Source organism: Salmo salar, chromosome 15, assembly GCF_965601325.2.
Source record: "Salmo salar chromosome 15, fSalSal1, whole genome shotgun sequence".
NCBI lineage: Eukaryota > Metazoa > Chordata > Actinopteri > Salmoniformes > Salmonidae > Salmo > Salmo salar.
Window position 1 is genome coordinate 37,658,184 of NC_138305.1, and position 144,179 is coordinate 37,802,362.

A 144,179-nucleotide genomic window follows, 5' to 3' on the forward strand; every position below is an offset into this window, starting at 1 on the left:
GCCATTAGTGGTGTTAGAACAGTGGCCTTACTGCAGAGGTTTCCAACCTCTGGTCCACAGACCAGGCTGAACCACTGTCTGGTACTGTGACTACAGATGCTGGACTGGACTTTTTAACAAGACATGCAGTTTATTTTGGGATAACTGTCACCACAATAATTCCTGATGCTTTTTAAGTAAATCCAAAATCTATTTCCAGTAGTGGGAGGAGCACAATATCATGCTCTGTTGACTTCAATAGAAGACAGGAGAAGAGAAAGTTATTGTCCATCTCACAAAGGAAATGTGTATTTTGGTCTCCTCCCAATCACCCTAGAAACAAACACAAGACACATTTTGGGAGAAGGACAGGGTCAGTCACAGTACAGCACCTCATGAGCAGTTTAGGGTTTATGTGCCTTGCTCAAGGTCACAATGTTGGTAGATGGTATACATGATCTGAAACCAGCAGCCTTCCGGTTGTCAGTTCAGTTCCCACTTTTCATTGCCCAGCTCAGGACTTGAACCAGCAACCTTCCAGCTTCTAGATTGCCTCTGGACAACGTTCCTGTTTATTCTTGATATAAGACCGACTTAGATGTTTTGTAAGACCTGACAGCACTAGCGATGCCTTGACAAATCAAGTAGTACATTTCTTAATGCCTACCATTGAGATGTTTATAGCCTACTATATATTCCCTATTGTTCCTGTACTCATTCTATCATTTGAGCTCATTTTAGTAGCGTGTTCTGTGTAATCTGTTGGCCTGTGTGTCTGTGGGGGCCATTGGGCTTGGCTAGCTTTGTGTTGTTGTCAGTTGTGCTTCTACTCCAGGCTAGGAGATTTACCCTCAACTGCTTCCCACGAGGGCTAGCCTTTCGTGATTGTATTCTCGCCTGCGAACAACCGATTATTAATGATATATTATGTTTAGGTGAAGGACATAGAAGAGTACATTAAATGTGTGACAAAGGATGACAATGAAGGTACCTGTGAGAGACAGCTGGTTAGTCAAGCAGCAATCATAGTGTTTGTGTGCAATGTAACTGTGTTGTAATTCTCTTTACTGATCCATGTATACTTTTCCCTTCTTGGTGATAAACTGATCAAACATTAATGCTGATAAGCTTAAACAAACCCTTCAACAATTTCATGTCTCCTTCAGATATGAGAGGAAAACTTCCTGAAGAGTTATTTCCAAAACTCTATATCCACACATTTTTCACATTTGTGTTCATTCACTAGAAATTGTTGCATGTAACATTACTGTTCTCATACTTTTAATTCATAGATTTTTATATGTGTAATAAAATGTTGTTGTTTTTTTACACTGAGTTTACAAAACATTAGGAACACCTTCCTAATAATATTGAGTTGCACACCCTTTTACACTCAGAACAGCCTCAATTCGTCAGGGCATGGAGTCTACAAGGTGTTGAAAGTGTTCCACAGGAATGCTGGCTTTGTTGATTCCAATGCTTCCTACAGTTGTGTAAAGTTGGCTGATTGTCCTTTGGGCTAATAAGAAAATGTATATATAGTGTCTTCAACTCCTTGTTCCAGTGATATTCTTAAGGAAAGTTGTGCTTCTACATCTGCATTGCTTGCTGTTTGTGGTTTTAGGCTGGGTTTCTGTATAAGGACTTTGTGACATCTGCGGATGTAAAAAGGGCTTTATAAATACATTTGATTTGATGATGGAGGAGTATCAGTATAATCCAGTACTCCTGATGGAAGAGTATCAGTATAATCCAGTACTCCTGATGGAGGAGTATCAGTATAATCCTGTATTCCTGATGGAGGAGTATCAGTATACTCTAGTACTCCTGATGGAAGAGTATCAGTATACACCAGTACTCCTGATGGAGGAGTATCAGTATAATCCAGTACTCATGATGGAAGAGTATCAGTATAATCCAGTATTCCTGATGGAAGAGTATCAGTATAATCCAGTACTCCTGATGGAGGAGTATCAGTATAATCCAGTACTCCTGATGGAGGAGTATCACTATAATCCAGTACTCCTGAGTGGAGGAGTATCAGTATAATCCAGTACTCCTGATGGAAGAGTATCAGTATACACCAGTACTCCTGATGGAGGAGTATCAGTATAATCCAGTACTCATGATGGAAGAGTATCAGTATACTCCAGTACTCCTAATAGAGCAGTATCAGTATACTACAGTAATGTTATTCCTGATGGAGGAGTATCAGTATACTCCAATACTCCTTATGGAGGAGTATCAGTATAATCCAGTAATCCTGATGAAGGAGTATCAGTACACTACAGTACTCCTGATGGAGGAGTATCAGTACATTACAGTACTCCTGATGGAGGAACAGTATACTAGAGTACTCCTGATGGAGGATTATCAGTATATTCCAGTACAATTATGGAGGAGTATCAGTATAGTCCAGTACTCTTTATGGAGGAGTATCAGTATAGTACAGTACTCCTGATGGGGCAATATCAGTATTCTACAGTACTCCTGTACTGCCTATGAAGTCTTAGTATTCTCCTGATACTACTGTATCATTAGTTGATCCCTACCTGCAAACAGGATCAGGCGAGAACCCTGTAAGTCTCTGAATAGGCCAAAACACAGGGAGGAGCATAGTACTATTCTGTGCCAGACTGAAATCGGATTTACAGATAAAAGAAGCACCAACCACTAAAACACAGCATCTGGTCAGACCAGGCAGAGCCATGAGGGCACGTGAACGCATCTTAGGGATTGACTGTCAGCACCACAAATAGTAAAAGGGATGTAGCCACGTGGTGTTATGGACTAGGGTAGCACCACAGGGCAGTTAGGATTGTTCTGCAGCAATGATTTGAAAGGTATTAATTTCATGTTCTCTGACGCATATATACAGTACAAGTGTCATGATATTGATTTTTCTGTTATGTGGCGTTCATTATCTGCTTCAGATTATGTTATGTGAGATGTTTGTAAACATGAAGCTAGGGTTAGGGTTGTGGTTAAGGCAAAGGTTAGAGTTGAACTTTGCTGGGTTTCTCAGCTCGCGACGACTGTGGGCAGAGTGTACCTCCGACTACATCGAGTTGCTGTCAGTCGATACGAGGAAACAGTCAGTGGTTGTATTTGACTAATGTTTTATTAAAAAGTGTGGATTTCAGCAAACAAAGAAAGGAACACAGCTACAGAGGACAAACATAGGTACATGGTAAGGGTTTAAGAATTGAAAACATTTCAAGTAGGGGAGAGTGGGGTAAATTCAGACATTTTTTACATTCAGAATCACTCCGTCAATGGAAATATAGTATTCTTTCTAACAAAGATATTTACATATATGGGGCTCCTGAGTGGTGCAGCGGTCTAAGGCACTGCATCTCAGTGCTAGAGGTGTCATTACAGACCCTGGTTCGATTCCAGGCTGTATCACAACCGGCTGTGATTGGGAGTCCCATAGGGTGGCGCACAATTGGCCTAGCATCGTTAGGGTTTGGCCAGGGTAGGCAGTCATTTTAAATAAGAACAGACTTGCTTAGTTAAATAAAATAAAAAATATTGATATTTCAGGATGTTGTGTATCCCTGGAAATATTCAGAATTAATGTAAACATTACAGTTTTGAAAACAGCTTGTCCCAGAAAAGTGATCTCTTGGCACAATTTAGCACAGGGTAAGTTAAGCCACCTACACGTTTGTGTACTGAATGAAATATTACCACTACCTTTTTAAAACCATGTTTATCTCTATTTCCCAAACACTTCCTCTTGCATTACCCCTTGGTAGAACACCCTTACATTTTCTCAACTTACCATTGGCTCAATTTACCCCATTACCATTGGCTCTACTAACCCCAAACATTTTTACTATATTAACCCACACAGCTACAAGGATGCACTTTCATGCTAGGTTTAGGACATCATATTGTAGCTTATAGAGACCCCAACTGATGTATAGAACACTCTTTAAATGATCTAATTTGGTTCACTTTAGAAAGAAGCCTCATGAAACCACTAACACAAATGAATTTGACTTGGTGAAAATCTGGTTTTTGGACCTAACATGCTGACCACTTTTCTTCCTTCACAGACATCATGAGATTATGACCTCCCACTGGGCACACACTGGTTGAATCAATGTTGTTTCCACATCATTTCAATTAAATTACTTTGAACGAACTTGGAATAGACGTTGAATTGACATCTGTGCCCCATGTGCTCTTCCTAAATATTTGGTCAAATTATAAATTTTGGCACAAACTGGTTGAATCAACGTTGTTTCAATGTTATTTGTCAATGTATTGTGATGTGGAATTTACGTGGAAAATACATTGGATTTCAAAAAAGTCATCAACTGTTGTTTTGAGGGGAACATTTCAACCACAGGATTGTCATCATGGTAACCATATTTCAACATAATAAATTTTTTTTACCTTTAGAACAATCTTCAATGTTATATCCACTAGCAGACAAAAAAAACTGTAGGCTGGGCAGCACCTCCTAGTGAAGAATTGATCTATCTAGAGCTACCCTTTGGTCTCCCATCAAGGGTTCTAACCAATCCCAGCCATGCTTAGCTATGATATTGTCTCTGACTAATACCAATGTGCTATCTTTAGAATGATTGTTAAGCAGTCTCCACTTAAAAACTAGATAGATTCACTGTTGCTATCAAAGTCATTCCATAGGGTAGGTTTAACAGAGCAAATGAAATGTGACCATTCTTTATTACTCATATACTGTGTCATCAATGCTGCTATTTAGGCCTATATAGCATTTGTAAAGTCATCAACAGCTATTGTTTCAATTCAACCCAGAATTAAAAAAATTATAGACAAAACAAAAGATGTAAGGATATTTAGTGATACTGAATTGTGTTTGGTTGTCAACACAACCAAATGTCAATTTTTTTAGGGGATATATCTTTTGCTTGTATTGTTCCATCTGTGCCATGGACTTAGTCTGGCTTTAATTCCAGTTTGTCTACAAATGAATAATTGTTTTGTTGGATTCACGTCTCCATCTCAACCAACAATCTAATTATATGAACAGGACCAAATCAAATCAAACTTTATTTAAAGTGCATGTAAAGTTTGATTTGATTTGGTCCTCTTCTTTAACTAAGATTGTTGGTTGAGATGGAGACCTGAATCCAACAAAACAATTATTCATTTGTAGACAAACTGGAATTAAAGTCAGTGGCACAGATGGAACTATCCAAGCAGAAGATACATCTCTGAAATACAACAAATAGCCTATTACTTTTTCGACAAGTTAACTAATTCTAAAAGTTAAAGAATGGTATTAAGCCAGTGGCTCAGATGAAACTATCCAAGCAGTAGATAAAGCTAATTTCAATGTTGATATTCGGTTGCTTTGTCAACCAAACACAATTCAATATGACTTTCGTTATAAAGTAAAGTTAAGGCTTTCTTACAAATTAATGTAACATTCAACCCTAAAATGAGAAACACAACCATGGCCACAATTTGAGGTTAATGTAACTATACATTTCTTCTTCTGTAATCATATAGTGTGCATGTTCAAGATACTGAAGCATGCATAGGTCATCACAGGTCTGTGGAGATCTTCACAATTGCTGTAATAATCTGTGCAGAATCTCGAACGGCATTGATCACTTGCACCATGTACTTTTAATGTAATCTCAACTGCAATTCATGATAACACATTAATCTGTTGTATAAATAAACAAATGATCTTATTCCCAGTTGAAGTTTTAAATGGTTGAAAGTGCAGTGATAGGCATTTAGTTAACAACTAAACCAAAAACCAGACATTGTTTTTCCATTGGAATTTGGTTGTGCTTTTAGATGGTTGAAAGCATAATGATAACAGATTGGAAATTCAACTAACTTTTATCTGTCTTCTTGAGTGGGTCAATATAGGTTGTAATCTCATTGACCAATGCCTCAACCAAATATTACCCAATTATCTACATTGAAATGACATTGTGTGCCCAGTGAGAAGGGTGGCTCAACTTACGCCACTCTCATATCGACTGACAGTGACTCAATGTAGTCGGAGGTACATTCCACCCACAGTCGTCTCCGCTCAACTCCATTGATGTGATGTGGAGTTGAGAAAAACTTAGGTAGTGTTGAAATGAGATGTGGATATGAAGTTAGGGTTAGGGTTGTGGTAGAGGGTTAGAGTTGAACTGGCATGTGGACATGAAGTTAGGGTTAGGGTTGTGGCTGAGGGTTAGAGTTGAACTGGCATGTGAACATTAAATTAGGGTTGTGGTTGAGGGTTAGAGTTGAACTTTATTTATTTGATTTATTTCACCTTTATTTAACCAGGTAGGCTAGTTGAGAAGTTCTCATTTACAACTGCGACCTGGCCAAGATAAAGCAAAGCAGTTTGACACATACAACAACACAGAGTTACACATGGAATAAACAAACATACAGTCAATAATACAGTAGGGGGAAAAAGTATATATACAGTGTGTGCAAATGAGGTAAGATAAGGGAGGTAAGGCAATAAAATAGGCCATAGTGGCAAGGTAATTATGATATAGCAATTAAACACTGGAGTGATAGATGTGCAGAAGATGAATGTGCAAGTAGAGATACTGGGGTGCAAAGGAGCAAAATAAATAAATAAATACAGTATGGGGATGAGGTAGTTGGATGGGCTATTTACAGATGGGCTATGTACAGGTGCAGTGATCTGTGAGCTGCTCTGACAGCTGGTGCTTGAAGTTAGTGAGGGAGATATCAGTCTCCAGCTTCAGAGATTTTTGCAGTTCGTTCCAGTCATTGGCAACAGAGAACTGGAAGGAAAGGCGGCCAAAGGAGGAATTGGCTTTGGGGGTGACCAGTGAAATATTCCTGCTGGAGCGCGTGCTGCGGGTGGGTGCTGCTATGGTGACCAGTGAACTGAGATAAGGCGGGGCTTTACCTAGCAGAGACTTGTAGATGACCTGGAGCCAGTGGGTTTGGCGACGAGTATGAAGCGAGGGCCAGCCAACGAGAGCATACAGGTCGCAGTGGTGGGTAGTATATGGGGCTTTGGTGACAAAACGGATGGCAATGTGATAGACTGCATCCAATTTGTTGAGTATTTGTTGAGAGTGTTAGAGGCATGTGGACATGAAGTTAGGGTTGTGGTTGAGAGTTAGAGTTGAACTGGCACGTGGACATGAATTTAGGGTTGTGGCTGAGGGTTAGATTTGAACTGGCATGTGGACATGAAGTTAGGGTTGTGGCTGAGGTTTAGAGTCCACATCCCAGTGCAACCCTAACTCTAACTTCAACCCTAACTCTAACTTCAACCCTAACTCTAACTTCAACCCTAACTCTAACTTCAACTCTAACTTCACTCCTAACTCTAACTTCAACCCTAACTTCAACTCTAACTCTAACTTCAACTCTAACCCTAACTTCAACCCTAACTCTAACTTCAACTCTAACTCTAACTTTAACTCTAACTTCAACCCTAACCCTTGCTTCATGTCCAGATCTCGGTTCAAGCCTAACCTTAGCCTCAACCAACCCTAACCCAGTATTGAAGTTATCAGGAAGTAAGATATAGTCTTTCTCAATGACATCAGTGTTTGCTACAGTTTCTATGCAAGATGCAGTATGTAGTATTATAGCACCACCACCTGCTGTTTGAGAGCAATGGCGCATACAAGATTACAGAGAACACATCGAGTTGGATTTCATTTGAAAGAACCTTCTATTGCATACTTCCTTTCAACCAATAGAGGGCAGCATGGTCTAAAACATCACTGAATTGTATCTCGTGGCTCACGCTGGTGAGGCAGTGATTTATGTATACACGTCCATGTGGCGAAGTTTAACCAAAAATGTTGTATTGTGCAAGAATTGTTAGTGGAGATTTGTTTAGCAGAAATGCCTACCTGATAAATTACCTGATGGCAAGGTCTTCTTTTTTTATTTCCAATTTGATCATTTTAATAATTTAAATGTAAAAAATTAGCAATACACAATTGATTGGATTCATATAGCTCTTTTAGAGATGCTTAAAGTGATTTACGCATGGGGGAAACTCACCTTATCTACTGCCACTGCCAAAAAAGTAGCACATAACTGGGTGACGCCACGGCAGCCATTTTGTTTCAGAAAGCTCACCAACACATCAGCTATCACAGAGGTAAGGAAAGCCACATCTTCACACATGACATAAAGAACTTAGAATGCTGTTGCAGTTATGTCATAGCATGTGTGGCAGTTTTATTTTAGAACTGACAGATTTTGCCCCACCTCACCAATCGCTTCTCCACACACAGAATTAATCTGGATTTGGTTGGTGGAAGATTGCAGCACTTGATGCAAAGCCAACCGCATGACATTACATAAAGGTTTTTTCTATCTCTCTTCATTAGAAGTTAATCTGCACTAACCAACTGTCAACTGATGATGATGGTTCAGTTAAATATGACAGTGTGAGTATGGCATAATACAGTCCCATACAATACACTGAGTGTACAAAACATTAAGAACACCTTCCTATTATTGAGGTGTACCCCCTTTTGCCCTCAGAACAGCTTCAATTCATTGGGGCATGGACTCTACAAGGTGTCTAAAGCGTTCCACAGGGATGCTGACCCATGTTGACTCCAATGCTTCCCACAGTTGTGTCAAGTTGGCTGGATGTCCTTTGGGTGGTGGGCCATTCTTGATAAACACGGGAAATTGTTGAGCGTGAAAAACCCAGCAGCATTGCAGTTCTTGGCACCAACCGGTGCGCCTGGCACATACTACCATACCCCTTTTAAAGGCACTTAAATATTTTGTCTTGCCCATTCAACCTCTGAATGGCACACATACACAATCCATGTCTCAAGGCTTAAAAATCCTTCTTTAACCGGTCTCCTCCCCTTCATCTACACTGATTTGAAGTGGATTTAACAAGTGACATCAATAAGGGATAATAGCTTTCACCCGGACTCACCGGTCATTCCCTGTGGCTCAGTTGGTAGAGCACGGTGTTTGCAACGCCAGCATAGTGTGTGCAACGCCAGGGTTGTGGGTTCGGTTCCCACGGGGGGCAAGTACAAAAAAAATAAAAAAATAATCCGAAATAATTAATCAGAAAGATTTCTGGCTCCCAGGTGTCTTTTATACAGGTAACGAGCTGAGATTAGGAGCACACTCTTAAAGGGAGTGCTCCTAATCTCAGCTTGTTACCTGTATAAAAGACACCTGTCCACAGAATCAAATCAAATCAAATTTATATAGCCCTTCTTACATCAGCTGATATCTCAAAGTGCTGTACAGAAACTCAGCCTAAAACCCCAAACAGCAAGCAATGCAGGTGTAGAAGCACGGTGGCTAGGAAAAACTCCCTAGAAAGGCCAAAACCTAGGAAGAAACCTAGAGAGGATCCAGGCTATGAGGGGTGGCCAGTCCTCTTCTGGCTGTGCCGGGTGGAGATTATAACAGCACATGGCCTAGATGTTCAAATGTTCATAAATGACCAGCATGGTCAAATAATAATAATCATAGTAGTTGTCGAGGGTGCAACAAGTCAGTAACACAAGAATAAGTGTCAGTTGGCTTTTCATAGCCGATCTTTGAGAGTATCTCTACCGCTCCTGCTGTCTCTAGAGAGTTGAAAACAGCAGGTCTGGGACAGGTAGCACATCCCCTGAATAGGTCAGGGTTCCAGCAGGTCTGGGACAGCAGGTCTGGGACAGGTAGCACGTCCGGTGAACAGGTCAGGGTTCCATAGCTGCAGGCAGAACAGTTGGAACTGGAGCAGCAGCACGGCCAGGTGAACTGGGGACAGCAAGGAGTCATCAAGCCAGGTAGTCCTGAGGCATGGTCCTAGGGCTCAGGTCCTCCGAGAGAGAGAAAGAAAGAAAGAGAGAAAGAGAGAATTAGAGAGAGCATATTTAAATTCACACAGGACACCGGAAAAGACAAGAGAAATACTCCAGATGTGACAGACTGACCCTAGCCCCCCAACACATAAACTACTGCAGCATAAATACTGGAGGCTGAGACAGGAGGGGTCAGGAGACACTGTGGCCCTATCCGATGAAACCCCCGGACAGGGCCAAACAGGTAGGATATAACCCCACCCACTTTGCCGAAGCACAGCCTCCACACCACTGGAGGGATATCTCCAACCACCAACACACCGGGACAAGGCCGAGTATAGCCCAAGCAAGCAATCAATCAGATTCCAAACTCTCCACCATGGCCAAGACCAAAGAGCTCACCAAGGATGTCAGGGACAAGATTGTAGATCTACACAAGGCTGGAATGGGCTACAAGACCATCGCCAAGCAGCTTGGTGAGAAGGTGACAACAGTTGGTGCGATTATTCGCAAATGGAAGAAACACAAAATAACTGTCAATCTCCCTCGGCCTGGGGCTCCATGCAAGATCTCACCTCGTGGAGTTGCAATGATCATGAGAACGGTGAGGAATCAGCCCAGAACGACACGGGAGGATCTTGTCAATGATCTCAAGGCAGCTGGGACCATAGTCACCAAGAAAACAATTGGTAACACATTACGCCGTGAAGGACTGAAATCCTGCAGCGCCCGCAAGGTCCCCCTGCTCAAGAAAGCACATATACATGCCAGTCTGAAGTTTGCCAATGAACATCTGAATGATTCAGAGGACAACTGGGTGAAATTGTTGTGGTCAGATGAGACCAAAATGGAGCTCTTTGGCATCAACTCAACTCGCCGTGTTTGGAGGAGGAGGAATGCTGCCTATGACCCCAAGAACGCCATCCCCACTGTCAAACATGGAGATGGAAACATTATGCTTTGGGGATGTTTTTCTGCTAAGGGGACAGGACAACTTCACCGCATCAAAGGGACGATGGGCGGGGCCATGTACCATCAAATCTTGGGTGAGAACCTCCTTCCCTCAACCAGGGCATTGAAAATGGGTCGTGGATGGGTATTCCAGCATGACAATGACTCAAAACACATGGCCAAGGCAACAAAGTAGTGGCTCAAGAAGAAGCACATTAAGGTTCTGGAGTGGCCTAGCCAGTCTCCAGACCTTAATCCCATAGAAAATCTGTGGAGGGACCTGAAGGTTCGAGTTGCCAAACGTCAGCCTCGAAACCTTAATGACTTGGAGAAGATCTGCAAAGAGGAGTGGGACAAAATCCCTCCTGAGATGTGTGCAAACCTGGAGGCCAACTACAAGAAACATCTGACCTCTGTGATTGCCAACAAGGGTTTTGTCACCAAGTACTAAGTCATGTTTTGCAGAGGGGTCAAATACTTATTTCCCTCATTAAAATGCAAATCAATTTATAACATTTTTGACATGCGTTTTTCTGGATTCTTTTGTTGTTATTCTGTCTCTCACTGTTCAAATAAACCTACCATTAAAATGATAGACTGATCATTTCTTTGTCAGTGGGCAAACGTACAAAATCAGCAGGGGATCAAATACTTTTTCCCTCACTGTATATCCTGCTGAAAGGGATACTATTGACTTTTTCCACATTTTGTTGTGTTACAGCCTGAATTAAAAATTGATTCAATTGAGATTTTGTGTTACTGGCCTCTACACAATGCCATATAATTTTGCAATGGAATTATTTATACATTTATAAAAAATTCTAAGCTGAAATGTCTAGACTCAATAAGTATTCAACTCCTTTGTTATGGCAAGCCTAAATAAGTTCAGGAGTAAAAATGTGCTTAACAAGGAAACATAATACATTGCATGGACTCACTCTGTGTGCAATAATAGTGTTAAACATGATTTTTAAATGACTACCCCATCTCTGTACCCCACACATACAATTATCAATTGAGCAGTGAATTTCAAGCCAGTCACTACAAAGATACAGGCGTCCTTCCTAACTCAGTTGCCGGAGAGGAAGTAAACCGCTCAGGGATTTCACCATGAGGCCAATGGTGATTTTAAAACAGTTACAGAGTTTAATGGCAGTGATAGGAGATAACTGAGGATGGAACAACATTGTAGTTACTCCACAATACTAACATACTGTACTGTACATGACATTGTGAAAAGAAGGAAGCCTGTAGAGAATACACATTTTACAAAACATGTATCCTGTTTGCAATAAGGCAGTAAAGTAATACTGCAAAAAATATGTACAGCTTTTTTCTTCCACCTTGACATTACATAGTATTTTGTGGTATTCGTTGACAAAAAAATATAAATAAAATCCCTTTTAATCCCACTTCGTAACACAACAAAATGTGGAAAAAGTAATGGGCTGTGAATACTGTCTGAAGGCAATGTATAAGCAATTGTACTGTAGCTCCACCACAGGAGGTTGGTGGCACCGTAATTGGGGAGAACAGGCTCGTGGTAATGACTGGAGCGGCATTGGGGAATGGTGTCAAATACATCAAACACATGGCTTCCAGGTGTTTGAAGCCATTCGCTCCATTCCGGCTATTATTATGAGCCATTCTCCCCTCAGCAGCCTTCTGTGAGCGCCACTATGTTGTAATGATATGCTGTAATATATAGGCACATATGGCAGCAGTGCGCTGTGTAGGTGGTGGCAGCTTAGACGTTCTCACTGAGGCTAATTTAATTTGATTTGTTTGGGGATTTAAATGATCTCTGAATGCGCTCCAAAATATTTTACGGATAGACGGATGTATGTCACATGGGAAAATTGTCTCCGATATAAATTATTCTTAGAAGTTAAGATTTCCAGTAATATTATCTCATAGTCCTTAGTCCTGAGTAATGCTGTCTCATCCATAAGGAAACAATGTCATTATCCAGCCAGGGTTGCAAAATTCCAGTAACTTTCCCCAAATTTCCAGGGTTTCCAGAAATCCTGGTTGGAGAATTCCTGATTTCCTGCATATCACCTCCTGATTCAGGGAATCTTCTAACTGGGATTTTTGGAAAACCTGGGAATTTGGGGGAAATTACCATAACTACCTCCAGCATTTAAAAGAAAATGTTTCTTAGACTGACAACAGGCAAACATAACATCTGTATGGTCATGAATTATTTTCAAACACTTCTACTGCAAACTTTCTTTTAGTTTAAAGCCTTTATTTATAAAATATGCTCCAAAAAGGATACATTCTTAATATTTGATGCAACAATAATCAGCCGTAGTTGTGCAGATTGTGGACAAGCATCTGCATGAGGTGGTTTGCATTGGTTAAGCATTTGTCCAACATGCTGACATATCTACAGCGGCAATATGGATGCAAGAGCTTCGTGCGTTCTGATGAGTGACATCACAGCCTAGTAAATCCAGCTCATGCTTGTGGCTACCTACTTACTACATACAGTACCATGTTTACTAATATATTGGCTGGCTAGAATACTGGATAGAAAACTTGCACAAAGCGATATGTAGTCACTCGTAATCCAAACAGTCAAACAAACAAACAGTTCACTTAAGGCTGTTCAAGTTCATTACATCACTGATAATGCTTCATGATAGTTCACATAAGCATTCATAAATGGTATCCATCCTCACATAATTTCTGTGACCACTGACCTCATAAGAAATTCGGAACTGCAGCCACTCTGAAAAATCTATCCAGCCTCATTGTTTTTAACATCTTAAGGTATAATGGAATATGAGTCTATCAGTGCACTAAAAAGTAATTATGTAAGTAAAGTGAAAGGCCAAAAATGAATGAATAAATAAACATAAATAAATAGGTTAATAATGAATAAATAATGAAATAAACAATGAAATACTGTATCTATGTGAATCTTTTTCATGATAATTCCATCTTGTATTATGTCGGTTTACATTTTTGTGTGGTTTTCTCAATCATTATCAACTGTTAAAAATAATAACACTTGGTGCATTCCTAGAAGACATAAGTCTGAGGCTGTGTTTCAATGTGCTCATTAGCAATTGGTGCTTGCACTCACTCTGATCTGTCAAATAAACATGGTTAAGAGGTCAAACCCTCGCATTATAGAGCAAGCTTTCTGTTTTCTGGTTAAAGAGGCAAGCTTGGGCAACACTTAGCCCTTAGTCCATTCCAGATGTACGTATACTGTCAGTATTACAGATATTGTTTCCCTGCTTTGACAGTACCATGAAGATAAAACAGCATTGATTCCAGAGATCAAATTGAAATAAATAGGAGAAGAGCAGGTAGGTAGTCCATTGTAGTTTGTTGCTTGGACCTGCATGGTTGTGTAAATAGTTTATATAGAGAAAGTAGGAAAGCTGTACAGTTGAGTCAAGTAGTAAGATGGTTGTAGCTAATGGTGAGGATAGTATGGTGTTATCCATTCAGAGATCTGGGAAATCCTTTGTGAGATCTGCCGTTATGCACCCAGGTGTTAAGATATCCTTCACAATGTGAATCATTATCAGAGTCCAATAGCTGTCCTGTTTTATCTGTACAGTAAACACCAGTAGATTGTCTCTCTGCTGACTGTACCAGGGCCATCTGGGAGAGCCTCAGCAGTATGCAGACCAGTATATGAGGTTAAAGATAATGTAGGATCCTGGAAAGATCATGCGGGAGTAGGTGTCTATGGCGTGGGTGTTCTGCATGAGGCTGAAGCTGCGGAAGCGCGCTTTCTTCTTGGTTCCCGTGGACTCATTGTCCAGGGACAGGTGCACCACCATGTGCTCTTGCTTCTCTGGGGTGTCCTCGGGAGCGTCAGCCCTGGTGTATCCGGCCAGACTGTTGGTGTCGGCCTCGCTGTAGGTCCCGTCGCCATCCACCATCACGGTCCCGGTGTGGGACATGCCACAGGTGCAAGGGAGTGACTGTAGGGCAGAGCGAAAGAGAGAAATAGAGAGAGGTGGGGTTGAGGGAGAGAGAGCAAGAAAAATAGAGAGATCAGAGTAGGACAAATGCTGAAAGGACTCAAAGTTCAGTGTGGTATGATGAGGATCCTTACCTGTTCTCTGGCTAGGCTCAGGGACTGTCGGGCAGAGGAGAGAAAGTGAGATTACATTTAAACAAATGTATGCACACATGACTAAATCGCTTTGGATAAAAGCATCTGCTGAAAGGCATATTTATTTATTAGAGAAAGAGAGATCAGAGTAGGAAAAATGCGAAAGGACGTAAAAAACAGCAGTACAGTGTGGTATGATAGGATGGGGGTCCTTACCTGCTCTCTGGCCTTTTCCCTAAGCTTCCGATCTTTTCCGTCCCTCACCGTCGTCAAGTAGTTGACGGCGGCATATTCCAACACCGATAGGAACACAAACACAAAACTGACCCAGAGGTAAATGTCCACAGCTTTGATGTAGGAAACCCTGGGCATGGAGGCGTTGACTCCAGTGATGATGGTGGACATGGTGAGCACCGTGGTGATACCTGGAGCACAGTACCACACACAACATCTGTGTGAGCACAAGACTGAAGGAAGTATCCTCATATAGATATGAACCAACGAATCCACACTCTTAGAGAAAAGGATCTTCAAATGGTTCTCAAGAGGGACAGCTGAAGAATGTTTTATGTTTTAGGTTGAATGGTTTTTTCTAAGAGTGTAACTTACCTAGTGAGACCCTGGCCGGTACGGCCCGGCGGTCGATCCAGAAAGACACCCAGGACAACATGACCATCAGAGTGGCAGGGAAGTAGGTCTGCAGCAGGAAGAAGAAGATGTGGCGTCGCAGGGTGAAGTTGATGTACAGACGGTTGTACCAGCCTGGAGAGAAGAGGACAAAGACACGTGAGGAATCACCATAAATATGAAAATGGGTTATGTTTCTCTGAAGAACCTAAGAGCAGATGTATTTGTACAACAATGTACTGTATAGGGATGCAGTGAAATTGTCACATCCAAAAATCTATACAAACTGTTGTGCTACAATATATTCAAATGTTGACTATCAATATCCTGCAACATGGAGTACATTTTTGTACAGTATGTGTGATTCGTATACAATACATGTTATCATCAGACCCTAAAACCTGATTTGTGGATCTACCTGTGCTGCTGTAAAAAGCCAGTCTAGAGGTAGTGTGAAACTTCTGGATGAGGAACTGAGACAGAGAGATCCTGTCGTCTGTGCTCAGGGACTCATCCCCACTCTTCCAGTACAGCATGAGGTCCTCATCCGTGTAAGCATCTGGAGATAACAGACATGGATTTCAAATTCAAATCTGCCAGATGTTTTGTACCACCACACCAAATCCCTTTTTAAACACAGTGTGAGGCAGTAAGAGTCCCACTACTCACAGCTCTCTAGCTCTAATGTGCAGGTCTGTGAATCCAGAGGGAAACGACTGAAGTCCATGTTACAGGCAGCAGTAACCGTCACCCTGGGGATTTAAACACAACATACCCACGATGACGCAAACATAACACATCAACATGCTACATCCTCTATAAGATTGGGTAAATGTCTGCTGGGAAGATTTGGATCAACTGAGTTCTGCGCTGCCATCATAGAAATGTCACTGTTGCACTTCTGAAGAACGTGGAGATTGACACAAAAGGAGTCTAGGAACAGCAGCAGCTTCCATCCTCACCTAAGGCTGTAGAGCACGTGTCCATCTGGGAACACCCTGAGCATGATGTTCTCTGTGGTGGTGTCGTGGATGAACGACCTCTTGGAGTGGACGAAGAACACATCAGGCACCCAGATCTTCTTGACCAGGCGCCCGTCGAACGTCATACTCTTATTGGTTGTGCTGGGAAAGGACAGCCTCTCGTCTTTCCAATAGTGCCTCAGATACAGTGTCATAGTGAAGTCCTGCAGGTCACCAAAACAAAAAGAGATGGCTTTTGGATTAACTTGTTGGTTGGTTGCAGCCTTGTATAAATCCTCTGAACCCTTTTCTGAGAGTTCTAGATTGAACCATTGTATATATTGGCATAGCCGCGGAAAGTAGGGGTGCTGAGGGTGCCCCATGAAAAATCGGAATATAGTTTTACTAGCCCTGTATTAACGGACTGATATAGCAGTCTGTAGCCGTCACAAAAAAAATAGCAGCACCCCCACCCCCCAAACGTCTTCCTGTGGCTATGTACAGTACATTCGGAAAGCATTCAGACCCATTTACTTTTTCCACATTTTCTTATGTTACAGACTTATTCTAAAATTGATTCAATTGTTTGAGTTTTCTCAATCTACAAACAATACTCAATAATGACAAAGCAAAAACAGGTTTGTAAACATATATATATATATATATATATTTTTTAAACGGAATATATAAGTATTCAGACCGTTCACTCAGTACTTTGTTGGAGCACCTTTGGCAGCGATTACAGCCTCTTCTTGGGCTTGACACTACAAGCTTGGCACACCTGTATTTGGGGAGTTTCTGCCAATCTTCTCTGCAGATCCTTTAAAATTCTGTCAGGTTGAATGGGAAGCGTTGCTGCACAGCTATTTTCAGGTCTCCAGAGATGTTCGATCGGGTTTAAGTCTGGGCTCTGGCTGGGCCATTGAAGGACATTCAGAGACTTGTCCCGAAGCCACTCCTGCGTTGTCTTGGCTGTGTACTTAGGGTCGTTGTCCTGTTGGAAGGTGAACCTTCGCCCCCAGTCTTAGGTCCGGAGCGCTCTGGAGCAGATTTTCATCAAGGATCTCTCTGTACTTTGCTCTGTTCATCTTTCCCTCAATCCTGACTAGTCTCCCAGTCCCTGCCGCTGAAAAACATCCCCACAGCATGATGCTCCCACCACCACGCTTCACCGTAGGGATGGTGCCAGGTTTCCTCCAGACGTGATGCTTGGCATTCAGGCCAGAGTTCAATCTTGGTTTTATCAGACCAGAGAATCTTGTTTCTCATGGTCTGAGAGTCCTTTAGGTGCCTTTTGGCAAACTCCAAGCGGGCTGTCATATGCCTTTTACTGAGGAGTGACTTCTGTCTGGCCACTCTACCATAAAGGCCTGATTGGTGGAGTGCTGCAGAGCTGGTTGTCCTTCTGGAAGGTTCTCCCATCTCTACAGTGGAACTCTGGAGCTCTGTCAGAGTGACCATCGGGGTCTTGGTCACCTCCCTGACCAAGGCCCTTCGCCCCCTGTTGCTCAGTTTGGCTGTGCAGCCAGCTAGAAGAGTCTTAGTGGTGACTCTAGAAGAGACTCTAGAAGTCTTAGTGGTTCCAAACTTCTTCCATTTAAGAATGATTGAGGCCACTGTGTTATTGGAGACCTTCAATGCTGCAGAAATGGTTTTGTACCCTTCCCAAGATCTGTGTCTTGACACAATCCTGTCTCGGAGCTCTACGGACAATTCCTTCGACCTCATGGCTTGGTTTTTGCTCTGACATGCCTGGTCAACTGTGAGCCCTTATATACACAGGTGTGTGCCTTTCCAAATCATGTCAAATCAGTTGAATTTACAACAGGTGGACTCCAATCAAGTTGTAGAAACATCTCAAGGATGACCAATGGAAACTGGTTGCACCTGAGCTCAATTTTGAGTCTCATAGCAAAGGGTCTGAACACTTATGTAAATAAGGTATTTCAGTTTTTTTTGTTTTTAATATATTTGCACACATATCTAAAAACCTGTTTTTGCTTTTTCATTATAGGGTATGGTGTGTAGATCGATGAGGGGGAAAATAATTTGATCAAATTTAGAATAAGGCTACAACAAAATGTGATAAAGTCAAGGGGTCTGAATACTTTCCAAATGCACTGTATATTGGGATTACCAGGGTCTCACCCTGTCCCTGGATTACAGCGTAGGTTTATGATCAGACATATGTTCTCAGTATAAGTAGGGAACATATTATGTAATATGTCCAGAGAGGGCCGTCAGAGTTGACAGTAGTGATGATGAGACGCATACAGTAATGACAGCTTTGGGTTAGAGGTTGCATTGGTCATACATATCCCTTTCCTCCCTATCTGCTCATTGATCTGTATCTGTTAATATGCAAAACGGATCTATTTTATGCCCGAGTACACCACTTTATCTACCACAGCAGATCATCCTCTTTTCAATTCACCTCGCAGCATTACATAATCAAATCATTGGTGTTGTTCCATTTTTTTCCCAAGGAAGAAGAAGAAAAACATGTTTTCCAAGAGGTGTTCTTGCGTTTGTTATTGTATCTCTATTTCCTTCTATGTAGTACAAACTATGTCCCACCCATACATACTGAGGTCTGATAAAACAACGATGACCCCACCCATGCTGTCTGTCTCATTGATAAATCCTCTTGGTGTGTCCTGTCTTCATGCATCCGCACTCATCACACCTGTTTTAAGAGACTCAAACTCATATAGATCTGAAATAATGAATTAATATAATAATGACAACAACGAAAAACCAGTGCCCACTTCAGTACCTTTGTCATTACATAGAATGCGTGTATAACAGCAAATGTAGACACATTTAACAAATATAGACCACTGTAACATTGCATAATGATAATGGCATGGATGATAAGTCTGACTGACCACACTTGTCCTCCATCATTCTTACATTATATCATTAAGGAAAGTCATTGTTTGAAAGCAATAATTTGCCCTGTCTATTTTCGTACAATTATATACAAATACTGAGATCTGAATGAAATGTAATCCTTGGTTATCCTCCCACACAGAGGTTTACAGAACATCAGGACTGCTGTTTGGACTCCAATTTGCAGCTTAGAAAAGAAGTTCCATTTAATTATATTACTGTGGTGGAGCATGCACACGGTCTTTCGTTTGAACATAAAACATCATTTCTAGCACTGTGCTTCTATTATCCATTTTCATTATCCGCCTGTGAATAAGAGATTAATGAGCATGACAAATATAGTGGATTATAGCGTATCAGCTGCAAAACACCTGTTGGCAGATTGTGAATGACCCATTCATTTTCAGGGGTTCAATTTGTTGTAGGAGTGGCTAGCATCTCTACCCATTGCATCCAATAGTTGATTAATTTAAACATTATCACAATGACCACCTCAAATGTTCCACTGACCTGTGATAACATTGACTTAACTGAAATGTTAAAATGTTCAATGTTTGTTTATCAATTCACTTACCATGTCCACTTCTGATATACTGTCCAAACTCTCCACCTGAACATCCACTCCCACAGGGACAGCAGGGCCTGCAAAACAACAGTCACAAGAATGAGATTATTTTTGTTCTGATTATATTCCTGATAATCAGTGTCCTCATATTCAGCAGACAAGGTTTCAGGTGAAAACACAGGTTCCCTTTGTGAGTTGACATAAATGGTTTAAGGTGAGTTAGTGTGAAAGCGTATCACAGAGACATCATATATCAAACATAAAAATGCAACTTTCTCTTGATATACACTGAGTATACCAAACATTAGGAACCACCTTCCTAATATTGAGTTGCACACCTCCCCCTTTGGGTCCTTTGGGTGGTAGACCATTCTTGATACACACAGGAAACTGTTGAGCGTGAAAAACCCAGCAGCATTGCAGTTCTTGTGCGCCTGCCACCTACTACCATACCCTGTTCATAGGCACTTCAATATTTTGATTTGCCCATTCACCCTCTGAATGGCACACATACACAATCCATGTCTCAATTGTCTCAAGTCTTAAAAATGCTTCTTTAACCTGTCTCCTCCTCTTCATCTACACTAATTGAAGTGGATTTAACAAGTGACATCAATAAGGGATCATAGCTTTCACCTGGATTCACCTGGTCAGTCTCTGTCATGGAAAGAGCAGGTGTTCTTAATGTTTGTACACTCAGGTGGTATGCGTGATGCAGTGACCCCGGCAGCACAGGGTGGTCTGAAATGGTCACACTTTCAATTGTAACCCTGGGAAGTAAGTTGTGTAGATCAGTAGAAAAATGTAAATACATTAAGTGTCAACATTTCAGACTCTAACACCACAAAATGTGTAAACTTTTTTACTGCATTGTATTAGTGTAGGAGAAAAAAGCCTTTGAGTTTAGGTCTTAACTTGGAGCTCATGGGATTTCCATATCTTCTACATACAGTACTTCTTCCTCTTTATCGCTGGTATCCTTTTCCTTTGATCAGCACCACAATCCCAGCAAGACTCCAATTATTACTACACGATATTACAGCTACAGATAATCTACAGCTAATATCAAAAACCGTTTGAGGGCAAACCCACACACTCATATTTTCAAAGATTAATTTGATTGCAGGGGATGAGTCATGAGTGATAGATTGTGGTTTTACATTTACATTTAAGTCATTTAGCAGACACTCTTATCCAGAGCGACTTACAGTAGTGAATGCATACATTTCATTAAAAAAAATTCCGTACTGGTCCCCGTGGGAATCGAACCCACAACCCTGGCGTTGCAAACACCATGCTCTACCAACTGAGCTACACGGGACTTTGCGAGTATATGGACTCAAAATGGTGCAAGAGGGGATGGCCGCCGTTTTCAGCGCTCCTGACCAATTGTGCTATTTTGTGTGTTTTTGTTGCGTTGTTTTGAACTTTTTTTGTACATAATGTTACTGCCATCGTTTCCTATGACCGAAAAGAGCTTCTGGACATCAGCACAGTGATTACTCACCTCGATCTGGACGAAGATTTTTTCTTTAATGAGTAGGACGCAAAGGATTTACTGCTCTTCCCAGACTAGGCCCAAATCCCCGTCATTCGTAAGAAGAGGAGATGCCATTACAGAGGTTGGCGAGTCGGATGCCTGGCGAGACTGTGGATAATCCGCATTTACCCCCTCAGTTCTACTGACGAACTTGCAATCACTGGAGAATAAACTTGATGAGCTCTGTTCGAGACTATCCTATTAACAGGACATTAAAAACAGTAATATCCTATGTTTCACGAGTCGTGGCTGAATAAGGACATGGATAATATACAGTTAGCTCAGTTTTCCATGCATCGGCAAGACTGAACATCAGCCTCCAGTAAGATTGGGGGTGGGGTGTGTCTCTTTGTCAACAACAGCTGGTGTGTGATCTGTAATATTAAGGAAGTCTAAAGGTTTTGCTCACCTGAGTTAGAGTACCTCATTATAAGCTGTAGATCACACTATTTACCAAGAGAGTTTTCATCTATATTCTTCGTACAGTATTAGAAAAAAGGGTTACAAATGGGTTATTCGGCTGTGCCCATAGGATAAACCTTTTTGGTTCCAGGGAAAACGCATTTTGGTTCCAGGTAGAACCCATTGGGGTTCCATTTAGAACTCTCTGTGGAAATGGTTCTACCTGGAACCCAAAAGGGTTCTACCTGGAACCAAAAGGGTTCTTCAAAGGGTTTTCCTATGGGGACAGCCAAATAACCATTTAAGGTTCCAGATGGCAATTTGTTTTTAAGAGTGTAGCTGTCTATTTACCACCACAAACCGATGGTGGCATTAAGACCACACTTAACAAGCTGTATAAGGCCATAAGCAAACAAGAATGTGCTCATCCAGAGGCGACGCTCCTAGTGGCCTGGGACTTTAATGCAGGAAAACTAGGGGGGAAAAAAATAGACCACCTTTACTCCATACACAGAGACACGTACAAAGCTCTCCCTCGCCCTCCATTTGGCAAATCTGACCATAACTCTATCCTCCTGATTCCTGCTTACAAGCAAAAATCCATTTGCCCTCCATTTGGCAAATCTGTCCATATCTCTATCCTCCTGATTCCTGCTTACAAGCAAAAAAGTACCAGTGATGCACTCAATACGGAAGTTGTCCGATGAACTGATGCTAAGCTACAGGACTGTTTCGCTAGCACAGACTGGAATATGTTCCGGGATTCATCCGATGCCATTGAGGAGTATACCACCGGCTTCAATAATAAGTGATCACAGTGACCGTACGTGCATATTCCAAACAGAAGCCATGGATTACAGGCAACATCCGCACTGAGCAAAAGGCTAGAGCTGCCGCTTCAAGGAGCGGGACACTAATCCGGACACGCTATGTCGAAATCCCGCAACGCTCTACGACGAACCATCAAACAGAAAACGCGTCAATATAGGACTAAGATTGAGTCCTGCTACACCGGTTCTGACGCTCATCGGATGTGTCATGGCTTGCAAACTATCACGGATTACAAAGGGAATCCCAGCTTCGAGCTGCCAAGTGACATGAGTCTACCAGGGGAGCTAAATGCCTTCTATGCTCGCTTTGAGGGAAGCAACACTGAACCATGCATGAGAACACCAGCTGTTCTGGACAACTGTGTGATCACACTCTTCGTAGCCAATGTGAGTAAGACCTTTATATAGGGTAACATTCACAAGGCTACAGTGCCAGACGGATTATCAGGATGTGTACTCGGAGCATGCGCTGACCAGCTGGAAAGTGTCTTCACTGATATGTTCAACCTCTCCCTGACCCAGTCTCTAATACCTACATGTTTCAAGAAGACCACCATAGTCCCTGTGCCCAAGAACGCCAAATACCTACATGAGAATGCTGTTCATCGACTACAGCTCAGTGTTCAACCCCATATTCAAATCAAATCAAATTTATTTATATAGCCCTTCTTACATCAGCTGATATCTCAAAGTGCTGTACAGAAACCCAGCCTAAAACCCCAAACAGCAAGCAACGCAGGTGTAGAAGCACGGTGGCTAGGAAAAACTCCCTAGAAAGGCCAAAACCTAGGAAGAAACCTAGAGAGGAACCAGGCTATGAGGGGTGGCCAGTCCTCTTCTGGCTGTGCCGGGTGGAGATTATAACAGCACATGGCCTAGATGTTCAAATGTTCATAAATGACCAGCATTGTCAAATAATAATAATCATAGTAGTTGTCGAGGGTGCAACAAGTCAGTAACACAAGAGTAAGTGTCATATTGCCCTCTATACAGCTGCACCATCGAGAGCATCCTGACTGGTTGCATCACCGCTTGGTATGGCAACTGCTCAGCATATGACCGCAAGGTGCTACAAAGGGTATTGCATATGGCCCAATACATCACTAGAAATATTCAAAGACTCCAGCCACCCAAGTCATAGACTGTTTTCTCTGCTACCACACGACAAGCGGTACTGGAGCGCCAAGTCTGGAACCAAAAGGGTCCTTAACAGCTTCTACTCCCAAGCCATAGAACAGTTATTTACATTGACCCCCTTATTTTATTTTATTCTTATCTATTCCTATTTCCTATTCTCTTGCACAGGCTCGATGTACACTCACTAGACTCTAACCACACACTCACACATACTACACTGACACTCCAACACACACACAAAACACACATGCATATTGACGCAACACACACACACACACACACATATTTCACATTCTTTCACACTCTTCACATACGCTGCTGCTACTCTCTGTTTATTATCTATGCATAGTCACTTTACCACTACCTACATGTACATATTACCTCAATTACCTGGACTAGCCTGTACCCCTGCACATTGACGCGGTACCGGTACCCCTTGTATATAGCCTTGTTATTGTTATTTGTATTGTTACTATTTTTTCTATTTTTTCTGTATTGTTGGTTAAGAGCTCGTGAGCATTTCACGGTAAGGTCTACTTACACCTGTTGTATTCGGCGCATGTGACAAATAAAATTTGATTTGAGAATTTCTCCAAATTAAGTCATATTTATTTAAACAGCACATAGATCCTATAAATCAGTTCTCTATGCAATTATATAGCACACCATTTCATCTAACCCATGTTAAAGGTTCACATAAGAAGCACAAGTAACGCATAATACATACAGTTGAAGTTGGAAGTTTACATACACTTAGGTTGGAAACTTCTTAGGGATAGGGGGCAGTATTCGGAAGTTTGGATGACTGAGGTGCCCAAAGTAAACTGCCTATTACTCAGGCCCAGAAGCTAGATATGCATATAATTGGTAGTATTGGATAGATAACACTCTGAAGTTTCTTTCTAAAACTGTTAAAAAATAATGTCTGTGAGTATAACAGAACTGATATGGCAGGTGAAAACCCGTGGAGAATCCATCCGGAATTTTTTTTTGAGGTGACCACCCATTGAAATGCCTGTCTATGGGAAAATAAAAGGAAATCCTCCCAGATTGCAGTTCCTATGGCTTCCACTAGATGCCAACAGTCTTTAGAAAGGGTTTCAGGCTTGTTTTTTGAAAAATGAGCTACAATTTGTAGTTTTTCAAGGTGGCTCTCATTTTAACTGTAGTCTTGTGGCGCGCGTGGATGAGGGTGCACACTTCGTTATTTATCTCCGGTATTGAACACACTATTCTCCATCTTAAATTTTATTGTTTATTTACATATTAGGGTACCTGAGGATTGATTAGAAACGTTGTTTGACTTGTTTGGACGAAGTTTATTGGTAACTTTTGGGATTCATTTGTATGCATTTTGACCGATGGGAACAGGTGGATTACTGAATCAAGCACGCCAACTAAACAGACTTTTTTGGGATATAAAGAAGGACTTTATCGAACAAAACAACCATTTGTTATGTAGCTGGGACCCTTGGGATTGCAAACAGAGGAAGATCTTCAAAGGTAAGTGATTTATTTTATTGCTATTTCTGACTTTTGTGACGCCTCTGCTGGTTTGGAAAATGTTTTTAATGCTTTTGTACGCGGGGTGCTGTCCTCAGATAATCGCATAGTATGCTTTCGCCGTAAAGCCTTTTTGAAATCTGACAAAGCGGCTGGATTAACAAGAAGTTAAGCTTTTAAATTATGTATGACACTTGTATTTTCATGAATGTTTAATATTACAATTTTTGTATTTTGAATTTCGTGCTCTGCAATTTCACTGGATGTTGTCGAGGTGGGTTGCTAGCGGCACGTCTAGCACAAAGAGGTTAAAACTAGTTTTTCAACCACTCCACAAATTTCTTGTTAACAAACTATAGTTTTGGCAAGTCGGTTAGGACATACTTTGTGCATGACACAAGTAATCTTTCCAATAATTGTTTACAGACAGATTATTTCACTTATAACTCACTGTATCCCAATTCCAGTGGGTCAGAAGTTTACATACGCTAAGTTGACTGTGCCTTTAAACAGCTTGTAAAATTCCAGAAAATTATGTCATGGATTTAGAAGCTTCTGATAGGCTAACTGACATCATTTGAGTCAATTAGAGGTGTACCTGTGGATGTATTTAAAGGCCTACCTTCAAACTCAGTGCCTCTTTGCTTGACATGGGAAAATCTAAAGAAATCAGCCAAGACCTCAGAAAAAGAATTGTAGACCTCCACAAGTCTGGTTCATCCTTGGGAGCAATTTTCAAACACCTGAAGGTACCACGTTCATCTGTACAAACAAGTATAAACAGCATGGGACCACGCTTCCGTCATACCGCTCAGGAAGGAGATGTGTTCTGTCTCCTAGAGATGAACATACTTTGGTGCGAAAAGTGCAAATCAATCCCAGAACAAAAGCAAAGGACCTTGTGAAGATGCTGGAGGAAACGGGTACAAAAGTATCTATATACACAGTAAAATGAGTCCTATATTGACAAAACCTGAAAGGCTGCTCAGCAAGGAAGAAGCCACTGCTCCAAAACCGCCATAAAAAAGCCAGACTACGGTTTGCAACTGCACATGGGAACAAAGATCGTACTTTTTGGAGAAATGTCCTCTGGTCTGATAAAACAAAAATAGCACTGTTTGGCTCTAATGACCATCGTTATGTTTGGAGGAAAAAGGGGAGGCTTGCTAGCCGAAGAACACCATCCCAACCGTGAAGCACGGGGGTGGCAGCATCATGTTGTGGGGGTGCTTTGCTGCAGGAGGGACTGGTGTACTTCACAAAATAGATGGCATCATGAGGGAGGAAAATTATGTGGATATACTGAAGCAACATCTCAAGACATGTATTTGGCTAAGGTGTATGTAAACTTCCGACTTCAACTGTATGTGTGTTATGCATTTTGGTAGTGTCCTGATCGCCTGCCATTGTCTAATCTGCTTGCGCTGCCGTAGTGCAAGCCTCTTATGTAATCGCTAGTAACTAAAGCCTCTTGTCACTCAGCCTCCCCTAGCCTGTTACCTGGAAGAGAGGATATTCATTCATCGCCCTGTGCCAGCTGGGTGCCCTGTCATTCCTCACTCACACCATATGCCATCTATCAGATCCTTAACTGGGCAGAGACCCAGGGACCCAGGCACCAGCTTCCCAGGCAGTAGCTCCCCCGGGACCACCTCCCCTCCCAGGACCTGTGTGGATGATGCTGCTCGCCACACCTGCCAACTGCTGGGAGAACAGCCTGACCTCCCGCGGCCTCTTCCCCTGGATTAGACGGAACTAGCGAGGGATTGGGGTGGTTATTTAAGAAACATATCTCTAATTCATAGTGATTACATGTGCTCCCTCCATCTGGAGCCACAGGAGGGCATGGTTATGATGTGGAGGCTGTGGGAGGTGTGGAGGCTGTGGGAGATGTGGAGGCTGTGGGAGGTGTGGAGGCTGTGGGAGCTGTGGGAGATGTGTGGAGGCTGTGGGAGATGTGGAGGCTGTGGGAGGTGTGGAGGCTGTGGGAGATGTGGGAGATGTGGAGGCTGTGGCTGTGGGAGGTGTGGGAGATGTGGAGGCTGTGGGAGATGTGGAGGCTGTGGGAGGTGTTGAAGCTGTGGCTGTGGGAGATGTGGAGGCTGTGGGAGGTGTGGAGGCTGTGGGAGATGTGGAGGCTGTGGCTGTGGGAGATGTGGAGGCTGTGGGAGGTGTTGAAGCTGTGGCTAAGGGAGATGTGGAGGCTGTGGCTGAGGGAGTTGTGGAGGCAGTGGCTGAGGGAGGTGTGGGGGCTGTGGCTGAGGGACTTGTGGAGGCTGTGGCTGAGGGAGGTGTGGAGGCTGTGGCTGAGGTAGGTGTAGAGAGTGTGGCTGAGGGAGGTATGGAGGCTGTGGCTGAGGGAGGTGTGGAGGCTGTGGCTGAGGGAGATGTGGAGGCTGTGGCTGTGGAGGCTGTGGCTGTGGGAGGTGTGCTCTTCTTAGAAGACCACTCCTTTGAACAATCATTATGGGTCATTATAGGCTTCTGTCCAGAGAATGGAGAACTATGTGTTTGACCTTTTCACTGTGCGTTTAACCTCAAGTTGACTCCGTATCAGTTTTCCTGTTCCCCTGGAAAATAGTTGTTTGTTAAAGCTCACGTATAAGATATTCCGATGAGACCACAGCAAAGCCCTGTGTGACTGACTTATATTGTTCTCTTCAGTCTCTTCATAGAGTGGGACGTTGGTAGGTTTGCAAAATTCCAGTAACTTTCCCAGAATTCCCTGGTTTTCTATGAATCCCGTTTGTAAGATTCCCAGAATCAGGAGGGAATAAACAGGGATCCGGATAACCTGGACATTTTGGGAAAGTTACCAGAATTTTGCAACCCTAGACGTTACTATGATCTGGTAAACAGTTGTCAACGGGGGCACACAACTCCAGACACTATGGCCTGTGCTGATGAATTCAATCATCAAGAGTGTCTCTGTTGTGGAAGTCAAGATGACAGAGGAAGCAATTCCCCAGTCAGCTGACTGCTACAAAGACTTCAAAGATAACACTGAAATTACGAAACTACACTACAAAAAACAAAATGAACACATACACAACACCTCATGGCTGTTCCTAGGCCGTCATTGAAAATAAGAATTTGTTCTTAACTGACTTGCCTAGTTAAATACAGATAAAATAAAATAACAAACAGGTTGATCAGCATAATTTAGTCAGTTTTCTCATACACAGAAGTCAGGACAACCGCTAGCTATCCGGATCTCTGTACAGCACAATGAGTATGGTTACATGCACACGGTAATGCGATTATTGTTGTGGACAGTCAGATTAATTTAATAGTTTGATTAAAACGTTTACATGCTTTGCAAGAAGAACGAATTCCCTAATAATCCTGTTTACATGGACACATCTGAGATCAGGTTACCTGATGGCACTCTGATAAATGCAGAAAATCACCAATCAAAATAAACGCTCTACCACACCGACCATGTTATTTTTGGGAAGCATATTTGATTCTGAGTTGGGACATATAATGTTTGTATATGAAAACTACTAAGATGCATACATTCAGTTCTTCTGAACTCACTTCAATCGAGCTAATGAGGGAGGCTCACTCGGCTGGTGCTAGCAAATGCGCAGATGAAATACACTGGTGGAACGAAAGGTTATGGTGTTTACGTGTCCTAATAATTTGAACGATTGCTCAGAAAACCAGGTGTTTAAACGGTGTTTGCTTACTTCGATTTTGACCTCACGCCGATTAAGATAAGCAGAGTAAGGTGTTTACATGACTATTGCATAATCTGCCTACTGCCATAATCAGTTTAATATTGAATTATTACTGTGCATGTAAACGTACTCAATTATGTAATGTTGCTGTAAAATACCAGCAGATCAGGAAAGATCACAAAATCTGTAAGTCCCCTAGGCCTAGAGCATAATAAAAAAATCCCCATAAAAATCTGTCCATTTAAACTAGGGATCTCAATCCACTGCATCCGCTGATGTCGGCCTTCCGCATCTGTGGTGGAAGGTGGCAGTGCTACAGTGTTGTTTGTCAGACCAGGAGACATCCTGAAAATCAGCCTTCTCACAAAAACGTCTGTAGCGTCCGAACTGTTTGGGCTACACACTATCGGAAGGTGAGACTCCCACGAACACGTACATATCGGTTGTTTTGCTCTAGGATGCCCACAGGCCTCACAAGACTCGTCTGAAGGTAGCCCGGTACCAGGTAAAAAATAATATGGAAGTATACACTGAGTATACCAAACATTGGGAAGACTTTCCTAATATTGAGTTACACCTAGGGCTGTTACGGTGACCGTATTACTGCCATTTGGTCACAAGTCATTAGGGCAGTCAAATTCCAAGTGACTGTTTAGTCACGGTAATTAGGCTTCTCCAAGCTCCGATGCTGCTCATGGTCATTTGTAGCCTACCAAACTTGCTAACTGCCTGGCACTCTATTGTTCCTCTAATAACTCTGACATCAATGCAAATGTAATCGAAAATCTAATCAAACACTTCATGAGAGCCCATGAGCTCGTTGCGCAACAACAATTGCTCGATTAAACAGAGTGACGGCCTCTATTAAAAAGAGGAGGATCCCATCAGCTTTCTATAGGCTAGGACTACTATATTTATTTTTCCTAATATTAAGCACATTGCTTCTCTTTACAGCAGCAGTATAGCCTACCTGGCTGGCATGAAAATTAGCCACGGGAAAAGTGTCCTCCATTCAATATTTAAGTGCATAGATGAACTGTATTTTTTCCGCTGCCCCTGTTTCGAGACAGCTGCATGACAATGGTCCATTCTAAATCAAAACAATTTTCCCACATATATTATTTAGTATATGTAAAGACAAGATGAAATCAAGAGTAGTCTGATGGGTGACAATATTAGCCTATCACTTGTGAATGCTGCTTCCATTTGTTGAGGCTGTATTCTGTAACGTAGATGCTGGGAGTCAGGAAGCAAGTGCAAGTGGTGAGTTTAATAATACAATAAACATGGAACAATACAAGAAACAATAGTAGCGTACAGACCTGAAACAACATCAATACTGCCTGGGGAATAAACCTAAGAGAGTGCTAGATATAGGGGAGGTAATGAGTGAGGAAATGGAGTCCAGGTGTGTGTTATCATGAGGAGCAGGTATGCGTAATGATTGATGCCAGGTGCGCATAATGATGGTTGCCAGGACTGGTGGTTTAGTAAACCGGCGATGTCGAATGCCGGAGAGGGGGAGCAGGAGTAGACGTGACAAATATAAAAAAATATTTTGATTTGTTTAACACTTTTCTGGTTACTACATGGTTCCATATGTGTTATTACATAGTTGATGTCTTCACTATAATTCTACAATGTTGAAAATAGTAACAATAAAGAAAAACCCTTGAATGAGTAGATGTGTCCAAACTTTTGACTGGTATAAAATATATACCCCTTTTTTTTGGCAAAAAAACTACTTCCATATAAAGTAGTTTTTTTGCCAAAAAAAAGGGGTATATATTTTTTGACTGTTATTCCATGTGTGAATCTGTCATTCAATGTGTTTTCTATGGGCTAATGGGACCCCCTAACAGGGTCTAAAATTGAAATTTAAATAGCACGTTAGTTTGCAATTTTGTCATGAAAAAACTGCCGCACTGGCATTTTCCAGGCCTAACGTCAGGTTCTGCAATTTACTGGTCTTATATCAACTTGCTTGCGCTCAGATGGGTGGGGTGGAAATATTTGAGGTGTGTACTTAAAAACATGATCCAAAGTGCTAATTTCAGGCAGCGCTAATAGGGATATTTAAGACCAACAAAAAGATGGATTTAACGTAATGGTTATGGTTATGGCATGAATTTTGACAGCGGAAACGCAGCATATCCACCCATGATGCACACTGCCCATATGCAGATCGAACAAGAGTAGACTACCCTGCTTTTGGTGCCTGTGTACTTTGTATTTAGAAACCTAAAAAAATAATTTTTTACCATTTTGTTTTATTTGATTAAAAACCAAGCATAGCCTCCCCTCCTCTCAATGAAGGCTTTTTGTCCTGCCCAATGCAATTGCGAAGTAGTCAAGACTGTCGATTTGTATTCAATCTTTGTCTAACTACTGTGAACAGTTTGGATGTGCGCTGTTCAAATATTATATGCCCATGGGAAGCAATTATGGTGTCTGTAAGGGTTTTTAGACATTGCCTATTTAAAACAAGTTGTTTCGTTTAGAATTTGATTTGAATTATTCGCTCTCGTTTTAGTGAATTTAATCTTGCTTGTTGACAACATTTGGCATGTCCATGCTCAGCCATAATGCAGTTTACAGTAGGCCTAGGTCCTATATCAGTGCGAATTCTATGTACAGTGCATTCGGAAAGTATTCAGACCCCTTGACTTTTTCCACATTTTGTTACGTTACAGCCTTGTTCTAAAATGGATTAAATTGTTCTACAATCTACACACAATACCCCATAATGACAAAGCAGAAACGGGTTTTTAGAAATTTTAGCAAATGTATTTTAAAAAACTACTGAAATATCCAGTGGCGACCTGTCATTCCCCACCTGTTTTGAGCTTACCTGTTTTGTATGTTATTTTGACATTAATAAGTGTCACATATCAGTTTTCAAACAATGTAAAAATAAATAAAATCATTGTGTTAATAAAGCCGCATACAAACATGGTCTCTTTTTTGCTTTCTTGATTAAGGCAGCTCCAAAATGCAGGTGTTTCAGCCTAGGTCAGTGCTTTCTGTGGTGGTGGGGCAGCTAGCGGAAAATACGGAGCGTAGGTGTTGGTAATGTGCTCTAGTTGCGCCATGATTAGCTCAGTGTTCTGTCACTCGTCGGGACAGTACGTCACCGCCATGTCTAAGGGTAGACCTTGAAAATTCAAGCCCCTTGGGTGCTGCCATAGAGTTACATTAGAAGTGCCCATCCAAGAAGGCTTCAGGTCACTGGCCACAGATAAAATTATGTAAAATCACATTATATCTACAGTAGCTTTGATTGGACTGTCAACATCATACTTTCAAAATATTAGCTAGTAGTCATCATCATGAATCAAGTCAACAATCTACTGGCAAATCCTTTTTAATCCTTGTCATATAAAGAGAAATAAGGAAGAGAAAATGTAGATGAAACGTATCGGTGCTCATCGGCCATTGGACATAAACATTACACAACAAGCTGGAAATCGCAAATTCAACAATGAGTGGTTTGGAAGGAATCAGTGACAGTGGCTAACTGCAAGCACTGCAAAGCAATCACTAGCCTGCTATTCAGTGGAGTGGCTGTATGGTCCCAAATCTGGGAGTGTCTCTTTTCCAAGTTTAAAATGATAAACATTCAACATTGGCCATGCTGTCAATGAAGCAAGATTTGTGCCATGCTCAAAACAACTGTTAACTTGACTTCAGTGAGTTCAAGACAACTAGGAATTCCGGAACTGTCATCCAAATAGGAATTGTAAGTCGGGAACTCGGGCCTCTTTCTAGAGCTACGACCTGAAGATCAATGACGTCATCATGATTCAACCTTGTTTTTTTCAGTTCCCAGTTGTCTTGAGGCACCATAAATCCAGAGAATGCCAGACTGATGGCCAAATTTGCCCACGAAGGCAAATTCCTGTTCAAGTGAGCACAGCCATCAAGGTGAGTCCAAAAATGTCTTGAATGTTGCTGCATAAATTATGTAATATGCCAGGGAGATATGTATACTGTAGCTAAGAAAGTAATACTAAGTGTATGTTGTGTAGTAAGCTGTTAGTAGCCCATGTGCCTCACCCTAACAATTTGGTCTATTTACCCCTCTTAATTTCACCTACTGCTCTGACTTGGTGGTGCACATGTAGCCTATAACCTGTTTTAGAGAAATGTAATCATAAAATGTTGTAAGAGCTTTCATTGCCTGCTTATATACACCTTTTATTTATCCTACGGTTCTGACTTGGTGTACAGGGAGAACACTGTAAGAACGGCCCATGTTCTGAATTATATTGTATTCTACATTTCAAAAGTGCTGAACAAATAGTTATATTGACTACGTCCTTCCTAGCTCGCTCATTAATGTCTTAATCGAAATTACAGATTGCCTCTTAACAGTTTGTCGTCCCCTTATGCCATAGTTTGCACATATCAATTGTCATTAGAAACCACATTTGTTTAAGCAAGTCAGCCATATCAGCTATGTTTTTTAAAAAGGCAGTAAATGAGGCTGAATGAACTGTTTCGCTGCCAGACAAGGCTCTGCTGATAGCCAGGTGTAGCAGTGGTAAGATGTTGGGACTGATATTGGGACAGCTTTATGTAGGCCCTAACAGTTTGTGGGCACCGTTTGTCACCGTTATAGTGCAATTAATGTATTGTTTAGTGTTGTGTTGTGTAGTGGCTTTGCTGGCATGCATCCCACTTTCTTTTATTTTTTTTGCCCCATCAAGATTTACATGCTAACATCGCCACTGGAAATATCACATTTACGTAAGCATTCAGACCATACAGTACTTTGTTGAAGCACCTTTGGCAGCGATTACAGCTTCAAGTCTTCTTGGGTATGATGCTGAAAGCTTGGCACACGTGTATTTGGGGAGTTTCTCCCATTCTTCTATGCAGATCCTCTCAAGCTGTCAGGTTGGATAGGGAGCGTCGCTGCACAGCTATTTTCAGGTCTCTCCAGAGATGTTCGATCAGGTTTAAGTCCAGGCTCTGGCTGGGCCACTGAAGGACATTCAGATGTATACACCATTCTGTATACATCTGGCCATTCTTTGGACACTGTGCTAACAAACCTCCAAACGAGCTTCAACGCCATACAACACTCCTTCCGTGGCCTCCAACTACTTTTAAATGCTAGTAAAACTGTGCATGCTCTTCAACCGATTGCTGCCCGCAACCTCCCGCCCAACTAGCATCACTACTCTGGACGGTTCTGACCTAGAATATGTGGACAACTACTAATACCTAGGTGTCTGGTTAGACTGTAAACTATCCTTCCAGACTCAAATTAAGCATCTCCAATCTATAATTAAATCTAGAATCGGCTTCCTATTTCGCAAAACAAAGCCTCCTTCACTCATGCTGCCAAACATACCCTCGTAAAACTGACTATCCTATCGGACCTTGACTTCGGCGATGTCATTTACAAAATAGCCCCAAACACTCTACTCTGCAAACTGGATGTAGTCTATCACAGTGCCATCCATTTTGTCACCAAAGCTCCATATACTACCCACCACTGCGACCTGTATGCTCTCGTTGGCTGGCCCTCACTACATATCCGTCGCCAAACCCACTGGCTCCAGGTCATCTATAAGTCTTTGCTAGGTAAAGCCCCGCCTTATCTCAGCTCACCGGTCACCATAGCAACACCCACCCATAGCACGCGCTCCAGCAGGTATATTGCACTGGTCATCCCCAAAGCCAACACTTCCTTTGGCCGCCTTTCCTTCCAGTTCTCTGCTGCCAATGACTGGAACGAATTGCAAAAATCACTGAAGCTGGAGTCTTATATCTCCCTCTCAAACTTTAAGAATAAGCTGTCAGAGCAGTTTACCGAACACTGTACCTGTACACAGCCAATCTGTAAATAGCACACCCAACTACCTCATCCCCATATTATTACTTACCCTCTTGCTCTTTTGCAACCCAGTATCTCTACTTGCACATCATCATCTGCACATCTATCACTCCAGTATTAAATCAAATCAAAGTTTATTTGTCACGTGCGCCGAATACAATAACCTTACAGTGAAATGCTTACTTACAGGCTCTAGCCAATAGTGCAAAAAAGGTGTTAGGTGAATAATAGGTAAGTAAAGAAATAAAACAGTAAAAAGACAGGCTATTTACAGTAGTGAGGCTATAAAAGTACCGAGGCTACATACAGACACCGGTTAGTCAGGCTGATTGAGGTAGTATGTACATGTAGATATGGTTAAAGTGACTAGGCATATATGATGAACAGAGAGTAGCAGTAGCGTAAAAGAGGGGTTGGCGGGTGGTGGGACACAATGCAGATAGCCCGGTTAGCCAATGTGCGGGAGCACTGGTTGGTCGGCCCAATTGAGGTAGTATGTACATGAATGTATAGTTAAAGTGACTATGCAATTATCTCTACTTGCACATCATCATCTGCACATCCAGGTTGCAGCTGTAAATGAGAACTTGTTCTCAACTGGCTTACCTGGTTAAATAAAGGTGAAATAAAAAATATTATGAGACTTTTCCCGAAGCCACTCCTATGTTGTCTTGGCTGTGTGCTTATGGTCATTGTCCTGTTGGAAGGTGAAACTTCGCCCCCAGTCTGAGGTCTCGAACGCTCTGGAGCAGGTTTTCATCAAGGATCTCTCTGTACTTTGCTCTGTTAATCTTTTCCTCAATCCTGACTAGTCTCCCAGTCCCTGCCGCTGAAAAACATCCCCACAGCATGATTCTGACACCACCATGCTTCACCGTAGGGATGGGCCAGGTTTCCTCCAGATGTGACGCTTGGCATTCAGGCAAAAGAGTTCAATCTTGGTTACATCAGACCATAGAATCTTGTTTCTCATGGTCTGAGTCCTTTAGGTGCCTTTTGGCAAACTCCAAGCGGGCTGTCATGTGCATTTTAGTGAACTCTGGAGCTCTGTCAGAGTGATCATCGGGTTCTTGGTCACCTCCTGACCAAGGCCTTTATCCCCTGATTGCTCAGCCAGCTCTAAAAGAGTCTTGGTGGTTCCAAACTTCTTCCATTTAAGAATGATGGAGGCCACTGTGTTCTTGGGGACCTTCAATGCTGCAGAAGTGTTTTGGTACCCTTCGCCAGATCTGCGCTTCAACACAATCCCGTCTCGGATCTCTACGGACAATAACTCTACCTACATGTACATATTACCTCAATACCGGTGCCCCCGCACATTGACTCTAACGTTACCCCCTGTATATAGCCCCGCTATTGTTATTTACTGCTGCTGTTTAATTATTTGTTATTCTTATCTCTTACTTTTTTTGTTGTTGTATTTTCTTAAAACTGTGTTGTTGGTTAAGGGCTTGTAAGTAAGCATTTCAGTGAAAGGTCTACTACACCTGTTGTATTCGGCGCATGTGACAAATACAATTTGATTTGATTTGAATTCCTTCGACCTCATGGCTTGGTTTTTGCTCTGACATGCACTGTCAACTGTGGGACCTTATATAGACAGGTGTGTGCCTTTCCAAATCATGTCCAATCAATTTAATTTACCACAGGTCGACTCCAAGTTGTAGAAACATGTCAAGGATGATCAATGGAAACAGGATACACCTGAGCTCATTTTCGAGTCTCATAGCAAAGGGTCTGAATACTTAAGTAAATAAGGTATCTGTTTTTTATTTGTAATACAGTTGCAAAAAAAAAAATCTATTGTTTTCGCTTTGTCATTATGGGGTATTGTGTGTAGATTGCAAAATAAATCTATATTTTTAAATAAAGCTCTAACTTAACAAAATGTGGAAAAAGTCAAGGGGTCAGAATACTTTCCTTAAGGCACTGTATTTCAAGCTACAAGTATCACAGATCAGATCACAGGAGGTTGATGGCACCTTATTTGGGGAGAGCAGTCTTGTGGTAAGGACTGGAGTGGAATTTGTGGAATGGTATCAAATGCATTAAAACACATGGTTTCCAGGTGTTTGATGCCATTCCATTTACTCCGTTCCGGACATTATTATGAGCCGTTCTCCCCTCAGCAGCCTCCACTGGATTAGATGTCTGATTTAAATAGATAGAAATTCAAGTGTTGCACGTGGCGGTCATATAATGTCTAGAAGAGACATATACAGTATGCTGAATGAAAAATAGCCCATATCTATTTCACCTAATAACACTGGAGTGCTCCCCTTTGCATGGATTAGCAACTGTAAATCTACCATTGGTTATCCCTGGCCAGATCACTAACCTAAGCCCATGCATTAGACACCGCTGCTCACTCCTGAAAGAAATCCCATTGATGGGATGGCTTTGGCGGATGTTCTTCGAAATCATAGGAATGAAATGGGGGGGGGGATGCAAAAACCATAATGAACATTTGATTCATCTGTGTAACGCAAATGTGATTAAGCCATGAAAGGTCTATATACTTCTCAGGTGGGTTTTATACATTTTTGAAAAACTTCCGTTTATAGGTGAACACAGCAAAGTGGAACTTGATGTACTGTATGACAAATATGAGATTCACTACAACAGAAAAATCTTTGATTCAGTATCCTAATATTGTTTAGATGGTGGATTCTAAACCAGAAACCAACCAGAAACTTCCAACGATCTGCAAAATTGAATATTCCTGGTGATTTCATGCAGACAACTTGCATGGATATAAAAGTGAATCTTCTTTTGTCTGCTATTTATAAAAGTTGAAATGGTTATTGAGCAGCAGGGGTGCTTCCCTACAGTCTTAACCTGAAACACATGGGAACAGCTCTAACCTTTATGCTGGGGATATTTGAAGGCTTATCGCCATAAAGGCCTTCCCACCTGCAGAGCACTGTATGCATAATGTAAAATCTCACACACTCGTTGTCTCTGAAATAACATCCACAGAAACTACATTTGCACAGTCCTAATTCTAACCAAACAATTAACTTTTCTCTCTCTGTGAAAATGCCTGTTCTTTGTGATAACAATGTCACACAAAGCTGTTTATTATGAGCAATGGGACAATGCAGTTGCTCCTTCACAGTGGGATTTCTCCACCCCAGTGTGGAGAGAAACCCCCTGCTGGCATGTCACAGCGTCACACAGTCAGATAACATTCCTCCAGCAAGTGGGCAGCAGTAGTGTAAGAGGCTTTCATTAGCAACACTGTACGGCCGCTTCCTTTTGAAGCTAGGGAAGAAAACACAGCTACCACTACACATCACCCACCCAAATTAATACAGTTTTTACAGACGTCACGATGCTTACACAAGTCAGCTTTTCAAAATGTTTGTATGAGACATACTTTTAGAATCTCCCAAAGCGCTCTCTTCCAGGACACAAGGCTGTGTGTCCCACTCACAGATATAAAAAACATTATGCACACCATATTGCTGAATGGGGCTGAATGGCACCAAAAGAAATCGCTAAAGATCATGGTGAAAGCAATACATTTTTTAAACTAACCTACTGTTCTATCTGTGGTGAAAATGGCTGTAACTAGCATAGGATCATGGTCGATGTAGCCGTTTTCATCCTGCCTGAAAGAGTCAACCAGAGTCTCCTCGTAGCCTGCCGGCCCGGGATTGGTCTGTGTCAGCACGTGGTCCGGTGTGAGGATAAATGTAGTAGTCAGAATGGGTCACTATTTAATTAAATATCTCGACTCATAGAAAACTTGAAAAATAATTCACAGTGGGGATCGAACTTGATCATAATGAACAAATTTTAAAGCCCAAAACAGGCGACTACATTCTTTTGGTTTGGCCGTTCTAGCTATTGCAATTTACATAGGCTTTCTAGGGCAGACCAGGGCTTTTAGCACAGCTAGGTTGCTACGCAGTAGTCACCCAGCAGAGCTTGTGACTGACTTCACGCTCCAGACCAATCACCGGGGTCCTGTTATTGATATGAAAAGACTACTATTGAACATCGATGTCCTTTTCTTTGTTTGACATCCTTCAGAACTAAACTGGTGCATTGTAAACTGAAACTTCTGTACTTTTTCGATACTAGAACATGAAAAATGGTTCAATACTAGAATTTTTGTTACTTTCGGTACTTCTATCAAATGTGTCTCACGGATCAATCCTGTGCCTACTCCACCCTCCACTTATTCATTGCTAGCCTGCACATGGAGTCTGGGCTGCTCCCCACTCCTGCTGAACAGAAGTTAACACACTTGAATAATGCGACACGGCATGCAGAAATGTTGAAACTGTTAATTACTGTTCGCAAAACAATGTCCATACAGGCTAGAACACCTTTACAATGCAATAATATACTGGTAGCTTCCAGCTTTGGGCACATCGGTTCAAAGTCTAGTTTTGATTTACATTTGGTGTGAGTTGTCAACTAACGTGACTTCAATGTGAAATCAACAATAAATGTTACCATGTCTTTGGATTTATGTTAAAAGTTGAAAAAGTGAAAAAAAGACAATGTCCTGTTGATGACTTTCTGCTAATCCAATCACTTTCCCACGTTTATTCCACGTCAAGTAAGTAGATGTTTTGTGGTTGAAATTATGTGGACACAATTTTGATTCAATCAGTTTTTGCCCAGTAGGAACATTCCTTGCTAGCTGATCCTGGCAGTTAATTGATCCATTAATGCCACTAATTGATTGTTCAGAGAGACTAGAAACATCGGATTTCCCAAGGAGAACAAACATGGAAACAAACACACACTGCTGTGGCCCTGGAGGAACAGTTTTGCAGCCCTGATTTGAACAGTGATATCAGTGCCCCTTCGCCAGGCCTAATACCTCTAGAGCTGGGATGGGCAACTTTGTTGGGGTCACAAAAATCTGAACTCATCATGAGGGGCCGGAGTGGCTCGCGGGTCTGTGTACCCACATCTCTAACCACACATGCTGTCAGAGCCTGCCCTAGCCTTTTGGAGGCCTTAAGCGAAATTGTATTGCCCCCCCAGTCCCACCTTGCGAGGTTGATCCTACAAAAGGGGGGGCACAGACGGGCCGCCAGTTGCCCAAACCTGCTCTAGAGGGCACTGAAGTCTACTTTAGTAACATCAGCCAATTAGTTTAGACCTATGTCCTTACCTGCAAAGGCTGGTCTCATGGTAAAATCATGGTCATCAACTCGCAGCAGGTGGTCTGTCTTCACCTTGTGAGATTTGGTGTTATCAACTATCTTTTTTCCAGTCAGTGGACTACAAAAGAAAACAGCAATCAATACTTCTGAAAAGATTGGCAGATAACAGTGTAAAGTTTCCATTTACTCCTTACAGAGAACCATACAACCACCTTTAAAATGACTCTGAAACCACAACAGTGAGATTATGAAAGGCACAGAACGATTAGGAGTAAGAACACAGACTTTACAACATAAGTGTCTGTGTGTGTGTGTGTAGTGCATGCCCTCAAATAATCAAGAGAAACCTACTATGCTTTGCTCTCAAGGTGGTCTTATCTAACCCATTTGTGATATGTTTGTTAGTTGAGGATAACATGGGTCGAAGTAAGTTCCCATACTCTGTATTTATTATGTTCCTTGGAAATAAAGCTCAGTGAAGACAGGGCAAACTCTGTTCCAAATAGACCCCCATCAGACTCAATTTACGCGCGCCTATGCCAGTTTCAACGACGTCCTAAAATAGAGGGGGTGACAATTATTGAACGCGTGGAGGCTGGCTAATTAAACCACCAGACAACCACTTTTACCGGGATAGCGTTTGCAAAGTGTATCCAGGCACCGGCAGGCACGCTTGGTGTGATTGTGATTTCGCTCAATTAATAGTGAAACGTACGGTTCATGTTAGGGGTCGATTTGGAATTGTAATCCTATACTTTGTAATGGACAAAAATGTATCATGTTATAACTCAATATGCAAGAATAACAGACATTGGTGGGCTACTTGTAATACAGCAAGGGAGCCTGAGAACCGGCTGGAGAACCCAGTTCATCCTTTGTCACCATGGGACTGTTAAATCTGGCAGATTACATTAACATGTTCTGCCCTTACTGTATTTCAAGTGCATTTGACAGAGTTGTGTCATTGAACAACCTCACATGTGGATCGCCTCTCATTTCACAGATAAGATTATTAATAAAGACGGAACACATCAAGGGTCATCTGAAGCAGAGCATAGCACAACCGACAGTGAAGTATGATGCAGAATAATGATGCAAGGTTCAAATGAATTGTATGGATGATGAAACTTGCAGATAGGGATGATTCATGACATCTCTGCGTAGACAGGGTCCACCCATTACATCCTTCCCATCAATGCGCACTGCGCTGTGGATCATCTTTACGCACCGGCATGGTTTACCCGTTGCGCAATCCCCATCAAGTCCAGACCACCCCTAGGCTAATATTTACATAGTGTCAACGACTATAACTGGTTTTACATTACTGACACGAGCCATCAATGATTGGAACGTGACAAATTTAATCGAATAAATATTAAAATCAAACGGAACGCAAGGGTCCGTTTACAAGTGCAGAATTTAACCAAAGAGGGTCATGTCATGATGACCCCCAGTTGCTTTAAATTGCAAATTAAAGAGTGAACGTGCAAATGAAACAAGAAAATCATGGGGAGATGGGAAGAAAGTAACATGTGGCGAATGTAACACGCCCATTTTCTCCTATTTGGATGAACTGTCAAAAAGGGTAAGGATCCAGGTACTTACGCGCCATGCTTGTGAGATTCTACCGCCCCGGACCACCTCCTTTTCCTACTTTTGTGCTTTCGGCATTCCCCGATAAGTATCAAGCAAAAAATTAAAAACAGGAACTTAATATAATAAGGCATTATGTGTGAAAACTCAAAAGTCGTCGAGTGAGTGAAGAAATCCCTTTAATCGACGTCCGCAATGGTTTGAGCATTGTAGCGTATTCTGATCTAAAGCAGAACATGTGTGGTAACATGCATTGTAGTGAGGCAGTGTGTCGGTTGATTAAGTAACAACGACAGATATGTTTACGACGCCAAGCGGCTTGTCCCGGTTATTGCTCCCTGATTGGTCCACAGCGGTTAGTTTCAACGCACTCCAAACCAAGGCACCGCGCGCAGCTTCAGCAGCAGCAGCAGCTCTGTTTTAGCTACAGTATAATGACATGACCACATTCCAGGGCATCCTCGATCAAGTGACGTAACATACTTAGAATTCGCACAGCTTTCTGGGCACTTTCGAAAAGCCAAAAAGTGTGTGGCTCAGTTAGTAGAGCATGGCGTTTGCAACGCCAGGGTTGTGGGTTCGATTTCCACGGGGGACCAGTACGAAAAAATAAAAGAAAAAAGAAGTGTATGAAATGTATGCATTCACAACTGTAAGTCGCTCTGGATAAGAGCGTCTGCTAAATGACTAAAATGTAAAATGATATATATGGATCCTGTGCTTAATAAACCTCTCTGCAATAACTGGGGAATCGCTTTGCATATACTGATAATGTAAAAGGCCTTGGAATCAAGACTCATATCAACAGCAAGTGCATATCCTAAGAATACAGATTTGAGAGAACACATACTGGAAGGTGTAAGCTGACCTTTCTGTCTGCACATTTCAAATGTGTTCTAAAATCTTCAGATGGTGTGTGTGGTGATGGATAACTAAGTGTTACTTTGTCATCCATCAAGACCTAGAAAATAAATAACATTACATGAACATTTATTTTCTGATACAATGTTCATATGTAGCATTCTGAAACGATGGAAAGATGTGTGAATGCCATCTTAAAACATGAAGTTGTCTGCAATGGATTCAGTGTTCACGTGAACAAAGCTGTTATACATGGCTCAAATATCATGAGAACACAACTGACAGAGAGGACTTACTCTGGACATTATATTTTCCTTGAAGTACAATGTAACCACAATATTTAAATTGCTTTGCATTAGTCTCCAATCCATTTCTTGCGAGGACTTAAAAAAGGTAGGCCTAAAGTCATATAGCCTCTTTCTTGTATAATCTCCCTTTCTGAAGCGCTTGTGTTGACAATGGTTTATTGCCTCATCCCCATCTCAGTATCTTTGGACCCAATCAGTGATAATGCCAGGTTCCTACAGTATGAACAGCATGAAATTGGCAAGAGAGCAGAAACAAACTGACACTCAGGCTAAGATTGACAGACGTATGTGTATAGAAGGCTGCACTGTATCTGCTGCCGCTAAAGTAGAAACCACCGGAGAATTGGCTAACCAATAAAAAATGTCAATGGCGTAACATTTGAGCAGAAATAATTAGCATCTTATCTGTATACAATTTATTATGCATATTGATTCCCTGTGCACAATTCATTATTTGAGACAATCAAATCAATGTGGTAGTCTTCATTGTTTACAAGTCATATGATACAGCATTAACTTGTTTAAATGAGAACAAGCAGCAGTCCATGATAAACAGTTGCCTGACAAAATAAAAAGTAGAGATACAGGCCGTATTCATAAAGCACCTCAGGAGTGCGGATCTATTTTTATTTGAGATCATAATGAATTAGATTATATGGACATGGGGGACCTGATCCTAGTTGGGCACTCCTACTCAGACATTTTGTGAATACAACCCACAGTGTCTGTGTTCTATAAAGGTTTGGACCTTTCTTTAAAATGTGGTACAGTTTAGAGTCATTTCAAAGTAATAAAAGACACCTCGGAGGTGGACCCCATCCTACACAGGAATGCAGGCTACCCTCATTGTAAAGCAAGCCCTCTTTACTTAGTGGGAGAAACAGTCCCCAAAGCTATGTCTAACCCTCTATGAATGGGGGGGCTGTCCATAGTTTTCCAGGGCTCTAGGCTGACAATGTGAAGAGATAAAGTCAATTTGTTGCCAGCTAGGGTATCATGGTCAGGTGGTCTGGGGAAGTTCAGGTCAGTGTCATCACAGCTCGTAGTCAAACTTGTACTCGTTGGTCAGGTAGATCCTGCGGAAGATGAGGGCAGACAGGAGCAGGGCGAGCACCATGATGAGCACCACAGAGCCTGTGTGGCTGGCGCCCTGAGGGGGGTGGGGGGAGGCAGGGAAGGTGGGCCTGCTGGGGGGCTCTCTCTGGTGCTGCTGGGCCCGGCGCTGGCGGGGGCTGAGAGAACGGCTGCTTGGGGCTGTGGGACATGGCTCGTCCTCACTGGCAGCCGGAGCTGCCTCGGCCTGCTGGGAGCACAGCATAGCATACACAGGATCAGACTGTGGTCCAACACACCACACACACACACACACACACACACACACACACACACACACACACACACACACACACACACACACACACACACACACACACACACATTCCGTTCGACATGGTGCACACGTGCATGCAGACACACACCCACAATACAAGAACCCACGCACGTGCATACAACAGTTACACACACACTTTACGAATACACAGACACTACACACACAACCATGCTTAGGGCTTTAGTGCATTCAGAAAGTATTTGTACCCCTTGACTTTTTCCACATATTCAAAAATTGATGAAATTGTTTTTCCCCCTCATCAATCTATGTTTTTCAGCGGCAGGGACTGGGAGACTAGTCAGGATCGAGGGAAAGATGAACAGAGCAAAGTACAGAGAGATCTTTAATGAAAAACTGCTCCAGAGTGCTCACCTTCCAACAGGACAACGACCCTAAGCACACAGCCAAGACAACTCGGGAGTGGTTTCGTGACAAGTCTGTGAATGTCCTTGAGTGGCCCAGCCAGAGCCTGGACTTGTACCTGATCGAGCATCTCTGGAGAGGCCTGAAAATTGCTGTGCAGCGACACTCCCCATCCAACCTGACAGAGCTTGAGAGGATCTGCAGAGAAGAATTGGAGAAACTCCCCAAATACAGGTGTGCCAAGCTTGTAGTGTTATACCCAAGATGACTCGAGGCTGTAATCACTGCCAAAGGTGCTTCAACAAAGTACTAGGTAAAGGGTATTAATACTTATGTAAATGTGATATTTCCATTTTTTATTTTTAATACATTTGTTAACGATAAAGCAAAAATAAGTTTCGATTTTTTTATGTGGTAATGTGTGTGGACTGAGGGGGGAAAACTATTTAATCCATTTTAGAATAAGGCTGTAACGTAACAAAACGTGGAAAAAGTCAAGGAGTCTGAATACTTTCCGAAGGCACTGTATACATTATGAATCTGCTTTGGACTAACTGTCCTTGTAGTGCAGTCAAACCAACGCAGTTGAATTTAACAAAAATGCTACAGTCGGTTGTTTTAAGGGGTAACTCTTCAAAGCAGCTTTAAGCATGATGACTAAACAGTGAGCAATAGGGTACAGCTCAGGTTTTACACCGAGAGAGAAAGCTGAATGTTACTCCTAATTAGGGGATGGCTGCAGGACAGGGAGGGCTGTCATGCAGAGAGAGACATTGGGACAGAGCAGGGCGCTGTAATCCTGTCTACATCACTCTGTTCAGTTTGATATAGGAAGAGCAAGACAGGCAGTGACGATGCAGTTAATGGGTGGGATAATCACAGAACCAGAATGATCTATTCTATTTCTATAGGGGTGAAGTCAGTCGGTCCCTCTCCCGGTCAGAGGTTATATCGGTCGTTTTTTACTGCATCCTGCAGCAGATGGCAAGTACATGTTTTTGACTGTCCCTCTCTCTCTCTCAGGTCAGTTCAGAGGGATTTAATCCCGATCTACATAGACCCTTTCTAGTATGAATAGACATACTCACACTCATCTTTACCATGACTGGAAATGGCCATGTTTTCCTGTCATATTTTCAACCCAAAAAATTATAATACATTATAAAAATTAAGTTGCACACTAATTATGCTCCCAAACATTGAATGGGTCTAGCAACCAATGGTCCGGCACGCAGAAGAAGGCACTGCATGCTGAAACGTTGGTTGCTAGACCCATTCAATATCTTGGAGCAAAATTAGTGACCTTTTTTTGTCTTTTTACAGTTTACTCTCTGTTAGTCAGCACCTAAATCAAAATGTTATTATCTCGAATACAACAGGTGTAGGTAGATCTTACTGTGAAATGCTTACAAGCTCTTAACCAACAATGTTGTCAAATTTATATATATTTATATATATATATATATATATATATATATATATATATATATATATATATATATATATACATACATATATATATATATATATAAATAAAAAGAAGAAATATAACAAATAATTAAGGAGCAACAATAAAATAACAGTAACGAGGCTACATATATACAGGGGGTTACAGTACAGAGTCAATGTGCGCGTGCACCGGTTAGTCAAGGTAATTGAGGTAATATGTACATGTAGGTAGAGGTAAAGTAACTATGCATGGATAATAAACAGAGAGTAGTAGCAGTGTAAAAATGGGGGGGGGGGGGGGACAATGCAAACAGTCTGGGTAGCCATTTGATTAACTGTTCAGGAGTCTTATGGCTTGGGGGTAGAAGCTGTTAAGAAGCTTTTTTTGACCTAGACTTGGCGCTCCGATATCGCTTGCCGTTCGGTAGCCCTCTTCATGACTGTCTTGGTGTGTTTGGACCATGATAGTTTGTTGGTGATGTGGACACCAAGGAACTTGAAGCTCTCAACCTGCTCCACTGCAGCCCCGTTGATGAGAATGGGGGTGTGCTCGGTCCTCCTTTTTTCTGTCGTCCACAATCATCTCCTTTGTCTTGATTACGTTGAGGGAGAAGTTGTTATCCTGGCACCACACGGCCAGGTCTCTGACCTCCTCCCTATGGCTGTTTCATCATTGTCAATGATCAGACCTACCACTGTTGTGTTGCCGGCAAACTTAATGATGGTGTTGGAGTCGTGCTTGGTCATATAGTTATGGGTGAACAGGGAGTAAAGCTCTACACAACATTTTTGGGCGTGAGTCAGCTTATGCCTTTTACTAAAATAATACATTATAACGATGATATCCAGCTATAATCGGTTTATAAGAAAACACCTATCACAGTTATCTTTAATGTTGTCATAGGTGACTGCTAGACAGTGGCATCATGCCTCATTGACACGGAGTTGGAGAACCCTGGAGAAGCTGTAGGGCCAGAGAGTGTCGCCTGCACCGTCATCATACAATATTACCCACCGAGCCATTAAACACAGTGATTTAAAAAGGGATGTTCACTGAGTGAGTGACAGTGGCTGATGTAGCACAGTGGAGCCACAACATTACATAAAGCACTATGAGAGATGAGGGATGATTTACGGGATAACAACATTGCCATATTCTCCCTTTAATCCTCTGTTCTGGAGCCCAGGGACCCCCGGCCGCTCCTTTCTATACCTTTCATAATTAACTTTTTTTATTTAATGGTTCAAGAATAATACAGATGAAGTTGCCGGAGAAAATAGACTTTGGCACGTCTTCTGCGACAAGGCACAATAATCGTGTGCAACCATGCCAACCTCATCTATGGCAAATAAATGAATAATCCCCCAACATAGCAAATATCTTCGGTATATTGTTATTTCTCTGTCCATGAACACTACCTTAAAGTTTATTTTTTGTCCAGTAAAATAACATAAAAATGATCAGAAATACAGTGTAGACATTATGACTATTGTAGCTGGAAACAGCAGATTTTCTATGGAATATCTACATAGGCCCATTATCAGCAACCATCACTCCTGTGTTCCAATGGCACGTTGTGTTAGCTAATCCAAGTTTATCATTTTAAAAGGCTAATTGATCATTAGAAATCCCTTTTGCAATTATGTTAGCACAGCTGAAAACTATTGCTATGATTAAAGAAGCAATAAAACTGTCCTCCTTTAGACTAGTTGAGTATTTGGAGCAGCAGCATTTGTGGGTTTGATTACAGGCTCAAAATGGCCAGAAACAAAGAACTTTCTTCTAAAACTCATCAATCTATTCTTGTTCTGAGAAATTAAGGCTATTCCATGCGAGAAATTGCCAAGAAACTGAAGATATCGTACAACGCTCTGTACTACTCCCCTCACAGAACAGCGCAAACTGTCTCTAACTAGAATAGAAAGAGGAGTGGGAGGCCCCGGTGCACAATTGAGCAAGAGGACAAGTATATTAGAGTGTCTAGTTTGAGAAACAGATGCCTCACAAGTCCTCAACTGGCAGCTTCATTAAATAGTACCTGCAAAACACTAGTCTCAATGTCAACAGTGAAGAGGCTACTCCGGGATGCTGGCCTTCTACTCCAGCTGGATCTCTCAGTCCATCACAATCTAGCTAGCATAACCCTGGTGGTGTTTGTCTCACCTGCTCAGCGTGGGCCTCTTCCTCCTCCTGTCCCCACGAGGTGGACGTATCTCCCCAGGGGTCTGGGGGGGGCCCGCTCTCTGCCCCTGTGCTCTCACTAGCCTGCCTGGCTTCTGCCTGCAGGAAGCAACACACAGGAAATGGCTGCTGTCACCCACAATGTATTCAAATCAAATTGTATTGGTCACATACACATGTTACGGGTGTAGCGAAATACTTGTGTTTCTAGCTCCAACAGTTCAGTAATATCTAACAAGTAATATTTAACAAATTCACAACAATACACACATCTAAAGTGAAGGAATGGAATTAAGAATATGTAAATATTTGGATGAGCAATGTCGGAGAATACAGTATATACTCTAGCTCTGGCCACAGGCCCGAGACAATATTCCTCGGGTGAAAAGCCCATTGTCTTTTCTGCCTGTGACTGCTTGAAGCACGAATGGGTAAAGACATGGAAACACAATTCATCCAATTCTGACAACTGGTAACACTTCTGAAGTCACTGGACTAGAATGAAAATAAACAACAATACGTGGATGGGGTAGGACTGTGGCTGGCAGCGGCAAGCACACCTTGAAGTTAATCTGCTGGGCGAGCTCTTGGTCCTCTTGGTCATCTGGACTGGGGTTAGTGGGGGAGGGACCTAGGAGGGCAGAGCGCAAGGAGCAGCCACACGTCTCACAGCAGAAGTCCTGGGATCTGTCAGTGGGTCGGCAGGGAGGGAGCGTTAGGCAAGTTAGGGGCAGAAAGGGTTTCAATTGACTTTTCCAGGAGCCCAATGGATTCATCTGACGAGAAGGGTAAAGAATAGATTAGATGACTCAATAAAACCAGTATACAAACGAGGGGAAATCATTCACCCCTAGCAGCCCCCTAAGGAAAAGAGGGCCTGGATTAGTGTACGTTTTGGAGGCATTAAGTGATAAAAGTCAAAGCCGTTTCCTAGTCCTATACAGCTGTATTAAAGTTGATCCAGGTAGGAGATCTGAGGGGTTTCCAGAGTCTGGGTGTCCACTGCAAATGGCACCCTATATAGTGCACTACTTTTGACCTGTAGTGCACTTTATAGGGCATAGGGTATAATTTGGGACACAGCCCTAGGCTTACTGAGCCAATCTGGGCCTATATCCTCTATGACAGAAACCCTGTTGAGATATGTTGGCTGATGCTCTCTGATCACAAGGCTGTTTACTTTGAGTCAGACAGGAGCTCCCATCACAACACACAAAAAACGTAGAGAAACGTACAAACTTCTTAGAGATTTGGTTTGTCAAAGATGAGTCATGTGGGTGGGTAGATGGCAATTTGACGGATGGATTGAAACTCATTATGTGAAGACAACATTCAACTGTGAATATTGACAGCTACACCAATATAAATATAAAATACAATTCCATCAATTAAGTCAAGCATCACCTCCCAAGAGTTGCTATTTTTCCAATGTGCTTTCCCACTCAACCAATATCATTATTTTTATAGGCAGAAAAGACAACCATCTGAAAATTTTCCTCCGCTAACTTCTGCATTATTAACGCTCGTCATTACAGCAGCCTGCCAGCCAGCAAAACTTCTCCAGCAGTCTACTTTTATGTCAGGAAACAGAGCCAACTCTGAAAACTCTGAATTCTTCTTCTGTGCTGCTGTTTATCTGATTCCTGCTAGGGGCCCCTGGCCCTGGTGTTGACTGACAGCTCTCACAATTACCATAGGGTACGGCGACAACCAAGAAGGAATTTTTGAATCAAAGCAAAGTTGCTGTCTCAACCGCAGCCACGACAGCCCTTTGTGAAACATGGGCCTTTCTTTCATCAGGAAGATAAACAGGCAGGCAGTGTACTGTATGTATTTATAGACAAGGATATGTTCCCGTGTCACATCTCATCTTCATGTGTTAATGAAACAGCCAGTCGCTAAAGACCCCTGTCTGTATGTGTTAATAGAACAGACAGTCATCTGGGATGCGTCACAAATGGCACCCTATTCCCTTTATTGTATATTTTCGAACCAGAGCCCTGGTCAAAAGGAATACACTATAAAGGCAATAGGGTGCCATTTGGGACACAGCTCTTGGACCCCCCACACATTTTTTTATCCTTCTCCAACAGAGCTTTTGCATGTTTCTTCAGAGGGAGAGACCCATAACAATAAGAGGAGAAGAATGAGCAACAACATGCCCAGACATGCCTTTGTTTCCCTGGCAATGACCATAGCTATTTGTAGAGGGCACATCCACTGTGGCCCAGGGATTAATTACATGACATGCTTGCATAAGCATCACTTTATTCTCAACTTTGTTAAATAAACACCTGTCTATCACTATATGTTCTCCCTTTACCCCTCCCTACATGTACAAATTACTTTGACTAACCTGTATCCACACACATTGACTTGGTACCGGTACCCCCTGTATATAGCCTCATTATTGTTATGTTATTGTATTACTTTTATTTACATGTTTTTACTTTTGTTTATTTAGTAAATATTTTCTTAACTATTTTTCTTAAAACTGCATTGTTGTTTAAGGGCTTGTAAGTAAGCATTTCACACCTGTTGTATTCTGCACAGGTGATAAATACAATATGATTTGATGTATATCCAGTTAGTCCATCTAATTGTATGTAAAGCTAGTGCTTGATACAAGTATCCACCATACATGTAATGATGCGTTTAAGGATTACACATTGAAACAAACAGCAAACAGACATTTCACCCCAGACTGTTGTGTTGTTGTGTTGCTCCCCTCCCAGTCATTGTTATCCCCACCATTCATCCATCCATCCATCCCTCCCTCAGTGCAGACACTCAACTGATTTAATGAGCCATTCGCAGTTTCACTGTACCTACCAGCCGTGTGAACTTAGACTTGCATGGCTTAATCTTTGCATTGGAAAGAGAGTAAAGTGGAAACAGTGGAGGGTTTAATCTGTGTAATCTTACTTTTTGGCCAGGCCTCTCCTCTCCTCTGGATTATAATCAAGGGATCCGATTGCACCCTCCCCTTTGGTTGGCATGAATCCGATTATAGCTATTAGTGCAGTTCTGACTGAAAGGGAGAAACAGAAAAATTATGAAAGACAAAACCCCCCAAAACTGTCTGTCGACTCGTAACAGCAGTGGATAAAGGGAGTCGCTAAATCACATGAAATACCACGGCACATTCTGTCAAGTTCGCCACCCATGTTATGTAATGCGTTGCGGGAGTAATGCTTTGTTTTCTACTGCGTAAGCCTGGATTTAGAAAGCATCTCTGAGGACATTCGCCACTGCAACTCCTCAAATAGCATTCTCCAGCTGACATGATGGGACACTTTTCACAAAATGTTGGGAGAGCTTCTGTCAGCTTCAGGGGTTTCTAACAACTCAAAACCAATGGATGATTTGAATAAAAACATTTGTAAAAAGGCTAGAATGTACATTATAAACACCTATGAAATCAAGTAGCAGGCTGACTGGAGGCAAAGAATGGACAGCTGGTGAGAAAACAGCTACAGGGAAAAGAGAAGAGAGGTTAAGGAGGCCTGATACAGAGTGAAAGCCCGTTTCAACAGATAATGATTTGGTTGAAGAATGCTCTCAAGGTGATATCAGTCTGAATTCTCTCTCCACAAATTATTACAACTGTGGGCTCATGGTACTGCACATGGTACTGCAGAACAAACATAAGCTAAGAATCAATGCAGCTGCCCCCCCCTGGAGTGAACCTGTAGTGGAGAGCTGAGACACCAAAATCCCAGTGGGGGATGTCCAATCTCTGGGCCATGGACTCATTGGCTTTTAAAAAAAAAATATATATATTTCACCTTTATTTAACTAGGTAGGCTAGTTGAGAACAAGTTCTCATTTACAACTGCGACCTGGCCAAGATAAAGCAAAGCAGTGCGACACAAACAACAACACAGAGTTACACATAAACAAACGTACAGTCAATAACACAATAGAAAAAAAGTCTATATACAGTGTGTGGAAATGAGGTAAGATAAGGGAGATAAGGCAATACACTGCGTCCACAATTATTAGGCAAGTGAGTATTCTGATGTTATCATTGTTTCTATTCACATTTTTGAACTCCAAACCATATAAACTTGAATGCTTATTGGATTTAATCATTTTCAGGTGATATGTATTTGTGTAATGAAGGGAGGGTGTGGCGAAAGTGAATAACACCTTATATCAAGGTGTGGATAATTATTAGGCAGCCTCATTACCTCAGGTAAAATGGGCCAAAAAAGAAATTTAACTGACACTGAAAAGCCAAAAATGTAAAATGCCTTTCAGACGGATGCGACACTCTTTAAATAGCTAAACTATTGAGGTGTGACCACCGGACATTCAAACGTTTTGTTGCGAAAAGTCAACTGGGGCGCAAAAAACGCATGGGGAAGAAAAGGCGCAAATTAACTGCAAAAGACTTGAGAAGAATTAAACTTCAAACTACCAGGAACCCATTATCCTCCAGTGCCACCGTATTCCAGAACTGCAACCTACCTGGAGTGTTCAGAAGTACAAGGTGTCAAGTGCTCAGAGACATGGCCAAGGTCAAGAAGACTGAAACAAGACCACCACTGAATAAGATTCACAAGTTGAAGCGTCAAGATTGGGCAAAAGAAACACCTGAAGACAGATTTTTCAAAGGTTTTATGGACAGATGAAATGAAAGTGACTCTTGATGGACCAAATGGATGGGCCCGTGGCTGGATCAGTAATGGACACAGGGCACCACTTTGAGTCAGGTGCCAGCAAGGTGAAGGAGGGGTACTGGTATGGGCTGCTATCATTGAGGATGAGGTAGTTGGACCTTTTCGGGTTGAAGATGGACTGAAACTCAACTCCCAAACCTACTGCCAGTTTCTGGAAGATTATTTCGTCAAACAGTGGTACAGGAAGAAGTCCTCAGCATTCTAGAAGGCATGATCTTTATGCAGGACAATGCTCCATCACATGCATCCAAGTACGCCACTGCTTGGCTAGCCAGCAAGGGCCTCAAAGATGCCTGAATAATGACCTGGCCCCCTTCCTCACCTGACCTAAATCCTATTGAGAACTTGTGGGCCATTCTCAAACGTGAGATTTACAGTGATGGAAGACAATACACCTTTTTGAACAGCATTTGTGGTTGCTGCTTCAGCGAAAATTGATCGTGAACAGATCAAGAAACTGACAGACTCCATGGATGGAAGGCTCATGGCAGTTATTGAAAATAAGGGTGGCTATATTGGTCACTGAATATTTTTGAAAGGCCAGCATTTTTATATAATTGTCATTTTGTGTTACTTATCTGTTACTTACTCTAAAAATTGAGAATAAACAAGTGAGTTGAGAGAAATTATTTTTGTAATTTAGTTGCCTAATAATTGTGCACACTTATATATTTCCCTGAGAAAGACAAAACTCACTTTTCCTTTGTTAAACATTCAGGTTTGAGGTTCAATAACATTTTGGATTGACTGAGAGCATTGTGTTTGTTCAACAATAAAATTAATCCCGAGGAATACAATTTGCCTAATAATTGTGCACGCAGTGTAAATCGGCCATAGTGGAGAAATAATTACAATTTAGCAATTAAACACTGGAGTGATAGATTTGCAGAAGATGAATGTGCAAGTAGAGATACTGGGGTGCAAAGGAGCAAAATAAATAAATAACAGTATGGGGATGAGGTAGTTGGATGGGCTATTTACAGATGGGCTATGTACAGGCGCAGTGATCTGTGAGCTGCTCTGACAGCTGGTGCTTGAAGTTAGCGAGGGAGATATGAGTCTCCAGCTTCAGTGATTTTTGCAATTCGTTCCAGTCATTGGCAGCAGAGAACTGGAAGGAAAGGCAGCCAAAGGAGGAATTGGCTTTGGGGGTGACCAGTGAAATATACCTGCTGGAGCGTGTGCTACGGGTGGGTGCTGCTATGGTGACCAGTGAACTGAGATAAGGCAGGGCTTTACCTAGCAAAGACCTATAGATGGCCTGGAGCCAGTGGGTTTGGCGACGAATATGAAGCGAGGGCCAGCCAACGAGAGCATACAGGTCGCAGTGGTCGCATATGGGGCTTTGGTGATAAAACGGATGGCACTGTGATAGACTGCATCCAATATGCTGAGTAGAGTGTTGGAAGCTATTTTGTAAATGACATCGCCGAAGTCAAGGATCGGTAGGATAGTCAGTTTTACGAGGGTATGTTTGGCAGCATGAGTGAAGGATGCTTTGTTGCGAAATAGGTTTAATTTTAGATTGGAGATGCTTAATGTGAGATTTGTAGATGCCCACGTATTCTAAGTCAGAACCGTCCAGAGTAGTGATGCTGGACGGGCGGGCAGGTGCTGGAAGCGATCGGTTGAAGAGCATGTATTTAGTCTTACTTGCATTTAAGAGCAGTTGGAGGCCACAGAAGGAGAGTTGTATGGCGCTGAAGCTCGTCTGCAGGTTAGTTAACACAGTGTCCAAAGAAGGGCCAGATGTATACAGAATGGTATCGTCCGCGTAGAGGTGGATCAGAGAATCACCAGCGGAAGAGCGACATCATTGATGTATACAGAGAAGAGAGTCAGCCCGAGATTTGAACCCTGTGGCACCCCCATAGAGACTGCCAGAGACAACAGGCCCTCCGATTTGACACACTGAACTCTGTCTGAGAAGTAGTTGGTGAACCAGGTGAGGCAGTCATTTGAGAAACCAAGGCTGTTGAGTCTGCCGATAAGAATGTGGTGATTGACAGAGTCGAAAGCCTTGGCCAGGTCTAAGAATACAGCTGCACAGTACTGTCTCTTATCGATGGCGGTTATGATATCGTTCAGGACCTTGAGCGTGGCTTGCCATGTGACCCCAGAGGACAAAAGCGGGAGTTATTTTAGATTAGCTTTTTTATGCTCATTAAAATTCCCAGAAAGTAATATAAAGAAAAGCAGTGCGGGATTCTCCCATTGAATCTGATTACATTTCCATGCTTTTGGTACGGAGAATAACGTGAGAGGAATACTCAGAAATAGGATGGCTTAACGGTGGTAAATTAAATCATGCCAGAAAATAATGGAAATATTAGACTTAATGTAGGAAATAGTGTGCTGCCTGCTGCCAATACGGGGCTTTGTGAGCGAATAAGATGTGTGTGCCAAATATGCATTTCCAGTGACACACTTTCTTCTTATTTACTTTGTTCTGTTATGAAGTCTTCTTTTCAGCCCCTTCCAGTTTCCACTCTTTAAATTGCGGGGAAAAAGCTCAATGATAGAACAAAAATGCCTGAGCAAAAAAACATTTGCATATCTGCCTTCATTTAAATTCAAATTAAAAGTCTTAATCCGTCGTTTGTTCCTGTTGGTCCCTGGCAGGCAGAGAACGAGTGAGTGGGGATGCTAGGCTAAGTTTAGTGCAGCAGCTGGATGAGTAGGACTGGAAGAGGGAACAAGGACTGTGTTGTGAGCCGTGTGCGTGTGTCTGTGTCTGTCTCCAGGCTGGAGGAGACAAGCCATTTACTTGATTTTGCTTACACAGAAAATGTATCAAGATAATTAGCCTTTTCTAACTTGCTTCAAGACCTTTTTTTGGTTAAAGTAAGCAAAACTATCTGCCAGGCTGCTATCTTTTCAATAGCGGTGGTGGTCACGTGTTCGCGAGGCAGAGGATCTGAGATCGAGTACCAGTGCGGGCTCATGAAGAAGGTATCTGTACTGTTAAGCAAGCACAGTGACACCAGTTACCAAGGGATACCTACTGCTCCAAGATGGCTGCCATGTCTCCGGGTGATGGCCAGAGATGCTCAGACAGATCTTCTTTCCCACCTCAAATCTTCCATTGGGCTGAAAGAGAAACATATCCATAGAATTACATATAGAATACATGTATAATAAAGATAAGTGATTTATAGGATTTCGATGATAGGATCTCTATTACCATATCACGGTCTATGACAACCAGGTTGAACAAGCAACAGGGAGACAGTGAGACAGGCCGAGGTGAGGTGGAGGCTGGGGGGTGGTTGAAGGGAGGGATATTAAGAGAAAGAAAGAGAGTGAGCCTTCAAAGACCAAGTAAAACCTGCCAGCCTGAGCTAAGAGAGAGAGAAAAAAAGAGACTCTGGACATAAAAAAGACTGTCACAACCTGTCTGATCCACTGGCTTTTATCAGCCTGTCATTGATTCTTCAGGTTATTATTGGAGCATGAAAAAAACACATTACCGCTTCTTTCCCACAGAACCATTGAAGTCCTCTGTGACAGTGTAGTGACAGGCATGGCTTTGTTCTGACAATAGTGTCTTGGTGTGTCATCAGATGTGGCTCCGGGTTAAGAAAAGATGTTATAGCTGTCTATCATCCAGCCTTTGATAATTTGATTGGTTGCTTTTCATTGTTACTTCAATTTACACATAATTGGCTGTGATTGATCGAAAGAGAGGAATATCTTCATAAGTGTGTGTGTGCATGTGTGTGTTGGGCGTCTTACTGTGAGTAGGATGATGCTGGGGGGCTTCATGGGGTACTCAGGGGGCAGCACGATCCTGCCGTGGTAAACCCCACCGTCAAAATCTGAGTCCGGGGGCCCGCGGACAGAGAAGTGCCACTCAAACAGATTATCCTGCAGGTACACAACAAGCCAGTCACAAACACATATGTGACTCGTTTCAGGAAACTAGGCATATGTTGCACGTCACTACTACACAGCAGAGGCATTTGAACGTACATTTTTTTAAATTATCAAAATGCCTTCTGGAACATTTGAACTTTCATGTGCCTTAATAACAAACTTGTATTCCATCCATAAATACGAATAAAATTGTTAAATTACAAGCCTAGCTGGTTTAGCCACGGAAAAAGGGAGTAACCTTCCCACTAACCATGATTGGCTGAGATAATGGAAGGGCTGGACATGCTGGGAGATGAGTTTGGATTGGTCTGCCATGTAGCCAGTGATGCCAACTTAGCAATTTTGTTGCTAGATTTAGCAACTTTTCAGAGTACCCTAGCAACAAAAAAATTCAAACAGCACCTAGCAACAAATTTAGCTACTTTTAAAAATGTATTTGGAACTTTTAGCAACTTTTGAAAAGTGACTCAAACGCTAAAATGCATTTTCACTCAAAATGACACAACCGATTTTCTCTGTCACACACTCAGTCACAACACGTGTCCCTGGCTGCAAAAGTGCATTGTGAGTGAAGTCAGCAGCAGGCGCTCAGCTCGTGCACAGGCAGCAGCAGGCCAGCAGCAATTTCAGCAAATTGCAAATCATTGTTGGCTGACTGCAGCAGCAGTAGTATGCGTTCGATGAGACAAACCCAATGAATATAGTTGGTCACAAATGTTTGATCTTGAACAGAACTTACAACATCAATCAGCATGTCTCAATCAAAATTGTACAGCCAGAAGTACAGAAAAGAGTGATTGACGGGCATACTCTGCGTACTGCAAATCAGATATGCTTGCAAAAATGTATGACATCAAAAAACATTGTGGTACAGCAAAGCATATAAATAAATCAAAACCGTACAACCCCACAACGCAGTCTACATTACCACAGTTGGTTAAGAAAGTGGATAACTGCAAAAGCGCAGAAGCTACTATGGCAATGGCCATTGTGGAGCATTGTTCGCTGCTAGCATGCAACCATTTAGGTATTGCTTGCAAAGCTGCCTTTTCAGATTCTGTGGCAGCAACAAACTTCCAAATGCACCGCACCAAGTCGCACAGAAAAGATTAGGGGTGTACTGGCTCCTTATTTTCTCAAAAGGGTAACATCAGATGTGGGGGATGAGAAGTTCAGTCTCCTTTTGGATGAGTCCACTGATGTCAGTGTCTCGAAATACCTGGGTGTGGTGATTCGGTATTTCAGTGTAGAGGTCGACCGATTAATCGGAATGGCCAATTAATAAGGGCCGATTTCAAGTTTAAGTAACAATCGGTAATCGTTTTTTTTTTTTTACACCTTTATTTAAACTAGGCAAGTCAGATTTAAGAACACATTCTTATTTACAATGCCGGCCTAGAAACGGGGGTTAACTGCCTTGTTCAGGGGGGATTCGTTTTTGCAACCTTCGGTTACCAGTCCAACGCTCTAACCACCTGCCTTACATTGCACTCCACAAGGATTAACAGGCTGACTACCTGTTACGCGAGGGCAGCAAGAAGCAAAGGTAAGTTGCTAGCTAGCATTAGACTTATAAAAAAACGATCAATCTTAACATAATCACTAGTTAACTACATATGGTTGATGATATTACTAGTTTATCTAACGTGTCCTGCGTTGCATATAATCGATGCGGTGCCTGTTAATTTTCATTGAATCACAGCCTACTTCGACAAACGGGTGTTGATTTAACAAGCGCATTTGTGAAAAAAGTACTGTCGTTGCACCAATGTACCTAACCATAAACATCAATGCCTAACAGGAATATTTAGACTTAGCCACCCGTTAGATAAAATACGGAACGGTTCCGTATGTCACTGAAAGAAAAAAACTTTTGTTTTCGAGATGATAGTTTCCGGATTCGACCATATTAATGACCTAAGGCTCGTATTTCTGTGTGTTTATTATACTATAATTAAGTCTATGATTTGATAGAGCAGTCTGACTGAGCGGTGGTAGGCAGCAGCAGGCTCGTAAGCATTCATTCAAACAGCCCTTCGCTGTGCTTCAAGCATTGCGCTGTTTATGACTTCAACCTGGGTGGGTATAATTTGTGGAACGTTCCAACAGGAATCTATTCCAAAAACTTCGTAAATAACAAGGTTTCCAAAAAAACAACGCATACAAAGTTGTATAGCGGCAGAATAAGATACCGGGTAGGGAGTGGTCTATTTCATTGCGTTTTTCACTCATCACGTTTATTCCGAAAAATGTCTGTCCTCACATGTCTGTTTGCCTATGGACAAACATTAAGAATAAGCAACGTGGTGAGTTGATGCCTATTCGGCAGCTAGTTAGCTAGGTTTGTATGCGTTGCTACTTTGTATGCGTTGTTGGTTGGCAACCTTTTACTTTACGTTTTTTGGAACAAATTCCTGTTGGAACGTTCCACAAATTATACCCACCCCTTCAAGCCTATCAACTCCCAAGATTAGGCATCTGTAACCGATGTGAAATGGCTAGCTAGTTAGCCGGGTGCACGCTAATAGCGTTTCAAACGTCACTCGCTCTGAGACTTGGAGTAGTTGTTTCCCTTCCTCTGCATGGGTAACGCTGCTTCGAGGGTGGCTGTTGTCGATGTGTTCCTGGTTTGAGCCCAGGTAGGAGCGAGGAGAGGGACGGAAGCTATACTGTTACACTGGCAATACTAAAGTGCTTATAAGAACATCCAATAGTCAAAGGTATATGAAATACAAATCGTATAGAGAGAAATAGTCCTATACAGTGCCTTGCGAAAGTATTCGGCCCCCTTGAACTTTTCGACCTTTTGCCACATTTCAGGCTTCAAACATAAAGATATAAAACTGTAATTTTTTGTGAAGAATCAACAACAAGTGGGACACAATCATGAAGTGGAACGAAATTTATTGGATATTTCAAACTTTTTTAACAAATAAAAAACTGAAAAATTGGGCGTGCAAAATTATTCAGCCCCCTTAAGTTAATACTTTGTAGCGCCACCTTTTGCTGCGATTACAGCTGTAAGTCGCTTGGGGTATGTCTCTATCAGTTTTGCACATCGAGAGACTGAAATTTTTGCCCATTCCTCCTTGCAAAACAGCTCGAGCTCAGTGAGGTTGGATGGAGAGCGTTTGAACAGCAGTTTTCAGTTTTTTCCACAGATTCTCGATTGGATTCAGGTCTGGACTTTGACTTGGCCATTCTAACACCTGGATATGTTTATTTGTTAACCATTCCATTGTAGATTTTGCTTTATGTTTTGGATCATTGTCTTGTTGGAAGACAAATCTCCGTCCCAGTCTCAGGTCTTTTGCAGACTCCATCAGGTTTTCTTCCAGAATGGTCCTGTATTTGGCTCCATCCATCTTCCCATCAATTTTAAACATCTTCCCTGCCCCTGCTGAAGAAAAGCAGGCCCAAACCATGATGCTGCCACCACCATGTTTGACAGTGGGGATGGTGTGTTCAGGGTGATGAGCTGTGTTGCTTTTACGCCAAACATAACGTTTTGCATTGTTGCCAAAAAGTTCGATTTTGGTTTCATCTGACCAGAGCACCTTCTTCCACATGTTTGGTGTGTCTTCCAGGTGGCTAGTGGCAAACTTTAAACAACACTTTTTATGGATATCTTTAAGAAATGGCTTTCTTCTTGCCACTCTTCCATAAAGGCCAGATTTGTGCAGTATACGACTGATTGTTGTCCTATGGACAGAGTCTCCCACCTCAGCTGTAGATCTCTGCAGTTCATCCAGAGTGATCATGGGCCTCTTGGCTGCATCTCTGATCAGTCTTCTCCTTGTATGAGCTGAAAGTTTAGAGGGACGGCCGGGTCTTCGTAGATTTGCAGTGGTCTGATACTCCTTCCATTTCAATATTATCGCTTGCACAGTGCTCCTTGGGATGTTTAAAGCTTGGGAAATCTTTTTGTATCCAAATCCGGCTTTAAACTTCTCCACAACAGTATCTCGGACCTGCCTGGTGTGTTCCTTGTTCTTCATGATGCTCTCTGCGCTTTAAACAGACCTCTGAGACTATCACAGAGCTGGTGCATTTATACGGAGACTTGATTACACACAGGTGGATTCTATTTATCATCATTAGTCATTTAGGTCAACATTGGATCATTCAGAGATCCTCACTGAACTTCTGGAGAGAGTTTGCTGCACTGAAAGTAAAGGGGCTGAATAATTTTGCACGGCCAATTTTTCAGTTTTTTATTTGTTAATTTTTTTTGAAATATCCAATAAATTTCGTTCCACTTCATAATTGTGTCCCACTTGTTGTTGATTCTTCACAAAAAATTACAGTTTTATATCTTTATGTTTGAAGCCTGAAATGTGGCAAAAGGTCGAAAAGTTCAAGGGGGCCGAATACTTTCGCAAGGCACTGTAATTCCTATAATAACTACAACCTAAAACTTCTTACCTGGGAATATTGAAGACTCATGTTAAAAGGAACCACTAGCTTTCATATGTTCCCATGTTCTGAGCAAGGCACTTAAACATTAGCTTTCTTACATGGCACATATTGCACTTTTACTTTCTTCACCAACACTTTGTTTTGCATTATTTAAACCAAATTGAACATGTTTCATTATTTATTTGAGGCTAAATTGATTTTATTGATGTATTATATTAATTTAAAATAAGTGTTCATTCAGTATTGTTGTAATTGTCATTATTACAAAAAAACAATAAATCGGCCGATTAATCGGTATCGGCCCTTTCCGGCCCTCCAATAATCGGTATCGGCGTTGAAAAATCATAATCGGTCGACCTCTATTTCAGTGCAAAAAAAACCACCATTGTGTCCACATTTCTCGGGCTGGTTGAATTGGAGGGGGCGATGCCAGATCAATAGTAAAGGCGGTAGTTGAATTTCTTGAGAAGTGTAACCTTAAAGAGAATCTTCAGGGTATTGGCACTGATAATGCGTCCGTGATGACTGGGGTGCACAAGACTTTAAAGGAAGAATGTGCATTGCCCAATTTGGTACTCATCCGCTGTGTGTGCCATTCTTTACAATTGGCTGACAGCGCAGCATCCAAAGAAACCATCCCTAGGAGTGTTGAGCACTTAATCAGGGAAACCTACAACTGGTTTTCCATTTCCCCAAAACGGCACGAGGCGTACAAAGCAGTGTATGACACCATCAATTGTGGCCAGAAACCCCTGCAGATCACCAAAGTGTGTGCCACACATTGGCTATTGATTGAGCCTGCGGTAACTCGTATATTTAGCCAGTGGGAAGAACTGAAACTCCACTTTGAGGTGACCAAGGCCAGTGAGCATTGCTACATGGTGGATGTGCTCCACGCCATGTACATGGACAAGACCAACTATGTCTACTTGATATTCTTCATTCTTGAAATCAATCCTGTCTGACGTACAAGTTGCAGTGAAGTCATTTGAGGGAGAGCAAACAGATCCTGTCAAGCTTTTGGATAATCTGGTACCCCTCTTAACATCAATCTGCAGCAGAATAGTCAACCCTATGGCAAAAATTGATGTCCTGAAGGATGCCATTGATGGACATCTCAGTCCAACACCATACCTTGGGTACCTTTTAGAGAGCACGGTGCACCAACTCAGTCTTGCGCCAGAGGACAAAAAGGTCATTCGGAGACAGTGCATCAACTACATTGTTGCTTTAAGCAAGGAGCTGCAAGCCAGGCTCCCAGACAACCTTGAAGCCTTGCGACACATGGCCTTGTTCAATGTTAAGGAAATGCTAAAGCACAATAAAGGCACCATTGAAATTGTTCAAGTAGCTGAGCTACTGGGATACCAGCCCCAAACAATTGATAAAATAGTTTCCCAATGGAGAAACATCCATCTGTTTAGGTGGGACTCAACTGAAAATACAGTCGAGTTTTGGAGTGAAGTCAATAACTACACGGACTCTTCCGGGTCAAATCCATTTGAAGAACTGTGCAAAGCTGCACTCGCTGCCCTCTCCTTGCCACAATCAAATGCGGAGGTTGAACCCCCGAGGTTCAGCCAAATGAGTGTGGTCAAGTCAAAGTTAAGAAATAGTGTCACTGCACACTCTCAACTCCATACTCCTGGTGCGGTATGGACTGAAGCTGGCTGGTGATACCTGTTACCAGCATAAACTACCAAGTGAAGTTCTGCAGCAGTTTGGCACCACAGCAGCATACAGCTTTAAGGACACTCCATCCTCTACTGCTGGTTCCAGCTCCGTGACAATGCAGTTGGACAGTGAAGATGAAGAGGATTTCTTTGCCAATCTATAATTCATCATATTTACAGTACATATGCAAGGAGGGGACTTTCTGGAACTGGCGGAGACACACAGCTGATGGTGGCAGTGTGTACTGCAGTGTGTGCGAGAACAGTGGCAATATCTGGAGGAAACCATTGAGCAGCTAGCCAGCCAAGCAGCACAACAACCTGGAGAGAGATGCCTACACAATCATTATTTGAGATAAGTTGCTTGTTCAATAAGATAGCATTTTTACATTGTTATTAGCTTGTACCTATAATTGTTGATCAGTTAGGTAGCATGTTAACTAATTACCAATACCCTGCTTAAAACTATAATTGTTAAGAATGTGGAGGTTTACTAGTTAAAAAGAAAATAAATAAAATGTAATTGTTCAATAATGTGTAATTGTTAAATAATTCAATGTGTTGTGTTTAAAAATAAAAATATGTGATCGAATAAAATGTGTTGTTTATATTACTTTTAAAAATAAAAATATATGATAATAAACAAACAAATCTAAACTAACAAATGTAAAATCATATTTTTCGCCGAGATGGCCGGTCAATTTGAGTAATGTTATTGTGTATTCTAAGTAATGACGCAGTTTTACATTATTACGTAATGACGGCATCACGCAATGACATCAGAACGTTTTAGCAACTTTTAGCAACAAATCGGCCTGCCTCTAGCAACTTCCCCTGAAAATTAGTTGGCAACACTGCATGTAGCATGCTTCAGTTTGTAATGTGAGCTTTTCAGTTTGTGTTGATAGTCCATTCTAACGCGCCGTTTTTTGAAAGATATAACGTTAGCCATCAAGAACAACAAAAGTTTTCATACTTTTCTCAACAACATTGATGCCTTGAATTTAGCAGGCGCTACCGACAGATCAGTTGAAAAAAGTGATGGGCTACTTTCTGCACATGCCACGGTCAATGTGAACCGGAGTGACTTGACACAACGCTGGCCAAACAAGATGTAGCTACAAACAAAACAGAGTTAAATGGTTCCAGCCTGCTATGAAGCATTCATCCACGTATACGGGTAAGAGTCTAGCTACATTTTCTGATAAAGTTTTTAATTTAGTCAGAAAGTCATTTTATTGCAAGTTCAATCGTACTGTTAGTTAGGGAACATTAGCTTGCTGGCTCGCTAGCTAAAGTTACGTGTATGATCTGTGTAGTACCGTAATTTCCGGACTATAAGCCGCTACTTTTTTCCCACGCTTTGAACCTCGCGGCTTAAACAATGACGCGGCTAATATATGGATTTTTCCCGCTTTCAAATTATTATATATTTTTTTTAAACACACATTCTGTGACGTGCTCAGTTTTTTGGCGGCATGAAGCTTTCATTAGACCAATGAAATTGCCGAACGGGTTAAGGTCAAACAACTTTTTTGTTTACTGTTTAGATTAAATCGAGCGCTCTCAAACTTCCCATCATTCTGATTACGGTAGTCATTTTGTCACCCTCATCATGGCAAAGACACAGAGAAATGCATATGATGCAGCTTTCAAGTTGAAGGCGATTGATCTGGCTGTTGGAAAAGGAAATAGAGCTCCTGCACGGGAGCTTGGTCTGGAGCAATGACTTTCTTGGTAGGCTACTGTTTACTGCTAATTTTTTCTTTTTTGTTACAAGCCGTGTTTCATTAAAGCCTATTTATTTTTGTTACAAGCCGTGTTTCGTTAAAGCCTATTTATTTTTGTTACAAGCCGTGTTTCGTTAAAGCCTGTGTAAAGTTCATTTGTTTCAATGTACCGGTAGGCACCTGCGGCTTATAGGCATGTGCGGCTTATTTATGTTCAAAATATATATATTTTTGAAATTCAGTGGGTGCGGCTTATATTCAGGTGCGCTTAATATTCCGAAAATTACGGTAATATTATTAGAATCAGAAATCCATTTGCATTGCTAGTTATAGCCTAATGTTAGCTAGCTAACATTGAACCTAGTTTGTTAGTTTTAGCTACCTGCAAATTTATACTACAGCTATGACAATCTTTTCATTGGTTAGTCGTATGAGTTGGGATTATGCAGTTTCACTGTTTAGCTAGCTAGCTAGCTACCTACTAGCTAGCTACATGTCTGAACAAAAGACTCCACTTCGGCAGAATTATTACATGACCCATCAAATTAGCCAGGTATGTCTGGGGGTGATTACGGCCATCTATTGTATTTCATGAACGTGTACATGTCTAGACAATAGTGACCCATCCACTGAGCTAGATGTGACTGGTGGTGGTTATAGCATTTCCTTCACATGAACCATCAATTTAGACAAGTGTGTTGGGTAAGCATCATCTGATGATGAGCCTGAGTGAGTTTGGGTGGCCCAAGGTATGACTGACCTCCAGTGGCTGGGCGTGGTAGTGCTCTGTGGGGTCCCTCAGTTCAGCTGCCTCCTTCATCAGCCTCTTCACAGCTAGCACCCACCCGGTGAAGAGAACAAACAAAACATCACGGTTAACGCCAGGTAAAGCTGACACCAAGCTTGCAGTTTACTTCCACTAGCATGTGGTGTTCCAGGCATCTTCTCCACCGGTAGGTCTACATCCCCATATCCACAGACAGATATAGGGTCCTATAAAATCTGCGTTGTGGAAAATGCGGACAGAATCACAGGATTCAGACATTAAAACGGAATTCAACAATATTCAAAAATGTATTGAACTTAGTAGGAAATCAACAAAATGTATTAAACTTACTAGAAAATGCATTAAATGATTTGGGGAAAAACTAAATGAAAGGCAAAAAATAATAGATTTTATAGAGCCCTACAGACATAACAGTTGACTAGACTCCTGATTTAAAATACACAGCGCTCATAGCTGCGGGAATTATGGGTGCTGAGGGTGCTGCAGCAGCCCCTGATATATCGAAAACAAATTTTAAATGTAAAAAAATTGTCAGTGCGCAAGGTCATGGAGTTCTCTATGATTGTTCAGTTATTGAGTTGTTACGCATACCCACCGACCCGTTGAAAAGGAGGCGAAATGGAACCGAAATTGGAAAATAATTGGAAAAGGAAAGTGGAACTAAGGGTTATTCAGATGAACGGAATTGGTTTGGAATCCTTTAGAAGAAGTGAGCCTGTGAAATTAGCTCAGGAGTGGGAGTGGGGACCATCAGTTGGAAAGAAACCCTGGCTGGCCTGGCTATGTTTGAAAACATTACCAGCCATCAAATCCTTGCTTCCTGCATCCTAGTTTCCTAAATTTCTCTCAAAGCACATTGGAGGAGAGGATCCAAGGTCCCTCCCTTGAACCTGCTTTGAGAAAAACAAGGACAGAAGAAACAAGGATTTGACAGCTAGTAAGGTTTTCAGACACATCCCCTGTATGACTATAGGGCGAAGAGGAGGGGAGGAAGGCAGTTCAAGGCAGTGGAACAGAGAGGCTCCGACACCACACGCCTCCCGGGGCACATGTTCCAGGTCTAATCTCGCCTCGGGCCAGACCCTCTAAAGATCTATCTGTACTATTCTGTAATCCTACACTGAAAAGAGAAGGAAAAGAAAAGGAAGTCGGTGTGTGAAACTAGAATGCGCTGAGTAAACTCTTCCCCCTCCACCCCCGTTTACTCACAGATGGTAAGATCAAGTTTATCTTTCTGGGGAAAAAAAATGTTTGCATAAACTAAAGATGAGGTTATGGCTAGGGCTGTTGCGGTGACTGTATTACCGCCACACACTGGCGGTTACGAGTCATGAAGGCAGTCAAATACCACATGGCCGTTTAGTCACGGTAATTAGGCTTCTCAAAGCTCTGATGCTGCTGATGGTAATTAGTAGCCTACCCAACTTGTTAACTGCCTGGTACTCAGTACTCTATTGTCCCTCTAAAATCACTCTGACATAAATGCAAATCTAAAAAAATCAGACACTTCATAAGAGCCCATGAGCTCATGTTGTGCACCATTTCTATAGGCTATACAATTGTGAGATAAAACAATGATGGCCTCTATTAAAAAGAGGAGGGTCCCATCAGCTTTCTATAGGATATATATATATATATATATATATACTGCTCAAAAAAATAAAGGGAACACTTAAACAACACATCCTAGATCTGAATGAAAGAAATGATCTTATTAAATACTTTTTTCTTTACATAGTTGAATGTGCTGACAACAAAATCACAAAAAGAATCAATGGAAATCCAATTTATCAACCCATGGAGGTCTGGATTTGGAGTCACACTCAAAATTAAAGTGGAAAACCACACTACAGGCTGATCCAACTTTGATGTAATGTCCTTAAAACAAGTCAAAATGAGGCTCAGTAGTGTGTGTGGCCTCCACGTGCCTGTATGACCTCCCTACAACGCCTGGGCATGCTCATGATGAGGTGGCGGATGGTCTCCTGAGGGATCTCCTCCCAGACCTGGACTAAAGCATCCGCCAACTCCTGGACAGTCTGTGGTGCAACGTGGCGTTGGTGGATGGAGCGAGACATGAATATCCCAGATGTGCTCAATTGGATTCAGGTCTGGGGAACGGGCGGGCCAGTCCATAGCATCAATGCCTTCCTCTTGCAGGAACTGCTGACACACTCCAGCCACATGAGGTCTAGCATTGTCTTGCATTAGGAGGAACCCAGGGCCAACCGCACCAGCATATGGTCTCACAAGGGGTCTGAGGATCTCATCTCGGTACCTAATTGCAGTCAGGCTACCTCTGTGCGAGCACATGGAGGGCTGTGCGGCCCCCCAAAGAAATGCCACCCCACACCATGACTGACCCACCGCCAAACCGGTCATGCTGGAGGATGTTGCAGGCAGCAGAACGTTCTCTACGGCGTCTCCAGACTCTGTCACGTCTGTCACATGTGCTCAGTGTGAACCTGCTTTCATCTGTGAAGAGCACAAGGCGCCAGTGGCGAATTTGCCAATCTTGGTGTTCTCTGGCAAATGCCAAATGTCCTGCACAGTGTTGGGCTGTAAGCACAACCCCCACCTGTGGAGGTCGGGCCCTCATACCACCCTCATGGAGTCTGTTTCTGACCGTTTGAGCAGACACATGCACATTTGTGGCCTGCTGGAGGTCATTTTACAGGGCTCTGGCAGTGCTCCTCCTGCTCCTCCTTGCACAAAGGCGGAGGTAGCGGTCCTGCTGCTGGGTTGTTGCCCTCCTACGGCCTCCTCCACGTCTCCTGATGTACTGGGCTGTCTCCTGGTAGCGCCTCCATGCTCTGGACACTACGCTGACAGACACAGCAAACCTTCTTGCCACAGCTCGCATTGATGTGCCATCCTGGATGAGCTGCACTACCTAAGCCACTTGTGTGGGTTGTAGACTCCATCTCATGCTACCACTAGAATGAAAGCACCGCCAGCATTCAAAAGTGACCAAAACATCAGCCAGGAAGCATAGGAACTGAGAAGTGGTCTGTGGTCCCCACCTGCAGAACCACTCCTTTATTGGGGGTGTCTTGCTAATTGCCTATAATTTCCACCTGTTGTCTATTCCATTTACACAACAGCATGTGAAATTTATTGTCAATCAGTGTTGCTTCCTAAGTGGACAGTTTGATTTCACAGTAGTGTGATTGACTTGGAGTTACATTGTGTTGTTTAAGTGTTCCCTTTATTTTTTTGAGCAGTATATATATATATATATTTCTCAACTTTCCTAATATTAAGCACATTGCTTAACTTTACAACAGGAGTATAGCCTACCTGGCCGGCATGAAAATGAACCCCGGGAAAAGCGTCCTCCATTCGCTATGTATTTTTTCCGCTGCCCCTGTTTCGAGACAGGTGCATGATAATGGTCCATTCTAAATCAAAACAAATTTCACACATCATTTAGTATATGTAAAGACAAGATTAAATCAAGAATAGTCTGATGGGTGACAATATTAGCCTATCACTTGTGAATGATGCCCAGCTTAAGGCAAGAAACAAAGCCTTTTTTTGCAACTTCTTCGAATAATATTTGCACACCTCATGTAGCCTAGCCCATAGGCCTATATGTTTTATTTAAATGTAGTTTTTGTGTACTTTTTAGCCCTTATTCTCCCCAATTTCGTGATATCCAATCGTTACAGTCTTGTCCCATCGCTGCAACTCCCGTACGGACTCGGGAGAGGCGAAGGTCGAGAACCATGCGTCCTCCAAAACAGGAAAGTGTCCAAATAACTTCTTAAAATTAAGCACATTAATCCACTTTACAAGCGGTGTAGAGCCTAGCAGTGCGTGAGTTTCCGATTTGGGGAAGATAATTTACCATAAAAATGCACCTTTATAATAAAAGCATCACATGCATAATCGCATTTCCGGTCACTTTTGATAATGGCGTTTTCCCGCTAATGGAACATTGGCCCTTATAGCCTACTCCTGTGTGCGCACTGCTGCACTTATAATGTGAAGAAATTGCCTAATAGTTTATCAACATTTTAAGCTAAATGTTCTGATCTGTTGCGTCAGCTACATAGCGTAAAAAAGTGGTTTTGATGCTAGTGGTTGTATTCATTTGAGATCTATCGCATCCCACAACTGTCCCAGACTATGTTTGGAATATTTGTTTCTCACACAGAACAGGTCAACTTTTGTACTATGGGGGATAGTAGATTGACATAGGCTAGTGCTTTGCTGTTCATTAGAATTACTCATCTTGTTGGCTGACGAAAAGTGAATGTGGACAGTTATACCAGTTATAAATATGCACCTCGGAATTGGATAAGGACGCAGTTGCGTCCTCAGTGTGTCTGTCTTCACTTGTAGCCTGTGAGAAAGACCCGATCACGTGATGGAGAGCCATGTGAGTGAGAGATGCTTTGGAGCCCGCAGCACTCAGGGAGAAGGGCACAACGCAGCACTCCAGGCCAAGAGTACAACGGCCACTGGCCGCAAAAGGCATGGATTTTTTTTAGGGTGCATTACGACCACACAAAGGGGATGCCACTGTGAAATTTGGGGCATTATCAAGTGCTTGTCAAATTGTGAATGAGAGTGATGAAGTGTGTACAGCCTGCGCAAAAAACAAAGCAGAGCTCATGCCTTTCAAGACACTTTTTTCAAATCATCATTACAGTCGCATCATGCAGCCTTACAATGTATTAAAAATCAAAACATATAGCCCAATGTTTGTAGAACAACTAAAGATACATTAATAACTCTAAATTAAGCATATAGGAGTACCTATTTCTTTATCCACACTCCCTCAAATCGTTTGGAGATATCCTTTCTATTTTATTCAGCTCTGTTTAATTGTATTCATACTATGAAATAATATATAAATAATGCCACGGATTTCTAAGCAAATCTTGTCTGCTAAATGAACTAGTGTAACCCACAGCAATATGGCATAGCCAGATCAGGGCCTAACATGAGGAAAACTCAGAGTATGCTATTCTGTTCTTCTGAAGTAGACTACATTTTCTTCATATCATGTTTCTTTAGACCTGTCTAAAATAAATAATGGATTTATTGTGAAGGTGTAGGCTATATTACATGGATTTATTCGACTTTTTAAAATGTAGATGTTCCAAAAGGTATCAGTGACTTGTAGGCTGTGTGTGGAAGACAGGAGATGCTAAATGTGTTTGTTACTTAACGGTCAATTACCATGAGACGATATATTATGGACATTTGCTGATGCAAAAAAAAAATCCTGTGTAGGACCTTTAAATCAAGCTTAGACATCATGTTGTAGGAGTCAGACAGACATCGACAGATTCATTTCTGTTTATAATCAACAGCAGAGAAACAATCCCGATTCCCAAATATTGAAGTACAGCTTGGAAATCCGTTACAAATAGATGCTAAGCTTCAACAGGAAGTGGCACAATACAACAAAGCTCAAATGTATGTAAGCACTCAAGCTAGTCACAACTTCAACCACTTTACAAAGGAAATATTAATCATTTTCTGTGGAATTGTGCAATAGGTTGTTTTAGGTTGTACCCTCTTCTTTGTTGACACCGACCAGGGCATCAATTCAAATGTGTTGCATTCTAATACAATTTGATTAATTGACAGAGTGCTTAATATTATATATATTCATTTGCAGTGCTTAACATTTGCACAGTGCTTAAAATAATATTCTTCCAGAAAAAAATAAGGAATATAACTGCCTAGTTTTGTATGAAGAAAGAACAGTGGATAGAGCTTAAGGACCTTGTACAGTATGAATGAATAGTACAGTAAATATTGAACAAAGACTGTAGAGAGCCAAGAGGTCATGGCAGAAGATATACAGTGCATTCGGAAAGTTCAGACTCCTTGACTTTTTCCATATTTTGTTACATTACAGCTCTATTCTAAAATTGATTAAATAAAACTATTATCATCAATCTACACACAATACCCCACAATGACAAAGCGAAAACAGGTTTTTAGAAATGTTTGCAAATTTATAAAAAATAAAAAACATACCTTATTTACATAAGTATTTAGACCCTTTGCTATGAGACTTAAAATTGAGCCTAGGTGCATCCTGTTTCCATTGATCATCCTTGATCATCCTTTCTACAACTTGATTGGAGTCCACCTGTGGTAGATTCAATTGATTGGACATGATTTGGAAAGGCACACACGTCTATATAAGGTCCCACAGTTGACAGTGCATGTCAGCGCAAAAAAGGAATTGTCCGCAGAGCTCCAAGACAGGATTATGTCGACGCACAGATCTGGGGAAGGATACCAAAACATGTCTGCAGTATTGAAGGTCCCCAATAACACAGTGGCCTCAATCATTCTTAAATGGAAGAAGTTTGGAACCACCAAGACTCTTCCTAGAGCTGGCCGCCCGGCCAAACTGACCAATCGGGGGAGAAGGGCCTTGGTCAGGGAAGAACCTGATGGTCACTCTGACAGAGCTCCAGAGTTCCACTGTGGAGATGGGAGAACCTTCCAGAAGGACAACCATCTCTGCAGCACTCCACCAATCAGGCCTATATGGTAGAGTGGCCAGACGGAAGCCACTCCCCAGTAAAAGGCACATGACAGCCCGCTTGGAATTTGCCAAATGTCACCTAAAAGACTCCCAGACCATGAGAAATAAGACACTTTGGCCTTAATGCCAAGCGTCACATCTGGAGGAAACTTGCCACCATCCCTAAGGTAACGCATGGTGATGGCAGCATCATGCTGTGAGGATGTTTTTCAGCAGCAGGGTCTGGGAGAGTATTCAGGATTGAGGGAAAGATGAACGGAGCAAAGTACAGAGAGATCCTTGATGAAAACCTGCTCCAGAACGCTAAGACTGGGCTGAAGGTTCACCTTCCAACAGGGCAACGACCCTAAGCACACAGCCAAGACAACACAGGAGTGGCTTTGGGACAAGTCTCTGAATGTCCTTGAGTGGCCCGGCCAGAGCCCGGACTTGAAACCGATTGGATATCTCTGGAAAGACCTGAAAATAGCTGTGCAGCGACGCTCCCCATCCAACCTGACAGAGCTTGAGAGGAACTGCAGAGAAGAATGGGAGAAACTCCCCGGATACAAGTGTGCCAAGCTTGTAGCATCATACCCAAGATTTTATTCTGTAATCACTGCCAAAGGTGCTTCAACAAAGTACTGAGTAAAGGGTCTGAATTCTTATGTAAATGTATAGTTTTTTATTTTGTAGAAATTTGCAAAAAATTCTAAAAACCAGTTTTTGCTTTGTCATTATGGGTTATTGTGTGTAGATTGATGTGGGGGGAAACAATTTAACCCATTTTAGAATCAGTCTGGAAAAAGTCAAGGGAACTGAATAATTTCCGAATGCAGTGTATGGTTTGCATGTGTGCTATAACCTCTGCCCTAATGCATTGGGCCCACAGAAACCCTGGACCGGAGGAGACAGCAAGGGCAATAAATTACAATGACAGCCACTGTGAGTTAGCACTGTCCAAACTAGGGCACAACTCTCCAGCAGGTCTTCACACAACAAGCCTGCAAAGCAGAGCGAGTAATCTTCTCTCTCGCACTCCCCAGCAGCAACAGATGATGCATTCACACAAATGAGGAGCTATTGTGGAGGACCATGTGTGATTATGAGCAGAAAACTCTGTTTTCTGGTCTAAAAAAAAAAAAGTGAGGGAGTCTACAGTATATAGTGCCCTCCGTAATTATTGGGACCGTGAAGCATTTTTTCTTCTTTTGGCTCTGTACTCCAGCACTTTGGATCTGAAATGATACAATGACTACGAGGTTAAAGTGCAGAAGGTCAGCTTTTATTTGAGGGTAGTTTCATCTATATGAAATTACAGCACTTTTTGTACATAGTCCACCGCCCCCATTTTAGGGGACCAAAAGTATTGGGACAAATTCACTTGTGTATTAAAGTAGTCAAATGTTTAGTATTTGGTCCTGTATTCCTAGCACACAATGATTACATCAAGCTTGTGACTCTACAAACTTGCTGGATGCATTTGCTATTTGTTTTGGTTGTGTTCCATTTTATTTTGCGCCCAATAGAAATGAATGGTAAATAATGTATTGTAGCATTTTGGAGTTACTTTTATTGTAAATAAGAATATAATATATTTCTAAACACTTCTACATTAATGTAGATGCTACCATGATTATGGATAGTACTGAATGAGTCGTGAATAATGATGAATTAAGTTAGACGCACAAATATCATTCACCCACAAAAATGATAACCTTCCACTTGGGACTTCTTTACGGTTCAGCGATGGGGAAATGATTGTGACGGTGAGATACGGTATCAGCGGGCATGCCAGGCTTGCTATGTTGAGGGCCACTTGGAGTGTCTCAGCTCCATGTCTCATTCAGCCTGATTACGGTGATGACTGGGTGTCTGTCAGCACCAGGCTTTGATGGCAGGGCCAATGGCGACTCAGACACTGCCTGTGCCACTAAGCTCTCCAGTCATGGGCCTGATCCCCGGGCCATGGCAGCTGTCAACAGTTTGTCCGGAATCTCATTGGGTAATATGTGGGTCCCCCTCCAACTTCGGCATGGTGGTTGTCTCAGCAGCTGGCCGACTAATATTCTGAGATTTCACAGAAAACACACACTATTGGACTAACCAGGTTTAATACAGTAGGCTGGTGGGATGAAGAACAAAATATTGTATACTGAGTGGTTTCAATTGGGATTTGATTTGACAGGTTTTTGAAGGGTTGATTTCCAGATAACACTAGCACAGTGTGGTCAGCTTGTGTGCACACCTCCCCCTCTGTGATGATTATTCGGAAGAGACAGCTGCCATGACAGTGAACATACAGTATAGGGCTACATAGCTTACACTTCCTATTCCTATTGTGCATTTAGCCTACCTACCTTGTCATAAAGTTGCAAATGCCCATTTGTTACAAGGCAAATAAGCTATATGTAAACTTCTAACTTTGAATCTGGGGAGTTCGATGCATAGCCTAATTGTTCAAGGGCTATATTATAATGAGTGTAAGGTTAAGTAAAAATGTGTGTAATGGCCATGTGAGCACTCCGTTCTTCTGAGCTGAATCTATCCTGGAGCGCCACTAAGCATTCTAAGAACCACCCGGCCTCAAGTCCAATTCATTTGGTTTGGGGATTAAGCACTGGCTCCCACTACTGAAAAAGATGCAGCTGCCTTAAAAAAAACACTTGGCACTCTGGTTGTGGCGGGGAGAGAGAAAAAAAGCCTGAAGAGAATAAAAAGCAGTTTTTTTCCCCCGCATGTGGGTGGTCAAATCGGCATGGTCTTGGAGCAGTCTGATATAGCTTAGTCTGCACTCGTGTTTCCCGGGGGATAGAAAGGTGAGATGCAGTTTTCAGACCCCTCCTCCGACAGCGAACATGCCCCCTCGTTTAGGCTAAACTACTCAGCCGTCCCTCATTAAAGCCACTGTGGGGTCAAGGGCTTTTGAAAGTTAGAGTCAGGCTATCGGTTAAGCATGGTGACTTATCGTAAAAATTCACAAGTTAGGACACAGAGCTAAAATAATAAGAAAAAAATCCTTGACAACAGTATTGCATCATTTTGTCAGTAAGAATCCAGCTGTTCAAAATCATATAATAAACCAGATCAGGACAACAGTAACGTCAAGCTTTACACGACAGTGCTTTTACCACGGCTCAGACTTTTCATCAATACTGATACTCACTGCTGATACACAGGGACCAGATGTTGCAGACAGACAGTGATGTTTTTTTCTTCACTGGATCAGTTGATTGCTCTGCTGAATACAATCAAAGTTCCTCATGCCTCATTACTTGGAGACTTGGTGAGCATCGGAGTGGAACTCTTGTTCTCAACTAGCCTACCTGGTTAAATAAAGACTCTACACATGTGAAGCACTTGTCTCCCTATGGAAGTTGTCAATGCTGTGACTGTCCCTAAAAAGGAAGACAGACAGACTAGGGCTGGATCTCTGCCCGTTGGTCCTCCTCAAACACCTGGATGCACTTTGACAGGAGCCCAAAACCCTCATTGGGTTTTCTATGGCTGCATCCCAAATGGCACTGTATTCCCTTTATAGTGCACTGAGTGTACAAAACATTAGGAACACCTTCCTAATATTGAGTTGCACCCCCTTTTACTCTCAGAATAGCCTCAATTCGTTCAGTGTGGAAAACCCCAGCAGCGTGGCAGTTCTTGACACTCAAACCAGTGCGCCTGAGACCTACTATCATACCTCTTTTAAAAGGCACTTAAAAGTGGGCAGACGACGTGGATGTCGATCAAGGCAGCCCCCCGCACCTTAACCTGTCTATTCCCCTTCATCTACACTGATTGAAGTGGATTTAATAAGTGACATCAATAAGGGATCATAGCTTCCACCTGGATTCACCTGTTCAGTCTGTCATGGAAAGAGCAGGTGTTCCTAATGTTTTGTACACTCAGCGCACTACTTTTGACCAGAGCCCTGGGAATAGGGTGCCATTTGGGACACAATTTATGTGGAGTCCTTTTTTAGCCATGTCTCATAATAACAATGAGTGGGAGTGAAAGAAGAAAAGCCTCTGCTGCCACATGGGCCTCCTGACTCCAGTGGTGAGAAGGGTTTCGGTCAATGGCCCTGGGAGATAGGATTATAATCCTGTAAACAAAATCGTTTTACGTAACGCATTTTAGTGTTTGCAGCTGGGGGCGATTCAGGCAGGGTTTGTCCTGCGAGCAGGGAGACACCGTTATGTAACTACTTTTAACCAAACTCTTAAGAAGACACGATAGGGTTTAGAGACATAGGTGATGATGGAAAACTTGGAGCTCACTACTGACCACTCCCCTTTCCAAACGTAGAGAAGGCCTACGTCCCAAATGGCACAAATTTTTATTTCTCGTGTATTTTTCTTCTACCATATGTCATTTTTTTTAGTACTACATTGATATTGATCACTGAATTGTTGGGTTTAGAGCTTGCAAGAACGACATTTCACAGCACTTGTGCACAAGACATTAAAACTATTACCTATATAGTGCACTACTTTTGACCAGAGCCCTATGAGTTGTGGACTATATAGGGAATAGGGTGCCATTTGGGACGGGAACAACATTTTGGTTGTGGGTTTCTAATGCTGTTTGTTCACAACTGTCTGCTCTCCAAACTGGGAGGTAATGCCAGGTCTCAGAGACAAAAGGCGGAAGGTGATACTCTAAACATAGGATCTTCATTTGATTTTCCACACAGAGGGCAAACTGTAATTGCATTATTTTACAATGTGAATAATTCCTCTAGTTTCCCATAATATAATTGAACTACTACAAAGTGTTGCAGCCTTATCCTTCTTTTGACCCCATTTCAAAACTGGAAACAAGTTTTTTTATTTGATCGTTTCTCTAACTCAACTATTGCCTCAGACTTATTTCTCAAAATCCAAACTCTAGCAAACCCAAGCCTTATTGTAAGCCCTTCCTTTAAGTCCTTACCTTAAATCCAGCTCACTTGCCAACCAACACCAAGTGTGCAAGGACAAGACAGCTTTGATCAATATTCTGATCAGAGAGAATTCTACCTCTATACCTGATCTAGTGTGACAGAAGCGACAGGCAAAAAAAATGCTTCATGCTAAAATAAGGTTTTGGTACATTTCGATTATCTTGACACAGCCCAAGGCAAATGCCACAGAAGGCAGAAAATGAAATCTAGAAACCATCTCTAATTTGATCGAGTGTGAAACCACAGAACCTGCGAACACATGGAGCTTAGTGCAACTGGTTGGAACTGGTCAAAAGTGGCATGTTCTTCCTGCCCACTCAGTAACAAGTTAACTACTGACTTTCAGCATGCATATAGAGAAGGGCACTCAACTTGTACTACACTGGCTCTGATGACTGATGATTGTTAAAGGAAATTGATAATAAGATTAAGGCTGTCCCTGACAAAACATTTTTGGAGTGGACTGAAAGTCGTCTGTTCTTTTGACCAATCTATTAGTCCAAATTTTGAAACGTGTATTTTTCCAAGACACACCCTATGTGTTTTTATAAAATCAACTAAACTCAGCAAAAATAGAAACGACCTCTCACTGTCAACTGCATTTATTTTCAGCAAACTTAACATGTGTAAATATTTGTATGAACATAACAAGACTCAACAACAGACATAAACTGAACAAGTTCCATAGACATGTGACTAACAGAAATGGAATAATGTGTCCCTGAACAAAGGGGGGGTCAAAATCAAAAGGAACAGTCAGTATCTGGTGTGGCCACCAGCTGCATTAAGTACTGCAGTGCATCTCCTCCTCATGGACTGCATCAGATTTGCCAGTTCTTGCTGTGAGATGTTACCCCACTCTTCCACCAACGCACCTGCAAGTTCCCGGACATTTCTGGGGGGGAACGGCCTGAGCCCTCACCCTCCGATCCAACAGGTCCCAGACGTGCTCAACGGGATTGAGATCCGGGCTCTTCGCTGGCCATGGCAGAACACTGACATTCCTGCCTTGCAAGAAATCACGCACAGAATGAGCAGTATGGCTTGTGGCATTGTCATGCTGGAGGGTCATGTGAGGATGAGCCTGCAGGAAGGGTACCACATGAGGGAAGAGGATGTCTTCCCTGTAACGCACAGCATTGAGATTGCCTGCAATGACAACAAGCTCAGTCCTATGATGCTGTGACACACAGCCCCAGACCATGACTGACCCTCCACCTCCAAATCGATCCCGCTCCAGAGTACAGGCCTCGGTGTAACGCTCATTCCTTCGACGATAAATGCGAATCTGACCATCACCCCTGGTGAGACAAAACTGCGACTCGTCAGTGAAGAGCACTTTTTGCCAGTCCTGTCTGGTCCAGCGACGGTGGGTTTGTGCCCATAGGCAACGTTGTTGCCGGTGATGTCTGGTGAGGACCTGCCTTACAACAGGCCTACAAGCCATCAGTCCAGCCTCTCTCAGCCTATTGCGGACAGTCTGAGCCCTGATGGAGGGATTGTGTGTTCCTGGTGTAACTCGGGCAGTTGTTGTTGCCATCCTGTACCTGTCCCGCAGGTGTGATGTTCGGATGTACTGATCCTGTGCAGGTGTTGTTACACATGGTCTGCCACTGCGAGGACGGTCAGCTGTCCATCCTGTCTCCCTGTAGTGCTGTCTTAGGCGTCTCACAGTACGGACATTGCAATTTATTGCCCTGGTCACATCTGCAGTCTTCATGCCTCCTTGCAGCATGCCTAAGGCACGTTCACGCAGATGAACAGGCACCCTGGGCATCTTTCTTTTGGTGTTTTTCAGAGTCAGTAGAAAGGCATCTTTAGTGTCCTAAGTTTTCATAACTGTGACCTTAATTGCCTACCGTCTGTAAGCTGTTAGTGTCTTAACGACCGTTCCACAGGTGCATGTTCATTAATTGTTTCTGGGACATTGAACAAGCATGGGAAACAGTGTTTAAACCCTTTACAATGAAGATCTGTGAAAGACAGGGTCCTGAAAAAGGGACGTTTCTTTTTTTGCTGAGTTTATATGCATTGAGCTTGTCTGAAGCTTTCAGCTTATCTTGGATGAAATAAGGCAAATGCTTCAAGAGGGCGCCATAGATCTATATAACCAGAAGAAAAAAACCTGACGCAACTATTCTCCTCCCTCTCCTGATGGCTTTCGCAGATTCTGCCATTACTCTCCTGAAGTTGCCGGTAATAGGCGACACGAGGAGTCGGCAACCTTTCTCATGTGGAATGCCAATTTATCTTACCAATGCCAGTTATGGTTTATATATGCACATTTTCATGAAACAGTTTCATTTAATTTATAACAATGTCTTCATATCTTAAAATCATTGTTATGTGGTTAATCAACATCCTATCCAAATCTAAATGAAAAAATAACAATGACATTGCCAACGACATAAAAAATAGCCTACATAAAGCCAACAAATAAAAACATTGCAGCCTGCAGGTAGAAAATATCCTGATAAAAATAAATATCCTATAAATTACATTGGCTACACATGGCCTGTCTGCAACGAACTTGAAACATTTTCTCAACTATTAACTTGGGTGCAGCCCCAAGCTTGCACTAGCAACATTGTATAAAATATTCAGGGCGCTCAGTTTCCTGCACCAGTGAGCTCGGGACAGACAATGCTGTAGGCTATTTGCGCAAGGGATAAGAAGCACCTCTTGACTATAGCAGGGTATCACCGGAGCTCACAACCGGCACCTCAAATGTTCTAGTGCTTGAGCTCCTGTTCCTCATATAGAATATTAGCTCAAAAGTATTGTGGAGCACCTGCACCTAAAAATAAACAGTACCAGCACCCAAAATGAGCTCCGGAACCTATTTCAGTCCAAGTCAAGCACTGATAAGAAGTAATCAAGTAGGCCTATTTTATGACGTTTCCCCTGGATCAGAGCATGACATTTTTCAGTTTCACGCTGAGTGGTTATCGAAAGGGAGAGAGCTGGAAAGATTTTTCAAATATACTGTGGAATTATTGTAATTCTCAATGGATGTAGAAACAGACTTTGTTTGCTTGCTGTTCGAGGAGAAGACGACATTACTTTGAGAAGCTCCACAAGTCATTAGTGGTGGTGCGTTAAGCCAATCAGAAATACTATCAGATACCCAAATGGGCACATTTATATGCCTACATTTGCGCACAGGCCAGGTAGCCTAAAGGCCTACTTCTATGCGTGGCATCCTTACTCAACATTAAACAGGAGCACTCCAAACAAAAAGACAATGTCTAAATTGACAAAACTCATAAATGGAATGATATAAACCAAAACTTGTTAGGTTGTGCACTCTGCAAACAATGTGTCAACTCCGACAATGATAACGGGAAGACTGGAATAATAATATTGAATGCATTAAAATAAATTACCGTAACCAAAGTAACACACACTGTATATTAGAAATTATAGGAATTAACGGTAAATGTACTACTGGTGATATAAAATACCAGTCAAAAGTTTGGACACTCCTACTCATTCCAGGGTTTTTCTTTATTTTTACTATTTTCTACATCAAACTATGAAATAACACATACGGAATCATGTGTAAACAAAAAAGTGTTAAACAAATCAAAATATATTTTATATTTGAGATTCTTCAAAGTAGCCACCCTTTACCTTGATAAAAATAAAAAAATGAGTAGGTGTGTCCAAACTTTTGACTGGTACTGTATGTAATGGGGAAGTGATATACACTAACAATCAAATGCAAACAATTCACACAATGACGTTATGAAAAAATTAATGTGCACAAATTAGTGGGAGAGAACACATTCTGGAGAGAGGAGTGCATTGTGCATCTGGGCGTATGGTCAATCCAACATGGGCATTCATACTTCTTGTGCTTTGCAGAGCTGTTGTCAAAGAAGTGAGTTTTGTGTTTAAACACGTTAACCAATCATGTCAATGCGGAGCTATACAGAGCCCTCCACATTGTTACAAAATTTGGTAGGCGCATGGCGATGCGGTACGGAGCTCGATTTGGCCTCTGCATGTCTCTGGAGGCTCCGCAATTGCGTCACACCCTCCACTTGGAGCCTCCGACCATAAATTGGCTTTTAGTCTAGGCCTCCGCAATGTTCACTGAGAATTTTGGGGTCACTTAGAAATTAACTTGTTTTCAAAAGAAAAGTATTTTTTTAGTCTGTTAAAATAACATCAAATTGATCAGAAATACAGTGTAGACATTATTAATGTTGTAAATGAGTATTGTAGCTGGAAACGGCTGATTTTTTAATGGTATATCTACATAGGCGTACAGAGGCCCATTATCAGCAACCATCACTCCTGTGTTTCAATGGCACGTTGTGTTAACTAATCCAAGTTTATAATTTTAAAAGGCTAATTGACCATTAGAAAACCCTTTTGCAATTATGTTAGCACAGCTGAAAACTGTTGTTCTGATTTAAAGAAGCAATAAAACTGTCCTTCTTTAGACTAGTTGAGTATCTGGAGCATCAGCATTTGTCGGTTCGATTACAGGCTCAAAATGCCTAGAAACAAAGACCTTTCTTCTGAAACTCATCAATCTATTCTTGTTCTGAGAAATGAAGGCTATTCCGTGTCAGCTTCATTACATAGTACCCGCAAAATACCAGTCTCAACATCAACAGTGAAGAGGCGACTCCAGGATGCTGGCCTTCTAGGCAGAGTTGCAAAGAAAAAGCCATATCTCAGACTGGCCAATAAAAAGAAAAGATTAAGATGGGCAGAAGATCACAGACACTGGACAGAAGAACTCTGCCTAGAAGGCTAGCATCCCGGAGTTGCCTCTTCACTGTTGACGTTGAGACTGGTGTTTTGCGGGTACTATTTAATGAAGCTGCCAGTTGAGGACTTGTGAGGCATCTGTTTCTCAAACTAGACACTAATGTACTTGTCCTCTTGCTCAGTTGTGCACCGGGGCCTCCCACTCCTCTTTCTATTCTGGTTAGAGACATTTTGCGCTGTTCTGTGAAAGGAGTAGTACACAGCGTTGTACGAGATCTTCAGTTTCTTGGCAATTTCTCGCATGGAATAACCTTAATTTCTCAGAACAAGAATAGACTGACGAATTTCAGAAGAAAGGTCTTTGATTATAGCCATTTTCAGCCTGTAATCGAACCCACAAATGCTGATGCTCCAAATACTCAACTAGTCTAAAGAAGGCCAGTTTTATTGCTTATTTAATCAGAACAACCGTTTTCAGCTGTGCTAACATAATTGCAAAAGGGTTTTCTAATGATCAATTAGCCTTTTAAAATGATAAACTTGGAATTGTGGTTGCTGATAATGGGCCTCCGCACACCTATGTAGATATCCCATTAAAAATCAGCCATTTCCAGCTACAATAATCATTTACAACATTAACAATGTCTACACTGTATTTCTGATCAATTTTATGTTATTTTAATGGATTTTTTTTTTGTTGCTTTTCTTTCAAAAACAAGGACATTTCTAAGTGACTTCAAACTTTTCAAAGGTAGTGTATATTTGTTACTGCTCGACTAAAACAATTTCGGGCGACCAGCAGCCTAACGACCAAACAATCGACCAGTCGACTAATTGGGGTCAGCCCCAAATAAGATGACAGTTGGAGCTGTATCGTTAGATTTCAGCACAGCCTTTGATGTTATTGATTATAAATTGTTATTGAAAAAAAACAACTTGCTATGGCTTTACATCACCTGCCATCACATGATTGAAGAGTTACTTATCCAATAGAACCTAGAGAGTGTTCTTCAATGGAAGCTTCTCTAACGTCAGATATGTAGAGTGCCCTCCACTTATATTGGCACCCTTGGTAAATATGAGCAAAATGGGCTGTAATAAAAATGTCTTTGCTGTTTATCCTCTTGGTCTTTCATTCAAAATATTCACAAAAAAATCTAACCTTTAATTGAAGTAAAATTATTAAAAAAGATAAATGTGAAGTAAATGAAAGAAATATTTTTCTTCAAAACATGTGTGCCACAATTATTGGCACCCCTAGAAATTCTTATAAGTAAAATCTAACTGAAGTATATTCCCATGCATATTTTAAGTTTTAAGTTCACCTGAGTGATTAGGAATACTTAAGTGGTAAGCCATGACTTCCTGTTTCACTGGGGTATACATACGAGGTGACATACAGGCCAAGTTCCCAGAGTCATCCATCACTATGGGAAAGACCCGAGAATACAGTAACGATGTGCGACAAAAGGTTGTTGAGCTGCACAAATCAGGAAATTGCTGTGAGAAATAGCTCAATGATTGAAAATGTCCATTTCCACTATCAGGGCAATAATTAAGAAGTTTAAAGCAACTGGAGATGTTAACAATCAGCCTGGAAGAGGACGTGTGTCTATATTGACCCCACGCACAGTGAGGAGGATGGTTAGAGTGGCCAAAAAATCTCCAAGGATCACAGCTGGAGAATTGCAGACGTTAGTTGGGTCTTGGGGTCAGAAAGTCTCCAAAACTACAATCAGACGCCACCTACGTAACCACAAGTTGTTTGGGAGCGTTGCCATAAAAAAGCCATTGCTGTCATCAAACAACAATCTCAAGCACCTACAGTTTGCCAAACGTTACTGGAACTTTCAATGGGACCAGGTTCTATGGTCAGATGAGACCAAAATAGAGCTTTTTTGAAACAAACACCAGAGGTTGGTTTGGCGTAGACAGAAAGATATCCATGCAGAAAAGTACCTCATCCCCACTGTGAAATATGGTGGTGGATCTTTGATGCTGTGGGGCTGTTTTTCTTCCAAAGGCCCTGGACAACTTGTAAGGATACATAGTATCATGGACTCCATCAAGTACCAGCAGATATTACATCAAAACCTGACTGCCTCTGCAGGGAACCTTAAACTGGGCCTTGGTTGGATCTTCCAGCAGGACAATGATCCAAAACACACCTCAAAATCAACACAAAAATGGTTCACTGACCACAGAATCAAGGTTTTGCCATGGCCATCCCAGTCCCCTGGCCTAAACCTCATAGAAAACCTGTGGGATGAGCCGAAGAGGAGAGTCCACAAGCGTGGACCTCGGAATCTGAAGGATCTGGAGAGATTCTGTATGGAGGAATGGTCTCCCATTCCCTTGCCATGTGTTCTCCAACCTCATTACACATTATACGAGAAGACTCAGAGCTGTTATCTTGGCAAAGGGAGGTTGCACACAGTATTGAACGAAGGGGTACCAATAATTGTGGCACACATATGTTAGAAAAATACTTGTTTTATGTTAAGAATGTATTTCTTCTTTGAATGATTTTACTTTAATTAAAAGTTGAATGACCAAGAGGATAAACAATACATATATTATTTTACAGCCTGTTTTGCTCATATTTACCAAGCGTGCCAATATTAGTGGAGGGCACTGTACAGTGCGGTATCCCTCAGGGCAGTTGCCTTGGGCCGTTATTATTTTCTATTTTTTACAAATCATTTGCCTCTGGTCTCAGACAAAGCTAGAATGACTATGCATGCGGATGATTCCACATTCTACAGGTCAGCACCCAAAGCCAGTGAGCTCACTAAAATTCTAAATAAGGAGTTGCAGTCAGTATTGGAATGGGTGATTCATAATAAACTGGTCTTAAATACATCTAAATCTAAAAGCATTGTATTTGTTTCAAAACATTAAAAAAAAAACTCAATCTCAACTGGAGTTGTACATAAACTGTGACCATTAAGGAAGTTGAGTAAGCTAAACTCCTAGATATAACATTGGATGATCCATTATCATGGGCATGTCATATTGACAAAGTTGTTGTGAAGATGGAGAGGGGTATGTCTTTTATAAAAATATGTTCTGCGTTTTGACACAAAAATCAACTGTACTAGTTGTTCAGGCTCTGGTCTCATCCCATCTTGATAACTGTCCGCTAATATGGTCACGTGCAGCAACAAAATACCTACCAAAACTGCATCTGGCACAAAACTGAGCAGCATCCCTTGCCCTTAACTGCACCTACAGAACTAACAACAACAACATGCATACCAGTCTTTCTTGGTTGAGGGTTGACAAGAGATGAACTGCTTATCTTCTAGTTATGAGAAATATTACTGTGATAAATTCCAGATTGTCTGCATAATCAAATAACATTCAGCTCGAACACGGTTCCATAAGACATGCCAGCAGGGTAGGGCGATATGGCCAAAATATCATATCACAATATTTACAAAAAAATATAAGCTATTTCACGGTATTTTATGTTTTTGAATAATAAAAGTTGTAAATTTGCTTTGAGTAGTCCGTGAAACTACTGAAATATCACATTTATATAAGTATTCAGACCCTTCACTCAGTACTTTGTTGAAGCACCTTTGGTAGCGATTATAGCCTTGAGTCTGACGCAACAAGCTTGGCACACCTGTATTTGGGGAATTTCTCCCATTCTTCTCTACAGATCCTCTCAAGCTCTGTCAGGCTCTCCAGAGATGTTCGATCAGGTTCAAGTTCAGGTTCTGGCTGGGCCACTCAAGGACATTCAGAGACTTGTCCCGAAGCCACTCCTGCGTAGTCTTGGCTTTGTTCTTAAGATCGTTGAACTGTTGGAATGTGAACCTTCGCCCCAGTCTGAGGTCCTGGGGCAGGTTTTCATCAATGATCTCTCTGTACTTTGCTCCGTTCATCTTTCCCTCAATCCTGACTAGTCTCCCAGTCCCTGCCGCTGAAAAACATCCCCACAGCAGGATGCTGCCACCACCATGCTTCACAGTAGGGATGCCTACAACCTTCCCTGTGGCTCAGTTGGTAGAGCATGGTGTTTGCAACCCCAGCATGGTGTGTGCAACGCCAGGGTTGTGGGTTCGATTTCCACGGGGGGCCAGTACAAAAAAAAGAAAAAAAAAGAAAAAAATCTGCATGAAATGAAATGTATGCATTCACTACTGTAAGTCGCTCTGGATAAGAGCGCCTGCTAAATGACTAAAATGTAAATGTAAAATGTATTGGCCAGGTGATGAGCAGTGCCTGGTCTCCTCCAGACGTGACGCTTGGCATTCAGGCCAAAGAGTTCAATTTTGGTTTCATTATACCAGAGAATCTTGTTTCTTGTGGTCTGAGAGTTCTTTAGGTGCCTTTGGCAAACTCCAAATGGGCTCTCATGTGCCTTTTACTGAGGAGTGGCTTCTGTCTGGCCACTCTACCATAAAGGCCTGATAGTTGGAGCGCTGCAGAGATGGTTGTCCTTCTGGAAGGTTCTCCCATCTCTAAAGAGGAACTCCGGAGCTCTGTCATAGTGACCATCGGGTTCTTGTGCCACCTCCCTGACCAATGCCCTTCTCCCCCGATTGGTCAGTTTGGCCGGGCGGCCAGCTCTAGGAAGAGTCTTGGTGGTTTCAAACTTCTTCCATTTAAGAATGATTGAGGCCACTGCGTTCTTGGGGACCTTCAGTGCTGCAGAATTTTTTTTTGCTACCCTTCCCCAGATCTGTGCCTGGACACAATCCTGTCTCCGAGCTCTACAGAAAATTCCTTTGACCTCATTGCTTGGTTTTCACTCTGACATGCACTGTCAACTGTGGGACCTTATATAGACAGGTGTGTGCCTTTCCAAATCATATCCAATCAAATGAATTACCACAGGTGGACTCCAATCAAGTTGTAGAAACATCTCAAGGATGATCTATGGAAACAGGATGCACCAGACCTCAATTTCGAGTCTCATAGCAAAGGGTCTGAATACTTATGTAAATAAGTATGTAAATAAGTATTCCGACTTGCCTAGTTAAATAAAGGTTAAATAAAATACATTTTTAAAAATAAGGTATTTTTTATATTTTATAAATTTGCAAACATTTCTAAAAACCTGTTTTCCCTTTGTCATTTTGGGGTATTGAGTGTAGATTGACGAGGGGAAAAAATGACCCCTTTTAGAATAAGGCTGAAACGTAACGAAATGTGGAAAAAGTGAAAGGTTCTGAATTTCAATGGGTCTTTTTCCATTCTGATTGTTTTATACTGTTCAATTCAACCAAAATACATTTTCTGCATTTATCAATTTCCGCATTTCCTGCACTCATTTGAGGTCATTTCCACACTGAAACGTAGGGCTGCACAATATGGGCTTTGACTTGTGATTTAGAGAGAAACACTTGGGTGAACTGTTGGAATCATGGAAATATAATATTTATTCAAATTCTATCGTTAGAATATAATAGCTGTGGGGCTCCCGAGTGCGCAGCGGTCTAAGGCACTACATCTCAGTGCTAGAGGCATCACAACAGACCCTGGTTCGATTCCAGGCTGTATCACAACCGGCCGTGATTGGGAGTCCCATAGGGCAGCGCACAATTGTCCCAGCATCGTCCGGGTTAGGGTTTGTTCCGGGGTAGGCCATCATTGTAAATAAGAATTTGTTCTTAACTGTCTTGTCTAGTTAAATAACGGTTAAATAAAAAATTGTGGGCACTTTCAATACAGTGATTGACATGACAACAAATTAAAATGCCAGGGTGGAGTTATTGTGAAAAAGTAGGAACCAAAGTTTCCTAGGCACCCTATAATTTTTGGCTACATTGAATGTTTTCTCTTAGCTACTTCATGCATGTATAGCTAGTTACGTTTGCTCTGACTAGCTTACTAGGAAAAGACAAATTAGCTGTTTCAGATGTAAGAAACACAAACTAATAGTGTAATTACAGAACACTAGTGGATTTATATTAAGAAGCAAAGTGAAAACAGCATCGTTATCATCAACATAGTTGCATGTGCTGCATTTACCATGCAGAGGCTGAACGCAAGAGACTCGTGGTCGAGAAGGAACAGCAAATGCACTCCTTGAGTGACAGGGAGCGGGGCTGTGGAAAGCGGCATGGAGAGAGAGAGTGGAGAGAGATTACCTAAGTAGCGAAGTAAATTATAAAAATGGAAGTTACACACGGCGTATCACATTTAACAAACCAAACATTCAAATACCATTATAGAAGGTAGAGTAAAAACCCACACCGGTCCGTGCATCAATACCGGTATTTCGTAAAATACAGTATACCGCTCAGCCCTACACCAGGGGTCTCTTCACAGTCCCCAAGTCCAAAACAAATTCACGGTAATGCAGTTTTATACAGAGCCATGATCGCATGGAACTCCCATCTCCAATTACTCAATCAAACAGGAAAATTACCTTTAAAAAACAGATGAAAAAACAACTCAAGGAATGGCGGGGAGTGAGGGGAAACGCATATTATTTTTGTTGTTGTATTGTTTGTATTCTTTTTTTTATTGTTTGTATATCGTATTTTACATTTCTGTGACTTTCCTTGTCTGTCAGTGTTTTGTTACTTGTCATGTTGTGTATTTTTTGTGGACGCCAGGATGAGGAGCTGCTGCTTCTGCAAAAGTAAATGGGGATCCAAATAAACAAATAAGCTGTTCATGTTAGGGAAATGTTGCAACTGCCTGTAGTGTGCTCTTGTGTGTGTGTGTGTGTGTGTGTGTGTGTGTGTGTGTGTGTGTGTGTGTGTGTGTGTCTCCTTGGACCAGACGAGCCAGAACAACAATGTCAACGTCAGATGTGCCTGAAACGCATTCAATATTTTGAAGCGGGTAATAACCAGGGCTCACTGCTCAGATTATACTCTTTTTTAGTAAGGCGTTAGTGAATGAAAATAGCTACAAGACTTCAACATCAACTTTGGATTTGAACAATGCGCAATGAATCCACAAAGTCTGATCAAATGAGCAGAATTGCAAAAATAGACAAAGCTATATAATGACTTCAGTTAATGAGTGCTATATGTCAGTGTCATGGAAGTCACTTGTTACTAACTGACAGTACGCCTGTAAAAGGCCATATTGCTGGTGTGATTAGTTCTTAATGTCATATGATTTGTATTTAGTCTGATTATTAAATTATCACCGGGCACGAAGTTGGATAAACATACAGGAACAAGCTAGCTAACATGGTGGTAAAGTGAAAGGGGATGTCATGTCTTAGGTAGCTAGATAGATAAATTAATAGAATGAGGGTGGCATCACTCCACTATGTGAAACCCAATGCGGAAGTAAATAAAGCCTAATCATTTCTGCTAGGCTAGCTAGCATTAGTTTAGCGAGCCAGAATAGCACCTAAGCTCTGTTTTTTGCTCGGTCAAGATATTGAAAGGAGTAAAAACTGTTTTATTTACAAACTTACCTGGGCTTTTCAGGTTGTATTTGTTCTCCATTTTAACAAGTAAACTGGACTGAAAATGTAGCTAGTGTATGTTTACGACAGACAGCTGACTTTACTAGCTAGCTAGGAGCTAGCTAACACTGACTTTTGCTTCGTCTGAAACGTCCAAAACATTCGAACAATGTATTTGGTAAAGCTCAGCAACAGCTAAAAGTCGTATGCAGTTAGTTTGCTAACTGTCATATCAGTTAGTTAGCTACAACGTAAGTCCTGACGTGGCACAAGTTTGTTGTTCCACTAGTTTGGTGGGATGGTGACCTGTTCGAAGAAAAATGTTAGTCGTGTGATGTCACTGGAAAAATGTAAACAGGAAGTAGAAAAGTCAAGTTTTGAACAACAAAACTTTATTAAAATACACTTTATTTAATTCGTTCTCTCTCTGTGTGTGTGTGTGTGTGTGTGTGTGTGTGTGTGTGTGTGTGTGTGTGTGTGTGTGTGTGTGTGTGTGTGTGTGTGTGTGTGTGTGAGTAAGTGAGAGAGCGTTCATACTTGAGCCAATGCAGAATATTTTCCCATTTATCCAGAAACACTTTTAATGGGATTGCAGTGGCCTTTCATAGCTCCATGGTGAAACAGGATTAAAGGGAGGGCTTTGCGGCTGTGGTTAATGTAATCTCTGCAGTACCCCAGGACCCTCCCCTTTTACATCTTTACCCTCCAGTCGACTCTGTCTCTGTACTGCCAGCCAGCTGTCCCCCACCTCAGCCTGCCAACTTGCATCAAGGGGAATACGAGTACAGGACACAGGATTATATGTAATTAATCTTCATTTGATTAAATCCACCTCAAATGATTCACAAAATATGATGTAATATTTTCAAACATTATAACATTTTCAAATTATGTTATTTTGTGTGAGACTCACATTCAATACCAATGACTGCCCAGCAGCCAATTGCCAGCCATGTGTACATTACTAATGTAGCCCGACCACACCATGACTGCCTCCCATGTATAACATCATTATAAAAGACAGAATATAACAACTCTTGAGATATTTTTTTACCATAGATGTAGCTAACCCTGGCTCCACCAAAAAGTCAGCCCTTATTTGGATGACACACAATGGCCATGCATGGTGCTTATTAATCATGTTTGATTATAATTCAATTTGAACCACCCAGGGATGGGATTTCTTTCACCATGAATGAAGGGAATTGGACTTCTCTAAACCTAGGAGGACGCATCACCAGGCTCATGGACAGTAGACTTACTAAAAATGAGCCCTTTCATGTGTAAATTGACCCAACATTTACATATCCTAGGCACCTTAATTGAGGAGGACGGGCTCGTGGTAATGGCTGGAGCGGAATTAGTGGAATGGTATCAGTTACATCAAGCACATGGTTTCCATGTGTTTGATGCCAATCCATTAGCTCTGTTCCAGCCATTATTATGAGTCGTCCTCCCCTCGGCAGCCTCCACTGCACTTTCAACCACTTTTTTAAATGTTTTATAGAATTTTTTCAACAGCTTAATGTGCTATCTCTGTGCTTCATCTAATAGCACAACCAAATGACCTGGATTGGAGTTGAGATTACATTAAAAGTACATAGTCAAGTGATCAGTGCTGTTCAGAATTCTGAACATATATTTATATTGTGAAGATCTCCACAGACCTGCGACCTTTGCATGCTATCTTAAACATGCACGCTTTCTATGATTACATAATAATACTTTTGTAGTTACAGTAACCTCAATGTGGCCATTGGTGATTAACTCATTTTAAGGTTGAATAAAACTGTTACATTAGTTTGTAACATAGCCTTAACTTCAAGCCATTTGCTGTATTACAAAAGTCATATCGAATTGTGTTAGGTTGACAAAGCAACCAAATATCAACATTTAAAGGAGATGTATCTAATGCTTGGATAGTTTCATCTGAGCCACTGGCTTAGTCCTATTCTTTAACTTTTATATTTGGTTTAGTTGGAGACGTGAATCCAACAGATCATTTGTTAACTAGTTGAAAAAAAATCTAAGTTAAAGAATAGGACTAAATCAAATCAAACTTTAAATGAACTTTAAATAAAGTTTGATTTGATTTTATCCTATTATTTAACTTCGATTTTTGAAATGAAGACGTAAATCTAACATATGAATTATTAACTTAAGATCACATTTGACATCAACCAAAGCATGAAACCCTAGGCCTCTATATATTGTCTATTTTGGTCATTTTTGTTGAACCCTGAGTTGAATTGAAACAATAGCTGTTGATGACTTTACAAATGCTTTATAGGCCTAAATAATATCATTGATGATATGAGTGATAAAATATGGTTACATTTCATTTTCTCTGTTAAACCTAGCCTTTTGGAATGACTTCGATAGCAACAGTGAAATCTATTTAGTTATTAAGAGATCTCTCGATAATAATTCTCACAATAGCACTTTGGTAGTTGTCAAAGCTAAACAGGGCTGGACTTTGTTAAACTGGTAGCTGTAGATTGATCAAATCTCCAGTAGGAGGTGCTGCCCAGCCTATTGTTTATTTTTTCTGATATTGGATATAATGTTGAAGATCTGACATTGTTTCGAAGGCACAAATTCAACACATTTTATACAATGTTTGTCAAAGTTGAAAATTGGTTACCATGATAATATAATTCTGTGGTTGAAATATCATATGCTTATAACTAAATAAACCATATTGAAGTGTCTGGGCAGGATAAGCCAGTGTTTTTCAGGTGGAGGATTTAATCAAATTGTAGCAGCCCTTGTAGAAAAATCGAAGAGAACTTCAATACTTCTCTGAGAAACTGGGGCAGAAAATATGGTGAGAAAAAACATATCCCTATAAGAACATTAGCCATGCCTAGTTGCAAAGTCTGCCTTTACTTTAATGGCAGATTAAAGTCCCCAACATTTTGAAACAGAATATGTGCAGAATCAATCAATAAATCAATGAAATGAAATGACCACTCTCTACTGAATGTACACTAGTTGGATCTCACTATTTGGTTTGTCTCTATTTTCGTATTTAGAGTTGAAGTCGAAAGTTTACATACACTTAGGTTGGAGTCATTAAAACTCGTTTTCAACCACTCCACAAATTTCTTGTTAACAAACTATACTTTTGGCAAGTCGTTTAGGACATTTACTTTGTGCATGACATAAGTCATTTTTCCAACAATTGTTTACAGACAGACTATTTCACTTATAATGAATGCACTGTATCACAATTCCAGTGGGTCAGAAGTTTACATACGCTAAGTTGACTGTGCTTTTAAACGGCTTGGAAAATTCCAGAAAATGATGTCATGGCTCTAAGAAGCTTCTGATAGGCTAATTGACATCATTTGAGTCAACTGGAGGTGTACCTGTGGATGTATTTCAAGGCCTACCTTCAAACTCAGTGCCTCTTTGCTTGACATCATGGGAAAATCAAAAGAAATCAGCCAAGACCTCAGAAAAAAATTGTGGACCTCCACAAGTCTGGTTCATCCTTGGGAGCAATTTCCAAACGCCTGAAGGTACCACGTTCATCTGTACAAACAATAGTACGCAAGTATAAACACCATGGGACCACGCAGCCGTCATACCGCTCAGGAAGGAGACGCGTCCTGTCTCCTAGAGATTAACGTACTTTGGTGCGAAAAGTGCAAATCAACTCCAGAACAACAGCAAAGGTCCTTGTGAAGATGCTGGAGTAAACAGGTGCAAAAGAATCTATATCCACAGTAAAACGAGTCCTATATCGACATAACCTGAAAGGCCGCTCAGCAAGGAAGAAGCCACTGCTCCAAAACCACCATAAAAAAGCCAGACTACGGTTTGCAACTACACATGGGGACAAAGATCGTACTTTCTGGAGAAATGTCCTCCGGTCGGATGAAAAAAAAATTGAACTGTTTGGCCATAATGACCATCGTTATGTTTGGAGGAAAAAGGAGGAGGCTTGCAAGCCGAAGAACACCATCCCAACCGTGAAGCACGGGGGTGGCAGCATCATGTTGTGGGGGTGCTTTGCTGCAGGAGGCACTGGCGCACTTCACAAAATAGATGGCATCATGAGGTAGGAAAATTATGTGGATATATTGAAGCAACATCTCAAGACATCAGTCAGGAAGTTAAAGCTTGGTTGCAAATGGGTCTTCCAAATGGACAATGACCCCAAGCATACTTCCAAAGTTGTGCAAAATGGCTTAAGGACAACAAAGTCAAGGTATTGGAGTGGCCATCACAAAGCCCTGACCTCATCCTATAGAAAATTTGTGGGCAGAACTGAAAAAGTGTGTGTGAGCAAGGAGGCCTACAAACCTGACTCAGTTACACCAGCTCTGTCAGGAGGAATGGGCCAAAATGGGAAGCTTGTGGAAGGCTACCCGAAACGTTTGATCCAAGTTAAACAATTTAAAGGCAATGCTACCAAATACTAATTGAGTGTATGTAAACTTCTGACCCACTGGGAATGTGATGAAAGAAATAAAAGCTGAAATAAATCCTTCTCTCTTCTATAATTCTGACATTTCACATTCTAAAAATAAAGTGGTGATCCTAACTGACCTAAGACGGGGCATTTATACTATCATTAAATGTCAGGAATTGTGGAAAACGGAGTTTAAATGGATTTGGCTAAGGTGTATGTAAACTTCCGACTTCAACTGTATCTTCACCCAGAGACACTTTGAATCAGAATCGGAATCGGAATAACTTAATTCGCCAAGTACAGTAAAAGTACACATACCTGGAATTTTACTTAGTGAAAAGGTGCTGCCAGCAATAGACACATGTGCAGACAGAATACAGACAGGGATTTGCACAAAGTCAACATACAGAATCTACACTATAAATACAGTAAACACAAAACATACGTGTTTTAGAGAAACACTGCAGTAGCATACAGTCCGTTGCCCTGGATTTACATACGAGACAGTACTTTAGCAGTCATATTCTATTGCAAAGGAGACCACAGATTATTATTTTTTTGTAAATGTTTTTTGGAAATATTTAAATTGAGTGGTGTGTCAAGGTCATTTTCTTGACAAGAAAGCAAAAACCCGGGCAGTGTTTGACTAATGGTATCTTTCCATATCAATTTGCAAAGCACTATAAAGGGGATGGCCCTTGACTGACTCTTGTTTTTCCATATGAATTCACACTGCAAGTGTTTGTTATTTTGCTTCCCATACATTCTCTCCTTCATGCCAATATCATTAGGCACGTATGGGCGCAGAGGGCATTATGAAGTACGTTGCACCAAGTCATGCTTCAGTAGAGTCAATGCAGCACAGAGCCGTTGTCCTCTAACAGCTGGTTTCATACCCTGCTGCTATGATGTTTCTTTGCATTCTGCTGACACCTACTGGTCAATGTATTAATAGTTTTGCCCTAAATCTGCAAAATAATGCTGTGATTTTAATCGCATTTTACAGGTCAAATGCCCAGTGCAGTCAAAAACGTGATTTGCCTGTGCAATGGCCTTGAGATAGAGGCTGTTTTTCAGTCTCTCCGTCCCAGCTTTGATGCACCTGTACTGACCTCGCCTTCTAGATGATAGCGGGGTGAACAGGCAGTGGCTCGGGTGGTTTTTGTCCTTTATGACCTTTTTGGCCTTCCTGTGATATCGGTTGTTGTAGGTGTTCTGGAGGACATATTCACATAAACATCTGTCACCAATTGGATGGAAACCTAGCTTATAAGAGCTTTTTTTCAGTTTTCCCCTCCCTAGTCATACCACTCCGAGACTGTCCCTGCAAATTCTTGCTTGAGAATGTCTGGTCCAGCAACAGTGGGTTTGTGCCCATAGGCGACGTTGTTGTCCTCAATCCAGCCTCTCTCAGCCTATTGCAGACAGTCTGAGCACTGATGGAGGGATTGTGTATTCCTGGTGTAACTCGGGCAGTTGTTGTTGCCATCCTGTACCTGTCCCGCAGGTGTGATGTTCGAATGTACCGATCTTGTGCAGGTGTTGTTATACGTGGTCTGCCACTGCGAGGACAATCAGCTGTCCGTCCTGTCTTCCTGTAGCGCTGTCTTAGGCGTCTCACAGTACAGACATTGCAATTTATTGCCCTGGCCACATCTGCAGTCATCATGCCTCCTTGCAGCATGCCTAAGGCACGTTCACGCAGATGAGCATCGACCCTGGGCATCTTTCTTTTGGTGTTTTTCAGAGTCAGTAGAAAGGCCTCTTTAGTGTCCTAAGTTTTCATAACTGTGACCTTAATTGCCTACCGTCTGTAAGCTGTTAGTGTCTTAACGACCGTTCTACAGGTGCATGTTCATTAATTGTTTATGGCTCATTGAACAAGCATGGGAAACAGTGTTTAAACCCTTTATAATGAAGATGTGTGAAGTTATTTGGATTTTTACGAATTATCTTTGAAAGACAGGGTCCTGAAAAAGGGACATTTCTTTTTTTGCTGAGTTTATAGATTCTTATTCCATTCCTTTTCTAGATTTGTGTGTATTCTGTAGTTGTTGTGGAATTGTAAGATTACATGTTAGATATTGCTGAACTGTCAGAATTAGAAGCACAAGCATTTCACTACACTCACATTAACATCTGCTAACCATGTGTATGTGACCAATAACATTTGATTTGATTTGATTTTGTCTGCGCATACAGTTTGATATATAAATTAGATAAATCCAAGTTATGCACCACACTGCAACTGCCTCTGCAACGCAATGCTGCAAGGCAAATGCAGCGTTCCATTGGAAATTAATGTACTTGTAGTGTACCAAAATGCAATGACTCTGTCGGTGTGATCGAAGCATAAGGGAACTGCTTGTCAAGCGTACAGAAAAAATATACAGTATGTTGAAAATGTGTGAAATTGTGAGAGTAGTAATCAAAAGAAATTCCCATGTAATTGTATTTCCATTGTGAATTTATGCAACATACTGTATCTTGACAGGCAACATATAATTTCACCACATCAGTGCATTTGTTAAGATAATAATCCATATAAAGTACAATAATTTGTTAAATTATAGGGCACATGTGATCGTGAAACCATTGTTTAAATACTATTAAAGACGGAGATAATGGGAAATGAAATGAGAGATGGCTGATATTGCTCTGTTGGAAGATTTGGCACGTGCTGCATTTCTCAGAGAGCGTGTTTTTAGAGACAGGTGGGACTTTTTCGCAGACAGTACAGATTGGCTCATAAGATACCGTTTCCCAAAACCAATCATGTAGAATCTTTGCGAGGCTTTAAGACCTACTTTAAAAAGGCAAACACAAGTGCTATTCACCCTTCGGTTTTTGTCAAAGGGCACTTTTCAATTGGAGCTTGCCGAACGGCATTTGGTATTTATTAGTATTCCCACTAGCTGCTGCAAAAGCATCAGCTACTCTTCCTGGGGTCCACATGAAACATTACATAATACATAGTACAGAACATTATTAGTCAAGGACTGAAATACATACATTTGAAACGTCACACATAGCCTACATATCAGTACAAACACACAATATCTAGGTCGAATACATAGTACAGTGCAAATTACAATACAAGATATATAAAATGGCTGTGTCTCTTCACAGTCCCCTTTGTTCAGTAAGGTGTTCTTTTATCTGTTTTTTGAAACTGATTTTATTGCTACCTTGAGTTAGCTGGGGTGGCAGAGAGTTCATTGTAGTCATGGCTCTATTTAATACTGTGTGTTTCCCAACCTCTGTTCTGGACCTGGAGACTGTGAAGAGACCTCTGGTTGCATGTCTTGTGTTGTACCGATGAGTGTCCGAACTGTGTGCCAACGGCTTGAACAGACATTTCGGTACCTTCAACACATCAATACCTTGCACAAAGACCAATAGTGATGCAGTCAACTTTGAGCCAGGAGAGACTGACATGCATGTTACTGACACTTTCCCTCCGTGCACATCTAAGTGCGATACATGCTGCTTTGTTCTGGACCAACTGCAATTTACCTATGTCCTTCTTTGCCGCACAGGACCACACACCTGGGCAGTAGTCCAGGTGCTACAAAACTAAGGCCTGTAGGACCTGTCTTGTCGACTGAGATGTCAAGAAGGCAGAGAAATGCCCTATCATGGACAGACCTCTTCCCATTTTAGCAACCATTAAGTCTATATGTTTTGAACATGAACACTTGCTATCTAGGGTTACACCCACCAGTTTAGTCTCCTCAACTTGCTCAACAGATCTGAAGAAGGTTTAGTGTTGAGCGAGTGATTTGTCAGAAAAATTATGCTTTTAGTTTTAGAGATATTTAGCACCAGCCTATTGCTAGTTACCCATTCTAAAACTGACTAGAGCTCTATGTTAAGTGTCTACTTTATTTATTTTACTGTTGCAGCCGACGTGTACACTGTTGAGTCGTCAGCGTACATAGACAGACAGGCTTTATTCAAGGTCTGTGGAAGGTAATTTGTAAAAATAGAAAACAATAATGGCCCTAGCTGGCTGCCCTGTGGTACACCACACTTAACTGAACTTGCTTGAGAGAGGTTTCCACCTCACAGCCATCGATGAGCCAATGTTTTGGATGCAATCATCAGCAAAACGAACAGTAACACATACAATTTCCATACACCATCGCACAACAGGTTGAAATCAAGTGGGGTTTCTTTGCCATGGTGCCATCAATGAGTTCGCACATAGAGTAATGGAGTAATAAATGGCAGCCACATTGCCATAAAATAACCATACCAAAACGTTTTCAACTATGTGAACAGATAAGGTTTCCACTCTTATTGTGTGGAGGCGTATTGGTAAGTGTTGCCTACTCATTTGAAGTATATTTGCCATTGCTAAATCAACTTGAATTGTCCTAATGGTCCTCTCTTTGTAGCTGTGTTTTTATTTTTACTGGTCAAGCCACAACTGAGCGAGACCAATTTTTTTTGTAGCTTTTTTTGGTTGCACCATTGTATTACATGGTACCGCGTTGTAAGAACAGCTCAAATAAGCAAAGAGAAATGACAGTCCATCATTACTTTAAGACATGAAGGTCAGTCAATACGGAACATTTCAAGAACTTTGAAAGTTTCTTCAAGTGCAGTCTGACGGCTGTCGTGAGAGAGAGTAGACCAAGGTGCAGCGGAGTTAGTGTTCATCATTGCATTTAATTATAGAAAGAACACTATACAAAACAAAACAAGAAAACCGACAGCCAAACAGTCCTGTCAGGTGCAAACACTAAACAGAAACAATTACCCACAAAACCCAAAGGAAAAACATGCTCCTTATGTGTGACTCCCAATCAGCAACAACGAACTTCAGCTGTGCCTGATTGGGAGCCACACACGGCCCAAAACAAAGAAATACAAAAACATAGAAAAAGGAACATAGAACGCCCACCCAATGTAACACCCTGGCCTAACCAAAATAAAGAACAAAAACCCCTCTCTATGGCCAGGACGTTACAGTACCCCGCCCCCAAGGTGCGGACTCCGACCGCAAAACCTGACTCTGAAGTGCAGGGTCCGGGTGGGCCTTCTTACGGCGGCGGCTCAGGTGCGGGACGTGGCCTCTGCTCCACCCTCGGCGTCGCCCTCTTAGGTGGCGCACCTGGCCGTGCCGAAGGTCTGGTGGGCGACCCTGACTGCGCCCGGCTGGCGGGCGACCCTGGTTGCGCCCGGCTGGCGGGCAGTGATGGCTGCGCCCGGCTGGCGGGCGGCGATGGCTGCGCCCGGCTGGCGGGCGGAGATGGCGGCTCCGGCGGCACTGACCCAGGATTTACCAGGCTGAGGAGACATGTAAGAGACCTGGCCCTAGGCGCAGGCACAGGACTCTGGCGGCTCCGGACTGGCGGGTGGCTCTGGCGGCTCCGGACTGGCGGGCGGCTCTGGCGGCTCCGGACTGGTGGGCAGCTCTGGCGGCTCCGGACTGGCAGGCAGCTCTGGCGGCTCCGGACTGGCGGGCAGCTCTAGCGGCTCTGGACTGGCGAGACCCACTGGAGGCCTAGTCCAAGGAGGCGGCACAGGAGAGACCAGGATGGGGAGACCCACTGGAGGCCTGGTCCGTGGAGCAGGCACAGGACTGACCAGGATGGGGAGATCCACTGGAGGCCTGGTCCGTGGAAGCGGCACAGGAGAGATCAGGATGGGGAGACCCACTGGAGGCCTGGTCCGTGGAGCAGGCACAGGACTGACCAGGATGGGGAGACCCACTGGAGGCCTGGTCCGTGGAAGCGGCACAGGAGAGATCAGGATGGGGAGACCCACTGGAGGCCTGGTCCGTGGAGGAGGCACAGGCTTAACCAGGATGGGGAGACCCACTGGAGGCCTGGTCCGAGGAGGAGGCACAGGATAAAAAACCGGGCTGTGGGGGAGCACTGGAGTTCTGGTACGGACGCTCTTTACCCACACTCCAGGCTGAATGCCCACTTTAGCCCAGCACGGGCGGAGAGCAGGCATTGGGCGAACTGGACCCTCCCAGCGCCCTGGAGACACAGTGCGCAGAGCCGGTGCAGGATACCCTGGCCCGAAAAGGCGCACTGGAGACCAGACGCGCTGAGCTGGCACAACCCGTCCTAGCTCGAATCCTGCCCTCGCATGGCACTTGCGGGGGGCTGGTATGTAGCGCACCGGGCTTTGAACACGCACTGGGGACACCGTGTGCTCCACAGCATAACACGGTGTCTTACCAGTACCACGCTGCTTCCGGTAAGCACGGGGAGTTGGCTCAGGTCTACCGCCTGACTCCACCAATCTCCCCGTGTGCCCCCCCCCAAAAAGAATTTGGGGGCTGCCTCTCGTGTCTGCTGCGCTCCCTTTCCTCATACCAGCGCCTCTCAGCTATCGCCGCCTCGATATCCGGGCAGCGATAATCCCCAGCTTGAGCCCATGGTCCACCTTCGTCCAGTAATTCCTCCCATCTCCAGGAATCCTGAACGATCCTCTCCATTTTCTCCAAAGTCCATGAGTCCACATTCCTTTCCTTCTCCTGGTGCCTCTCCTACCTCCGCTGCTTGGTCCGTTTTTGGTGGGTAATTCTGTGACGGCTGTCGTGAGAGAGAGTAGACCAAGGTGCAGCGGAGTTAGTGTTCATCATTGCATTTAATAATAGAAAGAACACTATACAAAACAAAACAAGAAAACCGACAGCCAAACAGTCCTGTCAGGTGCAAACACTAAACAGAAACAATTACCCACAAAACCCAAAGGAAAAACATGCTCCTTATGTGTGACTCCCAATCAGCAACAACGAACTTCAGCTGTGCCTGATTGGGAGCCACACACGGCCCAAAACAAAGAAATACAAAAACATAGAAAAAGGAACATAGAACGCCCACCCAATGTAACACCCTGGGCGTTACATGCAGTCGCAAAAACCATCAATCGCTCTGATGAAACGCCACAGGAATGTAAGACCCAGAGTTACCTCTGCTGCAGAGGATAAGTTCATTACAGTTAACAGCCTCAGAAATTTCAGCCTAAATAAATGCTTCACAGAGTTCAAGTAACAGACACATCTCAACATCAACTGTTCAGAGGAGACTGTGTGAATCAAGCATTCATGGTCGAATTGCTGCAAAGAAACTACTACTAAAGTACACCAATAATAAGAAAAGACTTGCTTGGGCCAAGAAACACGAGCAATGGACATTAGACCGGTGGACATTTGTCCTTTGGTCTGATGAGTCCAAATTGGAAATGTTTGGTTCCAACCACCGTGTCTTTGAGATGCAGACTAGGTGAACGGATGATCTCCGCATGTGTATTTCCCACCGTAAAGCATGGAGGGAGAGGTGTTGTGATGTGGGGTTGCTTTGCTGGTGATACTGTCTGTGATTTATTTAGATTAAGGCACACTTAACCAGCATGGCTACCACAGCATTCTGTAGCGATACGCCATCCCATCTGGTTTTGGCTTAGTGGGATTATTGTTTGAATAGGTATAAAGCCAAGGTTGGCGATTTACTACCACTTGCAGTTCTAGAATGTTTGCTCATGATTATAATTCATTGGCTGATCCCTCCTGATGACCTAATAAAAAAAATGATAAAAATACATGGAACAGCGGGGACTGTGAAGAGACACAAACACAGGCATAGACACATGCATACACACACACACGATAACATACGCACTGTACACATGTCTTTTGTGTTGTACATGTATTTTGTGTTGGGATTATGACTTTGTCGGTGTAGAAACAGAGCAGTAGAAAGTGAAGCTCACTTTCTTGGAACTCGTAGAAAGAGAGGAAGATTTTTGTAGCACAGCAGCTAGCAAGCAGTGATGACGAGGGGAGTGCTGATGAGAACAAGGCGGCAGATCAAAGTCCCAAGGAGCTGGAGGTAAAGAGATTGGCTAGCATTGGGAAAATAGATGTTTTTGATGACATGCAAGAAAACCAAGCAGAAGTCAGAGTAGTCATACTTCTTGCGCTTCGCAGAGCTGTTGTGAAGGAAGTTGTCAAGGAAGTGAGTTTGTGTTTATACAGGACCCCCCATTGTTAAAAAATTAGGGTGCATGGCGATGCAGTACGGAGTTCGATTTGGCCTCCAGAAGCTCCACAATTGCGTCACACTCAGAATCGCATTGCGGAGCAAGCATAAATTGGCTGTTAATTGCAAAGCAAAATCAATACTGACCTCCTCTTATCAACTTCCCTTCACAAGTTTTTACGCAGACGACAGTGCCCCCATGTGGCCCGAGAAGTGCAACAGTTGTGACAGAGATGGTTACAAAGCAGAGGACTGCCATTTCAAAGACATCATTTGTCACAAATGCAATAGAGCATCCAGAGCAAAATAGTCACAACAGAAAAACAGAGAAAATGAAAGGGTTTGTGAATGCACTAGTAGAGAACAATGGCAGTGATTCCGAAGAACAATTCATTGGTACAATTCATTCTCCCAGCAGTAGCATAATATGGGTGACATCGGAAATCAAAGGCATACCCCTCAAAATGGAGCTGGATACAGGATCTGCAGTCTATAATTTCCACGGCTGTCTACATGAGCACTCCATGAGCACTTCAAGGCTATCATACTTAAGAAAACAAATGTGTTGCTGAAGACATTCTCAGGAGAGAGTTTGAGCCCAATGGGGGCATAGCAGGTCAGAGTCAGTTATGGGGAGCAAACACAGCAGTTACAACTGTATGTGGTGCCTGGAACTGGTCCCGCATTATTTGGCAGGGGATGGCTGTCCAAACATAAAGCTGAACTGGTGTGGAAAATTGGAAAACTGGAAAATTCTTCACACATCCCAGCCTGAAGAGAAAGGCACAGACCAAACACTGGAACACTTGCTGAAGAAATACGACACACTTTTCAATGGTCAGATGGGAACAGTAAAAGGCTTCACAGCCAAACTTGTAATGAGAGATGATGCAACCCCAAATTCACATCTTTTCTACACTAGATGGTGGGAAACATTTCAGTAAAGTCGACTTGAAACAGGCTTACCTGCAGCTACCGGTTGAAAAGAGCTACAAACATGTACCTGACAATAAGCACACAGAAAGGTCTATACAGGTATAACCGCCTGGTTTTTGGCATTGTATCAGCCCCAGCCCTTTGGCAACAAACCATTGACCATATTTTGCAAGGAATCCCAAGAACCCAGTGTATCCTGGATGACATGATCATAACAGGGCACACAGTCAAAGAGCACCTAGCTAACCTGGAAGAGGTCCTGAGAAGACAAAGAGTATGGACTACAGGCAAACTTACAGAAGTGTGAGTTATTTCAAAGACAAGATTGAGTTCTGTGGACATGAAATCGACCGCAATGGATTGCACAAAACACAGGACAAAATTGATGCAATGGTCAGGCACCATGACCGCAAAATGTGACACAAGTTAGATCTTTCACTGGACTGATCAATTACTACAGAAGATTCTGAAAAATTATAGGAAACAGCAGTGGACAGCACAGTGTGAAAATGCGTTTCTTAAGGCAAAACAGCTCAACACATCTGAACAGGTCCTGATGCATTACGACCCTGAACTGCCAATAAAGTTGGCTTGCAATGCGTCCCCTTATGGCCTTTGCGTCGCAAACTTTGAATGATGCAGAGAAGAACTACTCACAAATCGACAAAGAAGCACTGGTGCTAGTGTGGGGCGTCAAGAAATTCCACACACACCTTTCACGCTGGTTACCGATCATCAGCCGTTGCTTTACATTTTCAGTCCAAAAAAGGGCATTCTAGCCATGACAGTGGCCAGGTTACAGCGCTATGCCTTGTTCCTTGCCGTTGATATGTATGACATTGAGTTTAAGTCAACGTCCCTCTACACAAATGCAGATGGATTGTCCAGACTGCCCTGTACAAGAGAAAGACAAAGGAGTGTGGATGCAGTGGATATTTTCCATACCTTTCAGCTCGAGGCACTACCTGTCACAAGCACAGTTATCAAATGGGAGACAAGGAAAGATGGGACATTGTATAAAGTATACATCTACACCATGTCAGGAGGGCCAACTATGGGCAGAAAGGAGCTGGCACCGTATTTCCAGCAGAGAAATGAAATTAGAACTCACAAAGGATGTTTGATGGGGAATGATATTCATGATACCCCAGAAACATGAGGTTTTGCAGCAAATAAATGAAGGACATGTTGGAATTGTCAAAATTAAGCCGCTGGCGAGGAGCCACTTCTGGTGGCCCGGTCTGGGTCAACAAATAGAAAACATGGTGAAGAACTGTAGCGGATGTTTGGAAACCCTTCATATGCCTGCTCCTGACCCAGTCCACCCATGGCAGAGAATTCATGTGGACTACGCCTTTGAAAAGCAGTTATTTCTGGTCATAGTTGATGCCCATTCTAAATGGCCAGAGGTGTTTGGCACTGACTCCTCCACCTCAGCTCAGACTATAGAGTGTCTCAGAACAATGTTTGCATGCTTCGGATTGCCTCTGCAGCTGATAAGCGACAATGCGCTAGCTTTCGTAAGTGACTACTTTACAAGATTCATGTCAGTAAACAAAATCAAATACTCAACCTCAGTTCCATACCACCCTGCCATCAATGGGCTGGCAGAACACTTTGTGGAAACCCTAAAGCAAGGATTCTGTGCAGCGAAGCAAGGATTCTGTGCAACAAAGCAAGGATTCTGTGCAGCAAAGTGAGACAAAGGGACTTTGCAAACTAAATTTGTACTGAATCACCCCACATGCCACGACAAATGAAAGCCCAGCAGCACTGATGTTCGGGTGGCCTCTCCGCACACAGCTGGACATCATGAAGCCAAACAGGCACAATGAAGTGCTGAACAAACAAGCAAAGATGCTCTCCGGCAGCCGGGAGTGCCACATCTCCGAACAGGACAGGAAGTGATGGTGCGGGACTAGCGTAAGCTATAATGGAGCAAGCACACACTGAGGATGTGCAGGAGCCTCCAGATAATCAAAGGCGCTACCCGGAATGACAGCACCGTCCACCAGACAAACTGGACTTATAAACAAACAAACAGACAAAAAACTAAGACTGTTCAAGTTCAAGTCAAAGAAGCAAAATGACTACAACAAGTTCTGTGAAATGTGTTGGGTTGTACTGCTCTCCTGACTGGTCTACCCAAGAAAGCCATTGGTCAACTGCAGAACATACAGAATGCTGCAGCACGGGTACTGACCAAGACCAGACGGAGAGCACACATTACACCGGGTTCAAGGTCTCTGCACTGACTGCCTGAGAGATTTAGAATTCATTTTAAGATTCTTCCATTGGTTTTTATTAAATCAATCCACGATTGTGCACCCCAATACATGTCAGACATGCTTTTAAGATATGTACCTAGTAGGTCTGTCACGTCTACTCCCGCTCCTCCCCTCTGGCGTTCGACATCACCGGTATACTAACCACCTGTCCTGGGATCCATCATTACGCACACCTGGCATCAATCATTACGTACACCTGCACGTCATCATGAAGCACACCTGGATTCCATTACCTCCCCTATATCTGGCACTCCCTTAGGTTCTTTCTCCAGTCAGTATTGTTCCGGTGTTTATGCATAGGCACTACTGTAATGTTGTCTTGTTCCATGTTTGTTGTTTTATTAAACGTTTCACCTGCACCTGCTTCTCGACTCTCAGTGTCTCCGTTACAGAATACTGACTCCAAAAATGGAAGCAGTAGGAAAACAGAATCTCTTCCAGACGGTCGAAGAGCAGGGATACCTTCTACGTCAACACCAAGACCAGCTGGCACAACTGGAGACAGCTATGGAAGAGGTTCTTCGCAGTGTGCAACATCTCAAACATACCCGGGAGGCGTTGCCATCAACTAGCAGAGGATACTCTACAACCAGTCGACCCAGCAAGCCAGCACAACAGCCCATTCAGCAACCCACTCAGGTCAGCAATAACCGTTTGTCCCTCCCTGATAAATATGACGGCACACCATCTAAATGCAGTGGCTTCCTACTTCAGTACTCCCTCTACTTTATGCACCAGATGGGAGCCCCCACCACCGAGAGGTCCAAGGTTGCCGTGGTTATTTCTCTGCTGACTGGGAGATGTTGGAATGCGCCACGGCCATCTGGGAGAGAGAAGAGGAGGAGGTAGATTCATATGAGGGGTTCATGGCTCTGTTCAAATGCATCTTTGATCATCCCCCGGAGGGCAGAGAGGGGGGTGAGCACATACTCCAATTATGGCAGGGGGACCAGATGGCTGCCGAGTACGCGCTCACCTTCCAGACAGTAGCAGCATCCAGCAGATGTAATGAGCCGGAGCTTCGTACGCTATTCAGAAGAGGTCTGTGCGAGGAGGTCCAGACGGAACTGGCCCGTCGAGATGACAACCTCTCCTTAGACTCACTCATTGCGATGGCCATACGTCTGGATAACCTACTTCAGGAGCGTTGGTACTCTCATCGCTTCTCTCCATCCCTCAGTGAAAACTCTGGATCAGAGCCTGAACCCATGGAGGTAGGGGTCACGCCTCCCCATTGCAGGGCGACGCAGATGGAGACAGCTGGGGCTCTGTCTGTATTGTGGTCAAGGAGGTCACCAGCACCAGCGGTGTCCGACACTTCCTTATTCCGGGATCCACAAGAGCAGAGGGACAGTCACGTGATCTTCCACTAGTTGATAGTCCCTCATATACTGTGTCTACAGCGTTAGTGGATTCCGGTGCCGCAGGGAACTTTATTGACAAGACTGTTACCTCCTCTCTTAACATAATCTCATATCCGTTCTCCTCTCCTTTCCCGGTTCAAGCCCTCAATAATCGGCCACTCCGGAATCATCAATCACATCACCCAACCACTCACCCTCACCGTGGAGTCCATTTATACCCTTTATCACCAGTGCATCAGTTCACAAGATCATCCAAGGCCTCCCTTGGCTTCAACGCTATAACCCCACCATCTCATAGTCAAGGATAAGAATCACAGACTGGTCACCTGTATGCCAAAGGATCTGCTTCCCCTTCCCCTGTGGTTCCATGTCAGTTGAGAGTCCTGTGGTTGCCCTTCAACCCAACATCCCGGAGGTATACCAGGACCTGCAGGAGGTATTCTCCAAGACCTGCGCCACCTGTCTTCCTCCTCATCACCCCTGGGATTGTGCCATAGACCTGCTGGCCTGGGTCTCAGCCACCGACAGAGGGTAGATGCGCTCAGCCCCTCTGTCGGTGGCTGAGACCTAAGCCATGGAGGATTACATCCAAGAGGTGCTCCAACAAAGTTTTGTTCGCACATCCACTTCTCCTGCATCGGCTGGTTTCTTCTTCGTGGCCAAGAAGGATAGAGAGTTACGTCCATGTATTGATTACAGAGAATGAAATCACCACGAAGTACCGTTACCCTCTCCCTTTGGTGCCGGCAGCCATCGAACAGCTCTGCGTGGCCCAGTTCTTTACCAAACTGGACCTGCGGAGTGCATACAATCTCATCTGCATCCAGGAGTGGGATGAATGGACGACTGCATTTAGCATGATGTCTGGCCACTACGAGTACTTGGTGATGCCATTTGGCTTAGCCAATGCTCCATCAGTGTTCTAGGCATTTGTTAACGGGGTGTTCAGGGACATGCTCAGATGCCAGGTGGTAAATCGATGACATCCTGGTCTACTCGGCTACCCTGGAGGATCACATCACTCACGTTTGAGCAATCCTGGAACGCCTCCTGGCTAACCACCTGTTCGTCAAGGCTGAGAAGTGGCAAAAAAAATTGGGCTACCAAATCAGCCCGCCGTTTCATCAAGAACTTTAGCTCCGTCGCCGCCTCTCTCACCTTTCCTCAAAGGTGGTCCCTGTAGGTTGGTGTGGAGCCCAGCAGCCGACGAGGCCTTCAGTCTACTCAAGGGAGGTTTCACCTCCGTCCCATTACTCAAACACCCAGATCCCACGATGAAGGTGGATACTTCAGACGTGGGCTTGGGGGCAGTTCTGTCTCAACAACAGGGTAATCCACAGAAATTATATCCGTGTACATATTACTCTAAGAAACTGTCTCCTGCAGAGAGGAATTACGACGTTGGTGATCAAGAGCTCCTGGAGGTGAAGTTGTAGGGCGCCAAGGAACCATTCGTCATCCTCACCGGCCATCGGAACCTGGAGTACATACAGACAGAGAGAAGGCTGAATCCGCACCAAGCAAGGTGGGCTCTTTTCTTCACAAGGTTCGACTTCACGCTGACCTATCACCCAGGTTCAAAGAACACCAAGGCCGATGCCCTGTCGGGAGAGGGTCCTGTCCAGAATGCACCTATAATCCCATCCTCCCGAGTCGTAGCTCCTGTGGTCTGGGATGTAGATGTGGACATTATCCAGGCTCTGGAGAGGGAGCCCGCACCCACTAGCTGTCCTCCCGAGCTCATCTACGTTCCCACAGGGATAAGGGATTGGCTGCTAACCTGGGCACACACAGCTGTCGTCGCTGGACATCCATGTATTTCTCGCACTACCTAATCCATCTCTGAGAAGTACTGGTGGCCCAGCTTGGCGCAGGATGTCACTCGCTACATCAACTCCTGTTTCGTATGTGCCCAAACCAAATCCCCACGGAACGCACCAGCAGGTAAACTAGTCCCAGGTCCCATCTATCCATTGACTTTGGTACTGCTCTCCCCTCTGACGGTTTCACCACCATTTTGGTGGTTGTGGATTGATTTTCAAAATCCTGTCGTTTAATCTCTCTTTCTGGTCTCCTTACTGCTCTCCAGGTTGCTGAGGAACTACTCCAGCAGGTCTTCTGGCATTATGGCCTTCCGGAGTGCATCGTCTCCAACCGTGGCCCCAATTTACATCACGGGTATGGAGAGCCTTTATGGAGAAGCTTGGGGTCACGGTCAGCCTCACTTCTGGTTATAAGCCTCAATCCAACGGGCATGTGGAGAGGACGAACCAGGAGCTGGGGCAGTTCCTGAGGAGTAACTGTGAGGACCGGCAGAGAGAGTGGCTCGATTCCTTCCATGGACGGAGATGCCCAGAACTCACTACGTCACTCCTCCACTGGGTTGACCCCCTTCCAGTGTGTTCTGAGTTTTCAGCCGGCCCTGGCTCCGTGGACTCCTGGCCAGACCAAAGCTCCTGCGGTTGATGAGTGGTTCAGGCGCGCAGAAGAAGTGTGGAGTGATGCTCACGTGAGACTCCAGTGCGCCGTCCACAGTCAAAAGGAGCGGGCAGACTGCCACCGCAATGCGACCCCAGTGTACCACTCTTGGGATTGTGTCTGGCTCTCTACCAGGAACCTCACACTCCGCCTGCCCTGCAAAAAGCTGAGCCCCCGGTTTGTGGGGCCGTTAAAGTTTCAGATGTTAGGTTTACACTTTACAAGTTTGGAGGCTCATCTGAAAATGTTCTACCTTGCTTGCTGCTTTGATATGGTCACCCTTGGGTATTGTTAAGTGACGTACATGTCTTAATGACCTGCATCAAATTACAACCACTGTAAACTCGATGAGAGGTATTGACCGCTATATCATATGTCTCAAAAGAATGGGGTGATTTATACTTTGTAGTAACACACAAAAATCTGACACCGAAGGATAACCTAAGGCGATACTCCAACTTTACCCTCAAAGTACAGTCGGTTACAGTATTGCAGAGAATCATCGGCAATTCTACAGTTACGGAATTACGCAGATTTTCAATTTAAAATGTATACCCTTATGTTACCTGGGTGATGAGATAATAGAAAAGCACTTCCCTGAATTATTACTTCTCAGGGTATGCTTGCTTTTTAGTAACTGTACACATCACAGTTAATGCAGACATAACATGTTTAATACTCCTAAGCTGTTACCCTGTCTGATGTGGGCAAACAAAACCTCTGTGCCAACGTAAGCCTTGGCTACAGGTCAACACCTTCACAAGTATCTCTCACAGCGCCCATAAAACCCTGTGGATAACAGCAGCTGGTAGGTCCAGGTTACAACCATATCCACATCTCCAGGGCGTAGAGGAGTCACAAAGGGCTCGCTCTCCCACAGGCAGAGATATCTGTGCATGTGCACACTCCTTAACAGTGCCACTTGGGTAGCCTTGGCTCCGAACTCTTAGCTCACATCATGTAGTTGCAAGCCTATGACATAGGCTAGCACTTAAGGTGCCACTCTCCATGACGTGGTTTCTGTGTATGAAACTGTATCCCTTCAGTAAGGGTATGGCACCCAAACATTTTATCTGGAATGTGAGGACACCACCTCTCAAGAAAGGTGAATTTGTGGTTGCCACATTCTCCCACAGAAGCTGTTGGGCAGTTGATCAAGTTCTAGTAATATTATCCTCTTTCCTCCCCTCCTATGACTCTCCAGAGAGCAGTGGTGTTGGACACTTCCTGGTGCCTCACTCCCTCCATTGCTGCTTCCCAAACAAGGTCATTACAGTTTTGTGAAATTCATTTTTAGTTCTATTACTTTTTAGAATAAAAGAATTATCAGTTTAGTTTGTTAGTTTTCACACTAGATTTACTATATTTTATTTAGTTTCATTTTGATAAAAACATTTGTATTTCGTTTTTATATTTCGTTTTAGTGTTAAGGACATGCTTGGGAGGCTAGGAGCCATTTATGTAGTTTGTTTTATGTGATGCCACTTCTTGCCACTGGGGGGCAGTAAAACATAAATTGATGGACCATAGACTTGGATAGACATAACATCTCTGTATCTGTGTCACGATGGCATCTGTGAGAGGCCATCTCCATCTTGAAATAGTAAATGTTTTTCTTCACAAGTAAAATTCATTGGCTGATCCCTCCTGATGACCCGGCTGTCACGACTCCAACCGGGTCATCAGGTCATGCCAACCACGTCATCAGGAGGGATCAGCCAATGAAGTTGGTTGTCCCTCCCAGTTAACTAAATCAAAATGGCGAAAGTCCTCAATGGCGGTGCCAATGCTAACACAGGCTTTTGGCCACTAGAGGACTCCATACAACTCCATGGCCAGGACATGGGTTTGGTTAGGTTTAAATTATAAATCAATCCTAATGTGACTTGGATTTAAAGGGCAAGCGCCTAGACTGTTTTGCTAGTACAAACTGGGATATGTTCCGGGATTCATCCAATAGCATTGAGGAGTTTACAGTCACGGGCATCATCAATAAGTGCTTAGACGATGTCGTCCCCACAGTGACTATAAGAACGTATCCAAACCAAAAACCATAGATTACAGGCAATATCCGTGCTGGGCTAAAGGCTGGAGTTACCGCTTGCAAGGAAGGGACACGAAAAAGAAAAGCCCGCTATGACCTCCTACGAGACGTCAAACATGCAAAGGACAATATAGGAGGAAAGTGGAATCCTATTACACCGGCTCTGATGCTTGTCGTATGTGGCAGGGCTTGCAGAAGATAATGGATTACAAAGGGAAACCCAGTCTTGAGTTGCCCAGCCATGCAGAACTCCCAAATGAGCTAAATGTTTTTTATGCTTGCTTCGAGGAATACAACACTGTGCCTTACGTGAAAGCCCCTGTTTTTCCGGATGACTGTGTGTGAGAAAAACGTTTAAACAGGTTAACAACCAGTCCACTGGTCCTCCAGATGGAATACCAGGGCGCGTTAAAAAAAAAGCATTTTCAATATCTCCTTGTCCCAGTCTGTAATTCCAACATGTTTCAAGGTTACCATCATTGTTCCTGTTCCCAAGAGTTCCAAGGTAACCTGCCTAAATGACTATAGCCCTGTAGCACACTTGTAATTATGAAGTGCTTTGAAAGGTTGGTCATGACACACATTAACACCATCATCCCAGACACCCTAGACCCACTCCATTTCACGTCGCCCCAAAAGATCCACAGATGACGCAATCTCAATTGCACTTCACACTGCCCTCTCCCACCTGGACAAGAGGTGAAGTAACTATGTGAGAATGCTGTTCATAGACTACAACTCAGCGTTCAACACCATAGTCCCCTCCAAGCAACTGGATCCTGTGAAGCCCCAGATGGTGAGGGTAGACAACAACACCTACGCTATGCTGACCCTCAACACTGGGGCCCCTCAGGGATTTGCGCTTAGTCCCCTCCTGTACGCACTGTGCAAATGCACCGCTACTCTATATATGCACACCATACACACACACTCACTCAAATCAATTGTATTGGTCACATACACATGGTAAGCAGATGTTATTGCGAGTGTAGCGAAATGCTTGTGTTTCTAGTTCCGACAGTGCAGCAATACCTAACATGTAATCTAACAATTCCACAACAACTACCTAATACACACACATCTAAGTAAAATAATGGAATAAGAATAAATACATATAAATATATGGATGAGCAGTGACAGAGCGGCATAGGCAAGATGCAATAGATGGTATAAAATACAGTATATACATATGAGATGAGTAATGCAAGATATGTAAACATTATTAATGTGGCATTATTAAAGTGACTAGTGATCCATTTATTAAAGTGGCCAATGATTTCAAGTCTGAATGTAGGCAGCAGCCTCTCTGTATTAGTGATGGCTCTTTAATAGTCTGATGGCCTTGAGATAAAAGCAGTTTTTCAGTCTCTCGGTCACATCTTTGATGCACCTGTACTGACCTCACCTTCTGGATAGTAGCGGGGTGAACAGGCAGTGACTCGGGTGGTTGTGGTCCTTGATGATATTTTTGGCCTTCCTGTGACATCGGGTGCTGTAGGTGTCCTGGAGGGCAGGTAGTTTGCCCCTGGTTATGCGTTGTGCAGACCACACCACCCTCTGGAGAGCCTTGCGGTTGTGGGAGGTGCCATTGCCATACCAGGCAGTGATACAGCCCGACAGGATGCTCTTAATTGTGCATCTGTAAAGGTTTTAGGTGACAAGCCACATTTCTTCAGCCTCCTGAGGTTGAAGAGGCCCTGTTGCCTCTTCAACCCTCTTCTTCAGGTTGTTTTCCTGACACCACACTCCGAGTGCCCTCACCCTGTAGGCTTTCTCGTCGTTGTTGGTAATCAAGCCTACTACTGTTGTGTCATCTTCAAACTTGATGATTGAGTTGGAGGCGTGCATGGCTACGCAATCATGGGTGAACAGGGAGTACAGAAGGGGGCTGAGCACGCACCCTTGTGGGGTCTCAGTGTTGAGGATCAGCAAAGTGGAGATGTTGTTTCCTACCTTCACCACCTGGGGGTGGCCCGTCAGGAAGTCCATGACCCAATTGCACAGGGCGGGGTTGAGACCCAGGGCCTCAAGCTTATTGATGAGCTTGGAGGGCACTATGATGTTGAATGCTGAGCTATAGTCAATGAACAGCATTCTTACATACATCCTCTTGTCCAGATAGGATAGGGCAGTATGCAGTGTGATGGCGATTGCATCATCTGTGGACATATTGGGGTGATAAGCAAATTGAAGTGGGTCTAGGTTGACATGTAAGGTGGTGATATGATCCTTGACTAGTCTCTCAAAGCACTTCATGAAGACAGAACTGAGTGCTACGAGGCGATTTTCATTTAGTCATTTAGTTCAGTTATCTTCGCCTTCTTGGGTACAGGAACAATGGTGGCCATCTGGAAGCATATGGGGACAGCAGACTGGGATAGGGAGAGATTGAATATGTCCGTAAACACACCATCCAGCTGGTCTGCGCATGCTCTGAGGATGCCGTCTGGGCTGGCAGCCTTGCGAGGGTTAGCACGTTTAAATATCTTTCTTACGTTGGCCACAGAGAAGGAGAGCCCACAGTCCTTGGTACCAGGCCGCGTTGGTGGCACTGTATTATCCTCAAAGAAGGTGTTAAGTTTGTGTGTAAGCAAGACGTTGGTGTCTGTGATGTGGTTGGTTTTCCTTTTGTGGTCCGTGATTATCTGTAGACCCTGCCACATACATCTCGTGTCTGAGCCATTGAATTGCGACTCCACTTTGTACTGACATTTCGCTTGTTTGATTGCCTTGCGGAGGGAAAAACTACACTGTTCGTATTCGGCCATATTCCCAGTCACCTTCCATGGTCAAATGCGGTGGTTCGTGCTTTCAGTTTTGCGCGAACGCCACCATCTATCCACGGTTTCTGGTTAGGGTAGGTTTTAATAGTCACAGTGGGTACAACATCACCTATACACTTCCTTATAAACTCACTCACTGAATCAGCGTATACGTCAATATTATTCTCTGAGGCTACTTGGAACATGTCCCAGTCCGCGTGATCAAAACAATCTTGAAGCGTGGTTTCCAATTGGTCAGAACAGTGTTGAATCGTCCTTAGCACAGATACATCCTGTTTGAGTTTTTGCCTTTAGGAAGGGAGGAGCAAAATGGAGTCGTGTTTAGATTTGCTGAAAGAAGGGCGGGGGAGGGCCTTGTATGCATCGCGGAAGTTAGAGTAGCAGTGATCCAGTGTTTTTCCAGCGCGAGTGCTACAGTCAATATGCTGATAGAATTTAGGTAGTCTTGTTCTCAAATTTCTTTGTTAATATCCCCAGCTACAATAAATGCAGCCTCAGGATATATGGTTTCCAGTTTGCATAAAGACCAGTGAAGTTCCTTCAGGGCTGTCGCGGTATCAGCTTGAGGGGTGATATACACAGCTGTGACAATAACCGAGGAGATTTGTCTTGGGAGATAATATGGTCGGCATTTGATTGTGAGGAATTCTAGATCAGGTGAAGAAAAGGACTTGCGTCCCTGTATGTTGTTACAATTACACCATGAGTCGTTAAGCATGAAACTTAGATCCCCGCCCTTCTTCTTCCCGGAGAGATGTTTATTCCTGTCGGCGCGACGTACAAAGAATCCAGGTGGCTGTACTGACTCTGACACCATATCCCGAGAGAGCCATGTTTCCTTGGAACAGAGTATGTTACAATCCCTGATGTTTCTCTGGAAAGCAACCCCTGCCCTAATTTTGTCTACTTTGTTATCTAGAGATTGGATATTAGCGAGTAATATACTCAGAAGCGGTGGGTGGTGTGTGCGCCTCCGAAGTCCGACCAGAAGACCGCTCTGTCTACCTCTTCTCTGGCAACGTTGTTTTGGGTCAGCCTCTGGAATCAGATCAAATGCCCTGGGTGGTTCGGATAAAGGATCCGCTTCGGAAAAGTCATTCCTGGTCGTAGTGCTGGTAAGTTGACGCCGCTCTGATATCAATTAGTTTTTCCCGGCTTTAAGTAATAACACTTAAGATTTTCTGGGCTAACAATGTAAGAAATAATGCATAAAAAACTAAATATTGAAAAGTTTCCTAAGGACTAGAAGCGAGGAAGCCTTCTCTGTCAGCGCTCACACACACTACATTGACACTCCCACACAAAAGCCACACACATTCACATACACTACATAAGCACAGACAACACACTCTCGCATACCGACACAACACGCACATACTGTATATACATATAACACACACACGCGCACACACACACACACTTTTACACTCATCATTTGCTGCTGCTACTCTGTTCTTTATTTTACTCTTATGTATCCTGATGCCTAGTCACTTTACCCTGCCTTCATCTACCTAAAATACCTAGTACCTCTGCACATTGATCTGGTACTCCCTGTATACAGCTCCATTCTTGTGTATTTTATTTGATCCTTCTGATGTTATCATTTTCTATTATTATTTTTTAACTCTGCATTGTTGGGAAGGGCTCCTAAGCAAGCATTTCACGGTAAAGTCTACACCAGTTGTGTTCGACTCGTGACAAATACAATTTTATTTTAAGAAAAATGGTGGACGGAAACTATCTTGCCTATGTTTTAACCAATCACAAGTTTTTTTTTACTTTAGTAGTAGGTGTAAGAATAATCAAATACCTTTAACAGAAAGAGTAAGGAAAAAACAACAAATGAAGTCATGGCACATTTGACATGTTATGTTTATACAATATTAAACATGTATCACTGACTAACCCCTTCAAATAGGGTTCATAAAAATAGCTGCAGCAACTGCAAAAACATAAGCAATTCAACACTTTTCACAAATCTATCAGTTCACAGCCAGGCAGCTTGTGTGTGTGTTTCTGTTCAACTGAATAAGATTTATCTTCAAGAAGCCTGATGACAGTTGTCCACAGACAGAGAATATTCTCTTCACGAAAGCTTGGGATGCAGGGTCAGAAACCAGATCCAGTGCCATAGAACACAGCTTTGGATAAACAGCCAATACTTGCCTGCCAGAGGTGGAGAGGTGACTCTGTAAACATGCCCCACTTTACCTCTTCCAGGTATTTCTGCAGCTCACACTGGTACTTAATGCCCTGCCAGGTTAACCCTACGTCTGGACAGTGACCTCAAAATAATATTTGATGCGAGGAAGCTATAATTCTGAAGCACTGTGGTCGAGATGATTGCTGGATTCATCGTGCTGGCATCTTCCTGGGGTCCCGCTACGCCACGGCAGTACTCTCTGATTTGCTGAAGTACAAAAGTGCTTCCCTAATCAGTGGCTCCATCTCTGTTGAGTGAAGTGCCAGAGACGCACTTGGGTCCATCAGGCAAGCTGCTGCAGGGGTTGGAACAAAGTTAGCAGCCAGAGGATTCCGTATGCATGCGAAGCGCTCACACAGTGACTTTAGGAGGACCTGCGCCAACTGTTTTGCAACAGCAGTTGACTGCAAGTGTGCCTCAAGGTTGAAAAGGCATGGCACCACATCAGACAGCGACTGGCTTAAAAACTCTGACGCGTTTCGGCTGCATGACCTTCGTCAGGGAGTACAAAGATATGTACAAAGTACAATGTCCTCTTTTGAACAGCTTTTTCCAATCAACCCTGATTTGAAGAGGGAGGGGTTACAGAATTCATTGGACAGCACCTAGTAAGCAATAATATACCCATTTAAAATGAGAAATACTGTAGATATTTTATCAAATGCTAAGCAAGGCTAGAAGTATTAGAACCCCTAGTTGTAATGTTGAATATGACTGTGCAAAGTGGTAAGAATAGGAAGTCATCTATTTTATAGTACACTAGAACACAGCAAACATTGACTATAACAGTCTAAACATAGCTGAGTCCACTAGATGACAACAAAGGGACATCTCACAAAGGGACCTCTCACGACCCTACAGGAAATGTGAGAAATCCATATCTTAATTTAAACCAAGGTATTTAGTGGCCTGTAGTTTGTAAATCACAAAACCTTCCCTTTGGTTTAGCTGTTTAAGATGGTCCCATTTTTGAATTGAGGCCGGAACATGATCAATACCCATAGCTTGTATGGAGGCAGGGTCGCCATGGTAGTCTTCATTGCCTACCCGTATGGCGTACTTGTGTTCTGCTAAGTGGTCTTGAAGGCGTCTCTTTGTCCTTCCAATGTAGAACACCTTGCACTGTGGATATTACAATCTGTAGATGACATGAGTGGTTTTGCAGTTAATTAAATGGTTGACTTGGTACTCCATTTTAGAAGCTGTGTCAACAAAATACTTTTTCTGTGCAATATTTCTGTAATGGTTGCACTGGTTGCATTTAAAAGAGCCCCTGGGTTTGTGCTCTAGTCAAGTTTTTTGAGAGTCACCAGGAAGATAGCTGTGGACTAATTTGTTATTTAGGGTTGACATCTCTTAAAGCTTTGGACCGGTAGTTCTGGGAAGACTTTGTGTAGAAGCGTATCACTTTGGATGATTCCCAAATTATTTTAAATGATTATTTTAATGTTCTTTGCTTCAATGCCTCAGTGCTTTAAATTAAATTGTTTTTCCAATTTTTGTTTTTATTATAGTTTTAGTTTTCATTTACTACAATAACCTTGGTCCCAAATGAGTCATGACACCCTATACACCTATACAGTGCACTACTTTTGACCAGGAGAATTTGGGACACAGACCATTACTCATCCTCCTCAAGGGGAATGCTGGGCTTGTGGTGTAGGAAGACACCTGACAGTATGTGGGGACCCATGTTCATACCATGTTGATGGATTTGTCACTGTTCAGAAGACAAATCACTGGCAACGTAAGCCTACATTGTATTGTGACACTTGAGTGAAGAGGGTGGTTTTCTGGCAACCAAGCTGTTTGATTGAAATTAACTTTATTTTTAAATGTAAGGAAGGTCTATTTTGTCTGACAAAAAACCCAGAAATGAAATACCAGTGAATTGATTAATTATGATATATTTTTTTTATAAGACATCTCCAGGTAAATTTGAAGTTAATTGGTACAAAACTGTGTCACGCCCTGACCATAGAGAGCCCTTTTATTTCTCTATTTTGGTTAGGTCAGGGTGTGATTTGGGTGGGCATTCTCGATTTTGTAGTTCTATGTTCCATTCTATGTTTTCTATTTCTTTGTTGTTTGCCCAGTATGGTTCCTAATCAGAGGCAGCTGTCTATCGTTGTCTCTGATTGGGAATCATATTTAGGCAGACCTTTTTCCCTCCTTCAGTTGTGGGATCTTGTTTTTGTACAGCTCAGTTTAGCCTGCAGAACGTGACGGTCGTGTTCGGTTGTTTCTTGTTTTGATTTAGTGTTCTGAGTTAAAATATTTATCATGAGCACTCACCACGCTGCACCTTGGTCTCCTCTTTACAACGATCGTCACACACTGATACTTTCTAAACCTCTTTATTGGTCTATTTTTACCTTGTGAAAATCTACACATACTTTAGTTCCAGAGAGAAGTAAAATAACTAGTTTGACAGACCCATTTATCAGGTTTGGTTGTGGCTCATGTCTTTGTGGTTAGATCAGATGAAGCCCTTTGGGCCACACAGGTCCAGATTCTTCTCACTCATGTAATGTAAATGTTTGGCTACTTTTGAGGACTTTGCAGTAATTTTTGATCAAGCATTATTTAGAAGGCAAAATCATCATGTTATTGAACAATTTCATGGGATTATAACAGTTTTGTCTGTAGAAATATGTGATTACAGTAAAGTGTGCTTTATTTTCTTGATCAAAGTAAGTATTTCCTTCAATATCAAATTGCGTTCTCAAGGAAGCCGTTGTCTTAATCTTCCAGTATGTAAAGACATAACACAAACCATGGAGGAATGAGACATCCCTGTTTTCAGACACCGATATCCAGGGCCGCCGGAAATCATGTGGCGAGGCAGGATTTGCCACAGCACTTTTCAATCAGGTGTTGCAGCGCCACACCGCTTTTGATTTAGTTTAATAAAATATACTGACGCAAAGCATTAAGAGGGACAAAGTGCTGTTTTTTAGACACATTTTCCTCATGATTTGTCAACTCGCTTACTATTTCACTGTCCTTTACATCGGAGTGCTGCTGCAAGCGCTTTGCATGTCTTGATCAATCAGATTCACGGAATAGCAGGTCACGTGGGCCGGGCACAACGCACAAAGCTCAAGGCGCGCTTTCCACTTTCCTTTGGTATTTATTTAGCAAGCGTGATAACACATCACTCACATAAATCATCACATACAGTGCCTTCAGAAAGTATTCACATCCCTGGATTTTGTTGTTACAAAGTGGGATTAAAATGAACAAAAATATACATGCAACAATTTCAAAGATTTTAATCAGTTACAGTTCATATAAGGAAATCAATCGATTTCACATGAATGGGAATACAGATGTGCATCTGTTGGTCACAGCTACCTTAAAAAAAGGTAGGTGTGTGGTTCAGAAAACCAGTCAGTATCTGGTGTGGCCTCTATTTGCCACATGCAGCAAGACACATCTCCTTCGCATAGAGTTCATCAAGCTGTTGATTGTGGCCTGTGGACTGTTGTCCCACTCCTCATCAATGGCTATGCGAAGTTGGTGGATATTGGTGGGAACTAGAACACGTTGTCGTACACGTCGATCAAGAGCATCCAAAACATTCTCAATGGGTGAAAGTTCTGGTGAGTATGCAGACCATGTACATTTTCAGCTTCCAAGAATTGTGTACAGATCCTTGGGGCAGTGATGGCGGCGAATGAATGGCATGACAATGGACCTCAGGATTTAGTCACGGTATCTCTGTGCATTCCAATTGCCATCAATAAAATGCAATTGTGTTCATTGTCCGTAGCTTACTATATCATCGGATGGGGCCACAGTGTCTCCTGACCTCTCCTGTCTCAGCCTCCAGTATTTATGTTGCAGTAGTTTATGTGTCGGGGGCTAGGGTCAGTCTGTTACATCTGGAGTATTTCTCTTGTCTTATCCGGTGTCCTGTGTGAATTTAAATATGCTCTCTCTAATTCTCTCTTTCTTTCTTTCTTTCTCTCTCTCTCTCGGAGGACCTGAGCCCTAGGACCATGCCTCAGGACTACCTGGCATGATGACTCCTTGCTGTCCCCAGTCCACCTGGCCGTGCTGCTGCTCCAGTTTCAACTGTTCTGCCTGCGGCTATAGAACCCTGACCTGTTCACCGGACGTGCTACCTGTCCCAGACCTGCTGGAACCCTGACCTGTTCACCGGACGTGCTACCTGTCCCAGACCTGCTGTTTTCAACTCTCTAGAGACAGCAGGAGCGGTAGAGATACTCTCAAAGATCGGCTATGAAAAAGCCAACTGACACTTACTCTTGAGTTGCTGACTTGTTGCACCCTCGACAACTACTATGATTATTATTATTTGAACATGCTGGTCATTTATGAACATTTGAACATCTTGGCCATGTTCTGTTATAATCTCCACCCTGGCACAGCCAGAAGAGGACTGGCCACCCCTCATAGCCTGGTTCCTCTCTAGGTTTCTTCCTAGGTTTTGGCCTTTCTAGGGAGTTTTTCCTAGCCACCGTGCTTCTACACCTGCATTGCTTGCTGTTTGGGGTTTTAGGCTGAGTTTCTGTGGGTTTCTGAGATATCAGCTGATGTAAGAAGGGCTATATAAATACATTTTATTTTAATTTGATTTGATATGTCTGCCCATACCATAACCCCACAGCCGAAACGGAGCAACGTTGACATCAGCAAACTGCTCGCCCACACGATGCCATACACCTGTCTGGCATCTGTACAGTTGAAACCAGGATTCATCCGTGAAGAGAACACTTCTCCAGCATGCCAGTGGCCATCGAAGGTGAGCATTTGCCCACATGATGAGCATGCAGATGAGCTTCCCTGAGACGGTTTCTGACATTTTGTGCAGAATTTCTTCGGTTATGCAAACCCACAGTTTCATCAGCTGTCCGGGTGGCTGGTCTCAGATGTTCCCCCACATGAAGAAGCCGGATGTGAAGGTCCTGGGCTGGCGTGGTTAAATGTAGTCTGCGGTTGTGAGGCCAGTTGGACTTACTGCCAAATTCTCTAAAACGGCTTATGGTAGAGAAATTAGCATTCAATTATCTGGCAACAGCTCTAGTGGACATTCCTGCAGATAGCATGCCAATTGCACACTCCCTCAAAACTTGAGACATCTGTGGCATTGTGTTGTGTGACAAAACTGCACATTTTCTAGAGTGGCCTTTTATTGTCCCCAGCGCAAGGTGCACCTGTGTAATGATTATGCTGTTTAATCAGCTTCTTGATAAACCACACCTGTCAGGTGGATGGATTATCTTGGAGAAGGAGAAATGCTCATTAAAAGGGATGTAAACAAATTTGTGCAAAACATTTGAGAGAAATATGCTTTTTGTTCGTATGGAACATTTCTGGGATCTTTTATTTCAGCTCATGAAACATGGGACCAACACTTTACATGTTGCGTTTATGTTTTTGTTTAGTGTATAAAATGAATCCCTAATTTCTCATCTCTGAAGCAGCTAAGGGAACACCTCCCTCTCTCTAAACTCAGTAGTTCTAAACCTGCGACTGCCTCCTGCCTACTGCTCTCTACACTTATGACAGAATGACCGACCCAAGAGAACAGGAAGCAGCAGGACATCCCGACCTCTCCGCTATAGGAGCGAGCTCCTATACCACAACTCATGCCTGGAGCACCTCGGGACTGCCATGGACAAGGTGCTCCAGATCGTACGCCAGCTGTAGGCTACACAACCACCTTCCCAGCTCCTCGCGGTCGATCCAGCCACCCCACCACCATCTACATCACCCGGTCCAATCAGCAACGTCCACCTGCCCCTCCCGGAGCGATTTGACGGCAATCCAGCTCACTGTAGGGGGTTTCTCCTGCAGTGTGACCTCCACCTTGCCCATCATGCCGGGACAGCCTCCATTAGGGACAAGGTGGCCTTGTTGATCTCGGTGCTGACAGGCCGGTCTCTGGAGTGGGCGCACGCATGGGAGAGAGACGGTCCAGAAGTGCAGTCCTATGAGTGCTTCACCCAACTCTTTCATGCTGTTTTTGACCACCCTACAGAGGGCCAAGAGGGAGGTAAGAGTCTCCTCCGTCTATGCCAGGCGTCCAAGACAGCGTCTGAGTACGCTCTGTATTTCCGGAAGGTGGCTGCGTCCACTGGCTGGAACGATCAGGCCCTGTTGACGGTTTTCCGCAGAGGTCACACTGCCAGTTGGTGTCGGGTTGGTTTCTCTGGGAGTCGAGGCAGCAGGCAGGGCACTCTGGCGTCACCCCAGGTGAGAAAGCACCATTCTCACCTAGAGCCCTCTGTTGCACACCTGTTTTTGTTTGTTACTTTTCCTGAGTTTTCCCCGCATTCCCAGCATAAGGCGCTCGTCGATTCAGGCGCGGCTGGAAATTTTATAGACAGATAATTTGCCCATAGGTTAGGGATCCCCATCGTTCCAGAGGCTATGCCCTTCCCAGTTCACGCCTTAGACAGTCGACCACTAGGGTCAGGGTTGATTAGGGAGGCCACCACTCCTCTGGGCATGGTGACGCAGGGGGGTCACACGGAGAAAATCAGTCTCTTCCTCATTGACTCTCCAGCGTTTCCCGTGGTGCTAGGCCTACCCTGGTTAGCTTGTCATGACCCCACTGTTTCATGGCAACGGAGGGCTCTCACGGGGTGGTCGCGAGAGTGCTCGGGGAGGTGTTTAGGGGTTTCCGTTGGTGCTACTATGGTGGAAAGTCCAGACCAGGTCTCCACCGTGCGCATTCCCCCCGAATATGCCAATTTGGCTCTCGCCTTCTCCAAAAAGAAGGGGACTCAATTACCACCCCATCGACAGGGGGATTGTGCGATAAATCTCCTGGTAGACGCCGCACTTCTCAGGAGTCACGTGTACCCCCTGTCACAGGCGGAAATGGCGGCTATGGAAACATATGTCTCTGAATCCCTGCGTTAGGGGTACATTTGGTCCTCCACTTCACCCGCCTCCTCGAGTTTCTTTTTTGTGAAGAAGAAGGAGGGAGGTCTGCGCCCGTGTATTGACTATCGAGGCCTAAATCAGATCACTGTGAGGTACAGTTACCCGCTACCTCTTATCGCCACTGCGATTGTCAATGCACATGGCGCGCTTCTTCACCAAACTGGATCTCAGGAGCGCTTACAACTTGGTGCATATCCGGGAGGGAGACGAGTGGAAGACGGCGTTCAGTATGACCTCAGGGCACTATGAGTACCTCATCATGCCGTACGGGTTGACGAATGCTCCATCAGTCTTCCAAGCCTTTGTAGACAAGCTTTTCAGGGACCTGCACGGGCAGGGTGTAGTGGTGTATATTGATGACATTCTGATATACTCCACTACACGCGCCGAGCATGTGTCCCTGGTACACAGAGTGCTGGGTCGACTGTTGGAGCATGACCTGTACGTCAAGGCTGAGAAATGCCTGTTCTTCCAACAGTCCATCTCCTTCCTAGGGTACCGCATTTCCTCCTCAGGGGTGGAGATGGAGAGTGACCGCATTGCAGCCGTGCATAATTGGCCGACTCCCACCACGGTAAAGGTGCAGCGGTTTCTAGGGTTTGCCAATTACTACTGGAGGTTTATCCGGGGTTTTGGTCAGGTAGCGGCTCCCATTACCTCACTGCTGAAGGGGGGACCGGTACGTTTACAGTGGTCTGCTGAGGCGGACAGGGCTTTTGGTCACCTGAGGGCTCTGTTTACCTCGGCTCCCGTGCTGGCCCATCCTCTTTGGCATTCATAGTGGAGGTGGACGCGTCCGAAGCTGGGATAGGAGCCGTGCTCTCTCAGCGCTCGAGTACGCCACCGAAGCTCCGCCCCGTGCTTTCTTCTCGAGGAAGCTCAGCCCGGCGGAGCGAAACTATGACTAGGGGGACCGGGAGCTGTTGGCTGTCGTCAAGGCCTTGAAGGCGTGGAGGCATTGGCTTGAGGGGGCTAAACACCCCTTTCTCATCTGGACTGACCACCGCAATCTGGAGTACATCCGGACAGCGAGGAGACCGAACCCTCGCCAGGCAAGGTGGGCCATGTTTTTCACCCGTTTTGTTTTCAGCCTTTCTTACAGACCAGGTTCCCAGAACGTGAAGGCAGACGCACTGTCCCGGCTCTATGACACAGAGGAGCGGCCTGTGGATCCCACCCCCATACTCCCGGCCTCCTGCCTGGTGGCGCCGGTAGCGTGGAAGCTGGACGCGGACATTGAGCAGGGGCTACGTGCAGAGCCCACTCCCTTCCAGTGTCCCGCTGGGCATCTGCACGTTCCGTCTGCTGTCCGTGACCGGCTGATCTATTGGGCCCACATGTCACCCTCCTCTGGTCATCCAGGCATCGGTCGGACGGTGCGCTGTCTGAGTGGGAAGTACTGGTGGCCCATGTTGGCTAAGGACGTGAGGGTTTATGTTTCCTCCTGCTCGGTGTGCGCCCAGTGTAAGGCTCCTCGGCACTGCCCAGAGGTAAGCTACACCCCTTACCCATTCCACAACGGCCTTGGTCGCACCTGTCGGTGGATTTCCTCACTGATCTTCCTCCTTCACAGGGTAACACCACAATCCTGGTCGTTGTGGACCGGTTTTCTAAGTCCTGCTGTCTCCTAACTCTGCCCGGTCTCCCTACGGTCCTACAGACTGCAGAGGCCCTGTTTACACACGTCTTCCGGCACTACGGGGTGCCTGAGGATATAGTGTCTGATCAGGGTCCCCAGTTCACGTCTTGAGTCTGGAGGGCATTCATGGAATGTCTGGGGGTCTTGATCAGCCTTACCTTGGGTTTTCACTCCAAGCGTAACGGGCAGGTGGAGAGCGTTAATCTTACATCTAGACGTTCCGCTAGCGGAACACCTGCTCCAATATCCAATGATGGGCGTGGCGCGAAATACAAAGACCTCGAAAATCCAAAAACTTCCATTTTTCAAACATATGACTATTTTACAGCATTTTAAAGACAAGACTCTCCTTTATCTAACCACACTGTCCGATTTCAAAAAGGCTTTACAGCGAAAGCAAAACATTAGATTATGTCAGCAGAGTACCAAGCCAGAAATAATCAGACACCCATTTTTCAAGCTAGCATATAATGTCACAAAAAACAAAACCACAGCTAAATGCAGCACTAACCTTTGATGATCTTCATCAGATGACACTCCTAGGACATTATGTTATACAATACATGCATGTTTTGTTCAATCAAGTTCATATTTATATCAAAAAACAGCTTTTTACATTAGCATGTGACGTTCAGAACTAGCATTCCCACCGAACATTTCCGGTGAATTTACTAAATTACTCACGATAAACGTTCACAAAAAACATAACAATTATTTTAAGAATTATAGATACAGAACTCCTTTATGCAATCCCGGTGTCCGATTTTAAAATAGCTTTTCGGTGAAAGCACATTTTGCAATATTCTGAGTAGATAGCCCGGCCATCATGGCTAGCTATTTTGACACCCACCAAGTTTGGTACTCACCAAACTCAGATTTACTATAAGAAAAATTGGATTACCTTTGCTGTTCTTCGTCAGAATGCACTCCCAGGACTTCTACTTCATCACCCAATGTTGTTTTGGTTCCAAATAATCCATAGTTATATCCAAATAGCGGCGTTTTGTTGTGCGTTCAAGACACTATCCGAAGGGTAACGAAGGGTGACGCGCCCGGCGCGTTTCGTGACAAAAAAAATTCAAAATATTCCATTACCGTACTTCGAAGCATGTCAAACGCTGTTTATGCGATTTTTCTCGTAAAAAAGCGATAATATTCCGACCGGGAGTCGTTGTTTTCGTTCCAAGACTGAAAATGTAAACATGGAGTCGTCTCGTGCACGCGTGCACCAGTCTCATTGTTCTCAGATCGACCACTTACCAAATGCGCTACTGTTTTTCAGCCGTGGCCTGCAAAGTCATCATTCAACGTTCTGGTGCCTTCTGAGAGCCTATGGGAGCGTTAGAAAATGTCACGTTACAGCAGAGATCCCCTGTTTTGGATAGAGATGACAAAGAAGGCCAAGAAATGGTCAGAGAGGGCGCTTCCTGTTTGGAATCTTCTCAGGTTTTGGCCTGCCAAATGAGTTCTGTTATACTCACAGACACCATTCAAACAGTTTTAGAAACATTGGATTGTTTTCTATCCAAAGCTAATAATTATATGCATATTCTAGTTTCTGGGCAGGAGTAATAATCAGATTAAATCGGGTACGTTTTTTATCCGGCCGTGAAAATACTGCCCCCTATCCATAACAAGTTAACAAGGATGTGAGTATTTGCCAGGACAGGCCGGGTAAGTGGGCGGCGTTCGTGCCCTGGGTTGAGATGGCCCAGAACTCGCTCCGCCACTCCGCCACTCCTCCACTAACCTCTCCCCCTTCCAGTGCGTACTGGGTTATCGGGGAGTTGGCTCAGGTCTCCATCCTGACTCTGCCCAACTCCCCGTGTGCCCCCCCCAAAACATTTTTTTGGGGTGCCTCTCGCACTTGCCTCTCGGCGCGTATAACGCCTTGTAATGGCGCCGCTCCGCCTTGGCTGCCTCCAGCTCCTCCTTAGGGGGCCGGTACTCCCCAGCCTGGTGCCAAGGTCCTGCCCCATCCAGGATCTCCTCCCAGGTCCATGACTCCTTATAGCCCTCCTGCTGCTCTTTCCTCCGCTGCTTGGTCCTGGTTTGGTGGGTGGTTCTGTCACAAGTGTCGGATGGAGTAGACCAAAACGCAGCGGGAATGTGTATACTCATCTTCCTCTTTATTTTAGGAAGAAACGTGAAAACAAAAAATAACAAAACAACGACGAAACAGTCCTGTAAGGCTACTAGGCTATACATGGAACAACCACCCACAAACACAAGAGAAAATAAACCCATATAAATATGGCCTCCAATTAGAAGCAACGACAACTAGCTGCTTCTAATTGGAGGTCGTTCCAAAAACTAACATAGAAATAGAACAATTAGAAATACGAACATAGAAATACAAAACATAGAACAATACAAAAAAAACAACAACAACACAAAACAAACACACCCCTGCCATGTCCTGACCAAACTACAATAACAAATAACCCCTTTTACTGGTCAGGACGTGACATTCAGCTCATGAAATAAATGTTTTAACGTCACACTTAGCTTCATGGTGAAATCCCTGAGCGGTTTCCTTCCTCTCCGGCAACTTAGTTAGGCTAGACACTTGTATCTTTTGTATTGATAAACCATCTTCACCACGCTCCACCACGCTAAGTAATTTAGGCAAAATATACATTTTAGAGGTTTCCAAGGGAACTCAGATTGTAACAGAGATGTGAAGGACAAGAATAAAATAAAATACAAATTATTGATAGTTTTGGTACAGTTCCCTCTCGTTCATGTTGTAGGCTACCACTTTTTCCAAACAGATTTGTGTGTTAACACATTTAATTGCTTAGTTTCAGAATGTTGTATGCATTTAGACTTTGAATATTCTATAATCCCAGCAGTAGCCTATTAGTAAAAAAAATACCACACCGAATCTATACGCTGATTATCTGACAGTCCCTCCTAGTGTTTTTAACCCAATAACAACTGCTAAGTCCCAAGACCGCTTTACAAATCCTCAAATAAAAACTGGATTAATTAAGACGTATTATTCAGGGGTTTCTGAACTGGGACTGGGAGAGATAGAACCTGGAATGAGAGAATTCCTAAGCCATGATGACAGTGTGGCAACATGTAAACATTCCCCAGAGGTCGGCCAAGCCCTGTTACTGCTGTAACCCCTCACTGACCCCTGACAGGGATCATCCCTGAGCTACTGAAGTAACCTACTATACACACATCTGAGTAGGGAGTTTAGTAAACAACTTCTTATTGAGCGACAGCTGTCCATTTCATTCCCTTATGAAATTGAATATCATATGATATATGATACAGTATAGAGACATTTAAATACATAGGCTATCATTTAGTGTTTGTGTAGGATAATGTAAAATGTGCTGAAAAACCACCCATGTAACAATCTGCTACCTCAGTTTGTAGTTCAAGTAAACATTATGATCCAGATTTGGATAATCTTGCATGCCCCAATTACCTAATTTAGGTGCTTGTTCAGTAGGATTTTGCAAAACTGATTGTTGGTTAATGAAATACCCTCTTTCAGACCCAGAGAAAACAGTTGTTAAAATGGCTGGTTAATAAATAACTAGGGTGGTAGAGTGTAGACAGTAAGGAATTTCATAGCATGAGGAGCCTGTTGAGCATACAACTGAAATGACAGGGATTGCCTTTCACTTTCTAGTAGGAAATAAAGTGACTGGCCAGTGACACGGTTGACGCGTACTGGACTGTGTCTCTTTCCAAACAGTTGAATCTTATCAGCGCTCCTTCATTTCACCTCATTAACAGAGGCTGTCACGAGCTATTGATATGCAAATTGGACTGAACGGGCGGTAGTGTCAAGACATACTCGGACGGAGTTTACTTGGGACTCAGTGCGCGTCGCTGCGGACCCTATGTTTTTACTCTCTGCCTGGATAAACGGAGCCATCGACGTCGCCTCAAGTTTCTTGTTACTTTTAAATACCCCGCACCGCGTCTCGTGCTTGGAATTGGGTTTATCTCCAAAGGATTTGTAATCGGACCGAGAGTTCGTCTGGGGAATTACGCGCGGAACATTTTGGTATGAGCTTAATATCTGCTACTTTTTCAGTTTTGTGTAGGCTGATGATGGGTTTTTCTAGCGTGTTCTCTATTCTCTAAATTCATTAATAAATATAATATTTGGTTTCTTTTTTAATCATGTTCAATCTGAGACCTGTGTAGCCTAGGCTGTTTTGATCAAATTAGATTTGTTTTGCCATTTGGATTATTGACAATTTGAGACAGAAATTGATGCCTTTTCAACCGTTTTATGCAGAAGGGGACCACCCTTGTCTGGCTCCTAGATGGGTAGCCTCCCTAGTAGAATTCCACGTGCCTATGGGTAGCCTACCTGCCACTATGTCATATAAATCCAAATTAATAAAATAGTTTATTTCAGAACGTGAATGCCCTATCTTACATTGGGTGGAGAGAAAGGGAGAAAGTTCCAGATAGAGTGGATAGTTGAAGAAGCTAGGAGGTATATCAAAGGAAAATGCAGAGATGGCCTAATTTTGCATATCGGTGGAATGTAAGAGGAGCTTGTAAGTAAGGGCCTTATCATTATAAATTGCAGGTCGAAGGTAATTACTGTGTTACAAGGAAATAATGAGCAGAAATCCCTCTAGGCTGTACAAAACTCACTTTAATAGAACGTTTATATAAATGTAAAGGGGAAATTCCACTGTAACAGAGTGACACTGTATGTGTGTCAAACAAAAAAACAATGATTGAAACTTAAACAAACCATATAACTCTCTGCACGATGACTACTTTTAGCAGTTTTTCTCACTCTGTAAGGAGGCTACTCAGAATTTCCCTCAACCATCTTAAACTTCTGACATTAGCCATCATAGAGGGATCATAACTTTCTTCTGGGTTTCATATCAGAGGAAATAATATGGTTTTCATTTAGCTTGAAATAATATCCCAATCAATGTTAATACAGAATGAGTGATTTGAATTATGTTTTCTGAGGGTGCTGAATAGGCCTAGTGTCTTGACTTCACTCTTCAGTCTTGTGCTTATCATGAAAGCGTTCATGCATGTAGTCTGTGTGTGTAGGAGTTGCCTAGATGTCTCCCTCGCCTGGCCTTCTGCTGGGTTCCCTGGGGAGCTGATTAGCGGGGCAGTGTGATTTAGAGGTCAGTGGGGCACCAGGTGTGTAATGGGGAAATGATTACCCATAATGGAAGGGGGCCCATTAAATTCATATGAGATCAGGAAACCAGAGATTATTTTTTACATTGATTACGGTTTTTCTTCCCAGGTGGTGAGACAATGCCTATTATCAGCGTACAAGATAAGTGCTAAGGAAGGAGCCATTTTATGATGGGCTACTAGCCAACTACTGCTCAATGTTTTGTCTTTTTAATTGACATTTTAGGGAATGCAAGTCTAATGGGGAGATTGTAAAACAGAAGTGCACTTTTAGACATAAATCATTTTGTAAATTGGTCTTTACTTGGGATTTAATAGGAGCTCAAGCTGCCTAGTGGGCCATTGAAGGAGCAAGTGAATAGCCTGGTAGCACAATAAAGAAAGATTTCTTCAGTCTTTTGCCTAGCAGGGGATCTAAACCTCTATTGGTTTCTTGAAACAATAAATGCTTGTCATTACCCACAGCTCCTTGCTCTTTCAGCACAGTCAAATCTGCTACCATTAAGTGCAGATAACTGAAGAATATAGAAAATATTGGTCCTTCCTTTCAGAGGCAAGCTGAACAGAGAAGCTGTTAACAAAGCAGTGGTAGCAGGGGGAGTGAGTGTTCTCTTCTGGGGAGCAGGGTGGGCTGCCCCTCAGCTCACACATTAACATTCATTAGTCCTCTCCAGCTGGAGACTGGGTGGCAAGGCTGGCAGTCCAGCCGTGCACTTGTTATTGTGTGTGTCTGTGCCTTTGTGTCTGTATGTGAGGAGACCGAAAGAGAGAGATGTGTGTTTGACTGACTGTTTGTGTGTGTGTGTGTGTGTGTGTGTGTGTGTGTGTTTGTGTGTGTGTGTGTGTGTGTGTGTGTGTGTGTGTGTGTGTGTGTGTGTGTGTGTGTGTGTGTGTGTGTGTGTGTGTGTGTGTGTGTGTGTGTGTGTGTGTGTGTGTGTGTGTGTGTGTGTGTGTGTGAGAAAGTGTGTATTTAATGTAACTCATGGGTGGAGAAAATCTTTGTAGACTAAAGCACTAAAAGGAAAGCCTCCATCTGACTAACACAAGTGGCCTTTTCTGTTCAGTGGTCCAGGACAATGAATCCAAATCAGATGATTATGATGACTTGATTGGCCAATCTAGAGTCTTTGGTCAGTACAGTAGCTTCCCACAGCTTGAAGTGTGTGTATTACTATGTCAGTGCTGGTCTTGTAACGACAACATCCTAAACCTCACTTATTCATTGTCAGTGTCTGCTGGTAATAACTTTGATGTTGAGATTCTAAGTGCTATATGATGACCAAGATAAAGAGGTTTTCTTATGACCTTGTATCTGGAAGGAAATGTTTTGTAGTCATATTTCCCAAGACTAGAAGGTCACTAGGAGTTCAGTCATTGGCCTTTTATTTGGATTAGGACCAACTGTCAGCCTAGAACCCTTTCCATCAAGATACCATCATTATCTGAGGGGTATTAAAACCTGTTAGGGACAGACGTTCCGCTAGCGGAACGCCTCACCAATATCCAATGGTAGAGCGTGGCGCGAAATACAAATACCTAAAAAATGCTATAACTTCAATTTCTCAAACATATGACTATTTTACACCATTTTAAAGACAAGACTCTCGTTAATCTAACCACATTATCAGATTTCAAAAAGGCTTTACAGCGAAAGCAAAACATTAGATTATGTCAGGAGAGTACCCTGCCAAAAATAATCACACAGCCATTTTCACAGCAAGCATATATGTCACAAAAACCAAAACCACAGCTAAATGCAGCACTAACCTTTGATGATCTTCATCAGATGACACTCCTAGGACATTATGTTATACAATACATGCATGTTTTGTTCAATCAAGTTCATATTTATATCAAAAACCAGCTTTTTACATTAGCATGTGATGTTCAGAACTAGCATACCCACCGCAAACTTCCGGTGAATTTACTAAATTACTCACGATAAACGTTGACAAAAAACATAACAATTATTTTAAGAATTATAGATACAGAACTCCTTTATGCAATCGCGGTGTCAGATTTTAAAATAGCTTTTCAGCGAAAGCACATTTTGCAATATTCTGAGTACATAGCCCGGCCATCATGGCTAGCTAATTTGACACCCACAAAGTTTGGCCCTCACCAAACTCAGAAAGAAATGACGAAACAGTCCGTTAAGGTGCACAGACTATACTAGAAACAACCACCCACAAAAACCTGTGAAAACAATCACAACTAAATATGGCCTCCAATTAGAGACAACAACAACCAGCTTCTTCTAATTGGAGGTCATTGACAAAACTCACATAGAAATAGAAAAGCTAGATTTAAACATAGAAATAAGAAAACTAGAACCTAAACCCACAATACCCAAACACACAAAACAAACACCCCCCCTGCCACGCCCTGACCAACTATAATGACAAATAACCCCTTTTACTGGTCAGGACGTGACAGTACCCCCCCCCCCCCCCCCCCAAAGGTGCAGACCCTTAATGCACCTTAAACAAAAACCCCACAAAACAACCCCAAACTTAAAGGGAGGGAAGGGAGGGTGGCTACCGTCAATGACGGTCCCTGTGCTACACCCCCCCTTCCCAATCCTCCCACTACGGAGGTGGCTCTGGCTCTGGGCATAGCTCCGTTCAGAAAACTCTAGACTGCACGGCATTGCTGGAGACTCCGGGCTGAAGGGCGTCCCTGAAGGCTCCTGGCTGAGGAGCGTCGCTGGAGACTCAGGGCTGAGGAGCGTCGCTGGAGACTCAGGGCTGAGGAGCGTCACTGGAGACTCAGGGCTGAGGAGCGTCGCTGGAGACATGGCTGAGGAGCGTCGCTGGAGACTCAGGGCTGAGGAGCGTCTCTGCAGGCTCCGGACTGTAGGCCGTCTCTGCAGGCTCCGGACTGTAGGCCGTCTCTGCAGGCTCCGGACTGTAGGCCGTCTCTGCAGGCTCCGGACTGTAGGCCGTCTCTGCAGGCTCCGGCCTGTAGGACGTCTCTGCAGGCTCCGGACTGTAGGCCGTCTCTGCAGGCTCCGGACTGTAGGCCGTCTCTGCAGGCTCCGGACTGTAGGCCGTCTCTGCAGGCTCCGGACTGTAGGCCGTCTCTGCAGGCTCCCCACTGTAGGCTGTCTCTGCAGGCTCCGGACTGTAGGCCGTCTCTGTAAGTAAGTAAGGGCAGACGCACTGGGGGCCTGATGTGTGGGGCTGGCTTTGGAGGTGCCAGACTAGTGACACGCACCTCAAGGCTAGTGCGGAGAGCAGGAACAGGACGTACTGGACTGGGCAGACGCACTGGAGGCCTGATGCGTGGGTCTAGCTTTGGAGGCGCCAGAACAGTAACACGCACCACAGGGCTAGTGCGAGGAGCAGGAACAGGACGTACCGGACTGGGCAGACGCACTGGAGGCCTGATGCGTGGGGCTGGCTTTGGAGGTGCCAGACTAGTGACACGCACCTCAAGGCTAGTGCGGAGAGCAGGAACAGGACGTACTGGGCTGGACAGGTGCACTGGAGGAAGAGTATGAGGAGCAGGAACAGGATACACTGGGCCCTGGACCCTCACCGGCGGTCTGATGCTTGCAACTTGCATCACCGGTCCTGGCTCGATGCTGGCTCTAGCCTGACACCTGTGAGGAGCTTTTACCGAGCGCACCGGGCTGTAGCTGCGCACTGGCGATACCGTGCGTATCCCCGCATAACGTGGTGCTTGCTTGATCCGTCGCTCCCCATAGTAAGCACAGGTGCTCCTTCGTGCCCTTTCCGCCAGTACCTCTCTCCGGAATCTCGCGTCAAGCTCCTCGCTTGATTCCTTGACTGGCTCGTTTTTGCTACACGGCGCTCTCCTGTACGCCCGGGAAGTTAGGTCAGGGCTCCACCCTGACTTAGCCCAACTCCCCGTATATAATAACTACAATGACAAATAACCCCTTTTACTGGTCAGGATGTGACACAGGGTGTCTGTAGTGACGCCTCAAGCACTGAGATGCAGTGCCTTAGACCGCTGCGCCACTCAGGAGCCATACAACATGACCCCAGCATTATCTCCAATCTCACATCTGGCAGCCATCAATCACACACAGAACAGCTTCATTATCACTGTCCAACGGCCTCAGAGTAACAACAGCACACTAGCTAGCCTTGAGCATGTTCTTGCCTCAAGGCAGGGATGGGCAACTTTGATGGGGGTCGGGACCACAAAAATCTGAACTCATCATGAGGGACTGCAGTTGCTCGCAGGCTGACATGGGCTAATTGACTGACTGTCAGTGACTAACATAACCAGATAACAACTGCTGATGCACAACACCATTTAGAAAGTGCACCTGGTGTATTCTAAATCGCAACAGTATGTTGAGACCGACTGATTTTTTTTGGGGGGGGGTTTATCTGAGGGCCTGCCCATCCCTGCCCATCCCTGCCTCAAGGCTTAGAGCCAATTTATGCTTTATCTGAAAATGTGGTTGAAGGAGCCGTATGGATGGTATGATGCAATTGCGGGGCCTTCAGAGGCACACAGAGGCCAAATTGCGCTTCGTACCGCTTCGCCGTGCAACTCTCAAATTTTGTAACATTGTGGCGCACAAAAAGTATGAATGCCCTGACTTCTGCAGAGGACATATCACCGTAAATCCTGCACAGCCAATGCAGACCTCGGATTTGCCGTGCAGCGCCTTTTAGGCTACACTCACAAGTTGCCCAAAATATACATTCAGAATTGTTCCTTTGATAGTATTTGATAGTTGTATGATCTTGGAGTGATTATTTTGATATAAAAAAAAGAAAAAGATTGTTACCATACAACTTTGAGTGACACCATGACAACAATCAAAAGATCCTCCCCTCAGAAATGAACTCCTTAAACTATGTCAACGGTCCCCGAGGCGCCAACCCTGGAAGGACCAGGGCTAAAGGCTGAAATAGATTTGGGGATTAGCGAACGGGTCAAAGTTTTGATTTAATCTGGTTTTCGCTCTCTCTCTCTCTTTCTCCTGTCTTCTCTTTCTTCTCTCTCTCGCTCGCTCTCTGCTGGAGGTGGTGTGGGGAAAGACAGATGGCTGAGTTTGACTAAATCCAGGGCTGGGGAGCCAATCCTGCTCTGCACTGAACACTCGTCTCAGTCATCATCCAATCACGTCGCTGATCCCCGTTCCAAAACCCACTGGGGAACACCCCTCCAGCATGCCAGATAATTCGATAGATCACTATTCTTTGGGGTCAGACTCTTGTCTCTGCTAACTTCATTACAGACAACAAAGCTGCTTGACCCAAAGGGGGCCCGGCCGGCCCGGCAGCCCACTGAGTTAGTGAAACTGCTCTAGCAGATGCCCTGACACAGAGAAAAAACAAGCATGGTCTTCTCTTCCAATCCAGAGACTCATCTCATCTTTCTGTGGCTGTATGGCTTCTTATGTAACCCCCTGTGTCCCCACAGGCGCTAGCTCTGGAAGGTTTATGTAAGAGTAGAGAGAGATCATCTCTGGTACAGTAGAGGTACAGCTGGTCCAGAACATGAAAGGTTAACTCCCTGTGTGAGGCTAGGCTATGCCCCAGAGCGTGCTAAAGAAATACATACTCTTGTTGTGATGAGGTGGATGGATGTGAGCTTAAACAAATGAAGGGAGAAAATGCCCTCACCAATGGGAATGTTAGACAACCGCCGGAGGCTTAGAATTCTAAGACACAATTGCGTGTTCATTCTAGCATGTTGGTTCTATGTCACATTGTGTGGATGTAATGTTGTTGTTTGGAGCGGCTCCATCCTGTGCTCTGCTATGTGCATGTCTCAGGTGGAGGTGAGCATCACTATGACTCACTCTCCAGTAAATGAAGGCCCTGCAGCGTTGGCTCGCTCCCCATACTGTTTCTGTTGCCAGGTGTCTGAAAATATTGCCCCCCCCCCCCTGGGAAATCCTTTGTTTCTGTCAACAAGAATAGTGTTTGTGGGGTTTGTCACGTTTAAAAGCACACTGTGTAATGTAATAGTAGTAGAAGTTGGGTGTTGTGATGCCATAGCAACACTAGTTTCACTTATCTAGTTCATGTTAGCTATTTTGAACATGGGTAAAAAATGCACTTCTTTCATAGTTACACCAATATTAGGGGTGTTGGCAGCGATAGAGAGTTGCTTCCTTGCAACTGTCTCTTTCAGCCTGCTCATAAGCCAGTACCCTGTTTCCTTACTGCTTGCAGCTATATTGATCCTACATTTTTGTTCGATATTCTTAAAACCTCCAACAATTGTCTTATTTTGTCATACAACAGTCCTGAAATCCTCACACTTACCAACAACTTCAGTGGAGTCTAGAACTGAGAACCTTTGAGTAGCAGAATTTCTGACATGCTTCATAAATATCAAGTACTGTGCACTTATTCAGGTGTGTAGTTTTCTCACTTCTTGGCAGCTGACAACTGACCCTTTAATTCGGACAAAGTTACATTGATGATTAAGAGCAGGAAAATATATAGCTAGTAGTGTTACAACTTGAGACTTTTTGACTATGTAGTATATTTAGGTCTGTAGGCTGCTACATACAGTAAGTGATTCTAACATGTATTGACTCAGGGGTGTGAATACTTAGGAAGTTAGGTATTTCATTTTCAATACATTTTCAAACATTTCTAAAAACATGTTCTCACTTTGTCATTATGGGGTATTGTTTATAGATGGGTGAGAAAAAAACATATTTTTAATCCATTTTAAATTCCAGCTGTAACAAAACAAAATGTGGAATAAGTCAGTGGGTATGAATACTCACCATCCCATATTGCAATATTTTTAATAGAATTTAAATCAGTTCAAGAAGGATTCCTTTCATTGTGTAATAACATAGTCATACAATTGGTGTAGACATGAACTTGGTCAATAGTTTAATCAGATGTGACATTTGTTCATTTCTGTGGGTCAAAATCCTCAAAGTATGGACAATTTCAGCCACCCAGCTCTTCGCTTTCACTAGGTTTTCTTCTATCTCTAAACAAATGTAGCCAAGAGTCTTGAAACATGTCTGATGTCTGAACTACAGCATAGGCTAATGCATGGCAGTGACCCACGGTTTAGAGAGTTATGCCTGGGAGTATTTTGTCTTACCTCTTGTTGTTGCTATTTGACAGTTTAAGGAATAAACAGCATTCTAAAACATTCCAACGTGTTCAAGCTAGTTTGGTGATGACCAGCCTCCTTTAATAGGTTTGACCCCTGTATCACCTCAGTGTCCAAGACAATCCCACCTATCTTCCCATTGGTGTGGATGGAGACCTTCTGGAGACCTGACTTTCCCTCAGATTCACTAGATGCCTCGCTGCCAATCCAGGAATAGATCATACTACACTGAGGGAGGAGAGGGTTAAATCTAGCAGTCGTAAAACATGCCTGTATGAAAAGAAGTTGTTTTTCAGTTCGTCTGATTTTGAAGAAAAAAACATGTCCCCAGGGCCTCCTCGCTCTCAAAACTGGTCTGAAAAACAAAGGGAGCTTGGCATTTTTTAAAAAGTTTTGAACCGAGTCCTGAGTTCCTGAAAGGTTCGCACAAAAGCCCAGTTGCCTAGCTGCATGTGAGTAGCCCTGCTCTGCCAGCCTTTTTGTGTGGCTATCTGGCTGAACAGACCTCTTATGGAGACCCACAAGAATGCAGAGGGGGAGAGACTTTCTCCCTGCTTCATTTTATTAATTTCTCAGCTGGCAGGAGGGAGTCATTAAAATGTTACCATAGTGCATTTAGCAACCATTTTAAACTCAAAGAAATGGTCTCTCAAAAGTATGCAGAGAACTCTTTGACTATTTCTAGCACATTCCATCCTGATACATAGAATAGTAATTTGGGCATAGGCATACGTTTTCTTTTGAATACGACCTTTTCACCTATTCACATTTGAAATGTCTAAGTTAAAGTGTCCCTTGTCAACGAAAAACCCATCAACCCAAATCCATCTACAGTTGTGTGTTGAAGTGTCCATGCATGACATTCTGTAGAGTCAAAGGGTGTAAAACATAGCTTTTCTCACCCTGGGTGGGGTGCATACAACACTGACTAACCCCCCTCAGGACCTTTCATTTTGACTCTCTATAGATAAAGCGGTCTGGAATGTCTTTACCTGTTAGACCCAGACAGAGGAGTTGGCTTCCTCCTTCAGAAGCTTCAGTGTGATCAAATCATTGACAGTTTTATAGCTGTGTGTGGAATGAGGTGTTGGTTAGTATCTCTCCCTCTTGGACTCTCCAGTCAGACTTTTAAATATTGGCTTCATGAAAGCAGAGCTCTCTATCTGATTCTAATGGATTTAAGGTTGAATGCTTGTCTGGAGGATATTCCCCTGTTCAGATTTGAATTTGAAACATGGCATATTTGGGAACCGAAAGTATTTGTTATTCTTCTGTTTTAAAGTGACAGAAGATTAGAGGACAGCAAGATGGGCTAGTTGTGCATAATAGATAATGAAGGGTTATAGAAAAAGCACAGTGTTTTCTAAACGCCGCAGCAGTTTTGGGTCTGCTATGCTTGTTAGACTTGTTAATGCTTATCCTAGCGTGATCACCCTTGGCCTGACAAGCATAGTTCCACATGACGGCTACTGTACTGTTTGATCAGAATTATAGCCTACGTGTGGTAACTATCTTCAATGAGGTCACCCTGGTGTTCAATAAAAAGGACCTGACTTCAATTTCCTATCATTTTAACGTGACATCTGTGGTACATCCAGGAATATCTTTACAAAGAATATAAAATGAATAGCATTGCAATGCATTCACTGTGCAATGGGTCATTTAAACCAGAGTAGAGAGTTTAATTTTTAGATAGATATATTTTTATATTTTCATAGATTTAATGATGTTGGCCTGTAGCAATGCAGAACTCTGAAATGACTGTTCCAGTGAACCAACAATAATACTGTCTGTCACTGTTAGTATGGTGTACAGTGTACATCACACGTGCAAAACTGTATTTCTGTGTGTGTCCGCGTGCGTGCGTGTGCATGCATGTTTGTGTGAGATACTTTATTTGTAGAGAAATGATTTCAACACACTACAGCCATTAGAGTAGTTGTCAAACAGTGGTGGAAAAAGTACCCAATCATCATACTTGAGTAAAAGTAAATATACCTTAATAGAAAATGAGTCAAGTAAAAGTGAAAGTCACCCGGTAAAATACTACTTGAGTAAAAGTCTAAAAGTATTTGGTTTTAAATATACTTAAAAATCTAAAGTAAATGTAATTTCTAAAATATACTTAAGTATCAAACGTAAAAGTATAAATCCTTTCAAATTCCTTATATTAAGCAAACCAGATGGCAACATTTTCTTGTTTATTTAATTTACGTATAGCCAGTGGCACACTCTAACATTCAGAGATTTACAAACAAAGCATGTGTGTTTAGTGAGTCCTCCAGATCAGAGGCAGTAGGGATGACCAGGGATATTTTCTTGATAAGATGAGAATTTAACAATTTTCCGGTCCTGCTAAGTATTCAAAATGTAGTGATTACGTTTGGGTGTCAGGAAAAATGTATGGAGTAAAAAGTACATTATTTTCTTTAGGAATGTAGTGAAGTAAAAGTAAAAGTTGTCAAAAATGTAAATAGTGGCCTCCTGGGTGGCACAGTGGTCTAAGGCACTGCATCGCAGTGCTAGCTGTGCCACAGGAGACTCTGGGTTTGAGCCCAGGCTCTGTCGCAGCCGGCCGCGACCGGGAGGCCCATGGGGCAGCGCACAATTGGCCCAGCGTTGTCTGGGTTAGGGAGAGTTTGGCCGGCAGGGATATCCTTGTCTCATCGCGCACTAGCGACTCCTGTGGCGGGCCGGGGCAGTGCACACTGACCAGGTCGCTAGGTGTATGGTGTTTCCTCCGACACATTGGTGCGGTTGGCTTCCGGGTTGGATGCGCGCTGTGTCAAGAAGCAGTGCGGCTTGGTTGGGTTGTGTTTGAGGACGCATGGCTCTCGACCTTCGCCTCTCCCGAGTCCGTACGGGAGTTGCAGCGATGAGAAAAGACAGTAACTACTAACAATTGGATACCACGAAATTGGGGAGAAAAAAATATATATATAAATAGTAAAGTAAGTACTAATACCCCAAAAAACAACTTAAGTAGTACTTTAAAGTATTTTTACTTAATTACTTTACACAACTGTTGTCAAAGTAGATTAGACTCAGGAATCTGATGGGACATGCCTCTTCCTCTCCAGATCGGAGCTGAACAATGAGTGTTCACAGAAAAATAGTTATGACTGTGTCACGACCGTCGTTTAAATAACTGGACCAAGGCGCAGCGTGAGTAGAGTTCCACATTTTATTGCTCGTGAAACTTAAAAAAACCCAAACAAAGATATAACGATCGTGCAAAACATAGCGCACAAAGGCACTCACACAAAACAATATCCCACAACGCAGGTGGGAAAAGGGACACACTAAGTATGATATTCAGCTGCCTCCAATTGGGAACCACACTCACACACCAACATAGAACTATAATAACTAGAAAACCCCCCTAGTCACGCTCTGACCTATTACACCATAGAGAACCCCGAGGGCTCTCTATGGTCAGGGAGTGACAGGCTGTTTGTTCGGAATCTCTCACTTCCTCTAGAAAGAGGGCTAATTGAGCTAATAATGAGCTCAGGTTGGTCTCATGTTTCAGAGTCGTATCCTTGGACTTGTAAGGTGCCTTCGGAACAAGAGAATCTCATGAGACGAGATGGAACAGCCCTGTCTGATACCATTATTCCCACTTAGATTTTAAATGTAATTCCCCAAACAACAGTTCTTTATGACAGTGACATTTGAAGTTAACTTAGAGAGGAACCGACAGTTAATAGGTGAAGTTGTGCCCTGGCCCCTCCCTTCCTTTCGTAATGGTTGACAGAAGTCAGAGATTACACAGAGCTGGGTGCCGTTAGCTGTGTCAGGATGCACCCACCTTGATTAGAGGCACCTGAAAGGGATCTTTAATCGGTGAGCTATATCATACTCACCAACATTAATCCAGTTAATTGGGTCCAGGCATTGGAGGTGTGAGGGACTGTAAGAAACTCCATTAAAGCCACACTGGTAGAGGAGCAGGCCAGCTCCTTTTTTCTCACTCTGCACCAAGGGGCCAGGATAAAAGGCCTCTGAGCCCTCAGAAGCTCCCACTGAGAAGAGATGAAACCCTCGCTTCCAGCCAGCAGAACCCAGAACAACCATATGGGGATTAGATAGGTATCTAGCGTATATCCCTGATGAAACAGATGTTTTGAAGTGTTTCAACAGACTTATGATCTATGGCTGCAGTATAGCCTGCTTGTCTAAGTTATTTAGCCCTTCAAAGAGATTTATCTAGACTCTCTGTTTAAGTTGATAGGAGGTGGGGCTAAAGGAGACAGACCAAACTATCATTAAGACATAGCATGACTTGTTTGGTTATTTTGTCCCCCTCTGTTCTCTCTTAGCTATAGGTGGTGCCTGTGAAATAGGTGTGACCGAAACCTTATAGTAGGTGTGCTGGACCAAGCGGTAGACTGAGATTCCTTAGCATTACATAATTAGGACCTGTACTTTACAGGATTACATGGTGGGCTATTTCATAATGTAATGCTGTTTCTCCTTGGTATATATATTCAGCTGTCCCTGGAATAGAGGTCGACCGATTATGATTTTTCAACGCCGATACCGATTATTGGGGGCCCAAAAACCCGCTGCCGATTAATCGGCCGATTCCCCCCCCCCCCCCCCCCCCATTATTTGTAATAATGACAATTACAACAATACTGAATGAACACTTATTTTTACTTAATATAATACATCAATAAAATCAATTTAGCCTCAAATAAATAATGAAACATGTTCAATTTGGTTTAAATGATGCAAAACCAAAGTGTTGGAGAAGAAAGTAAAAGTGCATTATGTGCCATGTAAGAAAGCTAACGTTTAAGTTCCTTGCTCAGAACATGAGAACATATGAAAGCTCGTGGTTCAACATGAGTCTTCAATATTCCCAGGTAAGAAGTTTTAGGTTGTAGTTATTATAGGAGTTATAGGACTATTTCTCTCTATACGATTTGTATTTCATATACCTTTGACTATTGGATGTTCTTATAGGCACTTTAGTATTGCCAGTGTAACAGTATAGCTTCCGTCCCTCTCCTCGCTCCTACCTGGGCTCGAACCAGGAACACATCGACAACAGCCACCCTCGAAGCAGCGTTACCCATGTAGAGCAAGGGAAACAACTACTCCAAGTCTCAGAGCGAGTGACGTTTGAAACGCTATTAGCGCGCACCTGCTAACTAGCTAGCCATTTCACATCGGTTACACCAGCCTAATCTTGGGAGTTGATAGGCTTGAAGTCATAAACAGCGCAATGCATTGCGAAGAGCTGCTGACAAAATGCACGAAAGTGCTATTTTGAATGAATGCTTACGAGCCTGCTGCTGCCTACCATCGCTCAGTCAGACTGCTCTATCAAATCATAGACTTAATTATAACATAATAACACACAGAAATACGAGCCTTAGGTCATTAATATGGTCGAATCCGGAAACTATCATCTCGAAAACCAAACGTTATTCCTGTTACATTGCACAACCTTCAATGTTATGTCATAATTACGTAGAATTCTGGCAAATTAGTTCGCAACGAGCCAGGCGGCCCAAACTGTTGCATATACCCTGACTCTGCGTGCAATGAACGGAAGAGAAGTGACAATTTCACCTGGTTAATATTGCCTGCTAACCTGGATTTCTTTTAGCTAAATATGCAGGTTTAAAAATATATACTTCTGTGTATTGATTTTAAGAAAGGCATTGATGTTTATAGTTAGGTACAGTCATGCAACGATTGTGCTTTTTTCGCAAATGTGCTTTTGTTAAATCATCCCCCGTTAGGCGAAGTCGGCTGTCTTTGTTAGGAAGAAATAGTCTTCACAGTTTGCAACGAGCCAGGCGGTCCAAACTGCTGCATATACCCTGACTCTGTTGCAGAGGTGACATATTTTCCCTAGTTAAAATAAATTCATGTTAGCAGGCAATATTAACTAAAGATGCAGGTTTAAAAATATATACTTGTGTATTGATGTTAAGAAAGACAATGATGTTTATGGTTAGGTACAAGTTGGAGCAACGACAGACCTCATTCGCGAATGTGCACCGCATCGATTATATGCCTCGCAGGACAGGCTAGATAAACTAGTAATATCATCAACCATGTGTAGTTAACTAGTGGTTATGATTGATTGATTGATTGATTGTTTTTATAAGATAAGTTTAATGCTAGCTAGAAACTTACCTTGGCTTCTTACTGCATGCGCGTAACAGGCAGGCTCCTCGTGGAGTGCAATGTAAAGCAGGTGGTTAGAGCGTTGGACTAGTAAACCGTAAGGTTGCATCCCCAAGGTGACAAGGTAAAAATCTGTCGTTCTGCCCCTGAACAAGGCAGTTAACCCACCGTTCCTAGGCCGTCATTGAAAATAAGAATGTGTTCTTAACTGACTTCCCTAGTTACAAAATATTAATATAATATATATATATTTTTTTTTTATCGGCAAATCGGTGGCCAAAAATACCGCTTGTTATGAAAACTTGAAATCGGCCCTAATTAATTGGCTATTCCGATTAATCGGTCGACCTCTACCCTGGAATGTATAGTTTTAGATTTACCAGCCCAATAACTTAACTTCTTGGATCATTGCATTTCATTCACCTGCTGTATATGATGCATGTTGAAAGTGGGAACACAATATCCTCTAATAATTGCCTCCATTTATAGCACAAATAGAATGAAACGGAAGCAATGATACACGTGTAAATATTGGACTATACTTTGTGTCTTCGTGTATTATACTTATGCTAAAATCTTTATTCTATTCTACTGAGCCATTTACTTTATGTTCCTATTCTTATATTTTCTTATTTATTATTGTTGTTGGATTGTCGAGGAAACTGCAAGTAAGCATTTCATTGGATGGTGTATACCATGTGTATCCTGTACATACGACTAATACAGATAGTGAGCCATGTTAAGACATGTAAATAAGGACTGCTTCCTAACCACTCATCTATGAAATGCCTTAGAGGTGATCCTGGTAAAAGACTGGGGGGAAAAAACAATAGGCCTGCATTGAAAGTATGCATTGATATGCTATATTATGCGCACATCTTTTTGTCTTGGTATAGCCTTCTCTGGTATATCTTTACAAACCCAAATAATGTCTATGGGGCTGAATGGAAGAAATCATTCTTTTGTCATATTGCTTAATGTGGCTGTGTCCTCTGACACTTGAGAAGATAGCTAGGTGACCTCATCACCTGTCATAATGATGGAACAAACGCATAACAAGCTGTCAGACCACCATTAGTAACTTCAACAAGCACACATACTTAGTCTAAAATGACAATGTACCATTTCCTCTGCAGTTTACTCGGTTTCAACAAGCATGACCGAATACAGCCTGGCAGATGCTCAGTCTTATAATTTAGCTAATAAGCTACATTACATTATACTGCGTTTCACCAGTTGCTGGCGTGGTTAATCGTGAGCTAGTTCCTCTGAGTCAGGTAGAAACATTGACAGATTTGACAGCTCAACACGTTGATGGGTTGTAATGATGGTAGGAACTCCTGGAAAGACAGCCTTTTTTCCAGTGAGTCACTCTGCCTGCGGTCACACCAACTCTCACTCAGCTAACTGGTTATAACGGTTTTTATTAGCTTTGTATGGCATTGTGTCTGATGGTATGACATAAAAAGTGAAAACCAAAGTGTTTGTGTGGATGGCGCTCTCCTCTGTTGTTGATGTAAATCACTCCTATTCAACCTGTATAAACTAATTTAAAAGACATAGCTATTCTACAGCTGCTGTCTCCCCAACAGGAAATGGTCTGTTTTCCCAATTCCCACAGCTGGATATAGTGGGCTAGGTAGCTAGTAGCAATGATGCAATCACCATTGAAATCTCAATCTATTCCCCCCATTCCCTCCTGGTTTCCTGTTTGCCAGTCTTCTACTCTACCATGTGACATGTGCTAGCTTGTTACCACCACATGTGTTTCCTGTTCTCTTGCAGGCACTGAGGATGACATGAGGGAGCCAACCTGGGAGTGTCCAGAGGTCCAAGCCCTCTCTTCTCTCCTCTTCTCCTCTCTTTCTGCCCACTACCCCTGTGTGTGTCGGTGATGAGTTAGTGTGGGTGTGGGTGTCAGCCCCACCCCCCACCC

At 43.0% G+C, this 144,179-nt stretch overlaps 3 protein-coding genes across 8 annotated transcripts in view; 1 reads left to right on the forward strand and 2 right to left on the reverse strand.

Moving 5' to 3' along the window:
- Positions 1-12,954: 12,954 nt before the first annotated feature.
- On the reverse strand, positions 12,955-41,943 carry LOC106571292 (gamma-aminobutyric acid receptor subunit rho-2). The gene is made up of 10 exons (XM_014144189.3): positions 41,523-41,943; positions 39,926-40,035; positions 19,858-19,925; positions 16,392-16,615; positions 16,099-16,181; positions 15,848-15,988; positions 15,412-15,564; positions 15,019-15,227; positions 14,803-14,826; positions 12,955-14,668 (listed from the first exon to the last, which is right to left on the reverse strand). Exons 1-10 carry the CDS (start codon positions 41,642-41,644, stop codon positions 14,354-14,356), a joined length of 1,449 nt encoding a protein of 482 aa, XP_013999664.3. The 5' UTR covers positions 41,645-41,943; the 3' UTR covers positions 12,955-14,353.
- A 1,137-nt stretch (positions 41,944-43,080) lies between these two features.
- On the reverse strand, positions 43,081-89,124 carry LOC106571293 (ubiquitin-conjugating enzyme E2 J1). Of its 4 annotated transcripts, none has more exons than XM_082961713.1 (9): positions 88,796-89,124; positions 68,534-68,600; positions 65,207-65,280; positions 56,484-56,615; positions 55,754-55,838; positions 50,989-51,094; positions 48,624-48,750; positions 48,046-48,162; positions 43,081-43,982 (listed from the first exon to the last, which is right to left on the reverse strand). In XM_082961713.1, exons 3-9 carry the CDS (start codon positions 65,264-65,266, stop codon positions 43,713-43,715), a joined length of 897 nt encoding a protein of 298 aa, XP_082817839.1. In that variant the 5' UTR covers positions 65,267-65,280; positions 68,534-68,600; positions 88,796-89,124; the 3' UTR covers positions 43,081-43,712. The 4 variants fall into 4 exon arrangements, with proteins under 4 accessions (XP_082817839.1, XP_013999665.2, XP_013999666.2 ...); XM_014144190.3 differs by having other exon boundaries at positions 68,534-68,634; XM_014144191.3 differs by lacking the exon at positions 68,534-68,600.
- Positions 89,125-127,473: 38,349 nt separating this feature from the next.
- LOC106571295 (ankyrin repeat domain-containing protein 6) overlaps positions 127,474-144,179 on the forward strand; it is a 34,066-nt gene continuing 17,360 nt past the window's right edge. For 2 of the 3 annotated variants that reach the window (XM_014144200.3, XM_014144202.3), the window contains exons 1-2: positions 127,475-127,898; positions 144,029-144,179. The exon at positions 144,029-144,179 is cut by the window's right edge and continues 182 nt beyond it. The gene's annotated coding sequence lies outside the window, so the exon portion shown is untranslated. Of the gene's footprint in view, positions 127,899-144,028 lie in introns of all 3 variants that reach the window. The other variant, XM_045695638.2, reaches the window with a different exon arrangement.

Coding starts and splice junctions, on each gene's coding strand:
- LOC106571292 (XM_014144189.3), bottom strand. CDS start 41,644: ATGCCTTATTATATTAAGTTCCTGTTTTTAATTTTTTGCTTGATACTT. Junction 40,036..41,522: donor GAATCTCACAAGCATGGCGC/GTAAGTACCTGG, acceptor TTTCTTTTGTAG/TCCACTGACTGGAAAAAAGA. Junction 19,926..39,925: donor CATGAGACCAGCCTTTGCAG/GTAAGGACATAG, acceptor GTTGTTTTGCAG/GCCCTGCTGTCCCTGTGGGA.
- LOC106571293 (XM_014144190.3), bottom strand. CDS start 68,633: ATGGACCATTATCATGCACCTGTCTCGAAACAGGGGCAGCGGAAAAAA. Junction 48,751..50,988: donor AGGAGAGGCCTGGCCAAAAA/GTAAGATTACAC, acceptor ACCCACTGACAG/ATCCCAGGACTTCTGCTGTG. Junction 43,983..48,045: donor AAGAGGCCCACGCTGAGCAG/GTGAGACAAACA, acceptor CTGTGCTCCCAG/CAGGCCGAGGCAGCTCCGGC.